This window comes from Podarcis raffonei, chromosome 4, assembly GCF_027172205.1.
Source record: "Podarcis raffonei isolate rPodRaf1 chromosome 4, rPodRaf1.pri, whole genome shotgun sequence".
In the NCBI taxonomy this organism is placed as follows: Eukaryota; Metazoa; Chordata; class Lepidosauria; order Squamata; family Lacertidae; genus Podarcis; species Podarcis raffonei.
In genome coordinates, this window is record NC_070605.1 from 78,019,464 (window position 1) to 78,141,418 (window position 121,955).

Genomic DNA, 121,955 nt, shown 5'->3' on the forward strand with positions numbered 1-121,955 from the left:
ACAATAAAAAAGGACTTTTGGTGCTTCATTGGGAATGTACCAATCCAGGCTGCAGTTGGAGGAATGTATTGGTTAAATGCTCTCCAGTGAAAAGTGTCCCCGCAGATAGAAAATTATAATGTATACTAGAGCTACTGTTAGACCCTGATATTGGGTTAGTTAATCATGGGGGGGAGGGATAAATTGGATTCAATTCGCAATTTTCATAGGAACCTGCCTAATTCACATTTCCAAAAACAATAATCAAACCAAAACACAGCTACTCTGGTATGTTCACACTTCCCTGCATTTTGTGGTGCAGAGCTCCAGCCCAACAATCTGTTTTTTAAAAGTATATGAAGGGAAAGCGTGCATTTAAAAAAATGCACATATTTGTGAAAATACCACACAAAACATATGATATTAGACAAAACGGCTTACTAAAATGCCGACGAATTTTCGTGAGAACATTTTTTAATTTAAAAAAAATTCGGAAATGGGTAGAGCGAAATTTAAGATCAGAAATGTGAGAAACTGCAAGAGACTTAAACCAGCAGAATTATCCGCCCCTGGCAACTTCCAAGGTCCCAGCAGAGGTGGTTTAAGGGTAGTGTGACTAGTCTGGCTGGACTGGGAGCTGCAGGGACCCCAAATTTTAGCATTGCACAAGTTGCTGCTGAAATTTGAGAGCCCCAACTCTGCCACTGTTCCCAGGGCCCTGGCAGGGTGCACTACTGATGTCTGTCCTGATGCCTGAATTCCGCCCTCTGCCTGGCACACCAAGCAGCTTGAGAGTGTCCACGGTTTCCTTGAGCCAGTGCCACTCAGGGGCATTATGGGAAAGCAAGAGGGTGCTGCCATGTTGCCAGGTAAGCCCACCAGAGCCCACCATCAGAAGCGAGGACCCACCACTTTGCCTATAACCCCCTCAAAATTTGAGCCAGCCCTGCTGTCATAGAATCATAGAATTGTAGAGTTGGAAGGGACCCTGAGGAACATCTAGTTCTAGTCCGACCCCCTGCAGTGCAGGAATATGCAGCTGTCCCATACAGGGATCAGACTCGCAGCCTTGGCAGTGTCAGCACCATGCTCTAACCAACTAAGCTATACAGTCTGGCAATAAGAAGGACTGTGTGCTGAGCTTTTTCCCTGGCGTGATCGATGGCTATGGGAGTTTTATGGGTCTGAGTACACACGATGCAGCACAAACCTTCCTTGTCCAGGGTGCGAGGGATGGGGGCAGGGGAGAGGAACATGCCAACTTCCAGCTCTCCCTTTTCTAAGCTGGAAAAATTGAGATCATGAGAAACATGGCAGCCGCAGAGAGCTGGCTGACACATTCTGCGTTGCCATAGAAAGTTGTCCACTATCACTACCCTGCTTGTAATGTACTCAACATTTGATGTGGCATCATCACATTCTGACTTTCAGAGGCACGCCCCTTTCTAAGAGTCACAACGTTGACAGGTTGGATGTGGGGAAGCTACATCATGATAAAAACCACATCAGGTCAGCACATGGTTATTTATTTATTTAGACAATTCATCTGCTGCTTAATTGTGATCCCCTCTGAGTGGTGTACAAGTTCCCCAACAATACACTAAAGACAAAATCTGTTATCAAACTATAAAATTGAAATTCAGTTAAAATGCCAGTTCTTTTTTTTTTAAGTAAGGGACGCAGGTGGCGCTGTGGGTTAAACCACAGAACCTAGGACTTGCCAATCAGAAGGTCGGTGGTTCGAATCCCCGCAATGGGGTGAGCTCCCATTGCTCGGTCCCTGCTCCTGCCAACCTAGCAGTTCGAAAGCACGTCAAAGTGCAAGTAGATAAATAGGTACCGCTCCAGCGGGAAGGTAAACGGCATTTCCGTGCACTGCTCTGGTTCGCCAGAAGCAGCTTAGTCATGCTGGCCACATGACCCAGAAGCAGCCAATAAAGCAAGATGAGCGCCGCAACCCCAGAGTCGGCCACGACTGGACCTAATGGTCAGGGGTCACTTTGCCTTTACCTTAAGTGAAGAGGTTGATGAGGTTGATGACTTAGAATCAGCTTATATTTAGATCCCCGTCCAAATGTAGGAAACTGCATCAATCTGAGTCTAACCTTACAATTCTCAACGAAAAGCACAAACTTCTCTCCCCCCCCCCCCGTATTCTTCAAACAATGCATCCCAAGATATCACAATGACCTCAAGGAGAAAACCCCAGATCTGTGAGGGTCATATCTGACTGTGATGAGTGAAGTTATTTTCTGTTTGTTTTTACTGAACCTTGAAAATTAGGTTTAAAACCAAACAAATACATATACCTATATGTTTGACTCTGTTTCCTCTTTACAGTAAATCCAAAATTGTCCCTGAGAGTGTTCAGAAAATTTCAAATTTTCACCCATATCAAACTTTAATCATTGTCTGCTATCAAGGAAAGGTACGGAAAGCAATATTTTCCCATCAGAGATGAGCAAAATGCAGTAAAGAGATGTCAGTTCTCACATGATACACCATCTGCTGAAGTCCACAGGAGTTTAGCCACAATAGAAGCTGGGAGAAAAAAGATCCCATTTTAGCATTGAAAAATGTTATTAATTTTACCTTTCTCAAAGCAATTTCACTGACATGTGGGAGGGGGAGAGAATTTCCCTTTTTGCAGCTCTCTCTTTTCTGAGCTCAAAACATTTTATACTTTCATGAGTCTGTCTTCTAAGAGTGTGAAAAATCAAAAAGAGATGGACAGCGAGATAGTCTGGTTAAAAAGATGCGCCGACTTTATAAGAAAGTGTTTGCCTGCCTAAAGTTGTCTTTTATCATCACAATGACAATAATGTCTGCTCATATGCCTGGATTTGTAGAAGTGGTTTGCTTTTAATTCATTCACAAGATGATATCTTAAGGAGAAGGAGCTACGTCTGCCTTCTTCCCCAAAACAAAATAATATTACTAAACAATACATATTGCATATCGCTTCAGAATTCCAAACATGGTCACATATAAATAGATGGTTTAGAGCTAAACTCTCCCTGAAAAAAAAAAGTAATTAATTGGTGCAATACACAAAAGACTTTTTTTTGGTAACCAGCACAGCTTTAATTACAAGTAATTGTTCTCAAAACCCCGCTGTTCACAAGTTCTACATTCTAGACAGTGATTATGCATCAAGACGCTAATCTATCACTTTCATTATTTTAGTCATCAGGGGTATGTTCATCAAAGTCCTGTGTGTAATCCAAACAACAAGCCAGACACATCCCAAGCTCCTTTTTAAAATCTATCTGTTTTCAACCAATTTTAATGCTTATATAAACCAGATATCTTTGTTTTAAATGAAGACATTATGTACAGTTCCCCTGTTCTTGATTTTTAGGGTCAATTTATTTCTTCATTTTTTAATATTGCCGTGTGTGTGTGTGTGTGTGTGTGTGTGTGTGTGTGTGTGTGTAAGGCAATGAAGTCCTTTGGATTTCCCATGCATTCCGCCTATACCCAAGTCATGTAAGTAGCACGAGATCTAATCCATCCATGTTGGTGGCCATAACATAACTACCTCTTGTGGGAGTAAGTGCCATAATTTAACTATGCACTCTGTGAAGAAGTACAGTGGTACCTCGGGTTACATACGCTTCAGGTTACAGACTCCGCTAACCCAGAAATAGTACCTCAGGTTAAGAACTTTGCTTCAGGATGAGAACAGAAATCGTGCTCCGGCGGTGCGGCAGCAGCAGGAGGCCCCATTAGCTAAAGTGGTGCTTCTGGTTAAGAACAGTTTCAGGTTAAGAACGGACCTCCAGAACAAATTAAGTACGTAACCAGAGGTACCACTGTACTTTATTTTGTCTGTCCCGCGTCGACCAATATTCCTATGGGGTAGGGCCCATAGAAGCCAACTCCTAGGAGCCAAGGTCCCTTTGGCCACCCTCAATAAAATTTGCCCCCAAATTGGACATTGCCGTTCAAATGGTGTGGGTGCACCCTGGCATGTGATCAATTGTGAGAGGTGGGGCTTACTTGAGCGCCCCCTATTTTATTCAAGTTGGCACCCCTGGCTCCAAGATCTAGTATTATGAAAGAAGGAGAGAGAAAAATCTTTATCCACTTTTTCCATAACCTTATATTCATCTATCATAACCCTATCTTACTCATATATTTTTTCTAAACCAAAAGCCCCAAACATTGTAAATACTGAAGGCTGGATCAGGGTGACATTTATGTCTTCCTTCAAAGATGTGAATTGTGGTGCCTCAGACAGAAAATCCATATGGGATACCAACCACTAAACTAACACGAGGCCTAACCCTCTACAAGCCACATTCGAAGTAAAAAAATAGCTCCTGTTCCTTTCCATGGGGTTTGTGGAGAAGAATTTCCTCATGGGTTGCGCCCCACAAATCAGATCTGCCTGTCTCATGTGCTGCTACCCTGAACGGCACCCCAAATCTGCCTTTTGAGGCAGAATGTAAAACTTCAAAGCTATGTTTGTAGGGGTGAACTGCTTTCAGGCCATGGAAGCCAACTTTAGCTGAACTAAATTATTTGTGCATGAGGTGTCTGTCAATTGATTCCATAGATAGCCTGATAACCCTTTCGATGTGAGTCAGAATTCATGGGCGTGATACATCATCGTCAATAGTTTATTTGCATGCAGCTTTTCCATTGTAAAAACTATGCTCAAAGTGGTTCACAACAAGATGCAGAAGAAAATATAACAACATTTCAACGTAATAAAGGGATTGGTTGGAAGGATTCTTAAAACTGGTCCAATTCAGCAGAAAAAAGGAGGCAAGGGAATGGTTCTGCCTGTCAGATCAGGTCCCAAGTGCTAGATAGTCAATTAGGAATTATTTCTGAGTCCTAGGGTAGTAGCAAGAGGATGGGGTGTTTCAATAGCAGCCCCTTGGTTGTGGAATGTTCTCCCCAAAGATGCCCACTCAGTGCTCATCTTAATGTTTTCAGAGCATCAGATCTGCTCTGATGACACACTGCTATGTGCTTGTTTCAGGAGGGTGTCGTGGACTCTAGACATCAGCCTAAGCTTCCTGAAGGTAGGGTGCAATACGTAATGGAATCCATCATATTTTTACCACTTTCTCTAGCTGTAGACTTGAGAGCACTTCTCAAATAGACCAAAAGCCAAATTACACACTCAGAAATATCAAAGAGTGCAGCCTTTCGTTGACTGTACCGTTTCAGCCTACATGCAGAAGATTGCATGCCTGAATTGCCAGTGCACTGGAAGAAGCAAAGATCACCAGTGTTGAAGGAATGATTCTTCAACATCAACTTTGTTGGACTGGCCATGTTGTGTGGATGCCTGATCATCATCTTCTAAAGCAACTACAGTGGTACCCCGCTAGATGAATGCCTCGCTAAATGAAAAACGCGCAAGACGAAAGGGCTTTCCGATTTTTTTGCCGCTTCGCAAGACGAATTTTTCTATGGGGTTGTCTCACAAGACGAAAATTTTTTCGGGTTCTTGCAATTTTTTTGCCTTTTCTGAAAGCCGCTAAGCCGCTTATCTGCAAATTGCCGCTTATCCGCTAATCTGCTAAGCCGCTAATAGCCGCTAAGCCGCTTATCTGTCAATTACCGCTTATCCGCTAAGCCTTTGATAGCGGTGCTCCGCAAGACGAAAAACCCTGCAAGACGAAGACACTCGCAGAACGAATTAATTTCGTCTTGCAGGGCACCACTGTACTCTATTCTAAACTTAAAAATGGAAAGTGTAATGCTGGTGGAAAACAAAAGAGGTTTAAAGACGCTCTCAAGGCAAATATTTTAAAAAATGCAGTATAAGCACACAAAAACGGGAAACACTGGCCTGCGAGTGCTCCAATTGGAGAACAGCCTTTACCAAAGGTGTCTTGGACTTTGAAGAAGCTCAAACTCAGGACGAAAGGGAGAAATGTGCTAAGAGGAAGGCACACTTGGCAAACCCTCACCGTGATCAACTTCCGCCCGGAAGCTATGTCCCCACTGTGGAAGGACGTGTGGATCCAGAATTGGCCTCCACAGTCACTTACAGGCTCACAGTTAAGACTGTGTTCATGTAAGACAATCTTTCTTGGCTACGAGTGAACACCAAGAAGCATGCCTGAATTCTTTCCAAAGAGAAACCTCCCTGCTTGCGGAAAAGTAGCCTATCAGGAAAAGTGCTATTTGAAGTGCTAGAGCTTCAATTTGCAAGGAGGTTTACAGACTGGCCACTAGGTGACTGCACAAATAACTATTTAACAAGTAGTGACCTCTCTCCTGCAGTTGGTGTTGAAACCCCATGGGGAGACAGTCCTCTGTAGCATCGGCAGGAGTGGCAAGGATTATATCATACGCAGTCAGCTTCGGTCTGAAATCTATAGGGAAGTGTGTGAGTGAATGCCATGAATGGCAAGCCTTTCTCATGATTGTGTCCAAGTTATGGGGTAGTAAATGGTCAACTTCCGAGCCTTTTGGAGGAAGCTGGCAAGAAGGAGATCCTCGTTTCTTATATTAAGCAATAAGTAAGGGCTCCTGTGCCTTCAGCACAGCTTCTTTCATCATCTTTTCATTTCGTCTTCTACATATATCTACGAAAAGCACAGACTTTTCGTTTTGTGTGGATTCCAGTAACTTTACAGCCAAATGCCTATTTCACCGGCTACGCAATGTTACAAACAATGATTTAACAATGTCACACAATGTTACAAATGATGTGCTGAAGAAAACAGTGTGGCAGACACTTGCCCCAAATGGAAAATTGGGATGCGGGGTGAATCTGTAGAGCAATTGTAGTCCATAACCAAACAGAGAGATAGCTATAAACTACAGGGGAGAAATACAGAAGGGCAAACAGATGGACAGGTAGAAGAATTTTAAAAATAAAGATACATTGTGGGCTTCGATAACATAGAAAGGTTACAAGAAGTATGGAGAGAAAGGAGCAGAAGGCCATAGACCACGGTTCAGCAAAGTTTTTGTGGCCTGGGCTGGTTCACAGTCCCACAGATGCCACAGTGAAACTTCCTGCAGCCAATGGCAAGCCTGCCAGCATCGCAGAAGGTGGTCCCCGCTCTGCTCTGCACCTGTTTAGCGCAGCGCACAGGAGCCAACTGAGCGGGTGGAGGGGGTCCATGGGCCAGTTAAACGACCCCTGCCATAGACAAAAAGAAAAAAACGGAAAAGACAGTGATGGCTTTTTCTAGCCCTCACAGCAGTCGTAAGGCCCAGAAACATTATTTTTCAATTAATTTACACCCAAGGCTTCAGCCATAGTTAAAAGGACAGCTATGTATAAATTGCATTCAGCATTTCCAGTCTGAGGTAGTGAAGAAATAAGCACAACCATTAAATTACAGTGAAACAATAGAAACATAAAAGGTAAAGGTAAAGGTACCCCTGCTCGTACGGGGCAATCGTGTCCGACTCTAGGGTTGTGCGCCCATCTCACTTAAGAGGCCGGGGGCCAGCGATGTCCGCAGACACTTCCGGATCACGTGGCCAGCGTGACAAGCTGCATCTGGGGAGCCAGCTCAGCACACGGAAACGCCGTTTACCTTCCCGCTAGTAAGCGGTCCCTATTTATCTACTTGCACCCGGGGGTGCTTTCGAACTGCTAGGTTGGCAGGCGCTGGGACCGAGCAACGGGAGCGCACCCCACCGCGGGGATTCAAACTGCCGACCTGACGATTGGCAAGTCCTAGGCACTGGGTTTTACCCACAGCGCCACCATTTAAAACATAGCCACCATTTAAAAAGTAGGATAAATAAAAAAAAGAGTTAGAGAGAGTTCTGTCTGTAATCGCCGGTGATTTATAGCCGTTTCACCAGGCAGGACAATTAGAGATAGCTGTAGCTGTGACATTATACATATGCAGTTGTATGAACTGGGTGTGATATTTGGTGAGGCTCCCCAAAAGACAGTGATGGTAATAAAAACCACCATAATCAGTGCTATTTTTCTGGAAAAAGGTGCCGGGACTCACCATGAACGCCTCCCTTGTTCTATTATAATGGCAATGGTGCCCACCTGAGAGGTGCTGGAACTCAGTTCCGGTGAGTTGTTAATAATAATAATAATAATAATAATAATAATAATATGCATTTATATAGTGCAGGGATAGTCAACATGGTGCCCTCCAGATGCGGCCGGACTAAACTCCCATCATTCCCAGCCATTGGGAGGCAGCTGATTCCGACAGAAACTGGCTTGCCTAGCGATGCCCCAGGAAATGCATAGACGATATGGCATAACTCCACTGGGCAAGCACCATTTCACTCTTCAAGCGCTCTCTCTATAGCTCCAGAATCCCTCTATCAAGTGATTGTATGCCCTCCTCTATGACCTCCACACTCTAAGCCGACTTGCAGTACATCACAAGTCTTGAATCGTATCTCAATAGGAATGTCACTCATGTTTACAGCTCGGCATGGCATCTTTTACCGCTCGCTAGCATTTTGTCAGACAAATATGAATAATCTGACATGTTTCTCACACTACAATAGAGCCCAAGCCGGTTCCTATTAAAATCAATAAAATGAGTACCGGGGAGGCGGGGGGACATGGGTCTCAGCCACTGTAAATGAGACACGAGTGCGGAGCAGGGAATTGTGTTGACTGCACAGTATGGATCCGACCTTCCGATGGTGTAAAAACATAAACATTATTGACCTCGTTGGGCTCTCTCAATTTGCAGTAGCTATCTGCACCTAGAGCTCTTTTCTTTTCCGTCGTTCAAAATGAGAACCATATGCAACAAAATAAAAGGAGATCTCTACACAACAAATTAAATTATTCACCCCACCCCACCCCCGCTCTGAAGTGCCAACCGTCTTTTATTATGGTTTACATAGCAGTTTGAAGCAGGGCAAGCTCAGTGTAATTTTCAATTTCTGACATCATTTTAACCATTTCATGAAGCTGTGCAGAATCATCTGTGCAGAATCAATGTGTATTTTCAGAAATGAGTGCTGTGCGAAGCTGAGGGCTCCTCCAGATGGGCTCTATAATGAGCACTCCTCACGATTTGTGCTCATGATGTTACCGGGCTGGTCAAACACAACCCCACTCTCAGAACCATTTGTGTCTGCAAAGGTTTTGGAGAGGCCATACGTCTTCATAGGTGGTAGCTGCACATCCCGTAGTTTCCTGCTAAAAAACCTGTAACTTTTCATATCACAAAAGTTCCAGGGTTTGTTTGGGGTTATTTTGTTCTGCTTTTGTTGCGCTGTGTCCCTCCACATGGCAAAAATGGGACAACATTTGGGAAGCATTACAGAGGAGACTCTTGAGAGTCCCATGGACTGCAAGAAGATCAAACCTATCCATCCTTAAAGAAATCAGCCCTGAGTGCTCACTGGAAGGACAGATCCTGAAGCTGAGGCTCCAATACTTTGGCCACCTCAGGAGAAGACTCCCTGGAAAAGACCCTGATGTTGGGAAAGATGGAGGGCACAAGGAGAAGGGGACAACAAAGGACAAGATGGTTGGACAGTGTTCTCGAAGCTACCAGCATGAGTTTGACCAAACTGCAGGAGGCAGTGGAAGACAGGAGTGCCTGGCGTGCTCTGGTCTATGGGGTCACGAAGAGTCGGACACGACTAAACGACTAAACAACAACAAAGCTCTAACAACTCTCAACACCTTTAACAAACTACAGTTCCCAGGATTCATTGAGTGAAGCCATGAAAGTGGTGTAAGAGTGTTTTAAATGTATGGTGTGGATGTGACCACAGACTCTCTTTGATAAAGCACCAAATAGTCAGAGGAGACATTGCTCCTGTCATTATTATTATTTTTTGTCATGATCCAATGTTCAAGATGCATGATATCCAGTGCAAGAAGAGAACCACCGCAGGTCAGAACAGCTTCTTGATTCCTTCCAATGAAAGGAACTGATTTGTATGTGCATTCCTTACACACAGATCTACTTGCTCCACCAATGGAGACCTACTGTGCAGAGATTCATGAGCATGAATGAGCACTAACAGAACTGCAAATAAGGATGTCTGTGGTATATCTCAATCCCATACACAAAGCAGGGGTGGAACTGACGTCAAGAATCTTATTTTTTTGGGTAAATGCAATTTTACAAGGTAGTTGATAGCACATTTTTAAACTTTCTTTTCTGAGCACACGGAGAAGGGTGTGTGAAAATTGGACTGAGTGAACCCTCTGAGTTCTGTTGATAGTACTACAGTAGCTTACGTCTCGTGGGGGAGGGAGGGAAGGTGAGCAGAGGACTCTGAAATTAACACAGTTTGGACACATCCAATTTCATTTTCACACTTTAAAAACAACAACAATCGTTTCAAATTGCACAAATCTCACGAAACATTAATTCATTATCAGAAGAGGGGGAGGATCCCCACCACAACCCAAAAGTGGCAAGTTGGATCTTATTAAAATGTTCAGCTAATTTAACAATTCACTTCAGGCATTTTGCAAGCTGTGAAAACAGAAGTGTTTTTAAGATAACAAATGCTGCATGTTTGTTAATGAAGTCCATATATACTTTTTTCGCCATTTGTGTGGTGTGTTCTAATGGATGCTCTCACGTGATCCTTGTCAATTGATTTACCAGTCCCAAAAAGAGAAGGGATAACATATTTTCTCCACTGCACGTATAATTGCCTTTTATGCAGGTCTGGCAGATTATTGCTAGCTGTTTACAAATCCCGCTTTAAAGACTTTGCAAGCAAAGGAGAGACACATACTTCCATTGTTTGCAAAATGACAGCTCTTAAAGGATCACATTAGCTTTCACACAAACGACGGAACCCTTCTCAGTAAATTATTATTATTTTTTTGTTCCCTTCTAGAATTTTGTTAGCTCTGGGATGTAGGTGCAAACTCCCGAGGAAACCTGAGCACACATTGAGGCTATTATAGATAATGTTTATTAAATAAGCCTCTGAGGATGTTTTTCTTGGGCCGCTCTCAAGCATTCTGAAGGAGTCATGTTCCATGTTTGAGGTCCCATGTTTCTTCCTCTCAAACTATGAGCAGCTGTAGCACATGACCTACTTCTGTAGATCTCTGTAATGATTTCCTTCCTTCAGTGGCTTCAGGAGTCCCTCTTTGCCCTGCGAAAAAAAGGGACAAATATTTTAATCCAAGCAAAATGCTAACGCAGGTTTTGTTGGTTTCAGGGAAGAAACTCAATACAGCTACATCACTGAATGTAGGCCTCAAATTGGAACCATCTGGACTGCAGAAGCTCCACAAGTTCTTTAGGGAAACGCATGGAGACTCCCCCCCCCTCTTGCCTTGGGCTATATTTCCTACACCTGCACACACACACACACATACACACACAAAAAGGGTGGGGGAGGCTATAATGGAAGACAAGCTGGACTAATGCAGGAATTCAACCTTTCTCACACAACTGAAAAAGCAACAGTGGCTAAAGTGCAGAGGCTGAACGGATATATTTCATAAATGCAGGCTCCGTGCAGCGTGGTTGTCACAGAAAGTTTTGGATGTGTTAAGGTCATCCAAAAGATGACTGTAAACTGAGCCCATATCTTCTGGACGTTCCTCACCAAAGCCACTGGGCCAACATGGAAGTCAAGGCAAAGGAAAGCTCATATGGGAACGTGCACAACACAGGCAAGGAAATATTCTAGAGAACCTTTTTTTAAAGCATAGGAAGCTGTCATTGCTCCATCCTGCTCAGTATCATCTACATGGACTGGTAGTGGTTCTCCAGGGTTCAGACCAGAGTCTGTCCTAGCCCTGCCTATAGAAGCTGGGGATTGAACCTGGAACCCCCTGGAACATGCAAAGGATGTGCTCTACCACTGAACCACAACTCCAACCTATGAGGAGTCTGTTTCTTTAAAGGCCTTTGAGAATAGCCGCCCAATGGCACAAAGATGGAAGGATGCATCCCTACCCACTATAGATGAATGGCTGATAAACATATTGGACTTGGCTGAGATGACAAAGTTAACATGCTTAATTAGAGAAAAATCATTATCGACATTTATTCAGGACTGGAAACTTCCGACGGACTTTTTGCGTGAAAGAGAAAATGAACTTGTAATATTGGGATTTGAAGGTTGAAAAAATACTGGTTTACAGAGGTTGGATTTTAAGGAGCGAATACTATATTTAGCTGTGGGGCAGAGAACCAGAAATCCTTTTCTCTTCCTTTATCTCTTTTCTCTTCTTCTCTTCTTTTGCTTTCTCTTTCTTTCGGTCTCTCTTTTCCTTTTCTTCTTTCTACCTTTGTTCGTTTTAAAATTAAGCAGCTGTTTTATTTCAGTGTATTATAAAAAGATACTTTGTAATGGGTATGAACTTTTGTATATTTTTGAATGAGTATCAATAAATAATTTTTATATGTATATAAAAAAGAGAGAATAGCGGCCCAATGGTATTGCTGTGCTTCTTTGCTCTGGCGACTCAACACCATACAAAGTTGCCCTTACCTTTCCCTCCCAAAGTTAAGTCACCATATAGAATCCTTTCCGCACCTGGGGGCCTGAGTGTTTCTGAGACCCCTGCACTTCAATGAACTAGAAATGGAATTATAACTGCGGTTCCACAGAACACTAAATACTTCCCTGTTCAAACTCTGCCCTTACAACAACAAAATCGGCATGGTTCTTTCTAATTATCATTCTTTAATTTATGCAACCGAACTTCAGAACAAAACAAAAGGCCAAACTATTCTAAGCTTCACTTGCAGGCCACAGGGATTGATTGGGTATATAAGGGATGAGAAAGTAATAAGAAAGATGGTGAGTTGCCTAATCCCAGATTGTCCCTCTAGCCCAGTATTGTATCTTTTATGGGCAACAGCCTCTCCAAGGTCTCAGGCGCCCGACTTACTACCTGATTCTTGTAAACAAGCTTCCACGCTTGAGTGTGGGATCGCGAGGAATGGACAGACCTGTCCAGTTCATTTCTCTGTAGCTTTCATCCCTCCCCCTTTTCCATCCATAAGTTCAGTTGTCCACATTTCCACAGCAATTTGCAATCTTAAAAAGAAATCTCATGAAATTTAGTGTCAATTTCTCCCAATAAATATATTTTTATGCAGTTTTGACTAATATACACCTTTTTTGCAAGCAGTTTCCCTACTTTAATGCATTTTGTCTGATATTTTCAATAATATGTGTTTTCATGCATGTTTCTCCCCAATATATGCATTTTCGTACATATTACTTGGCTGGAGAACTGCATCACAAAATTCAGGGAAGTGAGAATTTCGTAGGGTAGTTGTGTCTTGGTTTGCGTGTTGATTCAAGAAGTATGAATTAGGTAGTTTTTCATTAAATCGCAAAGAAAATTGAATTTCCCCTCCATCCCTTGTCTTGACCAATGCCTTGGCAATTCGAAACAAAAAGTGTATTGTGAATACTAGTACAGGAATAGCTTTTGCTTCGTTTTCATGAAACTCTAACAATTTCAGGCAAGGCTTTAGTGTCAAACAGGAAAGTGATGAATGGGCAATATTACTGTATGTAAACAAGTTTTTCTTGCACCACCATGGCCATTCTGACACTCTGCTCCCAGAGGCTGCCAAGGACCAACATCAAAACTAAATTTATACAAAGCTAGCTAACTAACTAACTAACTAACTAACTAACCAATCAACCAACTAACAACAACAACAATGACATGTTCTTATAACAACCCTGTAAGAATACATGGGGTATTATCATTCCTCTTATGACAGATGTAGGACTGTAGTTGAAGGAAAGTAGCCTATCTAGTGAGTTCATGGCTGAGGTGAGATTCCAACCAGCTTTTTGCAATTCACAGCGAAGGCCACAGTGCTAGACTCGCTTGCCTGGGAGTAAGTCCCACTGAATTCAATGGTTCCTACATCTGAACCGACACTTAAAGAATTACTCTTTAAGTCTCCTGTACTGCAATCCTATGTACGTTTACTCATAAGTAAATCTCTGAGGTGTCCAATGGGGCTTATTAACTAGCAAGGTGGTGGCGATGACAGAAGCAGCCTTTCCTACTATACCGCAGTAGTTAACATTTGTACTGTCCATAAAAAAAAAGCATTTATGCCTAAGCTATTCTTAACTCCCCTTCTTTCTCTATTCCACCAGTCCTCTTTTTCTCCCTCCTTGAAAAATAAGTCTGGGGTCCAGATGTTTCCCTTAATGTCTAGATATTTTCCTCTGACTTCCATCTCCATCCAGGTATAACTTTTGTTTGAGTAATTCTTTCAAAGGATATGTTTCATGAAGGCAAAGCTGACACACACACACACACGCACACACACACACACACACACACACAATTATTCAAAGATTTCCCACAGACTCCCTCTCCCCCCCCCTTTTTTTCTTTTGGTATAGTGTCATCCAAAGTAGTAAAGACAGCTTTCAGCTAAGAAGCAAGAGAGTGGTAATAACACATAGCTGCTGCAGCGGGATTATCCTCCCTGCATTACGGAAGATTTGGTGGGCCCACGAACACTTTCTACCTGTTTTAAGATTTGTAACTGGGGGAGTTGAATGGATTACCTTGTGCGCTTGATTTGCCCGCAGTTCCTCTGAGCTCTGTTGACATGATTTATGTAAATCATAAAGTGAAAGCGGCGACCTCAATTGAGTTCTCACTTGATTTTTGTGTAATGTGGAAGGAGGAGGGGGAGGAATGCTACATACGGTGAGGTGCGGCGTTATTGTGCGGGCAGGCAAGATTCGCTTCACAACGAATGTGCTTTTCCACACAACTGGCGCACCGGCGTTGGCCTCCGATGTATGTTTTGCCTTCCCTCCTCCTTTTTGCTTTTGCTTTTCCTCTTCCGCCTTGCCCTTACTGTCAAGTGGACTTCTCAGCAACTCTCCTCTTCTCAGCGGGGGAGGAAGGGAGAGAGGTAGGGAAGCAGGACAGCTACATTTGCTGCCATTTCCAGAACAATGCTTTGGCTAATGAACAAAGGAGCCTAACAAAGCAGAAGCCAGCTTTCTCCTCTGGCAGAAGCCGGATGTGTTATCCCTGCACTGTGCTTCTGATCTCCGTTCGAATAAGGGTGACGAGTCAGTTCCCTGGACATACGAATTCTGGCTGTTAGCACCGCTTACACCACCCCAATTAGTCTTTGCAGATAATTTAGTTTAGTTTTGTTGCTTATTTATCAGGGTTAAGGGATCTCAGACCTCTCGTTCCCCACCCCCTTTTGGTATTGATAAAAGCAATGGGTTGTTGTATTCTGCACCCCCCCCCCTTCTCTTGAAGCCTTTTGATTGTATCCTTTCTTTGCGGGGGTTCGTGGCCTCCAACTGGAACAAATTATTCAAAAGGAAAGTGGTTTGTGCTTTTCAAATGTGTTAGGCTTCTTTCCAGAAGCAACTTGCCTCTTCTCCTTCACATCTTGTTGCTATCCGCATCAAAAGGGAACAGGGGACAGGCAGTTATGTAGGAGAGATTTGTCGCCCTTCCTCAAGTTTACTGAACTCTGCAATGTTTCAATTTAGTTTAGCAATACTTTCAAGGGTTCCAACAATGCGGTTCATCATGGATACGTATGTCTTGTGTGTATGTATGCTACCTTTCTTCCAAGAAACACAAGAATTTGTAACGGAATTTTGCAGCAGGAATTTGGGCCATTTCCAGACCACCGTTATATTTGGGTGGGATTCAGTCATGTATTGGCAAATTTGTGTTGGGCAACAGAAGCTGATTTGGAGATTTACTGTATTTTTCGCTCTGTAGGACGCACTTTTCCCCCTCCAAAAATTAAGGGGAAATGTGTGTGCGTCCTATGGAGTGAATGCAGGCTCCTTGGCTTCAGCGATAGCAACGCGAAGCCTCCAAAGCGCAGAGGGAGCGCTCCCTCCGACCCCTCTCCCTCTCCAGGCTTCAGGGATAGCCGCCTGAAGCCTTTGGAGCGCAGCGTGAACTCACGCTGCGCTCCGAAGGCTTCGGGTTCCTTTTGCTGAAGCCGGGAGAGCAACAAATGGGCTTTCTGCAAGAAGGAAAGTAGTGAGGAAATGCTCTGGAATGTGTAGGCTTAATACTTTCTTTGACTGGATATCAGTTAACCTCTCCACACACAAAAATCAGAATGAAAGCTCATTAAATAGCCAACTTCATCTAATATCCCTGCAAACAAATCAGAATGATGAATGTTCAATAATCAGGTTGTCTGGAAATGCCCTTCGTCAAACAGCACTGTGGAGGCAGGAGAAACTTAGATCTCTCCAGAGGAGGAGTGAACACAGTAAGACTTTTAAAGATACCTTTGTACACTAACACATACTAAATAGGTCTTTTCCTCCTGGTACTCAAAGCTGATGTTGCTGCTGCTTCATCTTTATCTTCTTCACATTCCATAGAAATGGAGGCACTTTATTTTATGCATATGTGTTTATTTATTTAAAATAGCTCTTTACAGAACAGAATGCTAGATATTTGCTCTGATCCAACAGAAAGCCACAACATTAGCAGGAGTAGGTCTCTCACGCCCCATTTCCTTCTTTTATTAATTTATGGAAAATACTTTGAGGCTGCCTTTTAAGGGCAAAAGCCCTGTCAAGCAGCCTACCAGATAAAAAATAATAATACGGCACAGCCACACGCAAAAGCCATGCTTAATAAAAACCAGTTACGTTTAAAAGATTAAAAAGAAAAACACGCCAGCCCCAAACCAATAGCTTTGCACACTTCAGACGCATCACACTCTTCAGGAATGTGCAGGGTGAACAAACACATGCAGAGATTTCACACCCACCTCAGAAGAAAAGGATAGAAATTTTGGAAGTGGAAGTAGGCAGATTCAGGCAGCAATTACATGAGAGTGAGCTCCACTTCACTCAGAGAGGCTAACTTCTGTAAAGGGTTGTAAGGTTGCGCTTCTTGAAGTCCATAGATCCTTCCAGAGAAGGGGGGGAAACCATTTTCACCCTGGGGGCTGCATTCCCTCATGGAGAACCTTTGGTGGCATCCCAGTGGTGGGTGGAGCCAGACACCAAAGTGGGTGGAGCAATGGATATGAACTTTGCCGTGCAAAAGCCAGATGTTCCAGGCAAGCAAGCAGCCTGATCACAACTCAGTTATTTATTTCTTTATTCAATCTAAATTCCACCCTTCCTCCTGAAGGTGCCCAGGATAGCAAGACACATTCAGGCCAGGCGAAAGCATGATGTGGGCAGGAAGCTGGTTGAGTGATGAGTGTGGCCCGGGAAGGAGAAATGTGGCCTGGGAAGGGGTGTGGTGTTAGGGCCAAATAGAGAAAAAGGTCACATCTGGCCCCCTGGGTCAGAGGTTCCACACGCCTTAGTGAGCTGGGAGAGTCTCTAGCAGAGAGAAGCCCAGAATCAGAGGCAGAAGCTGAGGCAGGAGAGTGAAAGGAAGGAGGCTAAGAGGCAGAGGTGAGTCTGGCTAAGTGTCTCCCCCTTCCGCTGTGACAAATTCCCCTCCTCTATTGTCTACCAGATCCAGAAGAGTCATGAAAAGGGCAGAGGGAAGGTTAGCTGCATGCAGGCACAGTCTCCGATTGCTTGGGGAAAGCCATGGAGAGGAGGGGACTGCGTGGAGGCAGGGACTTCCGGTCTCAGCAACTGATTCATGGGGCTACATGCTCTGCTCATTAGGTCTGACACTCAACCAAGTCTGTGGAGATCATGTTTTTGCTAATAAAGAGTTAACTCCAACTGTGAATGGTGTGATTTACTGCCAGCACACTCCTGTGGTAATAGAGCAACAGAAAACAATTTTCCTCCACCTTCTACATGACAGCCCTTTCGGATATTCAAAGGCAGCTGTCATATCTCCTTTTGTTCTTCCCTTCTCCAAGCCAAGCACGCCCAACTCTTTCAACCATTCCTCATAGGGCTTGGTTTCCAGACACTTCCCCCCCATCCTGGTCACCTTCCTTTGTATACACAATCCAGTTTGTCAACATTCTTCTTAACATGGGGTGCCACAGCTGGACACAGGAATCCAGATGTTGTCTGACCAGACTAGAATAGAATGGAACTATTTGTTCCTTTGCTGCATCAATTCACCACATGGATTGTACAGGGACCTGAATTGCATGGGGTGCTTCCACACCATAGAGGAGACCCCTGCCCCTCACAGCAGACCTTAGCCTTCCAACTTGTGAATGGCTGTACACAGGAATAAAAGTGACAAGCCAGAGGGGGCGGGGTTTGGCAGCATGCTCCCATTTCCCATCACGTGACTGTTTACGTGCGACTGCAGTGAGTGCCCAAATGTCTCATGATGCTCCAAGAAGCTCCCATCATTTTATTCCCTCCCTTCCCTCAGAAGTTTATTAAGATTATTTCCCCTAAAGTAAGGATAATCCCTATTTCCGTAGGATGAACAACAAAGGAACATAGATTTTAAAAATGCACTAAAATTAACTTTCTCACCACAGAAAACACACTACAAATACATATTACATATGTAGTTGGCTTGCTATTTTGCAAAAATTATGAGATCTGCACTCTGGTACTGGAGAGGAGGAGTATGTGTCCTTCAAAGAAGCGAAGAAATAAAAATGAAAGCCAGCGCTTCACAGAAATTCAAGGCATTGCCACGATGGGAGGTGATCGCTTTAGAGGTTTCCCCCACTTCTGATCATATGTATCTTAAAAAGACCAAATGAATGCTTGTCAACTTCCCAGTGAATCCATCACTACTTCAGGCCAATTAAACATCCCTTCCTGACTGTTAAGATCATCTTGTCTTAAGATGCCAGCATAAGTGAGCTTTCTGAGGTGCTGAGAAAACGAATTCTTTTGTGAAACTTACTTAAACATGGAAAGGAATTAGAAGATGTGACATGGAGCAGAGCCCGTATGAACCTGTCTGTCCATGAAGATCATCTTGGGAAGCTGTTCTTCAGTTGTCTCAGCACCTCAAAGGTAGCGATGGGAAAATCTGTCAATTTCAGTTTCTTTCCCTTTCCAGTCTTCACTTCAGTACAGTGGTACCTCGGGTTAAGTACTTAATTCGTTCTGGAGATCCGTTCTTAACCTGAAACTGTTCTTAACCTGAAGCACCACTTTAGCTAATGGGGCCTTCTGCCGCCGCTGCGCCGCAGCTGCACGATTTCTGTTCTCATCCTGAAGCAAAGTTCTTAACCCGAGGTAATATTTCTGAGTTAGCGGAGTCTTTAACCTGAAGCGTATGTAACCTGAAGCGTATGTAACCCAAGGTACCACTGTACTCCACATTTTCAAAATAGTTTGTGAATCCCCTCCTTTTTTAAAGTCCTCATGAAAATTTGTCACTATTTTAGTGCAAATTTCTCCTACAATACACATTTTTCCCCATACAATTTCCCCTAATATAATGCATTTTTTTTACAAAATACTAATTTTCACTAATATATACATTTTAGGCATGTTACTTAGTTAAAGAACTGCATCGCAACATTCAGAGAAGCACGAATTTCAAAGGACGGTTAACGCTTCGGATCGCATATCGTTTCAGAGACTGCAAATTAGGTAAAGTCACCTTTAAATGAAGGCTGAATCTAATTCGTCCACACACACCCCTTGCCCATCCCTGCTCAAAGATTAGACAGCTGGAGATCACTTCTAATGAGAAATGAGATTTTAAAAAAATGAATGAATACTGCAGTTATTAATCGGCTACTGTTCTAGTTCTGTTTTATCTGATGGGGTAAATCTGAACTGATCAACAGCAGTCTGCCTTTCATGAGTGTTCGGTACCAGGAATATTTTGCACATGGATGTCATGGCACTGCAATAGTACCCCTGTCATATGACAGCGGGGGGGGGGGGGAGTCCTCAGACCTTGTACTGCACATGCTCAGAAGGAGGAAGAGTTGCTGAAAGAACACTGTTTCAGTGTTTATGTCTGCTGAGTGCCAGATCCATGAAATCCAATTCAGCTCTAGTTTTCTTGGTTGCACTGAATTTCAAAGCTTGAGAATCTGGGCAAAAATTGGGGTTTTTTTTCTCCCTCTCTGAATCTCTTTGCACACAGGCTTACCAAAAGTTTCTACCTTAAGAACACTGTTTTACATTACCAGGTAAATTCCCTCCCACCTCTGCAAGTATGGAGAAACAGTGACATTCAGTGGTCAGTAAGATTTATGGCATCTTGGGTTTTTTCTTGCAAATCCCCAGGGTGTCAAATGCCCTGCGATAATCTTCTGTTTTGTTTTCAGCTCCTTTCATCTTTTGAGGAAGTGGGTGAAAAGGAAAGAGAATGAGAAGGAAAGGCTTCGTGTTTCAGTAGTATAAAGTCACTCGAACATTAATTTCAGATTAGCTCAAATGTGTTTGTGTTGCATTTTTCAGGGGAATAAATGTAATGTAAGAAACGACACACAAGAACAAAGAATCTCATGATGTTGCAATAAACCGCTTAGGCTTTCTTCTTGCCTGCTTCCAATCCCTTGTACTTGGAAGTAAAAAATGTATATTCAAGTCAAGGAAAGAATAAAACGCAGGGAATACTGTTGGGCTTTAGGCATTTCTATTGGGCTAAAAAGAAAAAGAAAAAAAGAGAGGAGCAATTATGCCAAAATACAAGGAAGGGGAACCTCTGGCCCTCCAAATGTTGTTCAGCTCTGACTCCAATTAACCCCAGCCAACCTGGGCAATAAGAACAAAGGAAGTTGTCTCACACACTCAGACCATTAGTCCATCTAGTTCAGTATTCTTTATACCAGGCTTCCTCAACCTCAGCCCTCCAGATGTTTTTGGCCTACAACTCCCATGATCCCTAGCTAGCAGGACCAGTGGTCAGGGATGATGGGAATTGTAGTCTCAAAACATCTGGAGGGCCGAGGTTGAGGAAGCCTGCTTTACACTGACTGGTCATGGCTCTCCAGGATTTCAGAGACTGGGTCTTTCCTAGTCCTACTCTTACTGGGAGATATTGCGGAATGAACCTGGGTCCTTCTGCATAAGAAGTGGATGCTCTGCCATTGAACAACAACCTTTCCAAGGAGAGTCTAATAGCATCGAAAGGGCCACCTGTTCCGCATCCCTGCCATTTATTTCTTTGCGGCATTTATACCACCTTCTTTAAGGAGCTCGAGGTGGCATACATGGTTCTCCGCCTCCTTCTTTAATCCCCGCAACAACCCTGCGAGGTAGTTGAGGCAGAGAGGCAATAAGGCCCACGGACAGCTATTGAGCTTCATGGCCAAGTGGGGATTTGACACGCTAACCATTACACCACGCTGGCTCTCAGTTATGTATATATTAGCTGTAGGGGACGTTCCAGTCTCTGCCCTGTGCATAGCAATGCATGGGCTCAGATCAATGCACATTCACGCAACTTTAGGCCTGCACTTAACTCTGTGAGTGGAGGAGACATTAGTGGGGGAAAGAGACGCACTGCTGTGGAAGCAGTGTGTGTGTGTGTGTGTGTGTGTGTGTGTGTGTGTGTAGCACCACACATATGAGAGAATGTCCACTAAGTTTGCAGCTCTTTTCATTCTTAGTTGGATAGAAGGTGAACTGTGACCAAATGAACTTGCTTCTGTGGAACATGTTTAGGATAGATCTGTTTGGAGATACATATATATAATAAACGATGCTAAGAATGGCTTTTAGTCTATAATACATCATATGGTGAACATAATTAATGTGATCGAGAAAAATGGAAGAAAGCCATTTTGAAATTGGATATGCATTCCAATCAATGTAGTTTTTAATTCCACTTACAGATGCAGGAAATGTTAAAAACAAAACGGTTAAAGCATCATTTCTGAAGAGGCATGGGCCAAACTGAAGACAGAAAATGATAGTATCGGCAAAGTATCCCCAGACAGACCAGATGAGGGGAAACAGAGTGGCTTAAGGCCCAGTCCTATGAGTCATACCAGCCATGGCAGTTACCGGATGCAATGGTCACTCAAATGGCAAAACATAACAAATTGTTTCTCCATCAGTAAAAAAACTAGGGCCTGATAAAAGGTTCTCCATATTCTGGTTGTGTCTCAGTGACAGTGACAGCTCAAACTGCAAACCTGTTCCTTCAGAGAGAGTTCACGTCTGGCCAAGATGTGAGGGTGTTTCTGGAGCCATTACTGTCACTTGAGGCTCAGGTGGCCTCGGTGGCATGGATTACCTTCCATTAATTTCGACCGGTGCCCTTGCTGCAGCCCTCTCTTGACAGGGACAGCCTAACATTTGTTGTATGTGCTCTGGTAACCACAGGTTAGATTACTGTAATGTGTTATACATGGGGCTGCCTTTGAAGATGGCTTGGAAACAGCATCTGATGCAATATTCAGATTCCTGACTGTGGCAAGACATTCTGAGCATGTAAACCAAATCCGGCATGACTGCACTGCCTACAGATTAGTTTCCAAGCTCAGTTCAAAATGCTGTTTTTTAACCTATACAGGCGTAGGCAGCTCAGGGCCCTAATACCTCAAGGAACACCTCTCCCCACAGGAAGAAGAAGAGTTCGGATTTGATATCCCGCTTTATCACTACCTGAAGGAGTCTCAAAGCGGCTAACATTCTCCTTTCCCTTCCTCCCCCACAACAAACACTCTGTGAGGTGAGTGGGGCTGAGAGACTTCAGAGAAGTGTGACTGGCCCAAGGTCACCCAGCAGCTGCATGTGGAGGAGCAGAGACACGAACCCGGTTCCCCAGATTACGAGTCCACCGCTCTTAACTGCTACACCACACTGGCTCTGGGCTCTGCATTTGGCCTCTGTGTGGAGGATGGCAACATGTCTGAAATGGGGAGTGTCCTGGATTTTTTGGGATTCCCTATGTGATTTAGAGGGACGCGGGTGGCGCTGTGGGTAAAACCTCAGTGCCTAGGACTTGCCGATCGTATGGTCGGTGGTTTGAATCCCGGCGGCGGGGTGAGCTCCCGTCGTTCGGTCCCAGCTCCTGCCCACCTAGCAGTTCAAAAGCACTCTTAAGTGCAAGTAGATAAATAGGTACCGCTTTATAGCGGGAAGGTAAACGGCGTTTCCGTGCACTGCGCTGGTGCTGGCTCGCCAGCTGCAGCTTCGTCACACTGGCCACGTGACCCGGAAGTGTCTTCGGATGGCGCTGGCTCACGGCCTCTAGAGCGAGATGAGCACGCAACCCCAGAGTCGGACACGACTGGCCCGTACGGGCAGGGGTACCTTTAGCTTTACCTTTATGTGATTTGGAACCCAGGAAAACCAGGATTCTTAAATGCAAAGCCAGCCTCCAGGTGGAAGGAAAGCTCTCCTCTTCAGATTGTTGCACTCCTTGGGTTGGTGGACAATGAAAACAACAAGGGTAGGGGGCCAGAGCTAGCGTGTTAGTTTCCACTGCCCTCCTCATATGTTTTCTTAATGGTAGTGCCTGAAGAGGGCTATAATGACCTTTGAATCTGGTTACAGCTACTGGTTGGAATGAAACTGACATAACGTGGCAAGACAGAACTGCTCCGCTGCCTTTTAACAGAATGATGATGTAGCTATATTGATGCACTGTGGCAGCTATGCATATTTTTAGGATCTGGGTGCCAGAGCCATAACAGAGCTTTGACATATAGCTATAAAGGAACCTGCTTTGCTTAAACAGCAAAGAGCAAGTTCTGGAGTTTATGTTGCTCCTCTGTTTATTAAAAACGGATGGGAGCACTTGACAGAAAAATCAAACTTCTGGTCATGGCTCATTAATCTCGGTTGTATCTGTCAGATATGTGTGTTTAGAGTTTCAACAAGGCTCAGAAATTAAGATTACTGCTGTGCTTTTGTGTTTGCTCTAATTCTGAATGGAGAGAAGCACTACCGATAGTTTAAAATGAGAGACAAGAAAAGGGTCATCTTATTAAACGAGATATAGTGAATGACATTTACAAGTTTAACTACGTTTGTCCTCAGTTTCAGAATCAGCTGGCACTTATGGCATATATTGACTGCAAATGGTGTTTGGGCAGATTAGGCTCTCTAAATATATAGCTATATCTCAAAAATTCATAATTGAAATGCATTCCTTTTTAGTAAGAATGTGACTTTCAATGACATTTCAGAAAGAGGTACCTGCATTTTCACTTCCTGCTTTCACCTATGATGGGGTCAATTATAAGCAATATTATTGAAGACAACAGAGTTTTGTTTTGTTTTAAATGATATTTATTAGAGTTTCAAAAAGAGTTACAAAAGTAAAGAAGAAATAAAAATAGTAAAAAGAAACAAAAAATACTAAGTACAGAAAAAATAAAAACAATTAAAAGAAAATCCATCTTTCCATGTCTTGCCTTTCATTCATTTATTTCCCTGACCTCCTCACACCTCCCTTTTTTGTATTCCAGTTCAAATGGTTACTTCAGCAAATCCTTTCCCTCTTTGTTTTTATCTTAATTCTTTATCTTAATATATTATAGCTTTGCATTTTCACCTGTTAACAATCCATTTTTACATACTCCTTTTTAACATTGCTGCTAAAACCACTTAATTTCATTCCGACATCATTTTAACATTCATTAATTTTACAATGTTTCTGTAAATAATCTTTAAATTTCTTCCAATCTTCTTCCACCGACGAAGACAACAGAGTTTCCCAAATAGAAACAGCATCATTATTGTTATCAGAATTTTCAGGAGAGGTGGAAATAGCTTACTGGTGATGTTGCATTGCTAATAGTGGGAGCCTAATATTGAAAGTGGAGAATATGAAAAGGTATAGGGCAAAAGGAAAAACATTGTGGAATTCCCCAAAACCTGTTTTATTCACCTTCTTCCCCCACTTTCTGGAATAATACTCAAGAATCTCAGAAAAATGCATAATCACTTTAATTACATAGGAGGCCACATTCAGGTACTTTCTCTACTAAAGAATCCATGCATTGTTCCAAACAAATTATTTTCCCTAAGGAATAAGACAGAAAGGTATGACACTATTCAACTTCTGCCCCAAGCTGAGTTATATAGGAAACATTATTTCTCAGTGCTAACAATTTGTATGTTTGCCTGTTCTTGGGGAAATACTGAATGATTAGAGTTTATAGTGACTTTTTATCCTCCCATGGTAGAGAGCAGGATCCTGGCCAAATTGTTCCTCGGCAATGATGCTATTCCTCAGATTGCCTCAGCCTCTTCAATGGATTGTATTTACCACTGTGAAGGTGTTCATCTTACTTGCTGCTCAACTTAAAGCCTGCTGGCTATTTTCTTATTACAAGGTAAGTGGAATAATGGCCATATTTGTCAACTGGAGGAAAATGCAGACTATTGAAGAAGGGCAATATATGTTCCAGCCTTTGTATGTACATACCGGAAGAATGAGAAACCAAAATTCATATGAAGAGGGTCTCAGAGCATGCTTGGCTGAGATAAACCACATAAACTATTGGCCAGATCACAAATACCCTTTTTCCATTCCAGTGGAATCCTCTAAACGAGAAGGAATAGGATATGACTTCATTCTCTCTTTGAATGTACGTAATTCTAGGGTTCTTACATACTAACAGCAAACTCATTCGCTCAGTGTGGATCCTTGCTCAAAATGGCACCAACCTTCCACATGAAGGAGGTGTTTGCAGGTTAGGGAGTGCCCCATGGTTTGTAGAAGTCTGAACAGAATATTATTTGGGAGGGGAGAACCTAAGGGGGAGACACTAAAAAACAGCCTCGGAGCGCGCTTAGTGAGCACAAAATGTTGCCTGGTTATTGGAGGGAGGGGACTGAAAAATGGATGAGAAAGAAGAAGACAAAAGAGTGTTCTGGGAAAGGGATAGACTGGCTGGCTGAAACACAGAACATTTTTGTGGCAGGTCCCATATGTACTTTGGAATGAGCCAGTCAAAAGAAGTGTGAAATTAGCACTTTTTACGGATTCTTTGGTGATCACTCGTAGCCAAGTAAGATTGTCTTCCATGAACACAGTCTTAACTGTGAGTCTGTAAGTGACTGTGGAGGCCAATTCTGGATCCACATGTCCTTTCACTGTGGGGACATAGGTTTCTGGGCAGGAGTTGATCATGGTGAGGGTTTGCCAAGTGTGCCTTCCTCTTAGCACATTTTCCCCTTTCGTCCTGAGTTTGAGCATCTTCAAAGTCCATGACACCTTTGGTAAAGGCTGTTCTCCAGTTGGAGTACTTTGGAATGAATCAGTGTGAAATTGGCACTTTTATGGATGATACATACTGGCACTCACCAGCTCTCAAGATTAGTACACATTTTTGGATATAAGTGTTGAGGGGGGAAGAAGGTGAAGGAGAGGAAGTTTGGGAACAAATATTTTTGCCACATCTCACAGGTGCGTGTGCTCTAGCACTGAGCTATGGCCCTTCCCTACAGTCCAGTACTGATAGGGCTAAAAGGAATAAAAGAGAGTTGTACTTCCTTCCCCTTTTGGTATCCATTCCTGGCAGGAAATACTGTAAGAAGCATCCTTCATGCCCCTGTGGTAACAGGGTTCTATTGGACAACATCTCACTAGGAAACAGAAATAGCAACTGCAGTGGGCCTACCCTGGATTTCTTTGCTTTGACACTTCAAAATCCTCTTCAAAGTAACTCTAAATAAAATTGAAGTTGCGGAGGTCGGCTAATGTATACCAGAAATGAAAATGGAATGTTCTCTGAAATGTGTGAATACAGCTGATTTACATCTGGAAGCAAAGCAATTTTTTGCATCTCCCTTGTAATAGCCATGCATTTATATATATCAAAATGTGACAAACAGCAACAAAAAATTATAAACCTTGGCATGGTGAAAAAGAAAATCACAATAGGAATATTACCTAAAATGAAATAACATAAAACACCACACACTAAAACCCTGAATTTGTTTACCAGGGAGCAGACTTCTGATTGTTCTGACAATATGTATCTTATTCTCCATGTCACGTGACCTGGCTGAAGTAAGAACTTTGTTTTAAAAAAACAAAAACAAAATCTACCCCCAATTCATTTTTAACAAAATGAAAAAGCAAAGTATAAAATTTAAATGAATGCAAAAAGAAAGAAGAAAGAAAAATCAAGATATTTAATCCTTAAAATAGAGCCGGTCCAATACTATGAATATGTTTTGTTTTTATGCATTGATTTTATTATTTGCAAAGGTTCTCTTCATTTAACCCAAACACACACATATGCTCAAAGGTAGAAGTTAGAAAATGGATGAGGGGGGATATAGAGTGAAACATAATATAAGGAATTGTACGGTCCAGAGTGATGCATAGATATGGTTGAAGTAAGCTTGAAATCAAACCCCCTGACTGAAAACAAATGTCTTTCAGTGCAGCGTTACTCAGAAGTCAATGGGTTTACTCTAAGGTAAGTGGGTACAAGACTGAAGCTTCACAGCTCATGTCTGGTTTCAACAAAGATGCATTTCACGTTCTTGCCAGCTGCTTCCCCATTAAGTGTCCCAGACAGTTGAAATAATGTGGAAGCCTGCAAGCTACAGGGGCATAATGGACAGGGGAGCCCACCACAGTCCGATGTCTGGGATAATGGGAGAAAATGAACTTTCAAACACCACGACTGAATGACTAGCCTCTGCTGGTTCAGTAGATTTCACCTCTACATAAAGAGTTGCAACAGAACTTATTAGCACCGCACTTTGGACTAAAGAATGAGTTAGGCTGGCCTAAAAATCAGTTCGGGAACAGCAACAGGAAGAAAGAAGAACGCTTTCCATGACTAAAAATACACGTGTCTAGAAATCATTTGCCAAGTAGCTAGCAGTCACTAAAGACACAGGTCCAACAGCCATGTTCCCCCGCCCCCTGGGTACAATTCCTTTTGAGAGCAATGAGATGTCATTAAAAATTGCTCCCAGGGGAATTTGCTCTATCCCATGCAAAGTGGGCAAGAAAACCTGTGCTGTATCCACTCTAGGCTGTGTGTGGCTGGATGACTTATTCTGAAGCTTTCTGAAAGGAAAACTTGAAAAAGAAAAGACTCGGAAAATGCTGGCACCTTGGACCATCTCAAAAAGTTATGTGCAGGACTGTGACTTCTAAAGTGAAGTGAAGTGAACTCTGATGGGATACTGCCAGGGAGACGGAGGCATCAGGCAGGCCCCCAGTTGTCTCTGGACGATCACCGGTCTCCAATGGAACAGCATCAGTCAATTAGCGACACAAGCCTCAGAGACATTCCAAGACCCATGCAAACCCTTTCTGCAGAGTCTCCACAACGAAAGATGCAGACAGAGAGAGAGCATATTTACAGCTTTATTCAACGTAGTTCAGAACAAAGGAAAAACATGACTGCTTGCCTAAGTGTCCAGGAAAACAGCCAGAATACAAAAGCTATATACAAACGGAAGTTCCCAGCGAGAGCTGGAAGTAAACAGGCATGTGATACACCAGTCATGCCTGCTCCTTTTAAGGTGGAATAGACCTATATCCTAACAGACTCATGGTCCTATGTGGGTCATATTAATTTTTGTTAAATAAATAAGAAGTGGTCACCTGGATCAAATCAGGTGAGTTTTGTGGATTCTTCCACCATTTCTAGTAACAATATAAAGTGGAAATCTTCCACCAGCCTAGCAATAACCTGGTGAGTGCTGCGACTTCTACTTTTGTCAAAAAGTGAATGACTGGTTGAAAAGCCATGTCCATCATCATGACCTACGTATAATAATAGGGTCAATGAGAGACAGAAGCACATGTACTCAGAATAGTATATACTGTACTTTCATGAGAGTCACCCTCCATGATATTGCTCCACCTCCAGATACCAGAGAACACCTTGGCAGAAAATGACACCGCCCTATGGTTCAAAAGCTAGACTCTCCATAACACCACGCACAAATGAGCAAGATATCAAATTCTTCCTGGCTCCTGTTTCTCAATCCATTTTGTTGTACATCTGTAGGCCTCCAACAGCAGAAGAGTTTGCATAGTTCAAGAGGTTATTTCAGGAGACCCTCAATGCTGAAGCTGGGTCAAGAAGAGTCAACAACTAATTGGTTCCACTGTTCTAAAGGGGATGTTGCTTACCAGCCGAAAGAAATGACAAAAGTGACAATGTCAAATAAAAAAACCCCCTTCAAACTACCCATGATTCACCAGGAGAAAGGTCATGTAGGAAGATAAGAGAAACTGCATCCTATGATTCTTAGAACAGCTGTGGGCCCCCACTCTACCACAATGTTTATGACAATTGCAGGGGAAAGAGAGTGAAAATTTCCCCTGGTAGAACCAAATCATGTACCATCTGGCCACCACTGTCAGAGAAAACCCCATCAAGAAACTTCCAGTGTAGTGTGAATAATCCCTCAGTCAGCATTCCAGATGCTCTTGCACCAAATTAATGATAATGGCTTATTGTAAACAGTGTTTAAATTTATATAAGGGGGGTGCCATTGAATCCCCCCCCCAACTCAGGGCCTATAGAATCTGCTGGCTAGGTGTCAACTTCTAGAATAGGAAGATTCTATTATACATGTGCTCGCACATGTTGGAAACGATTATTGTTTAGCAGAAGATGATAATGCTAATGCGCCAGTGATGAGGATGCGCTTTATGTGACTTATTATTTGAAATCACTTCGGTCAGAGGTAGTCAATATGGGGCTCTTCAGATGTTGTAGACTACAACTCCCATCATCCACAATCATGGGCTGATGGAAGTTGGACTCTACACAACATTTGAAGGGCACCACATTGACTACCCTTGATTTAGATGATTGCTCAGTTTATGTTCCAGCACCGTTACATATTTCATGCTTAGAAAGGAACCCAAGACTTGGACTATATCTCTACTTCTATTATTTTATTCTGGTAGGATTGTGCTTTATGCACAATTTTTTTTCAGGGCAGCAATCTTATGCGGCACCCCAAAACACATGATTTGGACCACTGTGCCCAAAAAACGTACAGCCTGAAATTGTGTGAGATCACGACACCCATTTTTGCCACTGTCCTCTCACGAGAAAAAATGGGATGTCCCATTTTCTCCGGGGCAGTTGAGGGGTAGGTGACTCTTGGACCAGTTGCTGTCTCTCAGCTTAGCCTATCTCATGGTTTGTTGTGAGGGTGAAATGGGGGGGGGAGGGCAGAATCATGTATGCTCCTTTGACCTTTTTGGAGAAAAGGTGGGATATAAATCTAATAAATTAAGTGCATAATTGGTAACATCATGGAAGGAGTTACCATACATCTTCAAAACTCCCAACACATTGAGAAAAGGAACTATTTCCCTTGCAGACCAACTCTTCCCTGAAATATCCTCAGACATTTTTAAATTACAGTGGTACCTCGGGTTAAGTACTTAATTCGTTCCGGAGGTCCGTTCTTAACCTGAAACTGTTCTTAACGTGAAGCACCACTTTAGCTAATGGGGCCTCCTGCTGCTGCCACGCCGCCGGAGCCCAATTTCTGTTCTTATCCTGAAGCAAAGTTCTTAACCTGAAGCACTATTTCTGGGTTAGTGGGGTATGTAATCTGAAGCATATGTAACCTGAAGCGTATATAACTCGAGGTACCACTGTATTAAATTTTCAGAGGAGAATTGGAGGGCTAAACGTGCCTCCCATCACCTAAGAACCAATGCCATTATTTCAGCAAACACAGATTCCCAGGATGTCTGGTAGTCTGAGGGGGAAAATTGGGCATCAGTCAATATGCTGTTGTGTGGCCTTGGGTGGCTTGCAGTTATAAGGAGGGTGGAGAATCAGAAATCCATTATTTGGAGAGGTACTCACATGATACAATTTATCCCTAAAACTGATCCAAAATCTAGTTAAACATTATTTTTAAATGAAGGAGGAAGAGGAGGTAGCCCTTGTGCTTTGTGAATGTAGAGAATATTATCATGTGGACTAGTGTGCCTTGACTTTCCAACAACTAAACCATTGAGATCTATTTGTTTACTGTTATAGATATGAGCAGGATTACATATCAACATCGTGGGGGTGAAGCACACACCTTCAAGTCTCCCACTCCAAATCAAGAAAGAATGCAAATAAATCTATTTTAATTACAGGTGATTAATTAAAGCAAGACACCAGAAAAACATTAGTTTTAAAGCTCAAAAGATATATCAGTCTAGAGACGGTCATTTTTGCCCTTTCGGAGGCTGCAGCATCAGCTCTTGAAGGTGATTAAAAGCTGTATTCCAAGATTAAAGGAATTTGTTAAAGGTATTTTATTGGGAGGGCTCTTATTTAAAGAGGTACTTCAGGAAGTAATCAGCTGTTTTACGGTTCCATTGAGAAAGCTATTTCTCTGTCAGTATAACCTCAAATAATAAGCATATAATCAGTCTAAGAAATGAGATGTGTATAATATTTCAGAACAAACTGTGTGGAAAGCATCTTGTAGAGCTGCATAATATGCCTGATTTTACACACACACACACACACACACACACACACACACACACACACACTTGATTAACATCAGGAGTTAGAAAGCCATCACAAATTTTTCAGCTGCAAAAGACTGCAGGGAAGGAATGTACAGCAAATAATACTGAATACAGAAAATATTAATTTCATGTTTCCTTTATATACATAATGGATAAGAAACGGGTTCTGATGGAGTTATCCACATTTATTTTTATACACACATATATTTTATAATTACTATGGTTGGGCAGTATGTCCAAATATTTCATAGGAAAAATAGGCAGTTTTCATTCAAAATTATTCTGACTGGGTATCAGAGACATTACTGTTGCATTGCCTAAAGTGTAGAAAGCATAAGAGTGAAAGCCAAGGTCTTTAGGTTAGATAGATAGATAGGTTTGTATTACAAATCCTTAAACTGCTGCTGGAGAACTAAACAAACTGCAGTGACCTTCAAGATAAAGCTCATACTTCTTTTGAGTAATGCTGATTCTAAGAATGCCATGCTGTGTGATTCTGTACATATGCATTTTGGATTTTCCATTCCATTCCATTTTGACTTGAGATCATTTTGCTACACCGGTCCAGAAAAAACCATAGAGGGTCCTCTAACATTCTGGTGTAGCTTCCAGAGGCCAATATGAAGGCAGGCTCAGAAGCACCAGAGAATTGGCAAAGGGTTAGTACCAGTGTAAACACTTGAAGGATTAAGTCACAGCTATGAGATCTGGACCTATGCTTCACTCCATTTCCCCCAGCAGGTAACAACAGCTTGGGTGTACATTAGAATGGGAAAATGGCACAGGGTATGTGTGGAATACTTTGGCCACCTCATGAGAAGAGAAGACTCCCTGGAAAAGACGCTGATGTTAGGAAAGATTGAAGGCACAAGGAGAAGGGGACGACAGAGGACAAGATGGTTGGACAGTGTTCTCGAAGCTACTAACATGAGCTTGACCAAACTGCGGGAGGCAGTGGAAGACAGGAGTGTCTTGTGTGCTCTGGTCCATGGGGTCATGAAGAGTTGGACATGATTAACGACTAAACAACAACATGTGTGGAATGGTTAAACCTATCTTTCTCCCCATACCCCCAATAATTGCCTAAGCAAACAAGCTGCCTATCAGCAGTGGCTGAACAAAAGGAAAATATTGGGAGATCTTATCATAGTTCTCCCACATCATGAGTGGTTTGGCTCTTAGACACTTTTCTGGAATGCAGTTTTAAACCCTATCAGATCACAAGACAAGTCTGGGTGCATAGTGGTTGCAATCCACAAATAAGCATTGAGGTAAGAGATTATCTAGAATTGCATCCTAAAAGTTCTATGGGATCTTAAGAAGAGTGCTCCTCAGGGACTCATGGTTACATTTCCAGTTTTCCATCCCCTCTTTTATCTGAGAACTGCTGCTTGAAAATCCAAGTGATATAAAGGTGAGGTTACAGAGAACCGGGCAGAGGGCCTTCTCAGTAGTGGCACCTGCCCTGTGAAATGCCCTCTTGTCTGATAAATAATTATGCAACCCTCCATAGACATCTGAAGGCAGCCTTGTATAGGAGATGCTTTTAACGTGAGATGTTCTGTTGTGGTTCTGTATATTGTGTTGGAAGCCGCCCATAGTGGCTGGAGCAACCGGTCAAATGGGCTGGGTATAAATAACAAAATTATTATTATTAAAGGTAATCAGAAGCACAATCTACCTTTCCTAATGATTCAGAACAGGACTGGCAAAAAGAAGCACTTCTTCAAATAGCATATACAGTGGTAACTCGGGTTAAGTATTTAATTCATTCCGGAGGTCCGTTCTTAACCTGAAACTGTTCTTAACCTGAAGCACCACTTTAGCTAATGGGGCCTCCCACTGCCACTGCACCATCGGAGCACGATTTCTGTTCTCATCCTGAAGCAAAGTTCTTAACCTGAGGTACTATTTCTGGATTAGCGGAGTGTGTAACCTGAAGCATATGTAACCTGAAGTGTATGTAATCCGAGGTACCGCTGTATTATATTTTCAGAGAAGAATTGGAGGGCTAAGCGTGCCTCCCATCACCTAAGAACCAATGCCATTATTTCAGCAAACACAGATTCCCAGGATGTCTGGTAGTCTGAGGGGGAAATTAGGTATCAGTCTGTAACCTGAAGCATATGTAACCTGAAGTGTATGTAATCCGAGGTACCACTGTAATTAAGTTTTGGAATTTGCTGCCACGTGATATAGTGCTAGCCACCAACGCGGGTAGTTTAAAAAGGGAGTTAGTGCAAAATCCTGGAGGATAAAGCTCTACTAGTCACTATGGCTTGCACTACGCCAGTATGCCTCTGAACACCAATTGCTGGGGAACTAGGGTAGAGAGAGTGCTATTGCATTCTGAAATATACTCAGAGTCGAGAGTGGATTTCATGCTCTTTATTCAGCTCATAGTGGTGAGGAGGAATGGAAGTTCCTCCACAATATCGGCTTTATATACATTATTTACACAATGGGCTGCACGTGGTTGGCTAATTCAGGGATCCTCCTGTAGGCCAATCAGGTTGCGGATTCACTTCCACCTGGAGCTGGATTGGGTGGCTCCTGCTGACCAATCATACTGCTGCATTGTTCTAGGACCAATAGACTGCTGCATTCTGAATCCTGTTGTTCTAGGATCAATCAGACTGCTGCATTTTGGATCCTGTTCAACTCAGTACATAACACATTCAGATCCTGCTTTTGGGTTGGCCACTGTGAAAACAGGATGCTAGACTAGATGAGCCTTTGGCTTGATCCAGCAGGACTCTTGTGTTCTTAACGGCTCTGTCCTGTTGAAACGCCACATGCCTCCATGGCTCTATTACAGAAAAGACTAATTTGATCCAGGGAAGAAATGACACTATAAGAAAGTACTGCTATCATCCAATTTCTTATTTAGGAGTAAAGTACATGTCTCTGTTGGTTTTTTTATAAGGAAAATGCTGTAGCACTGTGAGCGAAAAAAGGAGATCATTATCAGGTGAAGATGAAGGAATGGCCTTGCCAAGATTGGAGGGGAAATTCCTGTATCAAGACAAGAGTAATAGGCCTATCAAGAAAAGTGGCGAAGAGACAATGGACGGAGATGTGGAAGGAATACCCCGCCAGAACCACCATTCCGTCCCTCCTTATTCAAATGTCAAGAGAAAGCAGCAAAGGAAATCATAGGATTTCAGAGACCCAAAGTTACAGATGGGGCATGCATATGACAGTAACGTCCTTATCAGAATCATACTGTTTTCAGAATGAGAGGCAAAAAGATTTGAGAATTGTGTGGTTTTATCATTTTGGCTTAGGATCTGTTTGGTAGAGAAGGGGCAAAGGCCAGTCTACTCTATTTTTACTTCTCCAAGCCTTTTTCTGTAACAACTTCTCCTACAACTCCCTTCATCCCTGACCATTGGCTTTGGCGGTTGCAGTTGATGAGCATTAAGAATCCCACCAACACAGAAGCTGGAGGGCCACAGGTCTCTCTCCTGCCGCTGTATGAGGTAGCTGACCTCTGAAATCAACAGTGACCTGCGGCTTCAGAATTCTAGAAGGGGCCAGGCGCGGATTAGATCCAGAGAAGAAACTTGATGACCTCCAACACAAATTGGAGGTCACCCATCTCCACTGTTTTGTAGCCTAAACATCATGCAGGTTTTCTTTTATTCAGTGTCACAAGCTTGTAATGTTAGGTAAAGGAAAAGGGATCCCTGACAATTAGGTCCAGTCGTGGCCGACTCTGGGGTTGCGGCGCTCATCTCGCTTTATTGGCCGAGGGAGCCAACGGACAGCTTCCGGGTCATGTGGCCAGCATGACTAAGCCGCTTCTGGTGAACCAGAGCAGCACACGGAAACACCGTTTACCTTCCTGCCGGAGTGGTACCTATTTATCTACTTGCACTTTGACATGCTTTCGAACTGCTAGGTTGGCAGGAGCAGGGACCGAGCAACAGGAGCTCACTTTGTTGCGGGGATTCGAACCGCTGACCTTCTGATTGGCAAGTCCTAGGCTCTGTGGTTTAACCCACTTGTAATGTTACATTTATGCAAAAATGATAAAACATTGCTCTTTTTCTGTGCCAAGCATATTTTTTAATCGTAATTGCTGTACACTTGAAACAGAAAGAAATCCTCTGATCCAGATATTGCATTCTTGATCATTAATTCTCTCTAGGCTTGCAATCCTAGTAGGGAAGAACCTAAAATTGAGGTCTGTAGAAAGGGCATTTGAGTAAACCAAAACCAGTGTACAGAGCTCACAGATAGGTGTGGTGTCATTTCTGAAAAGTCAAAAATATTCAAAGTAATCAAGGAAATTGCACATTGAATAAATGTTGATTTTTATCAGTGCATGCAATAGAAATGGGAGTTTTTAAACTAACTACCTGCGTTTGAAATGTTTCCCATTAACACAGGCACATTTGAATTTGCAGCTGGCTTCCCTGGCAAGAGGGGCAGCCTATACAGCAATTGGAATGACGGAAGCGTTGCTGGATGTAATATGCACTGGCCATTCTTTCTAACGGGAAAGAGGTTTGCACTCAACATCCCCAGACAGAGATTGTACACTACATTTAGCTGCAATTATGCAGTTAAGATGCCAACATCTTCTGGAAAAGGGAGAGTGAATATATTGGAAATAGTGACGTGGTGTTTGGCTGTAGATTGGATAGCAACTGATTGCGGGGGTTTTAGATTTCATGTTACTGCTTCCCCATCTGTCTGTAGGTTAGAAGCCATGTGCTCTCTGAGCCAGAGCCTTTGATTTATTATTTAACAGTGGTACCTCGGGTTACAGACGCTTCAGGTTACAGACCCTTCAGGTTTCAGACTCTGCTAACCCAGAAATAGTACCTCAGGTTAAGAACTTTGCTTCAGGATGAGAACAGAAATCGCGTGGTGGTGTCACGGCAGCAGCGGGAGGCCCCATTAGCTAAAGTGGTACCTCAGTTTAAGAACAGTTTCAGGTTAAGAACGGACCTCCAGAACGAATTAAGTTCTTAACCCGAGGTACCACTGTATTTATTCAGTATACGCTGCTTTTCAACCTACAGGTTCCCAAAGCAGCTAAAGCCCAATAAAATTATTATTTTAAAAATCAAACAACTTAAATACATATGACGTCCCTGCATATGGCACCATTTTCTGGAGGTCAAATCAGGCATTTGATCAACAGTCGCCACAACATTTTGGGCAGTATCTGACATGATTCATATACAGAGTACGGTAGATCTATTGAAATCAATGTTGGATGTCACTCATTGCAGAACTATGGATTCCAGAAGCATTTGTTCTTCACCTTGCTGCGGTTCCGTCTTACAAACATGGATAAATCCAGGTCTGCTTAGCATACCATCAGTGGTAAATTGTTTGAAGATTTTGTTTTTTAGAATTTTAATACAGTATAGACATCATCTGCACTATACATTTACACACTATACACTATACTATACACACTATACAAGCAGTACTATACAAACAGTATTATGCCACTTTATACAGTCATGGGTCCATCCGTCCCCCCAAATCCTGTAGTTTTTTAAGAGTGCAGAAAGTTGCTATGGTCTCCCTCGTCGCTTCACAGAGCCCCAATTCCCAGAGTTCCCTGGGCCGAAAGATTGACTGTTAGGAAACAGTGTTGGTAATTAATGTTGAGTGACTATTAGTGGCTGTTTTTCCTTTTCAATGTTGCATCACGCAAAAAAAGAAAAAAGAAAAGAATTTCAACTAAGTGGGAAAAGATGCTGACTTCATTACATTTGGGCATTTTCCCAGAATGCCAACTGCCCCCAAGAAGCACAAATTTTATGGTTCACGCAAATTTGCATTCCTTCTTGCACATTTCCAGGTTTAACTCAGTCCTATACTCCTAGGCAAGTGTGAATAAGAGGGCAGCCTTAATTTACCTTTTCCCAGCCTTGAAGCTAGAGTGTGTATCCTAATAAAATGAACAATAACAAGACACAAAGAAGCATTGTGTTACGGAAGGGGGGGCATGTCTTCTTCACCTTCTTCTTCGCTACAATATATCCATTTATTCCCAATTGTCAATGTCAAAAGGGACTAAAATCTATAAAATCCATAGAAAATCAACGTGCCAATTTGCTCAATTTCTCTAGGACTCTATGACACCTCCCCTGTCCTCCATAATCCCTCAAGTAAGGTGCTCTGCCAAGCCTTTCCTCCGGGCAATGCCAGGTGGCAGACTATGCATACATGGACCATTGTCTTCCCATCACCGGCACTCAGCTTATCTGCGCATATCTGCGCATATCTCCAGCTCTGCATATCCCCCCCTCCTCCTCCTGTCTCCGGCTGAGCTCATTTTCTTCCGCAGGGACCCACGGACTTAGTCCGATGAGCTGGGTGGCAGAGTAGCCCCGCACCCAGATTTTAGCCGTAACAATTGGAAGCACGTTCCCCACCCCCTCAAAGAATTCTGGGAGCTGAAGTTCAACCTGCACATAATTAAATTCCCAGCACCACTTAACAAACTACTGTACCTAGAAATCTTTGAGAAGGGGGGGCAGAAAATGTGCTTTGAATGCGTTTTAAAGACACAGCGTGTAGGTAGACACACCAGCCACCTGCAACCCTATCTACTTTTTTTTATTGCAGAACTACTGAAAATCCAGTCGGTTATCCACAGAACATCCAGTCGGTTATCCACTTAATAATGATGAATATCCTACAGAACTACGAACGGCTTTGCCGCTTCACAGCTCGAGAATCACATGACTCCTCCTGGGGGCGGAGCGTCCTCTCTCCTTTCCTCCAACGCTCCCCCCCGCCCGCTCGCCGCGTTTTGCGGCCAATCAGGCTCGACGTCTCGGCCGTCGTGCTGCTGCGTGTGCGACAGTTGGAGGGCCGCTGAACGGAATACGGCAGATAGGGGAGGGGTCTCTCTCTGTCTGCCCCGCCCTCCTCTCCCTTAGCAAATATGGTAGTGGCGGCGGTTGGTCGCGTGCTGCTCGGGAGCCGTGCGTGGAGCGGGGCGGTGAGGACGGGGAAGCGGTTGGCGGGGCCGAAGGTAAGAGAGAAGGGAGGGAGGAAGAGATAGCGCGCGGGGGGGGGGGAGGGGAGTAGCCGCTCACGTAAGGAGCTGCCGGTTTCTGAGCGCTCGGCGGCGCATGCGCTGTGTTTTCTCTCCCATCCCACCTCCCCCCCAAGTCCCATGTGAGGTAACTTCAGTCCCCGAAATCTTTCCTTCCTCAGTGTTCAGAAAACGTTGCTCCGTAGCCCGAAGTTGACTCGAGTCAAATCGCTTCTCTGCCTTCCCACCTCGCATGCCTTTCAATAGGTTTATGTGGCGTGGCTGTGAAATGCCTGCGGTCGTACTTTGGCATTAAAGTCACAGCTCTCTCTACACAGACACACATATAGATATGCACACTATATGTGTGTGTGTATAATATATATATATATATATATATATATATGTCTACACACACACTATGTGTGTGTGTGTGTATAATATACACACACACATTGTGTATGTGTACATACACATATATACCGTCATACCTCGTGTTTCATTAGGTTCACGTTGGGTCTTTTCAGCTTGCGAACGCGGCAAGTGTATATTTCTGGGTTGCGCCGCATGCGCAGAAGCATTCTGCGTACTTTGCACATGCACAGAAGCACTCTATCATGCTCCACGCTTGTGCAGAAGCGCCGCTCTAGTTGCGGATATTTTGGGGTGCAAACGGCACCCTGGAATGGATCGTGTCTGCAACTAGAGGTACACCCAGTCAGATGGACAGGGTACAAATAAATTATTCTTCACACACACACAAATTTACACACACAAACACACACATGGCTTCTGTGCTGTTAGGATAGGAGTTGGGCCTGAAGTCACATCTGGAAGACCACACGCCTCCCACGCCCATCATATTTTTATTTGCAAATGTTGTGTAAATAAGGGATCCCTGTATTATTATTTTTTGTGCTGTGGAGCAACTTCTTTATTTTATTTTATTTTATTTATACTTTTCAGATGTATACATTACACTGATTTGACAATCATTTTGACATTTTAAAACTTGATTTCCTTCCCCCATCTTTCTGCGGTTCCTTAAATTTATTTTTAATATCTTACGCATATCCAAATTAACTTATTTATTCACCTTCTTTAAATATATACTCTTATGTAGCTGCAGGTTATTACAATAAGGATTATCGCAAGTCATTCCTGTAATTGTGCATTGCAACAATGTAAAATAATGAAATGCAATTAAACCATAAAGGCTCACGCTAATGAGAGGAGCCCAACACTACCCAGAGGGTCACAGGCAGAAATGAGACGGGTGAAGTTCGTTCTCTTTTTGACGATGTATTTAATAAATAATAATAATCCAACGACACTTGGATTCAGGAAAACTATTCTCAGTCCTAAATCAGGAGCGTCAGTGTGGTATAATGGGTAGGGTGTTGGATTCTGACCAGAGAGACCCTGGTTCAAATCCTTGCCTAGTGATGAGCTCACTAGGTCACTGTCCTAATCTGCAAACCAAATGTTTGTATAAGGGCAAAAGTGTGTGCATGTTTAGCCCTGATTTAACTGGGAGAAGAATGAGGGGAAACCATCATGAATCATAATGAATAATAAATGTGGTGGTTCTACTTGTGAATATGTCTCAACTGTTTGAGTATACTTTGCTTCCAACTACAGATAAATTCTCAGCTGGGCTGTCCCATCAGCCAGTTTCAGTTTTGCATAGTTCAACTGCCACCACACCATTCCCTGGCAGGGTCAGGAGCCCCCTAGATCTCAAAAAAACTTAACTAATTAATGAATTGTACCACTCTCTACCCACAGGTCTCAGGGTGGTTCACAGAATAAAATCAAAATACAGTGGTACCTCGGGTTACATACGCTTCAGTTTACAGACTCCTCTAACCCAGAAATAGTGCTTCAGGTTAAGAACTTTGCTTCAGGATGAGAACAGAAATCATGCCCCAGCGGCGTGGCAGCAGCAGGAGGCCCCATTAGCTAAAGTGGTGCTTCAGGTTAAGAACAGTTTCAGGTTAAGTACGGACCTCCGGAACGAATTAAGTACTTAACCCGAGGTACCACCGTATAAAACCACCAAATACATAATCAAAATAGAAACAACAACAATGCAATAACCCCTCCCTCCCCAACCCCCACATTTTAAAAGGGCATAGGATCCTTAAATCAACAAGCTGATTTGAGAAGAAAGTAGGGAAGAGTTGTAGGAGAGGAATCCCCAATAAGGTTCACACAAGAGCTGTAACTAAACAACCAAATGGGTTTCCAGTAGTTATACGCAAAGGGTAAAGGTAAGGATAGAAAGTATAACCAAGAGTGGTCTCTTGAAAAAAGACTGAGTGCTGCCATTCCAGTATAATAGGGCTTGTGCTGGATCTGCTTTCAATATCCTTTGAAAGCCACCTCCACCACCTAGCCTTGCCAATTTCCAAAACAAGCTAACTGCAGTTGAGAGATCCTCCTGCTTCCAGTCTCTGTTGTAGAGGGAGCTTCCTTCTTGACTGGCAGCTCCTAAGGCCAAGCTCTCAAGCCTGCCAGAATACTTCATTGCAACAGAGGAAGCATTTAATTGGAGCTATTGGGGCATCTTTTTCTTTGGTTGGGGCTATCCTAAACACAGGCTTCTGTCTCTTGTAACTGAAAAATCGAGGGGGGGGGCTTTTCAGGTTGCAGAAGGTGCAAGTGGAGGTCATGCCATTGCTCACCTGCACACCTGCTCCACTAGGCAGAGGACAAGCCAGAATCATACCGCAAAGTACCAAGACCAAGTTTAGAAGCCAACTTTCCTTTGCTGCAATATATGGCATCTATACAGCACAGAAGAAACCTGGTTATCATTATGCAAAAAGGACTTGGGATAATCCAAGGTGTGAGCCAGGAGGGCCTGTACTTGTATAGGACACAATTGAACAACATGTATCATTATTTACTAAAATCACATTGCACAAAATACAGTAGGGAGATAGAACTCGTAGAACAACAGCCGTCAAAAACTGTATCTACTGTGTTAAAGAATGGGAATGTAATGAAGCACACTATTTCACCTGATTTTAAATCAGACTTTGACATTTGATGCTGGAAAAACAACCTAATTAGATAGAAAGATTAATAAAAACCAGAAATATGATCAATTACTCAACAATTAGAAACTATTTGCATCCTGAGAATTTATTATGGTTTAAATACTTCATATACACTGTGTTGTTACATGATGTTTAAGAGATTCTTAAGAAATTTAAAAGAATTTTATATTTAATAGGTTCTTAAGAGATTTAACAGTTTGAGGAGACTGTCCTAAAAAAGATAAAAATTGACTGTTTTGAATTTATTTTGTCGAACAGAGGTATGATTGTGAATGAGAACAGGTTAAGGATTACATGATTAAATGGGTGCGGGATACTGGAAATATGATCCCCATGGAAATCAGGAAATTGCTAGAGCTCATTCTTTTTGTTAAATCAAACTATAAGAGAAAACTGCTTCAAAGTAATGTCAAGGTGGTATTTAACTTCAGTTGTACTAAGTGTGATGAATAAGGATAAGGAAGTTACTTACAATAACAATAACAGTTAGATGTTAATTTTGTAAATTTCTGTGTTGTGAGTTCTTCTACTATTGTTACTAAATTACACTTTAATCCGAAGAGAATATTTAGACTACAACTAATCTAGAGATGATCATTGCAGCAAGGATGTTGTTTTCCCAGAAACTGAAAACTCAGGTATTGCCTCTTCAAATTAGTGACAAGATAAATAAGCTTTGGAAATTGGCTGTGATGTCAAAATTAAAATATTACTTAATATTGAAATAAACAGGATATGGACAAAATAATTTTCTTTAAGTTTGGTCCCCATTCTTTCTGTATTGTCAAAGAAATTATTGTCCCCCAACATTTCAGTATAGTTTTATATGTTTTAAGTTACGTATTAATGCTAATGTAATTGTTCTGCTTAAAAATGATTTAAGAAGCTGTATTATTTGAAATGCATGTTCAGAAGGACTGATAATATTATTAATAGCATTATTGTTATCAGTATACTTTTCTTGTTGCGTTCTTTGGCACAAAAATGAAATGTTACTGTTCAGCCATTGCACAGCAAATTCCCCCACCCTTTCAAGTGGGTGCTGAGGTGCTAGTGGAGAGCAGCCATGGGCAATATGTGTATAATTGATGAAATGTAACAGTTTGCAAGGATGGGCTCTCCCAATTTGCTACATGAAATGTTGCAGCCGTGTTCTGGTTTGAATTTAAACATTTAAGAACTCCTTAAGCTGGCAAATGGAATGTAACTCAGTACGTATTTCCCCCTTGCTTGCTTTATTTAATTAATTTCTGTCCCAGAGCAGGGTCATCTAATGAAATAGAAACTTGTTGCATGCTGCTATCGTATCACGTGACCAACACTAAAATTCTCAGCATTGTAGTACCTAACTCACAAGCCCTCCCTACCAAAAGAAATGAGCTTTTAACTGGTAGCTAAAACTCCCTAATCAACAAAGAAATGAGCTTTTAACTGGTAGCTAAAACCACATAAAATTGGTGTCTGTCACATTTAAGGTGGGTGAGAGGGAATTCCAAAACTCAAGTGCCACCACAGAAAGGCCCCCACTTGTTTTTTTGGTTGTTTTTTTTTGTAATATGTATAGGCTTATATTGGTAGGATCTGTCTTATATTGAATCAGTCCATTGGTCCATCTAACTCAGTATTTAATAAAAATAGAAATTATAAAATTTTATTTATATCCCACCCTCCCAGCCAAAGCCGGGCTCAGAGCGGCTAACAACAATAAAAGTAACACAGCATTCTAAAATCAATTCATTTTAAAATCAGTTCAAAATCAAATTAATGGCAACCATTGGGCTAGAGTTCTGTGAGGTTTACCGAAGGAGGGGGTCAGACTGTGCCTTGGCCAAAGGCCTGGTGGAACAGCTCTGTCTTGCAGGCCCTGCGGAAAGATGCTTGTCTGCGCTTTCTAGCAGTGGGTCTCCAGGTGTCTTCACCAGCCTTACCTGGAGATGCCAGGGACTGATGCATGCAAAGCAGATGCTCTCCCACTCAGCTCTGACTCTTCCCCCACTTAGATTTTGATTAATACAACTTATGCCTAACATTAATGAATGGGTGCTTACAAATCTAGGGGCCATAATAACATAATTGTTCAGGACAATGCAATATACAAAACTGTACTACCAGGATGAACAGACGGGACACTGGTCTTCAGTTGGTGGACTAGGACTTACTACTGGGTTGCGACTTGCCCTAAAGTAGGTTGTAACCCAGTAGTACTACCAATACCAATATAGCCATATTCTAGGATTACCATACGTCCGATTTTCCTGGACATTACTGGGATTTCAAAGTCGGGGGGGGGGAGGATTTCTGAAATGTAGCGCTTTGTCCTGGATCTTAGGAGTCAATTTAAAAATCATGTTTTTTGGCTCAAAAAACTCAACAGCGTAGGGGTTTGTCTAAAAAAAGTGCAGCTATGCTGCTGATTTTCAACATAATTGTAATAAATTAGGGATCAAAATAATGCTAGCAGTGTCTTGCAGCTTTAATACAGAATTACCTGCAAATAATTAAGTAAACATCTCTTACTGTAAAATCCTATGCTTGTCTACTCAGAAATAAGCCTCTTTGAGTTTGCTTCTGTTTGACTATAATAATAATAATAATTTATTATTTGTACCCCGCCCATCTGGCTGGGTTTCCCCAGCCACTCTGAGCGGCTTCCAACAAAGATGAAAGATACACTAAAATGTCACATATTAAAAACTTCCCTGAACAGGGCTGCCTTCAGATGTCTTCTGAATGTCAGGTAGATGTTTATCGCTTTGACATCTGATGGGAGGGCGTTCCACAGGGCGGGCACCACTACCGAGAAGGCCCTCTGCCTGGTTCCCTGTAACTTGGCCTCTCGCAGTGAAGGAACCGCCAGAAGGCCCTCGGAGCTGGACCTCAGTGTCCGGGCAGAACGATGGGGGAGGAGACGCTCCTTCAGATATACTGGACCGAGGCCGTTTAGGGCTTTAAAGGTCAGCACCAACACTTTGAATTGTGCTCAGAAACGTACTGGGAGCCAATGTAGGTCTTTCAAGGCCGGTGTTATATGGTCTCGGCGGCCACTCCCAGTCACCAGTCTAGCTGCCTAAAAAATAATGTGTGTAGGTGGTTCCCTGTGTGGACAATTCACCTACAGGGGTCGGGTCTAAAAGCATGTGTGTGTGTGACAGAGACAGAGAGAGCACTCTCTCTTGCCTATTCACCAGCTTCTAACAGTTTCAGTCTAGCTGGTGAAGCCTGTAGGGGGGAGCCACAGTTTATGCAAAATCTGCCTTCTGAAGGCAGATTGATCATCCTGCTAATGCTCTGCTTATATATTTCTAAGTAATGCAAATATTACAAATACACCATAAACCTCCAGTGCCCTTCTCATCCAAATCCCTGGTGTTCTGCCTCTTGAACACCTCATATCTTGGAACTAGGGAGCACGTGACAATACTTAACAGTAGCTGGGCAGGCTAATGTATTTATCTGTCATGGATGAAAAATACTATCCAGGTTAAAAGAGAAAAGCTAAGAAATCACTTTTCCCAGTACCATTTTCTATTCCTGGAAAGTTGGAAGAGCCACTGAGCTCTCTGCCTCCCTAGGACTCATCATTGTCCTTGTTTCTGCAGTGGTTTTCAGGCCTTGAAAGCTCATATTTAACTACATAAAAGATGGTTGGGATATCACCAAAGAAATGCCCTTGTGTTGCATCAGGACATGATGCCATTGGTTCTATAACTGGGGCTTGCTTTTTATGACAGAGTGCTATTGGTAAGGGGTAATAAAAGGAATTATAGGAAGGACCCTTTATTTCTTTTGGCATGAGACCTTCGTTTGTTGCTGTTGAAAGGCCTGGATAGTTCAGTTGGTTAGAGCGTGTTGCTGATAACACCAAGGTTGCAGGTTCAGTGCCCGTATGGGACAGCTGCATATTCCTGCATTGTGGGGCATTGGACTAGATGATCCTTAGGGTCACTCCCAACTCTTAAAATTTTATGATTCTATGAAAGGCTATGGAAAATATTTCATATCTGAATTCAGCACTTCAGATATTGGACAGCAAAAAAAGGCATCTCTTTCTTTGCCAGAAACTTTAGCTTGTGACTTGTTGGGAATAGGCTCTCTTTTGAAATCCTTGGGACTTTCTTTTGGGTAGATCTGTATAGCTAGACACGCAAGGCACAGAACTCAAACTGAAGTAAGAATATGTGTCACATTGTAGCCTAAAAGATTTGACCACTAGATGGCCAACTCCTTAAATTGCTCTCTAGCAAAACTGTTGAGTAGATCTACAAGATTTCACCTTCCAACTTCTTTTCCACCCTCCCATTTCTTTTTCTTGTTTCTTTCCAGGGAGACAACTCCAGTAATCTGTTTATGGAATAATTAGACTGCTGAGAAGCTTTGTTAATATGAACACAGGACAAATAAAGTAGTGCATAAGGATGGCTCTTTGCCAAGCTTGAGCCATTACTGCTTTGCCAGTGATTCTTCTGTTCCTTTGGCAGAGTGCTTGATTGAAATTACAGTTGTCTTACCCACTGATTATCTTGGTAAAAGAAAAACAAATCTGTCTAGCCATATCTTACAGGATTCCATAAAAGCCAGAAGATAACTGTCTTTTGGACCATTGTTTTGAGCAGAAATTGTATTCGCTAGTAGGCATTGATGGCAATCGCACTAGGGTTTTAAGAGGGAGGAAGTAAATTGCTCAGCCAAAACTGTCAGCCAGGCTTTTAAAATGGGCTGTCTTAGTCAATATGGTAGGCAAATATGCTAAAAAGCTTTGAGTCCTCATAATCTGAAGTTTTAAGAATTGGTCAACATTTACCAAGAACAGTGTAGAATTTCTTTAAAAATAAGTGTTTGCACGCATGCATTCAATACAGTATATGGTACTAAGACTGTATTCTTGTAAATTAGTTACACTGAGTTCAGTGAGACTTATTCCAAGTAAATGTGCTTATGAAATGCAGCCTTAATATATTCTCAGTGCACTCAAAAAATATATATTTCTATCATTATTTTTTTTACATCTGTTAGCTAACACATGAAAGAGGATGTGAGCCAGATTGGATTTGAGTGTGTGAAATTTGGCCTCTTGAATGTCCTGAGTTTCATTCACTTCTGAAAAATCAGGTGCATGAAAATATTGAAAACTAAGTAACCTGTTTTACTGAAGGTTTAGGCACATAGAATTCTAGAGGAGTGGACTCTCTTTACAGCTCCTTTTCAGCTTCCTTCTTCCCATCCCACCCCTGTTTTCTTTGCCAACACTTACCATAAGTGACCTAGACCTATCTTCCACTTTCCTTATCTGTGTTCTTGCCAGAAATATCATAAGAACACGTTACCTGATTATTAGTTATATTAGTTGGGGATATGTAAATAAAATACGTCTTGTATGTTTAAAGGCAGGCATTTTGAAAAACAAATGATTACTTGCTTCATTGTGACATCTGTCTCAGAAAACCAAGTTTCTCGGAAAACAATAGCCCCTAATGAGAATTTATTTACAGGGCAGGTGCCAGATATTTACAGAGCAATAATTAATCTTGCCACATCACTTCTTTTCTAGAATAGGGCTTTTCTTCTTCTTCTAGAATAGGGATGTGGCCCCTTCAGATGCTACTGGGCTATAAGTCCCATCATCTCTCCTGCTGGCTGATCCTGGTGGGAATTGGAATCCAACATCTGGAGGATCACAAGTTTCCTACCACTACTTTAGAGCTTTATGTTTGAAAGGAACAATGAAATTTCACTCAGTTCATATAAATCACAAGCTCCAGATCCCTGGAAGTGTTCCAGTAGTATTTAACTGGAAAATTAAGTGGATTGTCTTATGTTAACATGTATTAAATTTTAAAATGTATTGGAGTTTAAGATGCATTTTAGCTCCACAGCAATAGCCCTGTGAGATGGGTTATGCATTTGGGACAGTATAATTTATCCAAGAATTCAAGTGAGCTCACATCTGTATATGTGTTTTTCTACAGTTATATCCTGCCTATCTATCTTCTGTCAGTGAAATAAAGGCAGCATAAAAAGAGTTCCCTGGTAGTGTCTCTACCAGGCACTGAGGAGTCCAGACTGTCTTAGCTTCAGCACAGTTGCCGGATTCTATGCCTTGATCCATGCTGTCCTTTTTATTTTGAGGTTTGTGATCTGTGTTTCCCTTCCCTAGACATTAAGACTGATCTGCACTACCACAACAGTGCAGAGGAAAAATGTTGCCGCTTCAGGACCTGAAAAGTACACAGAAGCTTTTATCAAAAAACAGACTGAAGATTTCAACATAGGAAAGAGACATTTAGCCAACATGATGGGAGAAGATCCAGAAACTTTTACCCAAGAGGATATTGATGTAAGTATGGTTGCTCAGTTGGAGAAGTAATTTACTGCAGGGTTTCAGAATTGAAAGCTCTTTGCTTCAGCATGAGCCCCTCAGCTCTCCGTGAATTTTAATCGAACTGTCAGCGTACAAGCGAATGCTACTATACATAGAAAACATTGCAACTGTGGCTCTGAATAGAGATTCTACCCCTACTACTGTGCGAGGTCAGACATCACACTGCAGAACTCTATACTATACCTTGCTAAAGCACAGCAGGTTCTTTTTAAAACTACTAATGGATAATCCCCTTGATCTGAGGTCGTAAGAACCACTATCAAGGTTTATATAGCATTTGGAAGCATTTACCCGTAATTTGACCTGCTGGGTAGACTTATGCTGGGGTTTCATGTATGATACTATAACAGCTAGCATTGGCAAGTGACCTTTTTCAACACTTAGGGCCAACACTTGGGTTGCAACTCTGCATGCTTATTTTGGAGCAAGACCTACAGGAGGTTATTCAGAGTAAACATGCCTGTTCCGCTTTTGATTTGTGACTTCAAGTACTTATTTGACATTGAGCTTTAATTCTTTCTGGTTGCCCCTGTGTTAGGTGCTTTGCTGATCAAATAAAATAAAAAAAATCATTGGAACTAATATTTCCTTCTTCCCTCCAATCTAATCTCTCCCACCCCACCACATTCTACCCTGTGTTATTTTTTGATGGTATGGCACAAAATGTCAGTAGTTGTGAGCCACTGCAGTTTAATGTAACTTCCACATAAAGAAGCAGATTGTCTCTGAATACTGGGTGCTGCGATGAGCAAGATGGAAACACATTAACTTACCTACAAATGTTGAAAAGCAGGCTGTGTAGGTGGCCATGGTTGAAAATAAAATATTGCACAACTATTCTGATCTAGGAATGCAATTTTAATTCTCCTTGTTGTTTCAGTTTTTTAAAATAGTCTTATCTTCCCTCTTGGTCCTATCCTTTTTCCTGATTCTTTCCAGAATGACACATGCACCTTGCTGGTTGGTTCTACAGTGTACAGCCAAAAGCTCTTCTGCTACTGGGACAAAGGGAGAGATTTATAATATGCCACCCCCCAGTACAAATTTATTTATTAGACTGGTTCAAGTTTTGACCTCCACATTGCATGCCTCAGCATGAAGCCATGTTTATATGGAGTTGCATTGATCTCTGAGCAGCTTTGATGTAAAGGCACACACTAGAGAGTCTGTGTCAGCATTAAAAACCTTATGATAAGCAAGTCAGTTCTTTAAGCTTGAATTACTTGCATTTCCTCATGTTTATTAACTTCGTTAAGGCTAACAAACCAATTCAATGCTTTTTGACCTCCCCTGAGATTGAAGGGAGATGGTTAAGATTGGGGCACAAGCTCATGGCACAGATTTGGCTCTGGTCAGTTTAAAATGGTGGGTGATTCTGTAAGCCCAGTGCCAAAAAATCTGGGACTCAAGACTACTGTACTACTCCTAACAATGCCGCTGGTTCAAAACACATACCGGGGCGCTTTTCTCTCTGATCCTAGGTAGCATGTGCCACAGCAGCCAGGAAGTGGAACTCTTTTCTCTTTTCTCTGCAAAAAATGATCTCCCCGCCACACTGCTGCTTTTATATGTATTTACTAGCGCCTTGTGTTTTAAAACACAGCTTGCCTTCAAACAGTCTAGTTAGATAGACTCTTAAACTCACACATGCCAGTTCTTCCCCAGCAGTTCCTTCCAATAATATTAGATGCTTTGAGGGGGGGGAGTCACCTGAAACTATATTGAGCCCTAATATGACGTAATCTTAAGATCCTGTACCAAACCCCAACCTTGTGGCCAAGAAACACAAGAGGTTTTAAATACAACTTTGTGAATTAGGAGTTAGGCCCAAGTCTATTTTATTGCAAACTACCTCCTCAAGAAAACTTTTCCTCGAGAAAAATGAGGTATATCCTGAAAAATCTCATTTTCTCCTTCTTGCAGATGTCAAGTATAAGACCAGTTCAACACGTTATCTTTTTTTAAAAAAGAGAAGACAACAAAGAACAACATTTTACTTAGCAAAGCATAGTACTTGTAATGCTTGTTCAAATAACATCAGGTGTTGTAAATACTTAGGCTGCATAACAGTGTCTGCTATGCATAATTAAATTTCTGTTATAAAAATATAAAAGCCGCTTAGCACTGGCAGCAGAATTATCAGGCTTTACACTTGGAATGGTAATAATTCCTTCTGATGAGTACTTATGCATCTCCTGTCGTCTACTGTTAATCAGTGTGTGTCGTACATTTCCAAAGTAGACATCCTAGGGTTCTTTTTCTTACTGGCATTTTGGATGTGTGTGTTTTGAAACAAGTCATACAGAGAAATATGTTAACGGGGTTGTCATTGCGTTCACGAGATTTTTTTTGCGCAGAGTAGTGCTTTCCTGGTGGTTTTATTTTTTAGAAATAAAAAGTTAAGCTATAAATTACAACTGTGTGTCTTGGGGAGAGGCGGGGGGACTCCAGTAAATTGATATATAACTCTGCAGAAGTCTACCAATTGCTTTTTAATTGGTATTATAGACCGTGCTCTGAAATCCGGATGTTTTATTCTCCTATGTGTGAATATGCAGTATGAAGTTTCTCTAATTGATTCGCTTTGCCCATTCCATTTGATGTATCATTTTTCACAATATTTCATAATTTGTGCTCATTTCTAATGAACAGAGTCGTTAGGACAGGCATGTCTAAGTACAACTGACAGCTAACATTAGGTGCCAGATGCAGTTTATAAAGCTATGTAGAACTGTAGAGAACAGTTTAAATAAATTAGCACCTGTACATTAGTCTCACTTGCTGGTAATTTATAAGCGAATCAGTAGAGATGACATTTAGGTAAGTCATTGATCAAGTTAACAGCTGCATACCCGCTGCCCAGCTGGGATACCTAATTAATAGAGATTGCAGTCCTGACCTAGTGCTTTTCCCTGGGTTGAGAATGTAATCCTTTTATTTTGTGATTTCATTTTTAATGTATGGTGCAAACACACCTTAGCATTGAACAGTTGGATGATAGTAACATATAACCATTCAAAAAAAGGTAGCCCAACCAGTACCCAAGCCAACTTGGAATGATATTTTATAATCCATTAAATGCAGCCACATCATCCTGTTATTTATTTTGGACCTCTGTTGAAGACTGCTTCCTTGTTCAAAGCTTGATAAAGAAAGGTGAGAGTTGTTGGTATATGTGAGCACTAAATAAGTTTGTGGGTAGGGTAAGCCAAACGTCTGCATTGTACTGATTTGCAGACTGCCTGTAGCATTTCATGGAACTGTAGAGTTGGAAGGGGCCATAAGGTTCATCTAGTCCAATCCCCTTTTCGCCCATTGTGGGGCTAGAACCCACAACCTAATGCATAATGACCTAATGTCTAATGCATAAATGTAAAACAAATGTTTTAAGAAACTAACTTCATTGACAAATGCCTTTTTCCAAGAGGCAGAGCAGCATAGTTCTCTCTGACGAATAATTTTATTGCGTAAAGCATATTTATTAAAAGGAATAAAAGGTGTAGGGAAAGCTTCCTTTGCTCCAAAAGAACATGTCTCTCCCCTGCCCCCCTTTTTTGCTGCAAATCTACCAAGGGGGAGGTTTTGAAGGGAGTTGGAAGAAAGTTGGAGGAGATGTTGTAAAGCCTGTTGGCTAAAAGTCATATTTCAGAAGAGAATAAAACATCAGTTGAGAGACTCCTATAAGAAAGCATGAAAATACTTTAAATTTTTATATATTGGCTATACATTTGGCTGGTAACATAACATCATTTTTTATACCCAGTTCTAAATAAAAATACTGGGGTTCATGCAGTTATGTGATGATATCACCTGGAAACAGACATCATACCTAGTTTGTATTTGAAAACGAATTATGTGTCTTCCTCTTGATAACATTTGATAACATTTTATTGAAGCCAAAGTATCTATTTTCTTTTCATGTGAGGCTATAGTAATTCCTGCTTCCTTCAGGATCCATCAGAACATGTGATTGCAGCTCACTTAAAAAAGGGTACCAAAGTCTACATTAATTTTACCCTTAACGTTTATCCAGAGTAACGTTTTTGTGTAATTTGGGTCCTGAAAATATGGGAGTATATAACCCCCGCAGCAGTTTTAGCCTACCTATTCATCTTTCTTTTCTGCTCATATTTGATTTGGCATGTATAGGTCTATTTCTCGAGATCCGTTTCAGCTGAATGTTCAGCATAGCATAAGCTGCTGTCTCCCCACCCCAATATCAAATTGGAATATAAATATTAATTATAAAGGAACACATTTTTATGAAACAAATCAAACACAAATTAGACGAGTACATATTACTAACTTTACAATAAAATAATATTGGGTCATTTAGAATTCTGTAGCCCACCTTCTTCAGACTTAAGATAAGCTCTGCTGCTGCTTGCACATTTATCCAAAGAAGAGACAGACAAGTAAAAAACAATCAGATTAATCAAAACTGAAAAACTGTGTTGCCATAGTTGCATACGAATCAAACTATTTTTTTAAAAAAAATTGTGACTAGTATTGAATACATATGCGTCAAACATTTGGTAATTAATATTTTCAAGACACCTGTAATTTGGACTGGATGCTTTCTTTCAGCTTCTTTAGTTGTTTGAACAGAATTATTTGAGTGGTAGTCAACTAAGCCGTACTCAGTATAGGCTGTTTCAATTTGTATAAGCTGCCTTGAGTTCCAATGTGAGGAAAAGGGGGGGGGGTATAAATAAATAAAGTAATAAAATAAGAGAAATTACTGAACATGACTAAGTTAGGTCCATTAACAGTAATAATTTTATTACTTATACTCCACCCATCTGGCTGGGTTGCCCTGGCCACATTAACGGCAGTGGGATTACTTTGAGTAAAACTTAGTTGAATGCCACACCTTTTCTTTAAAGTCTCGATTAAAAAATAAATTAGAACTTTTTGGTAGAGAAGAAATGAGAGGTGAATCATCAGGAGTTTGTTTCTTTTTCATAGAAGGAATAGACTTAAAAGTGTTATTTGTAGAGTGATGGTATGCATTGGTCAGCTCACCAGCACTGCTCTAGTAGCTACCTTTTGGAAAACGTGAGACACCTGTCTGCTACTGAAGTCCCAACCTCTAATCTTGGCACAGCGTATTTTGTCGCTTTCATGACCCTAAGACACTTGGAGAAATACATGGGCCTCCAAAGATTTTCATCATATTAATACTGAACAACATTTGTAAAACAAAGCACCTTCTGAACTTGCACTTGTGTGCCACAGTTTCTCTCTTATTCATTCAGCATCAGGATCTTGCATTGCACCAAAGATCACATCTGAAGCTGCCCTGAGTTTAAGGAGTTAGGTTGTGGTGAGCTGCTTTTGTAAAGCATGGTCTTCATATATACAGATGTCCACAAGAAATCGGGCTTTCTGCTGTGATTTTAGCCATTTAAAAGTTTTCTTAAAAAAAACAAAAAAGTGCTGTGGTCTGAGGGCACCAATTGCAGTAGCTTTGCTGAAGCTAAGCATCACCAGAGACTGGACTGCTTAAGTACATACCACCTTGGGCTTCATGACGACACAACATGAATGAAAACATTAGAATTTTCATTGGAAGCCCCATAATAAGGTGAAAAGAGGCGTGGATCTGTGGAACAGTAACAGGGTTCTGACTTAAGATTTCAGCATCCTAATAGCACTGAGTCCTGATGTTGGCACATACTAGAGCAAGTTTTCTTATGCTAGCATTGCACAGTAAGTCACCTTTAGGTTGTTGTCCTTTAGAGTGCCATATGTTTGCATGAAAGATATGAGCAGCACTAGCAGCTGGATCTTCCTGTGCCTGCAGTCTAGATGAACATGTCCTCCTTGCTATCTCAGATCACCCCAAAAGTATGATTTTAAGGTTGCAGGTTAGCTCAGGTTGAGCATGATAATTTTATTCTCAGGGTTGTGAGTTTGAGCCCCATGTTGGGCAAAAGATTCCTGCCGTGCAGGGGGTTGGACTAGATGATCCTCCTGGTCCCTTCTAACTCTACCATTCTATGATAAACCAGCAGAAAGTTTTGCTGTTGTCAATCTTTTTGATAGAAAATTTATTGGAAATTCCTTACTTGGGATTGCATGCACATGTGAATCCATTTTAGCCTTTTGGTTTCAGTTCAGATTTTCAGTGAGGGTCCAAGTGGATCTCTTGCCATTCAGCGATGTGGGAATGCCACCAAGAAAGAAGCAGATCCTTGAAAAGTCTTGTGCAGAGCACTCATAGTTTGTGCTCATCATTGCCTTCGCCTCGCTTTCTACCTCTTTAGCATGTACACAGGCAATATTCTGTTCTACTTTAATTACAGATATGTAACAGTCAGTGTTTATGCTCTTGTAGCTGAAATTATTGTTTGAATCATCAAGCAGAAGCTGGCACTGAAGAGACTGCTTAATAAGTATACATAGTCGGTCCCAGTATTCCATAATATATTCTTTTGATATGTTATTTTATATGGTGTTTAATATCCGTTGGCTTGCAGTGGGCTTTTCTATTGTCATTATAATTAATCCCCATTTGTTCACAAATGAATGTTCACCTACTCTGTATATGTACAATATCCCCATTGACTAACAAATGGGAATTCATCAAGTCACTAAGAGAATCAAAATACCATTCCAGAAAATCAAGTTAATCCTTTCTGTTTGCTGCTGAATTCTCAGAATTTCTGTTTGGAATGCCAATAGGGTATTAATAAAGTAATAGGTGAGGTCTTTATACACTCCACGCATATTAAGTGGGTTGATAGCGTTGACAAACCAATCTGTGTCCACAGAAAATATTATCAGTGTGTAATAGCCTTGAGTTAATGTAACCAGCAATACAACACAATTCTTCAGAGAGAGAAATATTAACTGCAGACTTGAGACTTTTTCTTCTCATTGTAGACAAATTTTGCTTGCACTAGTATTTCTTTATGCAACAGTTCAAGGTTCAGTATCATAATGAATTTTACATAATTTTATGTAACCTCTGTGCTACATTGTAGCACAGGTATGCTATATTAGATAGCTTTAAAATTATTAAGATGTCATACTAGATATCTTCCTAGCACACCAATGTAAACACATTAGCCCAACTCAGAGTTTCATGCACTCTGCTGACATGGAGCTCAGAGCTATTACGGACTTCCTTGTTTGCTGAAAAGTTGGAAATAGCTAGCACTTGCAAGCGCTTTCACCTGCAGCCTGAACCAAGTGGGGAAAATGCATGCGTGTGCATCAGACCTTATGCAGACTTGAGGTGTCACAGAGTTGGAGCTATTTTCTTACAAATTGGTCTCAATGGGTTGGATCTAAACTGTTTGTGGATAGAAATCACTGGCAAAACCCACCTCCCACTCTTCATCTGGAGCCTCCACTGGTTCTGTGTGTCCTCCATGAAAACACAATGTCTTTCCTATTTAAGGATGGGTGTCTGGAGACAACACAGTGAAATCTGGTACTTCTTTCCAGAAGCATACACGCCAATCTCTGAGCGGTGCGGGGTTTCAGGCGCTTACCCAGGATTTGGTTTCCTTGGAATGAGGGATAGCTGATACTGTGGTGTCTTTAAGATATAAGGTTTATTTACACATATAAACAACCTAAGCTTATAATGGAGGGACTCAGAGCATTAACACCCCAAGAGGATCTTGCTTCTCTCATAGCTGCAGGCTTTGATTCAAACAGGAATCAGGCATGGTTCTGTCTCTCCCAGCTGCCTGGCCTGCAGAAGCTAGAAGCTTCTTGCTTCTAGCTTCTGCAGTACGTTTCCGAGCACAATTCAAAGTGTTGGTGCTGACCTTTAAAGCCCTAAACGGCCTCGGTCCAGTATACCTGAAGGAGCGTCTCCACCTCCATCGTTCTGCCAGGACACTGAGGTCCAGAAACCGAGGACCTTCTGGCGGTTCCCTCGCTACGAGAAGCCAAGTTACAGGGAACCAGGCAGAGGGCCTTCTCGGTAGTGGCGCCCGCCCTGTGGAACGCCCTCCCACCAGATGTCAAAGAGAAAAATAACTACCAAACTTTTAGAAGACATCTAAAGGCAGCCCTGTTTAGGGAAGCTTTTAATGTTTAATAGGTTATTGTATTTTAGTGTTTTGTTGGAAGCCGCCCAGAGTGGCTGGGGAAACCCAGCCAGATGGGCGGGGTATAAATAAATAAATAAATATAATAATAATAATAATAATAATAATAATAATAATAATAATAATAATTAATTATAGCTCACACACACAAATTCCAGCCCTGGCCTTTGCCTTTCTGACTCCCAGTGAGTTGAGAGAGGGGGCTGTCTGGCACAGAGCCACTTCCTTTGTTACCTTAATGGCCCATTCTTACTTAGATTTTAACCCTTGCTGGATCCAGGAATTAGGACTCAGGCATATAGCCTCCCTGCAACTCACAACAATGCAAATCATAAAATTGGTGATGATAAAAAAGGCAGCAGCCAGTAAGAGTGTATCAGGGCCACTTATTTTGACCTGCTAGAAGTCACATGATGATGATGTACTGATGCTTTAGAGGAAGTTGCCGCTGATGTCAAGGATCACGATAGGGCTTCTCCTCTCTCTGGAAGCATAGGCCAAAGCAAAATAAGACTGTCTGGCAAACTCCCGCTGGCTGTTGGTAAACGGCACTCTGTTCCCTTCTCCAGCATCCTAAAGCAAACAGAGGGTATTGGATTATAGATGTTCCCAAATTAGGAAGGTAGTGTATGAGTTTAACCTTGACAGTTAATATGATCTGAGTTGATGAATCATAGGCAAATTTATGTGGCTGGCTGAATGGAGACCATGATCTGTCAGTAGACCTCAGAGTGATTTGCAGCAGATTGACAAGGGTTTCTGTCTCCCAATCATTGAACAATAGCAAGAACACAAAGGGTACTTTCCATCCAAAATAAGACTGCTGAAACAAAGAAGGCTTAGGAGGAAATCAGGAGTGAATTTGTGTGTGAAAGGACTGTGAGTTTTGTTCTGGGGCTTAGCATGTGCTCAGAGGCCTTGCTTCTTAATAGATACTGTATGTCAATCCATCTGGCTCTCCACTGGTATTTTTTACCTACCTCAACTTGGTGATCCTTGGAGATCTAGTAAAAAGAAAGTCAAAGGGTAGAGATCCCACAGACATGAAGTCTACCCATCTCTGTGCTAGATTTCCTGAGACGGGAGCTCTAATTTATGAATTTTATGATCATCAATAAAGGTTGTTGTTTTTTTAAACAGAGTCTTATTTTTCTCTTTCAGAAAGCTATTGCCTATCTCTTTCCTTCTGGTCTGTTTGACAAAAGGGCCAGACCTGTAATGAAGGTAAGAACACAGTTCAGTGCTGTAGATATAAAGAGAGATTTTGTATCAGTTGTGCTAACATTTTTCTATTTTATTATATTTTTAAACAGCATCCTGAAGAAATGTTTCCAAAGCAAAGAGGTATGTGGAGGTAGACTGTGTATGTGAAACCACTTAAGTTGTTTTCTGTTATGTTCACATGTACACGAAAGCTGGGATACAAAAAGCTACCAAATGTGCATCTGGAATTCTGCCATGCCCACTGGGTTTTTATATGTTTGTTTCCTCACTAGGAAGCAAAGATACCCTTGACACATCACAGACTGCTTCGGAATACCTGTTTCAGAAGTGGCTTGCTGTGTGTCAGTGGGGGTTGAGGATATAGTAAAAATAATAAAACAAGTTCAATCCTCTTTGGGTATGCAGAATAATTTGCCAGGCCCTTTGGATCCCAGGCCATATTTGTGTGATTCCATTATTTGTTATTTTGCTCTTCTATGGTCATTTCTCAGTTGACCAAAGAGATCGTGAAATTTATTGGCGACCGCAACGAAAAAGTAATATTGGGACAGTGGAATCCCACAACTTTTTACCTTGCAGGTGGTCATTAAAGCTTTCTGCAGTCACTAATCATAGTGTTTATATCTTATCCTTAAGGTTCACAAATCTTGGTCCTTAAATATCTTGACTTTTTAGATTGAGGGGAATGGTATATGTTTTTAAAAGAGCTGTTGCCGTAGTTGCAGCTCTATAATGCTGGTATATCTTTATCTAATCTGGAGCTGCACTTTTCATACCAGTTCATTCTTGTTGGTTTCTCTTCTGTGTGTGCTTTGCTATAATTCTATAATTCCCTATGTAAATGTGCCTGATGCCAACTTGAAGTTGCACGTTCTATTTAGAACAGTGGGAGCTAGTATTGAGCTATGTTATAGAAATAAGCATATTTAGCTGCAGATAGATAAGGTTGAGGTAGTATGTGCCTTTTTAATATGCTAAATGTTTCTATAAATGCTTAGTTTCTGTGACCAGTAAGACCAGGCTGAGAGGTAATAAGCTTAGAGTGAAGAACTGTCACATATTAGACAGGATCATAACCTTAGCATGGTTAAGCAGTGGGATAAATTATTAGTTGAGATTGTGGTGCCAACGTTGTCTTTTTATAAAAAATTAACCGCAGAGAATATCCTGGCATTCTCTGAACAGTGTGGGAGGGGGTTCTGGCCACTGCATGGGGTTTTATTATTCCTGTTTAAACTATAGTTTGTTTTTTAGACTTCTGTAATTACCATTACATTTGCTTCCTTGTTCCTTTTCCTTCAGCAATCCAGTGGGACAAAGATGGCCGCCCATTTCACTTTCTCTTTTACACTGGCAAGCAGTCCTATTATTCTGTAATGCATGTAAGTAATCTAATGGTTTTTTCCTAGTGGACCAAAATAATGGTCACTTATTACATAATGTGTATGTATGTCGTAATTTTCTTAGGGCAAACTCATTACCAAAGGAAGGAATAACTATTAGCTTTGGTTTCCCCCATAGTTACTAAACAGGTCACACTACAAAAGAATTTGTGAATTTCAGGCTGTGAAGGAAAGGAAAGTTGCAGAAGGTGACTAGACGTTTCTTATCAACGGCCATATTAGATAATGTGTGAAGCTTTAACTTACATTTCCTTGTAATAGCTTGACATTTGAGCACACAGGAAATTTGCAAGAGGCCAGTGCTGTGTTTTGACTGGCAGCTATCCTACCCTTTCAAACATGAGAATTGGTGTGCGTTCCACTAGAGTTCACATTGCTTTGTTTAAAATCGGGGCCATGAGTAAAGCACTAGCCTCAACCACTCTTACATTTTTTTCCTCGGAGGCTACAAAGAACAGCCTCTCCATAGAGCATGGGTACTTCGTGGCTCTCGGTTATCTAAATCCACTTTGACACTGACTCGGCGCTGGTACAAATCTGGGTAGAGAATGTGGCAGCTACCCACATGCTGTTGCCCACTGCTGCATTGTGTTAGGACGTGAACATTGGTAGTGGTAGAAATCCTAAGCCACATGCCTGATCATTGTGGTTGTTGTGCTAGTCCTTAGCTTGTCCTTTCTTTCCTTTTTTCTGCTGCCTTTGCACATCTCACTTCACACATTAGGTGGTCACTAAACAAGTGAGCTGATTTCCCATCTGACTTGTTTTGTTTGCTAAGCTGTAAGAAATCTAGCTTAAATTTTATGCAATCTTCGCGGAGCTCTGGCCCAATGGTGGCCAGTGGCTTGAATTTAATTAATTTTATAATGAATGATTTTAGAGTGTTGTTTGTGTTGTACTTTTGTATTGTTTTATTGTTGTTAGCCGCCCTGAGCCCAGCTTCGGCTGGGGAGGGCGGGATATAAATAAAATTTATTATTATTATTATTATAATTGTCCTGCATCAGTATGGTGAAGAAAGTCTGCAGCTGCCGATTTTTTCTTTTTCTTTTAAGAACAGGCATTTATGAACTTACAGACAAGTTCCTTCCCCAGGTCCAAAAGAGAATGACACCTCTGAAGTGTGGGCATGGGATTAACAGAAAGGCTTTTTTGTGAAATTTACCAGCAGTTGTAAAAATTAGTAGGTAGATTAAAAGTCTGTTCAAGTATTGTCTAACACTACCCAGTAAGGTACAGGAGGAAACATCTCTTCATGCCTATTAACTGTAATCGCTAGGCATCAGACATCCGTGTTAAGAAACACTATGTCTGTCTAGCTTGCCACAGCTGAATTTCTGGATTAGATGGAATTTTGGTCAGTCCAGTATGGCAGTTCTTAGTTGAGCCCATACTGTGATTTCTAGTGACTCCTACATAACAATCCACTAAAGCGTGGGTGGCTAATATAGTGCACTTCAGATATAGCAGGACTACATTTCCTATCATTCCTGACCATTGACCATGCAAGTTGTAGCTGATGGAAGTTGGAGTCCAAGAATATCCGAATATCCGAATATCCGAACCTATTTCCTACAGAAGCAACATATTGATAGTATTTGATGCATGTTGTCTATTTGTAGAACTTGAGTCGCTGACTTTGTGGAAGAATCTAGTACAGTCATACATCAGGTTACAGACGCTTCAGGTTGTGCGTTGTCGGGTTGTGCACCGTGCTGAACGCGGAAGTACCAGAATGGGTTGCTTCTGGGTTTCGGCGCTCGCGCATGCACAGAGACACTAAATCGTGCTTTGCGCATGGGCAGAAGCGCCAAATCGCTACCCAAGCTTGCGCAGACATGGTGCTGTGGGTTGCGAACGTGCCTCCCGCAAGGATCACGTTCGCAACCCAAGTGTCCACTGTAGAATGAATTGTGTACAGAAGTACAGTTATAGAAATGTATTTTTATTTTATTTTTTGTAATCTGATTGATAACTTTTGAGCCTGGTGATGCCGTTGAACTCTTGTTTCCCTTGGTATCTACTTCTGGTTGCAGTACCATTTAGAGGACTTCCTCTGTAAAAACAAAAACAAAAAACACCATGGCTTTACTGTGCATTTTAGAATTATCTGGTGTGTGTTTGTACTCCACACACCCAAAGGACAAAATCCCCACTTGTCAGGTACATTTATTTCTGTAGAGGGAGAAGAGAGGAATTATTTTTTCTTTTGGTTGACCTTGGGCAAATGAGCTTCTTGCCCTGGCAGAAATGAAATGAATGATAAATGTAGAGTGTGTCTTTGCTGAGTAATGGAGCTGCAGCGTAGGCTTTCCAGAGAGGTTTTCTCCTGCACAGCCTGAGGCAGCCTGAGGACCCCTACTGTTCATTTAAATAGGTATGTCAAATCTGCCTCGAAACGCTGCTGGTTTGATCTGTGGTAATATTTGTGAAGGTTCCATATGGACTTGAGCCCCCTGCAGTGCTAAGAAATAATGTACAACGCTTCATGGTGCAGACGCAAATTTTCTCTGAAAAGGGATGCAGCGCTGCGTTTTAGCTGTCGGAGAGGATGATGGAGCTGACGCGCTAGGCCTGTCAACTTGTTACACGGATGGGTTGCACGCAGAGAGGCTGTGGAAAATCTGTGCCTTTTAGCTTTTCTACTTAATCACGGTTGTAGCATTGCCTTTAGACTGTATGCTACATTAATTCTCTTCCTGCCTTCTGCCTTTCATCCCAAGTTTCACGGAAAAAAGTAAAGCATGCAGGTCTTGTCGAGGAGCCTTATCAAGCAGCTGTCATCTGACAGGCCATTTGCATTTGTTTTGGCTGAAACAGAGCAAGCCAAGGGCAAGATGTTTTGTTGCATTCCATCATAATGAAGAAATTAAAAAAAATATTACAAGGCGCCCAACTTTTATTTTTTTTTACCCATTGCTTGCCTTTTGAAAGTGGCATGTGAGGTTTTCCTGAGACACACAGCCTTTTCAAAGAATAGCTGTGCTCACCACTTGATTAAAATCTTCCTGCACACGAAATCCTTTTGACAAACAGAAATGCAATCATTGTAGAATATTTGTAAATTTACTTAAGTCGTGTCAGGGCGTTTAGAGATGTCTTCATTAAAAAGAGTGATATAAATCATTTCATTAAACAGGACTCATCCCATCTTCTGCTCAGGAAATGTGAAATATGTGTAAGGGTGTTAAAGATGAGAATCATAGGCTAATGGAAATTAGAGAGATACTTGTTAAGTGCCAAACTGTCACTTTAAAAAGTAAATGTAAAATAATTTCACTTTTTTACTGCATCTTGTGCTCATAGCCTTTTATAATTTGCAATATTTAAAATTTTTATAAAATACATTTTGCCTACATGTGTCTATTACCATTTGCTTTACTGTCATATTCCAGTTATTTATTTCAGTTGAGCCAACCACCCTGCCATTTATATAGCTTACTTGATGCAATATGAATAGGCTTCCTTGTAGCATCTACATTGACCACCATCCATCTTGTATATTCCATTTCATATGCTGCTTACATGTTAAAGCTTATTACTACTTTAGCATTTCTATTCCCATTTTCATCTTTGTTTCTCTGTTTGTTGAAAAGCTTTTGGCTTGGGACGTAAAAGTTTTCTTTAGTTGCAAATTCAACTGCATCCTGAAATGTCTTAACCCCTTAAATTCTTAAATTTGTGCGAACCACCAATTGGGAACCGCTGTACTAGAAGTCTTCAGAATATCATTCATCTTTTACAAGGTTGCATCATTGGCTTGTTTAAAATGGCATTGGAAACCCAAACATGTTATGTTGTATATGTACAGCTATATGTAACAAATTAAGAAACAGAATACAAAAACAGACCAGAAGGATGTTTTCCAACTAACAGCAATTTATAGAATCTGTGTCTGGCATTTTAAGATATTGGTTGCATATGAACTCCACCTATTTCCTCTCTCCAGTGCTTCTGAGCCTGGGGGCAAGAGAACTAAGTCTAAATGTATTGATGATGTTGATAACCTGCTATGTTTGTTTAAGATATATTTCAAAGATCCAGTAGCCTGGTGCTTGCTCTTAACTTACTATTCAGCAACAGCTTTGTTTAAAACTGTCTGTCTTGTTAATTGACAAGATCGAGGATGCAGTCCTCCTGTTTTATGACAATATATATATGGCTCACAAGTATCTTATAAAATCTACTGCATAATGGCCACATTTGTAAGGGATATAGGCATGTATATTTATGACTTTGCTGTTGCCTCTGGAAACTGTTAGTTAAATCTTCACCTATCCGTTCTGAAGAAGCAAGAATTCCTTTCTGAAATGCTTCAGATGTGAACGTTTGCCAAGTGACATGCCTCTCAGATTCTTATACCATTGCAAGATAGCATGCATCATTATCTTGTCCATTGATTTGTTATCCTGCAAATAATTTTGCACATGCCTTCCTTTATAGCTATGCACATCAATAAAATTTAAGAACAGCCAGAGTGTTTTGAGGAATGAAGGAAATGGGATCTGAAATGAGCAAGTAAAACTTTCCACGTCACAATGTACCCTTGTCAGTAGATAAAAACTCTTTAGGTTATCTTTTTCCCCCCCATGCAGACTGTATTTGAGAAAAATAAGTGAGGGTGGTGAAATACATTTAGCCAAAGGTGAACTGAAAATGCCCATCCTTTGAGGAGCTATACAATATCTTGTGGGCAATTATGACCTAGCCACATTCACACAGCATTATAACAGGGCCCGGAGAAGGGATTTTTTTACCAGTGTTCAGGAAGACAGCATGGTTATCAAGGTTGTGTTTGCATTGCATGCACCATTGGCTGTGAGTCTGGTGCACAGCTTGACTCTTTTTAAAAGTTTGCAGTCCTTGAATTCACAGAGAAACTTGAAAATGTCCAGGCATAGTAAGCTGAAGACTCTGAAACTAGAGAGGTTATTTGGTAAGGGCTCCAAAAACATATTGGTGTGCAAATGTCTAAAGGTTTCAGTCTGCGAAACTACAAGACAGTTGTAGGTAACCATTTGTTCACTGCATAGCTACAAATGGGAAACGAGCAATTCACCATGTGGTTAGAATCATAATGGAGTAAAAGTGGCCATGTAGCTTTATGAACGAACTATAATTCCAGCTAACACAATAAGTGAAGCAACATCTTCCTCTTCTTCCATCCATGTAGAGCATCATAACCAATCTCAAGAATGAAGGACCTCGCAAGGATAATGGGACATAGCAACCTGTAATCTTCCCCCATAGGCTTGAAGGAAGTTTTCAGAGCCTGCTATCAGATTGTTATAGAGAAGAATAGAGATGAATGTGCCAGTGTGCACTGTATTTTTAATGGTTTGGCTAGCTTCATGTGACAAGCTTCCATTTTAAAAGGGTAGTCAGCAGTGTTGTATTTCTAACATGGGCAAGACCATCTCTTATCCCACCCTCTTCCAAAGGTCCTGAATTGCCTGAGTTGCTGGTACATAGAGAAGAATGTAATAGAAATTATATCAGTTCCTGGAACCTGATTCAAAGGTGGAATCTACACACATAAAAAAAATTCTGAAAATGCTTTTTTTTAAAGTGTTTTTAAAAATACAATGGATTTTTCATAAGGCTTTCCATCGCCATCTAGTATCACATTCTATATTGCACTTAAAACACACTTAAAACGTTTTATTGGCAGCTGTATAGCTGAGTCCAAATGCTGAATAATTTTCTTATGAGCCAAGAAATGTAGTGAGTGAGCCAGCCCTGCCCCTGTTGACATAATCTTTCTTGATTTGGTTTTCACAAACTCAGGCCTGTTTTACATATAACATTAAAATTTAAACCATAATTAAAAATAAATCAATAAACTATGGTTTTATATGATCGAGCAGCATACTGCTTTATAGTGTGCTACTCCCCGGCTCTTGCTATTGCTGTGCTGGGAGGAAGCAAACCAACAGCTGATTTACCATTATGTGCAACTTGGACATGTGGTTTGTTTCTCGCCAAACAAACCACAATTGGAAGGCAAGATTTGTTATCAGCTTATCACTTATGGTTTGTTTAGAGACAAATACACCATTGTCGAGTGCTCAATCAGAACCTCTTTTTAGGAAGTTGTAATCAGATAAATATCCTTGTAATCGGATAAATGTTTTTATTCTTTTGTGTTCTGGCTTAAATGGGGTGATTCTACAACTAAAGAGCCTGGATTGTTTGAAGAATTACATTGTTTTTCTTTTGGTTATTACTACAGACAAACCACTGGTCACAATGGTTTGTCATAACTGAAATTAGTTTAGGTATGTGCTATGCCCCTTTGTACCACAGTTCGGGGGGGGAGAATATGGGAGTTATGGTACTGTATTCTTGTGGTTGAACTTCTAACACACACAGACACAAAATTATTGTTTTTATTAAGGATTTTCTTGGGCTACAAAAGCACGTACATTGTTTCCATTTTCAGGTAATAGAGTCCTTTCTACAGATTAGTTACATTAATTGTGAGACATTAATGTTGAACTTCTAAGTGATATTTGATGCCAAAATTTTCAGCAGAAGGTTTTAAGTGGAACTCACCCATGTACCTATTCTAGGAATTGTATGGTAAACTACTTCATATTGAGGAACACCAAGAACGAATGCGTGCTCAAGGATTATTACCGCCTGAGAAGAAATCCCAGTTGTAAGTTGTCTCTTTGTGATCATAATGAAAGTATGTTGGGGATGAGGGATGCAGATGCAGTTCTCATACAAGATTTTCAAGATATGTCATGCTATGTGGTATTATTAGCCTAGGCCAGCCTTTCTCAAATTGGGTCCCCAGATGTTGTTGGATTACAACTCCCATCATTCCTAACTAGCAGGACCAGTGGTGGGAGGAGATGGTGTCAATGCAAAATGGTCTGAAATAGGTGAGAATTGGGAGGTAATCAGAGGAGACTATTGAGGAGTGGAGACTTGATAGATACTCTGGCTTTATTGTGTTTATCCTTTCTTAAATGTAAGCTTTTCTGTGGTCTATGGGGGAGACGGATGAAGTGAAAGATTTTAGGAATGAGTCAAAGTTAAAGCAGAGATCGCTCAGACAGTGAGTGATAAGAGTCTGTGGGAAAAGAGTATAATAATTGCCTATCTTGGAAGAAGAGCAGAACTTAGAGCAGGATTGAAGAGCAAACACAGTGTTGACAGTGAGACTTGCCTTTCACCTCCTTGAATAAGAGTTGAAACAGCACATGTCACTTTTGCTAGTATCGCTGTAGTGAATGTAACAGCCCCCAAAGAGATTCTCCACAGTCTTTGCTTTGCTTTCACATTTAGAAATGATTTCCTCATGGAGGACAGCCTCCTCTGTATGCCTTCCCTCTTTGCCTTGGATTGATCGTCATCCAAATGACTGTGTGCAGAGCCAAGATATGTCAGAATGAATTGGCACTGGGACACCTTCAGGAAACTAATCGTTTGCTGAGGAGAACCAGCTGGTACCAAAGGATGAGACATTACTTGGAGTGGTGGTGTAAGGAAGACTTATCCAAGGTGTGGATTAGGAAGGCCAAAAGAAAATGAAATTGGAGGAGGAAGTTGAAGCCGAGCACTGGAAAAACAGTGGCTGTTGAAATCCCTGACAAGAAGGTTAAAAGACTCCCAAAAAACAACAGCAACACCCCTTGTTAGGACTAGGCTTGGGCTGCATACACATACATTTAAAGCAAACCCCAAGAATTCTGAAAGCTGTAGCTTGTTACGGGTGCCAGAAACTATAGCTCTTTGCAGGGTAAACTGCAGCTCCCAACCATTTTTTGATCATTTTCCTTTGAGTGGGTGTTTTAAATGTATGGTGTGTACATAGCCTTGGTGAAAGGTAAGGTTTCAACTGGAGGGAAAGGTTAGCATGAAGAGACAGAATTCCTTTCTTGAAAAATGAAGCGAAGAGGTAGAATGAGGGATAAAAGATAAAACCGTTCAGGAAAAGTAAGCATGAGAAGAACAGAAGGAAAGTAAACAGCCTAAAGGGCAGAGGAACAAGCTGATAAATGAACGGCACCAAGCCCAGGGGGTGCTCATCTTTCCGCTGTCCACCGCGTGGTGATATACAAGATGTATGAAACAAACAACACCAGAGAATGCCTGGTTTCTCTTTTGCCTGCAGCACATGGCAAGACAGTAAGATAGTTATTTTTGTTTTCAAATTGTGGCTAATCCAATCCTATGCTGCCCCTACTGTGTTTTACCACAGCTCTTTTTGATGCACGTCATCCCTCCAGGAACTGAGTGTTCTGCAATTGGCCGGCAACTGGTCAGTCTGTCTTGCACCAGAGCTGATCTAGATAAGGTGTTGAAATCCCAGAAGACTTTGTATTCCCTTTCTACTTCAGTGCTTCACACCCTGAAATTACCTCTAGATAGAAGGGAAGAGTTATGGGGAAGACGAAATACTATTTCTTGCTATGTTTGCGATCTGTTGTGTTGTGTTTTTTGAAATCTTGTGTATTAAATTTCATTCTGGTACAGCTGATTTACATACGCATTAGAATGCTGCTGAAAGTTGCCTTTAAACTAAACTGATGCCCAGACTTTTAACTCTCAACCACTTTAGAAATATTACTTGTTAATAAAGTAAAATTATGACACTGGAGCTACTGCTCTTTGCTTTTGGGAATAGAAAGTTTGTAAATGTAACTTGCACTTTTTCAAAGTAAAAGACAAGTATATTTCCAAATGAAGTGTGACTGTATGTGTGGCCCTTTGCAATCTTAGTCTAATTGCATGATTAGTTAAAAAGAGAATATATGTGATATTTTAAACAGAAACCTGATTGGCAGCAGATGGCTGATTAAAGAGGAATTGGAAGAAATGATAGTGGAAAAACTGTCAGATCAAGATGTGAGTAATTAATCTCCTTTATTTAATGAACCTTGTATTTTAACAGAACAGCTACATGGGTTTTTCTTTAAGGATTCTGAAAAAATCTTTTCCTTGGAGACAGGAATTATTCATGTTCTTGGTCTCTTTCGTGCACATAAACACACATATTGAAGAATCTGTATTGATTCCTATACAAATTACGTAAGCCACATTTGGACAACTTGTTCACTAAAATTGTGAGAGACTGAATGGATTCTCTCAAAGCAGCACTTCTCTTTAGTTAAATCTGCCTGACAGGAACCCAAGAGGAGATCCTTCCAGTTTTAACTTCTTCCCCTGTTTGAACAAAATGATAATTGTCCCAAGCATCCATCTGCAAAAGTTTCCTGTATCTTTGACGTGCTTCCTGGTGTCCCGGTTCTCTTCCTCATAGGTTGGCCTTTCCCTATCCAACCTTCTGCCACCCAAGGTGTTTCTTTTAATTTTCTTTGGCTTCATTGAAGCATCTCAAAGAGTCATGCATATTCCAGGCATGCAAGCTGAACTTCCTAGCATGCTCAAAGTATAAGGCTAGCTAGATCCTAAGCTTGTTTTAATTTTAATATGCATTCTTCTTAATCACTATTTTTTCCCCTTAAATGAACTCTTATTTGGAAAAGGGGAGGATTGGCTTGTCGCTTTACTTCACTGCTTTATTTCCCATGAGCCTGGCCACTCTGGCAACAGTCTTCAAGGTTTGTGGAAGTAGGGAATATGAAGGGAGGAAGTGGGTGGTTTCCTAAATCCCAAGATAAGCGCTTAAAGGCTGTGAGCTTCCCTGCTGGCAGTACTACCTCAAGGTTGGAGACCTGGAAGGCACTTTACTTCTCACAGCGTTGGTGCAGCAGGGAACCCCATAACAAAGAGTTTATTTATTAAGAGAAACATAAAATCAACAAGAACACTGCAGAAACAAAATAATAATGGCTCGTAATGTGCTAGCCCTATATAATCCCTTGCATGTTGTTGTGGTGTTAAACAAATGTCCAACAGTGTGTGTGTGTGTGTGTGTGTGTGTGTGTGTGTGTGTAACATGCAGAATATTTTGGGGAACCTAGGATAATCTTTTCATTTGTTAGTCTTCATGTGATGGTAGTTGTGTGAAGAGAGCATGCAGGGCTGCACCCCTGACCCCACTGTTGGGTCCCCTGCTGGTCCTGCCTTCCCCACTGCTCACACTTTAGGGCAGCGGTTCTCAACCTGTGGGTCCCCAGATGTTGTTGGACTACAACTCCCATCATCCCTGAGCTCTGGCCTTGCTAAGCTAGGGATGATGGGAGTTGTAGTCCAACAACATAGGGGACCCACAGCTTGAGAACCGCTGCTTTAGGGGGAATGTTTGTAAAGGGAAAGCCTGTTGCGACTCAGGCTCTCCCCATTTGGTGGGAAGTGTTTATGGGCGGCTTCTCTTTAACAACATTCTCCAAAATATGTAGAGAGCAGGAAGGGGCAAGGATGGTGTGGCCCCAAAGGCAGTGGGTGCAGCCCCATGTGCTCTCTCCATGTGATTATAATTGTGTGGAGAGGGACAAGTGAAGAGGGCTTATGCCAAACAAATACTGCTACGTCTGCCAATTGGATTACTTGTAATAAAAAGGCAATGATGAGAGATCAGATACTCTGTACAAAGAATTACCTGCATCTTCATTATGTCACCTCTGTTGCTCTCTTCTCTCCCCCCCCCCAATTAATTCTGTTCTTTATTTCTGTCTTTTTTGTGTGCACTAAACAGGTATTTAAGATCTGTGGTCATCAATACAACATTCGTCATTGACACAAACATGTGTGCCAGTGTGTGAAAGACTTTATACTTACAGCCGCTTCTTAAATTTCTTGTTGCCACAAGGCCTTCAGATAAGCCTTAATAACAAGACCATGTACTAGCAGTGCAGCGTTTTACTTTCTAATCACATGTTCACGATGTAGGGAGCGAAGCACACAGTAGCAAAGGATAATTTATTTCAAGAGGTTGCCCTTTAAGTCAAGTATCTCTTGAATTTTTAAGAAGCTTGATTGTTTGGTTTAAAAAGACAATTATAAACATTTAAAGTAACTCCCGACTGAACAGCCAGTGGCATAGATACACATTTTCTGTATGTATTACGAAATATAATCACCTAAGAAGTGGCGTTTAGGAAAATAAAATTATTTCCATTTAAATGTACATATCAACTTGTTTGAAATGAGTTGGGAAGCTTACCTCTTGCCACTCTTCATCAAAGAATTGGATTCTGTTTTGAGGCCTGCAAAATATTTCTTTGAAAATTAAGATGAACTTCATTTTAATGTGGTAATCCCGTCTTACAAAGAGGTTGGTTGTATTTTTTTGAATTCTGGATTCATTTGTTGCTAGGGTTAAAAAAAAGGATTAGGTATCTTTATTCGCATAGAAAATGATACATCTGCATGTTGTTTTGAAAGCAGCATGCAAATGCAGAAGTGTCATCCTGTCAAAAGTTATCAATAAGAGCAGAACTGGAAAGATCAAGCATGTAAAAATAGAAGTTGTTGGCAAATGCAATTACACTTGCACCCCCACCCCTTAATGATATTTTTTTAATTGTCTACAGTATTCACGGTGTATTCAGCTGCTAGAAAAACTGGTCGCAATGCCGTGCCATGAGATTGAAGATGATTATGTGCAAAAATTCCGTAAGCAATTACCTGTGCAATCCAAAAAGCAGAACATAGAACCCCTACAGTATGATGAGCAGGGCCTGGCCTTCAGTGCCGCAGAAGGTAACTTTTTGTTCTTGTTTTTCCTTTGTAGAGAGAGGGGCAGTTCTTGGTAGACCTGAGAAATAAAATATGTTCTGGTATTTTCCTGGTTGTCCATTCACAAGCATGGAAAGGGCCATAGCTCAGGGCTAGAGTATTTGTGTTGTGTACAGAAGGACAGTGGGACGCGGGTGGCGCTGTGGGTTAAACCACAGAGCCTAGGACTTGCCGATCAGAAGGTCAGTGGTTCGAATCCCCGCGACAGGGTGAGCTCCCGTTGCTCGGTCCAAGCTCCTCCCAACCTAGCAGTTCGAAAGCACGGTGAAGTGTAAGTAGATAAATAGGTACTGCTCCAGCAGGAAGCTAAATGGCGTTTCCGTGCGCTGCTCTGGTTTGCCAGAAGCGGCTTAGTCATGCTGGCCACGTGACCCGGAAGCTGCGGACAAACGCCAGCTCCCTAGGCCTATAGATGAGCGTGCAACCCCAGAGTCGGTCACGACTGGACCTAATGGTCAGGGGTCCCTTTACCTTTATCTTTACAGAAGGACACAGGTTCAAATTCCCCAGCATTTCCAGATAGTGCAGTGAGCACCTCTTGTCTTAAACTCTGAAGGGCAGCTGCCAATCAATGTGTAGACAATACTGTGTAAGATGGATTAGAGGTCTGTGCAAGATGGATCATATGGCAGCTTCCTATTCTCCTATGACGTTGAACCAAGAAATGCTGCCCCAAGATTTGTGGTGAAATTTGAACTAGAGCCTATGTTGTCGTACTTGTTTCATGAAATTGTTTTGCTAGGGCATAAGGACCCATTAGCAGCTTTCCTTGGTGGGCAGATAACAATTTGGCAGACGTATGCGGAAAAATGGCACATAGTAGTCCCATTGAAGTCACTGGGTTTTACTTCTGAGTAAACACACAGGCTTACGATCAGGCTGTATTCACACCTGGTTTCATGATAAAAGAATAGAATGCATTATGACTGTATCTATTAAGCAGTGTTTCTCATTTATGTGGTTTTTTTTAACCTGACAGTTCATTTGGGCTAGTTCAGTACCTTATTTTCTTAACAAGCAAAGCTGTTCAAATTTCACCTGTTGTTAACCCAGTTTTCACGACACCACAGTGACTCGGATTGATAAGATTCTGGGCTTGTGTGTGTGTGTTAATTCTTTCATTTAATATTACTGTCTATGCTGAGAAAGATTATAGACTATGGCTGAATCTTCTAAACATGCTGGGGATATTTTCATACCAACGAGACTTAATCAAACAAATACGGGTATTTGTGGAAAAGCATAATCTTTTGTTTAAAGATTTTCAGTATCCTATGTGTAAAGATTATCTGAAACCTCTACATAATAGTAAGGAATTCGTTTCTGAAAGGATTCTTTGTATCAGTAGTAGATTGCATCATTTTATTTTCTTCCATCCCTAAATGCATAATGGGCATGATCAAAACAATTTGTAACTGAGTTCAGTGGGACTTACTCCCAGGAAAGTGAATATGGGATTGCAGTCTCAAAAACATAGACATAGTCCCATGTATGACCTGTTCACAGGCCATAGTAAGCTGCAGTTACTGTTTTACTGTGAACACAGAGATTACTCCCACATTGCTCATCACATACCAAGAGCAACATACCACCATCTCTAACTTAACAATACATCTGAACTGGGGATTGTAACAAGCTGTGTTTGTTTGACTCCAGACTATGATCTGAAGCCAAGAAAAAACTTGGCTTCAAATCAGGGTTGGTTTGAAGTTGAACAAACCATGATCCCTAGTTTGGAAGTAATGCTAAGTCGGGGGTTGCGGTTTGGTGCTCCTTTTCACCCTAGCGGAAGGGTGTTGTGTGTGCATTGCACATTCACAGTAAACCATTAGCTATAAATTACCACGATGTATGAACACAGCCATTGATTGCGCTAATGTGCTGTTTCTTTGTTGATAAACGTTCTTCCCAGTTCGCAACAAGCTGCCTTAAGGTTCAGGTCCATCAGTTCTTCATACTTATTATTTAAAATACTTGTAACCTACCATTCCATTGCATTTGCTGTTCTCAATGCTGCTTACGACAGTTTTAAAAACCTGTAAAATCAAACAGAAATTAATCATCAATAATCAACAGCTGGGGAAATCTCACTGCCCTAAAATCTTGCAGTGGCACATTGAGCTAACCTTAAAAATCACTTTATCTGAAGTCCTATGGCTTTAAGCATATCTTATTTCATTTGAAGTAAATGAGACGAGCTGCTAAGTATTTATGCTTAAACAGAGTTTTCGGCCATTATTAATGAATAATTCTCCACGTATGTTGCAAAGGTCTGAATCTAACTAACTATTTATCTTGTCAAAATCCAGTTTCTCTGTTGAAGATGCTGGCTGCCATTTTGAATTCTCAGAGTATGCTTCCCTCTGCTGGAGGAAAAAAAGAAATATTCATAGCAATGGCGGCAATATGAATATTTTATCCACCATATCCCATTTTTCTTTAATGGGATGAGACATTTTTGTTCTTGCTGTTTATCCCTTTTTTCAATTTATTCAAATCTTTTCAGTATTTTTATAACAACTACTTGCACGGATGGAGAGAGATTATGTGTAAAGCCTTTGTTGTCGAAAGATGCTAGTGTCTCTGCCATAAGACAATAATACTAATCTCAGGGCTTAGCCATACCACTTGGGTTTCCCAGCAGCTAAATAATAAATAATAATAATGCAAATTTCCTTGGTATCATTTTAGCAACCACAGATAAACAGGAAGCATAGGAACCCACGCAGTGGCCAATACCTAGAATAACAGTCACTGTTTATTGGCTATGAGATGGACTCTCTGTTGTTTCCGTTACCTGAACAACTGAGGCAGCTTCACCCATACGGAAGTGTCAAAAGGCAGGCAACTCAAGCCTTTCCCATTCCGGAACAAATTTAGGCACTAAATCAGTATTGGGCCTCAGGATGGATAAAGTAGCTTTTGTTACATTACAAATAGAAACTTTGCCTCATAGGAAACATGGGCAGTACTGCAATTGGCCAGGAAAGAATGCTGTGTGATGAACTTGGAATAAATAATATTTATTATGAGAGAATTTCACTTTTGCTAGGATTTTCCCATGATAAGCATGCTACGTATGATTTTTGAGATGCTAAGTATAAACGTGTGTTATTTTTTCAAGGCTGGAGAAAGACAGCAAAAGCAACCGTTAAGGTTTATGACAATGGAAGTGGGAAAATTACTATAAATGGAGATGATTATATACTTTACTTTCCAGTCTTGCAGGACAGGTGAGTGAACTAAGTCAGTGTTTACTGTAGATAGTTATTTTATTTAGAATTTTTCAAGGGGATATGTTGCTGAAACAAAGACTATAGCCAGTCTAGTCTTAGCAAAGACTGCTGCCCTGGGTGACTTCGAGAGGAAGGTAGGGATATGAATTGAATAGGTTTCTTAGTTTCTTCAGTTTTCATTTTTGTTTAAAGATTAAGGTTGTATTACATGTGCACACCACCTTACCATCGATACTTACAAAAAATTGGGAGCGTCTTATTTCTTGCCATTGTTTAACCAAAGTCACAAATGTCTGAGTTGAACACCTCCCATCAAGAGGACTTCCAGGAAGATGATGGACAAAAGAGATCCCACCTGGAGACTCTTCCATGCCACCGGATAAAACCTGGGGTCCCCGAGTGCAGGATTGCGCTGAAAAACACCAAAGTCAAAAGCATTTGTAAACAATTAGACTATGGCTGAACGAGTGGCATAAATACTGTATATTAAAAATAAAAAATGTTTCTCTCCTGGGCTAAACTATTTCCTTCTATCACTGTATTTTTGTTTTTTGCACTCAAACTGCATGCTCTTACTTTTGTCATAGCACCTAATACAAGTTGGAATCCTGGAACCACCTTGAAACTGATCTGAAGCTCTGTGTTTGTTCATCTTCTCACCAAGTGGATTGTTCCACTTGAGAAAATGTTCCATGTTCCGCGCGAGAGTGATGATGCAAATTTATTTATCAAGCCAGGATTTCAGAGATATAATTCACCTAGTCTAGTTAATCTTGGGCACAGATTGGAACAGAGGGGTATCCTAGGTGCCATTTATGCAAGAGCCCTACCAGATTGGACCAAAGGCATCCTGTTTGTAACTAAGACTAGATTAATGCATTTAAACTCACAGGAAGGCTGCAGTTTCCTTATTGGAAACTGATCTTTAGAGGCCTGCATAAGTTGTTCCACAACAAGCCAAACGCAGCCTTCCAGAATCTTAACAAAACTCATTTGTTTGTTGTCTGTGGCACTGCAAGAGAGAGGGAGGGTCATGTTGGTTATCTTTCTTTCTTTGCAAATGAGCCTGTTCTAGATATTTGCCTTGGGAGTTTTCATTTGACATAGTTTTATATTAACATCATTTTGCTGGCAACCATGCTATGTTTGCCATTAAAGGCAAGCTGAATTTTATGGAATATATATATGTAACATAAAAGAAGTGAAAGGAGGGATAAAAACGTAATTACAAACCGTACAGCATCTAGCACAGTGCATTACAGTTGATACAGCAGGCAAAAAATAATAATCAAGCGGTCCGCCCAGACCCTCCACAATTTTGTGGGGAAAGATCAGGAACCACTGATCTAGATCCTTTCCACCTGTCTCCCTGATTGCTGGTGTTACAACTGGACTACATGAGCCAATAATGCAGGATGCGTTTGTATGTTTTTCAGAGAACAGCTGATGTTCCCCTTCCAGTTTCTCGATCGCCTGGAGAAGCACGACATGGTCTGCTCTGTTTCTGGGGGAGGAAGAGCAGCGCAGGCTGGAGCGATCCGCTTAGCTTCCGCAAGAGCGTTGTGTAGCTTCGTCACCGAAAACGAGGTGGAGTCCATGAGGCAAGGTACAGTCATGAAGAAGAAAGTTGCCCTGGCTCATCTGTGTGTTTTACATTAGATACGTTTGGGCTGAATCCAGCATTGCTTAAGTGGACATCCATTCACACAGCAGGACTTCAGCCTTCTTTCCTCTTCCACCCCCAGCAAACCCTTTGTAACCCCCCTCCAATTGCTCCAGAAGGTCCCCTAACCGTCCAGAGCAGATGAGGGGGAGGGAGAAAAAGAGGAATTCTTGCTGCCTGAACAGAAATCTATTCCTTGAGGCATGGAATCCATTGGCTGCAACTCTTATGAAACCCACTCATTAAAAGTGGTCGTACTTCATATATATATATATATATATATATATATATATATATATATATATAATTAAATTTTATTTAACATAATTATTACAAAAGACAAGCAAAATACATACAAATACATACAAACATATATTTTTCAGATAAGCACACATACATAAAAAAGAACAAAAAAGAGAAAAGGATGAAAAGAAAAAAGAAAAATTGGAAAAAGGAGAAAAATTGGAACAATTTCCTCCAAATTCACTCCACAAATATCTCAACAATAAAACTTCATTGATTGACTTCCATCGCTTACACTGCATGTCCTATATACATTTTAAGCAAATTTGTATCTGTTACTCTGTATTTTTCCCATACAATCTCATACAAATATTCTAATCGATAAGTTTTCTAAATCTTTCATAAATCTATTCTAAACACAACCAATACCTTACGCTTAATCCTTGTCTACATAAATAATCATTTAAACATTTGTCTTTGATAAGACAAAAACCAAAAAATATAATCCAGAAACAATGGAAACGTACTTCATATTTTTAAGTGTACAATCTCATCATTAGCTGATCTCATCCCTCTGGGCTTCAGCTTGCGCCTTCCCGTTTTCTTCTCCCAAGTTCAGCTGCTGAGTGTAGTATAGAAGCACCGTGACTGAACTTCTTCTAACCTTTCTCTCGCCCTTGCAGCTGGTCTCCTAGCAGTTGATCCACGTGTGAGAGAGCGGAAGAAGCCCGGCCAAGCGGGATCCCGCAAAAAGTTCACCTGGCAGAAGCGCTAAATTCAGAAGTGAAACAAAGTGCATTGCAGCTGTTGCGATGGATAAATTTTAGACATGTGGATGTGTGTAAATATATATCTATATATTTGTAATTAAATTGTTTCTCTCCCACCCACCCCCAATTCCCGTTCATGTTTTTTCTTCTTTTACGAAAAGGACAAAACAAAAAGAGGTATCAGTTGGAGGTATTAAACTTGCTTGATGTCAGAGTTGCTTTCCTACTGAATAAGCAGCGGGAACTAACTTTAATAAACGTGGGGACAGGATAGAGCGGAACAGAATAGAGGCAGCTAAACATGGAAGGAAGTACAGAATGAGGCAGCAGTTGTAGGACGAATAGGGAGGCAATGTGAGTTGCTCTTCGAGAGCTCTGCCATTTGTTTTTAAAGCAGAAGGTACAAAGGTATTGAGCCTTCAGTATGAAAAAGCAGGACAATGAATTATTTCTTCCTTGGTGAAACTATTAGGAATCCTCTTTCTGAAAACAGCATGGTTGGTCTATGTTCTGTCATCATATGCAAGTCGTATTTAGAATCTGTGATGCCCCAAGTCACTGTTTGCATGAAAAATGTATACCTTCTTTGCAGCTTCTAATCCACACACAAACTATTTTAATCAATTTTTAAAATTGAATTTAATTCTGGCTGTCAATACAACCTTCTTACCACAAGATGGAGCTGTTTACAGTCTACCTTACAAAATTACATAGGTTTCCAAAGGGGGCAAAAATAAGGAAATGTGGAGATTGTGTAGAATTGCATTAGACTTTTTAACACACATATGCTTATGAAACTAAATCATGAGCTCAGTTATTGTTAGAGCCCAGACCATTTTACACAATACTTTTTTTGGGGGGGGCATTGCTGCCTAACTAGTGTAAGTAAGGTCACTAATTTGGAGGGTTTTTAATTGCTTGAACATTATGAGGGTTGCAATAATTAGTTGATTGGTTAGAGTAATCAATTTGCAAACCTTTTGATAAACTAAAAAGGTGTCCCTGTTAATCAGGCAGCCTGTGTGTAATACAAGTCATTACCAAAACCCCAGGAAGCAGATAGCATCTTAAGAGACATCTTCTCTAAAATAATTTGTGCTTCAACACCTGTATGCATTATCTAAAACTGAAGAATGCTTTTTTTGCTCTCTCCAGAATTATTTTATTCGTATGCAGATTTATGCAATTATCATACAGTTAATGTACTATGATTATCTTAATTACTAGCCCTAACAATTATTATTTGGGAGGGGAGGAATGCTGTGGGAGACTTACGTTAATGTCAAAGACCCACTGAGGATAGAGGAATAATTGTGTGAGCTATACAGGAACAGATACTGTGAATTCAGGCAGTAGGTAAATAACATGTCTCTGTATTGGTGCATTGCATGATCATTATCTCTTCCCATTGTAAACAACAGCCTGGATAGCTCAGTTGGTTAGAGTGTTGTGCTGATCACGCCAAGGTTGCAAGTTCGAGTCCTGCATTGCAGGGGGTTGGACTGGATGATCCTTAGGGTCCCTTCCAACTCTAGAATTCTAGGATCCTAAAACAGTGTTGATAAATTCAATTACCAGCTGTTACGGAAAAATCTAGGTGCGAGGCTGCTCAGTCACCCAGCTCGTCGGGCAGAGCCCACGGGTCCCTGCGGAATAAAGGATGGCGTTCAGCCACCAACCGGAGCAAATAGCTGTAGACCAAAGTTTACTGCGCAACAGGTTCAAAGAGGAATTTTGAACCCTGAGGATGGAGTGACAAGGACTTTTAAAAGTTTCTGATTTATCCCAGCATACAGTTCATTAAGCATCATCACTACATCATTGCTATATCAGAAAAGGGGAGGGTTATACATGATTAACATAGGAGGAATGTGTTGGGGCAACAGGCGGATACAGGATACGTATTGGGAAGTACATTCTAAGCACCTACTACAAAGGGACAATAGAACTTTGGTTTGCATACATGCCAACACCTGGGCAAGTCCGGAGGAGTGCCTTTGCCCAGCGATTGACACCTATGAGTGAGTATTCCTGTGAGTATGTGACCTCCAGCTTGAGGGATTATGGCGGGGACCGAGTGGTTTCCAAGTCCTTGGCCAATGAAGCAAATTGGCGGTGGAATGAAGGAAACTAGCAAAGGAGTTGATTTTATATGATTTTTAAAGCTAGGTAACTTCCCTGTCAAGTCGAAAGGATACATTTATGCATAATGTTTGTAACATTTAACAACTTTAAAGATGCCCCACCCCCACCCCCCCCCCCCGGTAATTTCCATAACAAGCTTTTCTATGGACAGTGGCTTTCTATACAGCCTAGCCTGTGAAAAGCTGGGCAGCAGCCCCAGCATCATGGAACCACGGCCTACACCAGTGACAATGCAGTAGTTGCAAGAAAAGAAACTGGATAGTGCATTGTGGGTAACCAGTTTTGTTGTTGTTGCATCTCCTGTAAGGATGCCCAGAGACAGCAGCTGCCTACCCTCCCAATGTAAATAATGTACTTAAAGGTATAAGAGGAAAGCAGGTTCTGAAAAGAGGAAATCATGGCATTCCTCTCTGAGAAGCCAGCAGCACCAATATTTTGACAAGCTATTTAGACCAGCATGTCTGAACCAAACCAAAGAACACCCAACCCTTGAAATTTAAATTTGCACCAGAAGATTTTGCAGAGAAGCCAGCTGGAACACAACTTTTTTCTAACCATTGTGGGGAAGATGCTTCCACGCCACGTGCTTAGAGTGGAATTGCCATTCTTCACTTACACTTTATGCGGTATCCGCACGACGCCATCATCCAGTCATTGTCATCCTGTTTTTCCTCAATGGCTCTTCTGCCAAAAAGTGAATTTTCAGAAGAATGAAAGAGTAACACAGGCTTGACACATGTACGATGCCTTTAGCTTTACTCTTCCATGTTTTTTAAAAAAGTATTATCTTTTTAGAATACTGTATTTATTGAATTAAATTTGAAAGTATTTCAAAACCGCTTAATGTTTTAAACGTTTCCAAGTGGTGTGCAACAGTATGAATCAACAAAAAAACACTTAAATCAATATCAAAACAGAAGCCCATTGATTCAGAGATCAGGGAAAGCTGGCACAAACAGATACATCTGAAGGTATCTGAAGCAAATAATTGTTGCTTCACGTATGGCAGAGTGAAAGGCATTCCAAAGTGGTGAAGCAGCAGCAGAAAATGCCCATTTTAGAGCCATCATCCTATGTTCTGTAGAGTGGTGCCATGAGTAACGTTTCCCTGGGTGATCTTAGAAGTCTGTATCGAGATGAGTACCCTGCCCCAAAGTTTTTGTGGGCTTTATTATGTTAATAAACGTTTACATGGCCCTGTGACTAGTCAGTAGCCAGTGCCTTTCCCTCAGCATAAAGGTAATAGCTGCATGTCCATGTATTCCACTCAAAAATCACTGCAGAGTTCTGGAGCGGCTGCAGCCTGTCTTAAAGTGGGATGGACACAAAAAAACTGCAGTATTCCTGATAGTGTGGACAAATCTGCTTGTAGATTATCGCTAGCGTAGCACTAGCAAGGACCCTGTAAGGTAAGTCAGTAGAATGGAAAGCAAAATACTGGTGGACTACAAAAGAGGTTTAAATACGCTCTCAAGGCAAATCTTTAAAAATGCAGTTATAAGCACAGAAAATTGGGAAACACTGGCCTGTGAGCGCTCCTAATTGGGGAGCGTTTGCCAAAGGCATCGTGGACTTTGAAAAAGCATGAACTCAGGACAAAAAGGAGAAACAAGCTTAGAGGAAGGCACGCTTGGCAAATCCTCAATGTGATCAACTCCTGCCCGGAAACCTGTGTCCCCTCTGTGGCCTGCACAGTTACTTTCGGACTCACTGTTAAGACTGTGTTCATGGAAGACAATCTTCCTCGGTTATGAGTGATCACGAAAGAAGGTGGTCAGTAGTCATGGTGACTCTAATTATTATTGCTTTAAAATGTTTAAGCAATAATAATTAGAGTCACCATGACTACTGACCTTTGGTGATCACTCATAACTGAGTATGATTGTCTTCCATGAATACGGTAATTTGCATCTAACTATTGGAGGACCCCAAAATATTTGCAGATACATTGTCCTTTCATGTATGCTGGTTGTCAAATCACCTCTGGGTTGCCCTTTAAAAAAGGAATGTTCACTCTTAGGATCTATGTTCCTGATCAATCTTGTTTTCTTCACTTTGAAGAAAGCTTCTTAAAGATCTCTGTTGTCAGGGTCCCTTTTATGCAAACATGAATAAATGCTCCAAAATGTTTTATAAACCGGCATCTCTTGAATCATGGCACTGCCTTCCTGACTTTGATTCTTGTGATGAGATGTTTTCCCTCTCTCCCTTGTGGACCATTCTTCCCCACCTAAGCTGCTCTTGAAGCTTGACTTTCATTCCAGTGGATAATTAGCAATCTATTATGTTTTATGAAGATGGTAATGTCAAGAAGAAAGTGGCACAATTACAGTTTACATACAGATGCAAGCTCCTTACTCTGTGTGCTTTGGGAGTGGCTCTAAATGTTCTGCAGATGTAGTTTTTGTTGTCTTTGCTCACTTCATTGCTTTGTATTTATTAGTTGGTGATAAGGAGAGGGAAATGGGGAAATGTTCCATGCGAGCCACATAGTTTTCTCTTGACTGATAACTCTGTTGGTAGATCAGGAGGCTCTTAATCTCAGGTTGTGGGTTCGAGCCTCACGTCGCACAAAAGATTTATGCATTGCAGGAAGTTAGACTATATAACCCTTGAGATCCCTTCTAGCCCTACCATTCTAGGATTCTATGAATGCAGGATGCCAGTCCTTCAATTATGTTGTGGGTGGGTGTGAAAAGGCACCCATCTGTGGAGTCAAACTGTTGAAGTGATCTCCCTGGGATGCAAACTTGGGCACACTATGGAAGTCCTGGGCTGCTGCTGCCCAGACAAGACCTCGCTGAAGTGGTCCAAAGGAAAGCAGAGCAGTATGTTTGGCACCAGCTTAGTTGCCGGAGTTGCCAGAAGGAAGGTGTACAAAGCACCATCCAACCGTCTTGGGGACTGCACTCTGGATTTGTGTAGGGTTCACTCCTTAGCCTTTTCATCTCCCAAAGATATCCCACAAGCCAGTGGAGGTTTAGGATCAGAGTTTTCCTTCTCCTAGATGGGCTACCTTCCCAGGTGAACAAGCCAAAAAGCACCTTCTTGACTGTTGGACCCACTATTTGTCTCCTCTATTCAATCCACTGGAGCCTACCTTCACATGCAGGTTCAGCCGGCCAGTCAAAGCCACTATGGCATGCACTATGGCCGGCCAGCATGGCCACTATGGCATGCTGACAACTTCTAGGAGCCACAAGAGAGAACTGGGTCCCAGGGTCATCTAGTCCAACCCCCTGCAATGCAGAACTCTCAACTAAAGCATCCACGACAGACAGCCATCCAGCCATAGTACTTCCAATGAAGCAGAGCCCACCACTTCTTGAGGGAACGCGTCCCACTGTGGAACAGTTCTGACTTACTGTAAGAAAGTTCTTCCTGAGATTTAGTCGGAATCTCCTTTCTGGTAACTTGAAGCCATTGGTTCGAGTCCGACCCTCCGGAGCTGGAGAAAAGAAGCTTGCTCCATCTTGTTCTTTTGTAAAATAATGATGATGATGATGATGTCCGTATAGTTAAAGCTATGGTTTTCCCAGTAGTGATGTATGGAAGTGAGAGCTGGACCATAAAGAAGGCTGATCGCCAAAGAATTGATGCTTTTGAATTATGGTGCTGGAGGAGACTCTTGAGAGTCCCATGGACTGCAAGAAGATCAAACCTATCCGTTCTGAAGGAAATCAGTCCTGAGTGCTCACTGGAAGGACAGATCCTGAAGCTGAGGCTCCAATACTTTGGCCACCTCATGAGAAGAGAAGACTCCCTGGAAAAGACCCTGATGTTGGGAAAGATGGAGGGCACAAGGAGAAGGGGATGACAGAGGACGAGATGGTTGGATCTCGAAGCTACGAACATGAGTTTGACCAAACTGCGGGAGGCAGTGGAAGACAGTGCGGGAGGCAGTGGAAGAGAAGACTCCCTGGAAAAGACCCTGATGTTGGGAAAGATGGAGGGCACAAGGAGAAGGGGACGACAGAGGACGAGATGGCTGGACAGTGTTCTCGAAGCTACCAGCATGAGTTTGACCAAACTGCGGGAGGCAGTGGAAGACAGGAGTGCCTGGCGTGCTCTGGTCCATGGGGTCACGAAGAGTCGGACACGACTAAACCACTAAACAACAACAACAACTAATAATAATAATAATAGCCGCTGGGGATGGGAATGGTTAGCGGAAAAAGACGTATCTATTTTTGTGGACCGCGGGGGAGCGCCTGTAGAGGGGGTGCTTTCCCCTTCACCGTCCTCGGCCGCCTCTGAGCCCTGGAGCCGCTTGGGCGCGGATGGGCGCTCGGCGGGAGCGCAGAGTGCGCGCTGGATGGAGCGCGCCGGGGTCGCAGTCTCGGGGGCGCAGCCTCTCTGCGGCTGCCTGCTTCCTCGCAGCGGAAACCAGGTACGTGGCTCGGATGCGCGCACGCGTTGTCTGGAGGGGGAGCTACCGGATTTTTATTTTTTTAAGGGTTTGCGAGGAGTGGAGAAACCTCCTGCTACCTTTTAACTATGCATATTCATCTGGCCTGAATTAAACTCTCGGCAATCGGGGATCATCATGCATAGCAGAAAAAAAAGGGGGGGGGGAGCCGTGCATTTCCCGGTACTGCAAGAAACTGGAGCCCGGGCTGGCTGTTTGCATGGCGCTGCCTGCAGTAGCTGTCTAGCGCCAAGGTGCAGCCGGTTTTCTTGGCAGCAGCCTGTCTCTCTTGATAGGCATTTTCCCAAATACTCCTCCTCCACCACCACTAAATCGGGGTGTTGCACCGATCTCTGCAAAATGCTACGGTAAGCGAGGTGCAGGGAAGGAAGCTAAATGTATTATGTAACTAGCCGGCACTTAGTTTTCTGCCTCATCATCTTTTCTTTTCTCTTTTTAAAATTGCACTTCAGCATGTGCAGCGTAGAAACGAACGGTCAAGGAAACACGGCTTGTATGTAGGGTCCTTATGAAGGGACATGGTCAACAATTTTAATGAGAGCGGGAACTTCGCTAAAATGATGGCTCAGTTGGAAAGTCAACAGTCCCTTGTGGGGGAACCCTGTTTTTTTATTGCAGTGGTTTTTCTCTCCTTCCTTGGAAGTTTTCAAGCAGTGGTTGGATGGCCATCTGTCATGGATGCTTTGGTTGGGATTCCTGCATTGCAGGGGGTTGGACCAGAATGACCCTCGGGGTCCCTTTGCAACTCTGCAATTCTATTATTCTGAGTTGGAGAGTCCCCTTCATTCAAGACCATTCCCAGGCCATTCTGCTGCAAGGCAGTTGTCCGCAGAACTGAAACTGACACGGGGACAAACAGAAGAAGACACCTTCACCCCGGTATGGCTCCCCTTTATCACATACACAGCCCAACAAGACAATGACAATAATCCACCAACAGCATACAAATCAATATGGCTAACCTGATCCAAAACACCCACCCACCCCACTCACACACGAAAACAAATATCACCACAGCCAATCACAAACAAACAATCACACCCTAGGCCAACCCCAAACTCTCTCACCACCAAAGGAACACAAGTGAACAACACAAACAACGCTGACACCAAACTCTAAATACATTAAGCATAATAGAAACACCACGACCTGACCCCACCCCCATCCATCTTCCCTCCCTCCACCCCCTTTCTTTTTCCTTTTTTCTTTTTTCTTTTTTTTTTTCTTCTCCCCCTAATGCCTCAACAAATGAAACGGATTTGTAAAAATGTTACATGGGGGAAAAAAAAATACGAGGCATTACACTTCTGTAAAACAAGAAAATCCTAAATAAAATATTTATTAAAAAAAAAAAAAAAAAGAAGGGTGACACACACATACCCCGCCGCCGCCTGAAGCGTGGCTCAAAAACAGACCCAGTTCGCCTCCCGAAGGAATTCCTCATTGAGGAGGTCAGTCAGGGTCACAGAAGGACCTTCCAGACATGCATCACTACTAAAGAGAAGGCTATCGCTCCAACAATTGCTCTCTGCCTTCAGTGTCAGTATTGCTTCTGAATACCACTTGCTGGAAACCACAGAATGGGAGCGTGACCTCGTGCTTGAGGGTTTCCCACAGGTATCTGGGTGGTTGCTGTGAGAACAGGATCTTGCACTAGATAAGGCTTCCTCAACCTCGGCCCTCCAGATGTTTTGAGACTACAGTTCCCAGCATCCCTGACCGCTGGTCCTGCTAGCTAGGGATCATGGGAATTGTAGGCCAAAAACATCTGGAGGGCCGAGGTTGAAGAAGCCTACACTAGATAATCGGCCTTCTGGTCTGGTGCCTGGTTTATACCTCACCTGATCCATGATTTCAAAAGATCCTATGCACCTTGGCGTGAACTTGAGATGTTGACTTTGAATTAAGTGCATAGAGGATTATTCAGTGCAGTGGTACCTCGGGTTAAGAACTTAATTTGTTCTGGAGGTCCATTCTTAACCTGAAACTGTTATTAACCTGAGGTACCACTATAGCTAATGGGGCCTCCCGCTGCTGCCATGCAATTTCTGTTCTCATCCTGAAGTAAAGTTCTTAACCCGAGGTACTATTTCTGGGTTAGCGGAGTCTGTAACCTGAAGCATCTGTAACCTGAAGCGTCTATAACCCGAGGTACCACTGTATGGTGCTAATGGTTGTGTATTGTTGTACCACATGTTGTCTTCTGGGTGGCTCTTACAGCTTCATTGAAGGGCAAATAATTCACCTCTGGTATCTCACAGCCAAACTGCCCTAGAATCATAGAATTGTAGGGACCCCCAAGGGTAATCTAGTCCAACCCCCTCGCAATGCAGGAATCGCAGCTTAAGCATCCATGATGGCAGCAGAGCCCGTTTCTCCTAAATGCAGGTCTCTCCCAATTACCTATGAAACGAGGCCAGCGATCCTTTTATTTTCTTATAAATAATATTTCGAAGGAGATCAAACAAAACCTTCTGGCGTCATAAACGTGACGTATAAGACGACAAAGAGCAAAAAGTATGGGGGGGGACACAACACATAGACATAGTAGCTCAGTCAGTGGAGCATGAGACAATGAATCTCAGGGTCATGCGTTTAAGCCCACATTGTCAAAATTTGATGACCCTTGTAGTCCCTTCCAGTTCTTCGATACTGTGAGTCTAATACATATGCAATTAGGAAAAGTTTTTTTTTTTAAAAAAAGCTGAAAATTTTTGTAACATAGAAAAATAAGTGACCACACAATACCTTGATATTTATTATTCTGGACACAAAGATCTTTCTGTGTTTTCTCAAATTAGCTTTTCTTAATAGTGCTGTTTGCTGTTAGTAATGCTTCTTGAGTCAAACTGAAGAAGAATGAATTTTGAGAGTGAAAGGAATGTGTAGGTCAGAAGTTCTGAGTCTTCCTAACTTACCCACAGCTTAGAGGCTCGCTCTCTGTTTGATGAGGCACTTTTCCCCCACTGGAGTTCACTTCAAAGGTTGGAGCCTAACCGAGAGGAAAATGATTACCGGGAAATAGACTGTGGAGAGAGGTAAGCCTCAAATGGATGAGGGATTTTTGAGGGGAAATTTACTGAGACCTTTCATGAATGCCACAGGAGTTCTGTGTGGGCGCCAAGTTGGGAACCCCTGGGTTAAGCAGTTACCTCTTTCCCCCCGCCCCCAATAACTGGTACACTCTTTACTGAACACACTTTCCCTCAAGTTTATATAACATATAGGTTCTTAAATCTCAGGAGAATTGCCTCATCTGCAAAATAATAATAATAATGCAGCAGTTTGATGTTTTTGTCTTTCTGTTTATTTCATATTTTAGTGTGTCCTGTCTATTTATTGACCAGATTTCGTGAGTTTTGAAACCTTTCCATTTTCGGTGCTCATAACTTTGCTTCTTTCTCCCTGTCTGCCGCCTCAAGTTCCTAATATTTTTACAAAACAGCTGAGCCTCTCTGGGGCAATAACAGATGGAACAGCTGTTTCCTATTCCTGTTTGAAGTGGATCTCTCTAAAACATCTTCCAGCTCGGCGTCATCTCTTAAAATGCCTTTAGTTAAAAACTAAATCCTTGACTTCCTTAGCCTAGTAACCTAGCTGAACCAAGCAGGCTGGCGTTTTAACTCACTGCGCCAATTATTCCACCAAGATCTTGCACAGTATTTGGGTAAATCTATTCTTCAGACTGGGACGTGGGTGGCGCTGTGGCTTAAACCACAGAGCCTAGGACTTGCCGATCAGAAGGTCAGCGGTTCGAATCCCCGCGACAGGGTGAGCTCCCATTGTTTGGTCCCTGCTCCTGCCAACCTAGCAGTTCGAAAGCACGTCAAAGTGCAAGTAGATAAATAGGTACTGCTCCAGCGGGAAGGTAAACGGCGTTTCTGTGCGCTGCTCTGGTTTGCCAGAAGCGGCTTAGTCATGCTGGCCACATGATCCGGAAGCTGTACGCCAGCTCCCTCAGCCAGTAGAGTGAGATGAGCGCCGCAACCCCAGAGTCGGCCATGACTGGACCTAATGGTCAGGGGTCCCTTTACCTTTACCTTTATTCTTCAGACTTAAGCCAGTTTAAGAGTTGTTCTTTCTCCTAAAGATTCCTGGGAACTGTCATTGCAGGGTGTGTTGTAGTTCTGGCATGCCCTCAGCCTTTCTCTCCAAAAACCTACAGTCCAGTCAGCTTCTGTTTCCTAAGGATGGGCAGACTTGTAGTCCAATGCACCAGCTTAGCATCTCTCAGGGAAGCCTTGCAAATCTGGCACTAGTTATCACCATGACAGCCCACCTCCTCTACAACTTTCCAAAAATGACCCTTTCATGAAGTACATCTCAGTCACTAGCATGTTCTACTTATCTCCCGCTTGGACTACTGCAATGCACTCTACGTGGGGCTACCTTTGAAAGTGACCCAGAAACTGCAACTCATCCAGAATGCGGCAGCTAGACTGGTGACTGGGAGCGGCTGCTGGGACCATATAACACCCGTCTTGAAAGACCTACATTGCCTCCCAGTACGTTTCCAAGCACAATTCAAAGTGTTGGTGCTGACCTTCAAAGCCCTAAACAGCCTTGGCCCAGTATACCTGAAGGAGCATCTCCACCCCCATCATTCAGCCTGGACACTGAGGTCCAGCTCTGAGGCCTTCTGGCAGTTTCCTCCCTGCGAGAAGTGAGGTTACCACTGTATTATTATTATGCAAGAACGTAGGGCAGATTCATTCCTACTGAGCTATAACTGATTGCACGTTGAATATTGCAGGTAAACTTCTCATTGTGGGAAGCCACCCAGTTAAATAAGCCAAGATTGTGAGACCCACCCTTGCCTGGCCTTGTTTCTGGAAGTGCTCTACTTTAGGGTCCCCCCCCCAGGCTTTGTTTTCTAATTCCCCCCCCCAAGTTGTCAGTTTGCTTCAAATATGCGTTATTCTCCCTTGGTTACGATGGATCGCTCGCTAATTTACCACCGAGGTCGTGTCTCCTTTTCAAGTGAGGGATTGCCATGGTGACACATAGACGGATATGAATGCTGTTTCCTTGCCTGACGAGATCCGAGTCAACTGGCTAATGGAGCCCTGCTGAAGCCTTGCGTGGGGGAGAATGGCATGCACAGCTCTGTGCCATTCACAAAGAGCTACCTTGCTGCGACAGTTCATTGATCAGAGATAGCCCTTATCGCAAGGTTCAAGTTGGAAGCCTTGCTTTTGTCCAATATTTAACAAAGCACATTTATTTAAAGACCAATGTTTCGTTTCAACGGGAAGCATTCGGAACTGTCAGGTTAAGTGGCTCATTTAAATATTGCCCATGTATCTCTGTCATGTCAATTTCTTTTAAAAAAATATAAAAATGGGGCAATTTTTCACTACCAGGCCTGACAGGCAGCGGGTTACAATGACAACAGATCAGGGGGTAGGTTGTTCCACGACATCCTTTTTGAAACTTCTTTCTCAAATATTATGATTGTTGCTGTTGTTTCAGAGCAAACTCGGGGAAATATTTAATGGGGGAGGGAACCAATGTATCTTTTGTTGGGAATAAATTAAAGCAAACTTCTGGAGGAAAAAATCAGATGGTGGGGTATAATGATGATGGTGATGATTATGTGAACAGGCTTTATTTTTTATTTCTTTCACAACTGATCGTGGGTCCAGATCCAAGAGTTAATGTTCTGATACCTCAGGAGGTTGGTGGTAGGGAGCTAAACCGAAAAAGGCAATGTACAGGAAATTTATCCCTCCTTGATATTGCAGATGGTGAACTGCTAGCCTGCAGGCCGGATAGCTCATTGCATCTTTGGGTCAGGCTTCGAACTCCACAGCTGCACCCAGCCACTGCGCATGGTTGCTGCATGAGGCAAGTTTTATGAGGCTGACAGCACATGGAGGGGAGAGTGAACACTGAACAAGAACTGCAGCAGTTGTTCTGAAGGGTTAGCTCAACATTCCTCAAATCTGCCTGTGGATGAAGGCAAGAATCAGTTGACCCCTGATTATTTTGCTGAATCAGGAGCTGGGCACCTCTGCCCTCCAGCGGTTGCTGAACTGCGGCAGCCATCAGCCCTCAAAAGCGTGGCTAGGGATGATGGAGAGTTGTGGTTCAGCAACCTCTGGAGGACCAAAGGTCCCTCACTCCTGGGTGGAATCAACCCACCTGAGCAAACCCAAACCTGCAGGTGAATGCACTGACCATCACCCCCTGCAGTGTTGGAAGCCAGGGGCTACATATGAGTTGCATTTGTGTGTGTGTGTTAACTTCTTAATCGTACCAGAGCAATATTGGGGGATGGGGGCAAGGGATTTGGAGCAAACATGTACTCTAAGGCAGCCTAGGACCCTACAAGAGAACTTGCTCATGCCTAGGAGGGAACAGGAGCTGCTTGTTTGCTGCTTGTGGAGAGAACATTGTGCAGAAAAAGAACATCTTGTTATTGCTGAGCTGATGGTTCTGCCGAAGGGAACACTGCTGTTCCAAGGCACTTTTTTCTGCTTTTGTTACTTCCGATTTCTGATGTTCTGAATTGCATTACTGAATAGACTGCATTACTTGAGTGGCCGCAATACAATTATGTGTATAGGTGTTTCAGTTGGTTTGTATTTCTTGACAGGTAGGTGGCTGTGTTGGTCTGCCATAGTCGAAACAAAATGAAAAAATTCCTTCCAGTAGCACCTTAGAGACCAACTAAGTTTGTTATTGGTATGAGCTTTCGTGTGCATGAACACTTCTTCAGATACCTGATGCATGCACACGAAAGCTCATACCAATAACAAATTTAGTTGGTCTCTAAGGTGCTACTATGGGACGTGGGTGGCACTGTGGGTTAAACCACAGAGCCTAGGACTTGCTGATCAGAAGGTCAGCGGTTCGAATCCCCGCGACGGGGTGAGCTCCCGTTGCTCGGGCCCTGCTCCTGCCAACCTAGCAGTTCGAAAGCACATCAAAGTGCAAGTAGATAAATAGGTACCGCTCTGGCGGGAAGGTAAACGGCGGGAAGGTAAACATATGTGCGTGTTTAATTCCCGTGCCTGCTGTGTTCACATACAGAGAAAGGGAGAAGGAAATCCATTCTCTACAACAGGAGTGAGGAACTTGTGGCTCCCCTAGGTTGTTGAACTCCCATTGGACCCAGCCAGAATGGCCAAGGGTCAGGAATAAAGGAAGTTGTACTCCAGCAAAGAACTGGATGGTCACAGGCCACCAGCCCCTGCTCTACATGAAAGAGAGCAAAACATGCTCCCTTCTTCATCTTAGGTTGCTCCATGCTGCTATTTTAAGCATATATTTTTTCGCAGGCTAATTCCTGTATCAGAGATAGTCCTGTCCCAGCAAGGGGATTGGCTTCTGAATACAGAGCAGGATCAGCAGTTAGAGCAGCATTCAGGCCTCGGGTACAGAATGTGTTCGCTGTAGCCGTCAGCAGCCATGAAACCTGATCCCGCAGTAATGAAACTAATATAATTGGCACACTGTGGAGGTAATCACAAGGTGCCAATATTTTTCAGATAATGCTGAACCATGTTACAACTCGGAAGCTTGCTTTTGCTTAATGTTTGTCCATGCAATTTTGATTTGAATATTTCAATAAGATCATTTAGAAATACTATAAACAAAAAGGTTTTAAGGTTCGTGCCGGAAGGAAGCTATTAAATGGCCAGGCAACCAGTTTCCAAGGTTTTCCCAGTCACTGAATAAGTGGGCTTACCAAGGTAATAGATCTAAATGTAAGTTTAATATAGAAGCTAGCTGTTGTAAACCAAGAAGTGGCACTTTGTTGTATGATACAGTGGTACCTCGGGTTACATACGCTTCAGGTTACAGACTCTGCTAACCCAGAAATAGTACCTCGGGTTAAGAACTTTGTTTCAGGATGAGAACAGAAATCGTGATCCGGCGGCATGGTAGCAACAGGAGGCCCCATTAGCTAAAGTGGTGCTTCAGGTTAAGAACAGTTTCAGGTTAAGAACGGACCTCCGGAACGAATTAAGTACTTAACCCGAGGTACCACTGTACTGAGTACCTTGCCCATACTTTTTCAATGGAAAGGAAACCATCAATGTAGACATATTACTAAAAAACCAATAGATGAGTTACCACCATATTTCTTTTCTCTGATTTTCCAAAGCCACGTCTCTCTGAAGATACGCACTTGATAATGGCCACGCTTCTATCTGGGAGCTGCAGAAGCCCGTGCTTCTCTAAAATTGCTGCAATCTGCTTTGTCAACGCTTGCTGAAGAAACATTTTTTCAGACAGACTTAGCCACAGACTAACACCTGCTTTGAGTTTGTATGGCCGATAAGATGGGAAAATGGCAGCCGCCACTGAGTTAGCAGGAAGAGGGTTTTGCATCTCGGATGCCGGCGTTTTGCACTGTGATGGCATGCAACCAGACTCCTGCAGACTTCGTTGTCGCTCTGAATGCAAGCACCTGGCTCACAGACCCAAGTTACACAGTGCTCCCAACCCCGCTCAGGATACTGTTGGCCATTATCATGCTATTCATGATTGCTGTTGGATTTTTGGGCAATGCCATTGTCTGCCTGATCGTCTACCAGAAACCAGCCATGCGTTCGGCGATCAACCTGCTTTTAGCTACCTTGGCTTTCTCGGATATCATGCTGTCATTGTTCTGCATGCCTTTCACCGCCGTCACTATTCTGACGGTGAGCTGGAACTTCGGGCCTCGCTTCTGCCGAATATCTGCCATGCTGTACTGGTTCTTCGTCTTGGAAGGGGTCTCGATACTCTTGATCATTAGCGTCGACCGATTCCTCATCATCGTCCAGCGCCAAGACAAACTCAACCCCCAGCGCGCCAAAGTCATGATTGCGGTTTCTTGGGCCTTTTCCTTCTGCATCTCTTTCCCTTCAGTGGTTGGGTGGATGTTCGTAGAAGTCCCGAGCCGCGCTCCCCAGTGTGTCCTGGGCTACACAGAATGCCCTGCAGACCGAGCCTACGCCGTGATGCTCCTTGTGACTGCTTTCTTCGTCCCGTTCAGCATCATGCTGTACTCTTACCTCTGCATCCTGAACACTGTCCGCCGCAACACCGTCAGAATCCACAACCACGCCGAGAGTGTCTGCTTGAGTCAGGTGAGCAAACTAGGCCTCACCGGGCTGCAGAAGCCTCACCAGATGAACGTCGACATGAGTTTCAAGACCAGGGCCTTCACGACTATCCTCATCCTTTTCGTCGGCTTCTCTCTGTGCTGGCTTCCGCACACGGTGTTTAGCCTGATGTCTGTGTTTAGCAGAAATTTCTACTACAGCCCTTCTTTCTACATCACCAGTACCTGTGTGTTGTGGCTGAGTTACCTCAAATCCGTATTTAACCCTGTCATCTATTGTTGGAGGATCAAGAAGTTCCGCGAGGCCTGTCTGGAGTTCATGCCAAAAACATTCAAGATCTTCCCCAAAGTGCCTGGACGAACGAAAAGGAGAATAAGGCCAAGCACAATATATGTCTGTAGCGAGCACCAATCCGCAGTTTAGGAACCGTAAAAAGAAAAAATACTGAGCAGCTTGTATCTTCCGTCACTGCCCTCACAGCACCATGCTGTTTTCTTTAATGTGTTGATTGTAACCCAGAAAACTTAGGGAGTTTTGTTCTTGTTATCCATTAAATTGAAGCACTTCCCACACTAGTCTCATTGTCAGGTTAAACAAGTGTTGTGGTCTTACCAAATACACTGCCAAATAAAATATACTGCCTGTACCATTCTATTTTCTTCTACTTAGGAAAAAGCATCACCAACAACCAAGCGCACACAGTGAAATAATCAGTATTGGATTTTAGCTCCATGACTCCCCATTATGTTATTTAGGTTTGTCCTGTGAAGAGCAACACGCGGCAACAAATCGGCAGTGTGAAGCCCGACAAAACACAATGAGGCAGAAATCTTCCCTTATGTTTTATCTATCATTTTGCACAATCTAGCAAAAGTGGGTTGTGATTTAAAACACTTAATTTCATGGAAGAGTCCAGGTTATGTATGTTCTGTTAAATGCAAGATCACATTTTGTTCTTTCTAGGTTTATTCTTTTAAAAATAACAGTATGAGAGGGGGGAGAGAGAGGGAGAGAGAGAGAGAGAGAGAGAGAGAGAGAGAGAGAGAGAGAGAGATCAGTTTTGGGACCACGGAGGCTGCGGGAGATGTGCCCAACCCCCTGGCTGCAATACTGATGAAGGACCACCACCCAACATCAGTTTCGTGAACAAAGTTTCCAATGGCCACTGGAGAGAGGACCTCTCAGGAATGGCACCCCAGTTGTGGAATACCCTTACCTGAGAGGCTCATCTGGCACTTTCGGGTGCCAAGAGGATGTTTAATTCTCTTACACCCTTTGTGATTTTAACATCTCAGCTATAATCCACTGTTTTATGTCATGTATCTTGTTTACGATGTGAAAACTAGTTCTCCAATATATAATTTTTGGCTGCTATTGTTTCTGTATTTATTTATTAATGTTTTAAATGGTCTTTTTATAGTTTCCTGCTTGTTTGCTGGTCATAGATTATTAAGCAGCCACACAAATGCCATGATAAATAATGCCACACCTAGTCTGACCCTTAAGTCTACAGCTTATCCCTAGCTGGCAGGACCAGTGGTCAGCGATGGTGGGAATTTAAGTCCAAAAGCAGCTGGAGACCCAGGTTTGGGAAACCCTGCTTTAAACAATCCGTTCTATTCAGTCACTAGCTAAGCACAAGAGTTGACCGGGCCTTCTGGGAGGAGAAACCTCTTGAAACATTCATGGTGCACCGATGCAACTCTGCAGCCACTCTGCCCATTTTCGTTCCAAGGACTTTTGCCTCAGGTGCAAAGTACAAAAGCCTGTGTCAGGTGTGGGGGACCTTTGACCCTCCTGATACTGCTGAACTGCTCCCCCTGCCCACCATCAGCCCCAGAGAGCAGGAGACGAAGGGAGTTGTTTATCTGCATCACACCTGCATTATAAGGTGCAGAATAGCAACCAAAGCTTGCTTTGGGTTTTCTGGAGGAATAGCACAGCCTCCCCAAAATAAATGTAAAGGTTTCACTCAAAGAGGCAGCACTGCTTTTCCAATCTTTTAAACTGAATAAAGTGGTACCTCGGGTTACATACGCTTCAGGTTACAGACTCCGCTAATCCAGAAATAGTACCTCAGGTTAAGAACTTTGCTTCAGGTTGAGAACAGAAATCGTGCTCCGGTGGCGCAGCAGTAGCAGGAGTCCCCATTAGCTAAAGTGGTGCTTCAGGTTAAGAACAGTTTCAGGTTAAGAACGGATCTCCAGAACGAATTAAGTATTTAACCCGAGGTACCACTGTGTTAGGAGTGACACAGAGCAACACAGATGGGTGTGTATGTTTGTATGTACAAATAATGTAGTAAAACAGCACATTACCTACACACAGTGGTGTCTTTTCAAAAAAAAAAAGTTTGGCACGCTATACTTCCGTATCCACAGAGCATTTATTAAGTGTTATCAAGCTTACTGCGCACCATCGCGATGCAACCACGGACGTTGCGGTGACTGCATCCCTTAATCCCTTTGAATGAACCCATTCTTGCAAAGGAGCTCAGAACCGCAGATTATTTCTTCACATAACCTCAGGTGTAGACTCTTCAAAAGCACCTGGAATTACCGGTTACATGTGTTTGCTCTAGGGGAATGCCGATATAAAAACCATTTCATTCAACTGTATTTACAGAACATCTGTATGATAATAAATAAGTCGTTACAGTTATTAAAGACTCTTCCTTCCCACCCACCTACCCACTCCCACCTCCGGTCGATGGTTTATGAATCCAGGTGGCAGACCCTGGTGATTTCGCTGCAATTAGTAGTGTCAGAAACAGTGGCTTTTTCACAGCATGGTGATCCTGTCATCATGCATCCTCTCATTCCCTCCCCATTTGAGCAGGAGCTTCCATGGGGTCCTAGCGCTTCGAAGAGGTTTTGTAACAAATGGACTTGCATGGCAGAGAATAAAGGACAAAGGCTCAAAAGTGCAACAAATCGTTTTTGTTTTCTTACAAAAAAACAGTATCAAGAGCACAGAACAAGTTCATGACGCTGTCCCGGCAGGCAAAATTTAGACCCGGCAGAGAACATAATGCAGGCTATGCTCTACTCTCAAGAGAAAAGTGCTCCTTCATGCCACTTATTCAAGAGACAGACTCGGTTTTCTGGGGAAGAGATATTTTTGCTCATCAGCCCCTCTCCTTCCTAGACCACTTGATCACCGAATTCAGTGCACGTTTTAATATAGGTATATGTATTTGTAAAAGCTTTTCCGTTCCCCACCCCCTCCCCAGCACCCTTACCGTGAGGAAAGTATTTGTTCATTATATAAACACCTGCAATTTCTTGTGCTGCCTACATTCATAAGAGATCAGCAGTTTAAGAGGCCGTGTTTGACCAAAAGTCCTCCTCCATCAACCCCAGGGCAAACTCCTCTCTCCTCGACTTATTTTTGTTCTTTCGCCCAGCAGAGTCTCCTTCGGTTACTCCAAGGAGTTAACCAACGCAGCGTCTGGCACTACCTTGGGCATATTTCATGTCCGTCCGCTGGGGCTGGAGAGATGGTGGTTTGTGCTGGAATTCACGTGTCGGTTCGCAGCGCAGTGCGTGTGGACCACGCCGCCGTTTGGGTACCTGACGAAGGCAGGCTCGCTGAAAGGGCTTTGACACATCTGGCAGACCTTTCTGTCCGAGAGAACCGTTGCGATCCCTTTTAGCTTCACCTGCAAAGCGGGAGAAACAAGCCAAAGAGCCGCTGAAAACGTGAACCGATGCGGGTGCTAAAAGGCTGCCGTTTTGTCACAGGGACTATTGCTACTCTGAATGGTATTCAGTGCTAGAGTGGACCCATTGAAGTGAATGGACAGGAGTCATTTAGGTTCATTAATTTCAAAGGGTGCTACTCGTGAGTTGGACTTAGCTAGCTGAGTGCGACCTTCTGCGTACTTCACTGGAGGCATATGCCATCTACTAGAATTGGTGCAATGATCATTCCCTGACATGCTTTTTGGTAAACTAATCAAGCTACAATTCCAAAGTTTCTTTCTGGAAGCCCTGAAATAGGGGTATTAAAAAGCTCTTTAGGGGTGCAGCTATGTAGTTCATCTGTACATAAATGCAAAATTCCATATGTAGCATGTAGACGTGTGCTTTAATCTGCTTTTGAGCGCCAATTTAAATTTTTTAAGAACATTTAAATAGTCATTTTAATGATAATTCTATTGCTTTGTTTTTAAAACTGCTTTGAGGTTTGCTTGCTTTTACAGTCAAGCAGTGTATCAACTTTATGAGACAAAAATGGTCTATGGAAGGTGGTGGTAGGGCTTACAGTTTACTATTTTATATATTAAATTCTGGTAAAGATGCAAATACTCCCCTTTTCCCAACTCTGCTTCCTTCTCCCAGGGAAGCTTTGGGAGAACATCCATCGCACTGGTTCTGTGTCTGTGTACAGCAGAGGTAGCCATCATAACTTCTTGATGCTGCTGTACTTGAAATTCCCATCAGCTCCAACCAGCCTGGCCAATAGGCAGGGATGATGAGAGCTGCAGTTAAACAACATCTGGAGGACCGCAGGTTCCCCACCCCAATGTCAAGGGCTCCTTGCAGCATGTCTATGAAGGCTTGCCTCTTTCCCGTGGGTTATTACCTACTGACACAGCTGAAAGCCTGCCTTAGGAAGGTGCCTCCCCGTGCCCTGGTTTCGCCACGTTGATAACAGCAAAAATGGCATACAGTGGACCCTCTAGTTACGTACCACTCTGGATACGTAACTTTCAGGTTACGAACGTGGCAAAACCATTTTAGTGCAAGGGCACAGGGAGGCAGCTCCCTAAGGGAGCCAATTTGATTCCCTCGCCCTCTTTCTTTTTCCTTTCTCCTCCTGTGATGAGGCTGCATTTTAATATTTTAATGTTGTATTTTAATCTAGTTTTTAAGTTGTATTCATTCAACTTGTTTTTATTATTGCTTGTTAGCTGCCCTGAGCCCGGCCTTGGCTGGGGAGGGTGGGGTATAAATTATTATTATTATTATTATTATTATTATTATTATTATTATTATTATTATTTAAACGCAGCAAATACTTCCGGGTTTTGCCACGTGCGCATGTGCTGAAGCGCTCTGCGCACCTCGTGCATGCACAGAAGTGGCGCCTCTGCCTACAGACTTTTCAGGTTGCGGAAAGACCCCCGGAACGAATTTAATTCGTATCTGGAGGGTCCACTGTACTCACCTTCTCATGCGTGTAAGTGAGGTTCTCCGCTTTTGCTAAGCCCAGTGCAATCTGCGTCATTCTTTGTGCATGGATGCTTTCCCGCATGGAGCCACAGAGAAACGAGGAGAGGAGCTGCACCGACCAGGTGTCTGGTATGAGCTGCAAAACGCAGGCCGCGTCAAATTCAGCCGCGTGGTTGTTTAGGAGGTCTACAGCCGCCATGGCCAGTTGGTGCTCCGATGTGCTGGAATTTAGATACTCCGAAAGGAGCATGTGGAAAAGCTTCTTCCTGTAAGGAAGGTCTTTGCTCTCCGAATTCCACACGCAGTACTCCTCCGCGGCAGCAAAGTCCTTCAGTTCGTGGACCAGGATATGCAAAGCTTTGTCATGCTGTTCCAGTTTCCCAAAGAGTATCGCACACTCCATGTGAAGATCTGTGCCGCTGATTTTATCTGCCAAATGTAACGTTTTAAGCAGAGGCCTTGTTAGAGTGCAAGAGAAAGCTATATTCCTCAGAAAAGCTAGCTGTCTTAAAAGAACAACGGGAAACGAGCAAGCAGAATGATAAAACCAAGAACAAAATTTCCCTCCCAACACAGGGCAGTTACGTGTAGAATTCTAGGCTCATCGTTATGTTTCTGAATACAATGAGCAGGATGGAAATAAGTCTCATTCACGAACAGAAGACATTCCCTTTCCGACACAGGGCTGGCTTCCCACCTAACACAGCTGTTTTACTCATCACTCTGCAGGATTCCCCCAGTTCTCAGAGACAGCTTTTCGGAAATGCAGCAGAAAGCAGAGCCCCGGGGAAGACCCTGGTGCAAGCCTGCTACTGGGATCCCTGCTGATATTTACCTTATTTTTGGCAGTACGGTTGCATTTAACGCAGTATTAAACACACAGTTTAAAAGACCTACGTTCTTGTGCTATTAAAGCCACTTCTTAGAATTCACATGTTGCTGGCAGGGTTCATTCGTTGCCATACTGCAGCTGGGCACAGACCCACACACATGCCAAAATAACCTAATATGGGCTATGTCCAGATGCCCAGGATCCCTCACTTCAGAAAGTTATAGGGGAAGGATTGTGGCAATCAGGCACGTTACGCTGAAGCCTGCACCAAATTCTGGAACACACTGAATTGCAGGGAGCTGCTCCTGCATCCCATAGCAAGTTGAACTAGGCCCGAGTTATCCTGACACTATAATGATGCAACAGGAACCAGCATCAACACAAAGCATTTAACGTTATCCCTAAGACAACTTGAGTTCAAATCACCCTTGTGCTTTTCCTTTTCTCTGCCTGTGTAGCTGGTTAAAAAACAACAACACACCCTTCATCAGAAGCATATAAAATACAATTTCAGTTCTCTTACCTAAAATAAAACGAATTCTATAAAGGTCAGATTTCTGCAGAAGACTGCGTAGCTTCGCCTGCGATTTGCTCAATTCCTCACTCTTCTCTGCAGCCAGTGATTTCAGACGCAGGACTTCCTCCAGGTAAAGGACTGCCAGATGGGTGTGGAATTTTTCCTTCTGCCAGTATAAAAGACAACGTTTTAATTCCCAGACTATCTCCATAAGCAGCTTTATTAATACTCCAACAATTTTTCAAAAACAACAAAATGGTTAAAAAGAAAACAAAACCATTTCAAAAGGACTGGGCACCTGTGCTCTGACAAATTCAGAAGTTTGAAATTCCACGTGCGTCGCAAGAGCAAAGGAGTTCCAGAGCAGCACTTAAATAGAAAGAATTCATTTGCCTTTCAAAATATGATCACCATTAGCAATAACTCAAGGAGCACGAATCCTATTATCTATTAATTCACATGCCACTTTTACCTTATCACAATTTTGTCACTCTTTCCTCCCATTTGCATCTCACCCATTCGAATTCAGCGGGCTTACCTAAGCCCAGAGTCCTTCTCGCTTTCGGTAAAACAATTATTATATAAAATCGTGCTTCTAAAGCATTTGAAGTTATGCAAAAATTTCTAATCTTGGAATTACTTCTTCCTAACCACCCACTGACTGGCTTTTAAAAAAGAGAAAAAGGGGGGGGGGAGCTCATCTTTTTAACAGCCTAATTCCACATTCTAGAGATCCTACACTCCTAGTGGAAGGAGATAAGGAAGCTTTTGCCCTATTGCTGCAGGAGAAGTTGGGAGACAGCAGTCATGCTGGAATACCCAACACCCCAGAGAAAACACTCCATCAGACAAGGGAGATTTGGGCAGGGGTGGGGGATCCTTTGCAGCCCAAAGGCCACATTTACTTGTGGGGAACCTTCCAGGGGCCGCATGGCAGTGATTGGTGGGGTCAGGCAAAATGAATGAAGCATTTCTATTATTTATTTTTTTACAGGAGGAGAAGAGTCGGGCACCCACCCACCCACCCTCCATCAGACAAGCAAGAGGCATCACCATAATTTAAGGAAAGAATCAAACCAATTAAAAGCACTTGCAAGGACCAATGAGGGATGTAGCCTGGGGGTGGGAAGAGTCTTGAAGGTCAGACAGAGGTCATGAGGGGCACATGTGGTCCCTGGGCCTGAGGTTCCCCATCCTTGATGTGAAGCGGTGTTTCCCAAACTTGGGTCTTGAACTACAACTCCCATCAGCCCTAGCTAGCAGGACCAGTGGTCAGGGATGATGGGAACTGTAATAACAACAACAACAACATTAAAAAACTTCCCTAAACAGGGCTGCCTTCAGATGTCTTTTAAAAGTAAGATAGTTGCTTATTGCCTTGACATCTGATGGGAGGGCGTTCCACAGGGCGGGTGCCACTACTGAGAAGGCCCTCTGCCTGGTTCCCTGTAACTTCAATTCTCACAGTGAGGGAACTGCCAGAAGGCCCTCGGAGCTGGACCTCTCAGTGTAGAACAGGCCTAGGCAAACTCGGTCCTCCAGCTGTTTTGGGACTACAATTCCCACCATCCCTGACCACTGGTCTTGTTAGCTAGGGATCATGGAAGTTGTAGTCCCAAAACATCTGGAGGGCCAACTTTGCCTATGCCTGGTGCAGAGGGACATTGTATCTTTGCCTTAGAAGCTGACTAAGAGCCCCTTTCTGGAATTGGGTGTGGGGGACAGGACACACAGGCATTTAGGGCTGCTCAAAAGCAGCCGGAGAAGGGAGCAGGATTCTATAGGAGGCATTTCCCCCTCTGCTTATGCTGCAACAGTAAATAGAACTGGGCTTCCAAGAGCAAATAATGTAAAGGCTAAGTCTTGTTTTTCCGTTGCTCCCATAGATAAGCAAAAGGGTCGCCTTATGGGTGCACTTTGTGCCATAATTACCTCCTGGTGTTAAATTATCCAGTTTGGTAATGGGACTACTTAGAGTCTCAATAAGCAAGCAGAATGGAATAGAGGTGTTTTAAAGCTGCAAGTTACCATGGTTGCCCTGCAGCAATCTAGAGAACTAAAGGAACAACCTGGACTTATTTCTGAGCTTCAGGCATAAACTGAACATCGCAACAGACGCACACCAGTTTTTATGCTACCGGATCCAACTATCGCCACTTACTTTCACTCTTCTTTCTAGAACCAAGAACTCTAGATATTTTACTAGTGATACGGGATATTTGTTAAGGCAGCTGATGACGTCGTCTGGATTAAAGCTGTTCTTCTGTTCTTCTTCCAAGGGTCTTCTAGTGAAGATGTACACACCAACCTAAAGCAAGATGCATTAAAAAAAAAAAAAAGGTTTGCAAAGTTTACATAAATGGCTGACATCACACACAAGTCTCTGGTGCCAGGTTATCAATTCCTGTTGCCTCATACTTGTTAAAAGGGACTGAAAATATCTGACCTTTTCTAGTGCTAATAAAATCAATGAAAACATGACACAAGTTGGCAGGGTGCAACAACGGATGTTTGAGGGAGGGAATGCACAATATTCAGTTTATACAGGATTAATGGTGGGGACACACAGCTGTGCTGCTGCCTCTCTCTTTAAAATATATTTTTAATTTGAAATTATATCATGAGGCGGCCCGTCTCACCTGGATCCGGGAGTGGATGACATTAAGAAATACAGATTTGTTAGACCTGGAAGGTTTCGACAACCAATATGGATGGCACACCTACCTAGGGGTTGGACTAGATGACTCTTGGGGTCCCTGCCAATGCTACGAGTCTATGATACTCAAATATCCCAAGCGACAGCAATTTCAATTTCAAAAACCTCCCCCCACAAATACCCAGCCACAAACCTCTTCGCTTCGCTGCAGGACCCATTCTGCATACTTCCACACCAATTCATGGTCTGTACAGGATGTAAGGAAGTCGACTATATACTCGTAAAGATCTGTGCGTGTTGAGTCCTGGATGTCACCGTTAACAATTTTCACCCATAACTGAAGCCGAAAAGAAGCATGAAACAATCAGGTTCAGGTTCAATCCCACGGCGATAAAGCCAGCTGCTATTTTTCTTTGGGCTGTTAGTTAATATAAATTTAGCCAAACCAACAGACTTAGCACACTGATGCCAAAGACTTGTGTAACAGCACCAACAGGAGCTGAGCACGGGTGCAAAGTGCAGGTCTTTCCCCTTGCCTCTGCGCTGGACTCCTAGAGCAAAAGTAAACATTCGACACAGGGCTGCCACCAAAAAGGGGAACCTGTGTCAAAATCCTTCCCTGCCCATCATCCTGGCAACAATTGGGCATGCTTACCCATGCTGTGCCATCTCCCCGATGTGATCTTCCCCGTCTACACTCCAAATCATTGCCTCCCTTCTTCCTTTTTGTATGTACAAATCTCTCTACTCCCTTTTATTCTCAGATCACAGGCAGCATCCTACCCAGTTCTTAATAAGTGAACCTGCTCCCAGCTTCTAATGTTTTGGCCTGTAAGTGCAAAGATATCAGGGTGACCACAAGCACTCCAAAGCGGATTAAAATTAGGTAGCTACTATTTCACACTGATTTATGAACCCTCCCCCACCTGCAGAGAGGCAAGAGGGACTTGTCCTGAGCTGATCTTACATGAGCTATTGTGGTTTTAACCTCATACAATAAGCACTTTGTTTTTACTGCTGCAAGACAGGCAAACCAATGTCTATAGAAATGTCCAGAACAGCTGGACAAGGAATAGAGACAGAAGCCAGGGGACTAGATGATACACCTGGCTGGGCTGGTGGGTGACCAGCCACCTGAATAGCGTGCCTGACCTTCAACTGATAGTGCCACCCTGTTGCCCAGATATGCTGAAAGAGCTGAAAGGTAACAAGAAAAAGGGAGCAACACAGACACACCAGGAATTCTGTTCCCCTTTCATCAGCTCAGCTCTCTACCTGGAGAGCAACAACAATATGCATGACAATTGCCTGGTGGCCAGAACGGGAACTGAAACATGAGTTGAAACGTTTTGGTTCGCCGTGAAAGGTTTACGTGTTGCTTTGATTTCCTTGGAGACGTGGCTGCGCTCTAACCTGTAGTGCCGCTGCGTCTTGACCGTTTGCGTGATACAGGAGTCCAAGCGCGAAGAACCTGTGTAAGAAGCAGTATTGTTAAAAAAAAAAAGGCAAATGAGTAGAATCATTATTTGGTATTTGTGCGATAAACGGGCTTAATGATTTAATTATTGAGGCTGATTTGCGATCGTAATAAAGACTGTTTGGATTGGATTTGTTCTTGCAAAGTTTCCGTGAGCTGGGTCTATTTATTCCCACTTTACATGTGAAGGAGGTCGCATTTCTCCCTCCTATTTGCTACTTTGGGGTGAGGTTGTAGCCCTGATTCCTGAACACAACACAGCCAGCATCTGAAGAGCATGCACACCAGGACCAGGTGGGCCACTGGCCTGATTCATCAGGTTGTTCTCACGTTCACTTGGAAGAGAGACCGATAGCCTTCTGCCCTCTTCTCAGCTGAAGCAGGAAGAAGTCAGTGGGAAGGATCGACATAGGTGGTCCTTCAAACCTTTGCTCAGCCATAAAGTTCAGGCTCCTACAGTTACGCAACAAACACAGCTGTATTCGGATGCCACAGTTACACAACAGCTAACAGTTCTTATGTGGGTGACTCAAGATCCTTCGGAAGAAAAGGAACATTTCTCGAAAGTTAAGACTCTCTTTTCAAGCTATGCTGACGCTAAAAGGCAAAAAGGGGAAGTCACTTGGGGGTTATGAGGAAGAAATATTTATTTTAGGAAAGCAGTGCTTTTCTTTGAGAAAAACGGTGCCAGGACTCACCACGAAGTTGCCACACTTTTAACCAGTGCTTTTCTTCGAGAAAAAACAGGTGCCAGTACTGCATACCCTTGAGCACCTCCAGAAAAAAAGCACTGGGAATGTGTACTGTGCCTGAGCTTGCTTTCCCCTCCTCCCTCCCATTCCGTTTTTCCTCACGTGCCATGACTTTTTGGACCAACACCCTGAGGTCAGGTACCATCTTTTGCAAGCTGCTCTAAAATCCCTTTTTTCAACAAACAATATTAAATAATCTTACACACACACACACACACACAGAGAGAGAGAGAGTTGGCACTAGGGGACTTAGAACGCTATTTTGCTGCTTACATTTTTAAAATTAAAAATGGTTATGGAGAAAAATTAGTTGCTCACTGGAGGCCTCATACCATTAAAAATGGAACATGGGCATCTAGTTAAAAGATGTTAAAAAACAACAACCCAGAAAATAATTAGGGTAGTGACTGGGGATTTCTAAGGAAGCCCAATTGCTCACTTTGAGCTCTACTGGGGGTTAGTAAATGTCACCCAGAGGCTTACTTTTTGTGCTTTTCCAACCACGCGGCGCTATCCGCAAGAAGGCAGAAATTCTCGGAGACCAGCAGATCTAGCAGGCTTTCGTGACCGGACTCCGCGTAGAGCTTGAGCAGGGCCGTGTCGACGTCCTCCTTGTAGCCGTTGGCCACGTCGGTGCTGCGCACTTCGTTCAGGTAGCTCATGAGGAACTGCTTGCACTTGGCCATCTTCTCCTGGTCCCCCTGCGTCAGCTGGTTCAAGTCCGCATATTCGTGGAGGGGAGGGTGAGTCCGCATGAAGGAAGAGGAAGAAGGCAGCAGGAAGGGGTAGAGAGAGATCAGCTCCCGGACGTCCAGCTGGCCGCCTCTGCAATTACAGGGTCAAACTAAATGAAGCAAAAAGAAAGGGGAAAGTATACAGAGGAGCATGCGTGCGCATGCACACAGAGGACACTTAGCTTGGTACATACTTCAATCAGTGCAGAATTCAGTGACCAGGTTGCTCACAGGAGCAGGACAGTTTGAGCATCTTACATCTATCCTGGTCCGACTGTACTGGCTACCAGTTAGTTTCCAGGCCCAATTCAAAGTGCTGGTTTTGACCTATAAGGCCTTAAATGGCTCAGGACCACACAATACCACCTCTTTTCATATGAACCTACCCATGAGACCACCTTTGGAAGCCCTTCTTTGTGTGGCAGCTCCTTGTGAGATCTGGAAAGTGGCAACACGAGAACGGGGCCTTTTCCGCACTGGCTCCCCGTCTGTGGAATGCTCTCCCCAGGGAGGTTTGCCTGGTGCCTTCATTTTGCCTTTAGACACCGGGCAAAAACATTCCCTCTCAACTGGGCCTTTGGCTGATTGACATCCGATGCCCTTTAAAAATGTGTTGGGGGGGCAGTTATTGTTTTTATTATTATTATTATGTATTTTGCGTTTTTATTTTGCGATTTTATGTTGTAACCACCCTGAGACCGGGTATAGGGTGGTATACAAATTGATAAATAATAATAGGGAAATGTGGACACTTGTTACAGCTGCCCATAACTTAGCATTAAGAAATCTAGATTAGAACCGCAGCGGGGGACGAAGGGTTAAAGCACTGCAAGCCCCTCCTAGTGTCCCACTAGGACCCACGATTGGGCACCCCATGCAGATGAACGTATATGGGGAAACCCTCCCTCCCTCCCTCCTGCGATGCTCCAGGTTGCTTCCCCTGCACAAGAAGCTCTAGACTTCTCCTGCCACCTCATCCTCACTCATAAGGCAGGATCCTGCTCTTTTCTTCCTTGTTTCCCTTTCCTGAGGAGCAACTAGGAGTGTTGGCATCCTGGAAAGCAAGGCTGCAGCTGCCCTGCCCTCTTCCCTTCGTTTGAATGCCTGCAGCTCATGTGGGGAATGGCAGAGGGCAGGCCCATGGGAAGCCAAGGAAATTAATGCACACCACAAAAGTTAATATTTACTTGTTTGTTTGTTTGTTTGTTAATTATACCCTGCCCATCTGGCTGGGCCTCCCCAGCCACTCTGGGAGGCTTCCAACAAAATATTAAAAAACTATAATGCATCGAACATTAAAAGCTCCCCTAAACAGGGCTGCCTTCAGATCTCTTCTAAAAGCCTTGTAGTTGTTTTTCTCTTTGACATCTGGTGGAAGGGCGTTCCACAGGGCGGGTGCCACTACCGAGAAGGCCCTCTGCCTGGTTCCCTGTAACCTCACTTCTTGCAGTGAGGGAACCACCAGAAGGCCCGTTTAGGGCTTTAAAGGTCAGCACCAACACTTTGAATTGTGCTCAGAAACTTTAGGGCAGGCAGGGGTTTTGGAGGGTGCCCAGAGGCAGTTGGTGTCATGGTGCCTGTGGGTGCTGTGTTGGTAATCCCAGGTCTAAGCTACGTTACAAACAGAACTCTATTTCCATATTTACCATCGCTTCCGTTGTATGTGCAACAGCAAACTGAAAAGCTCAGTTCCCAGACGCTATGCAGTTTGCCGGCACACATACACACATAGTACCCGTCAGAATGCCTATACAGTGGTACCTGGGGTTACAGACGCTTCAGGTTACAGACACTTCAGGTTACAGACTCTGCTAACCCAGAAATAGTACCTCGGGTTAAGAACTTTGCTTCAGGATGAGAACAGAAATTGCACAGCAGCGGCAGGCCACATTAGCTAAAGTGGTGCTTCAGGTTAAGAACAGCTTCAGGTTAAGAACGGACCTCCAGAACAAATTAAATTCTTAACCCGAGGTACCACTGTACCAATATTAAGGGGAAAGCCAAGGCAATTGTTGCAAACACCCAGCTGATTCAAAATCAAACCTGGTACATCAGCTGTTGCCTAGATGCAAGCAAGACAAGGGCCTGTAGGCAGAACAGATGAGCACTATTTCATGGCCCTGTAACAGTTTCCGTATACAGCAATCAGCAGGACTTGGGAACACGTCAGAGAGTTTCGTCACTCATCAGCCACTACCGAATCAAAAAAGAGCAACCCCAAATTTGCTTTGGTCCGCGATCCTACATCTTTTGCCTTCTAAGTGTTTCAGTCCTGCCTCATGACAATATTTCAGAACTCGGAAGCCTTTAAACCCAAGCACAAGGATTCAATCGGTTGCTGAGTAACACTCAAAAAGTCTTCTTCGCCCCACATGAGGGATTACCTGAAGAGTTCTTTTGCTTCTAGGAACTGAAGCTGTGCAAACTGTATAAATCCCGCTTGCTGCAAGATTCGTTTGTACATAACCTAAATGGGAAACAAAGAAGGGGAAATACCACCCGTTTAGGAAACCAATGAAAGAAAAAAATATATAGCGTGCTCATACACTAGTTGTGTCATGCTGAAATGAGGACTAAGCCAGAATCTGACTTGATTTAAAGCTCATAACTGCATGCAATTTGTACGACTTTCACAATATGGAGAATCAGAGAGTTGGGTAAGGCTGCAAGTCCAACCTGAGACTACGAAGCAGAGCTATCTAGCTATCAGCTTCCTGGCAAGTCCTCTGGGGACTGCGAAAGGGTGCCAGTTGCAACAGAGAAAGAAGCACACATGAGAAACTTCTCCAGATGACTCCAGCAATGTTTGAGCTGTGAACCTACAGGCACTTCCAAGTCAATGAGATTCCCAGAGTTGATCAATCCCATGAAAGAAACAGCATAAGAACATGTGGATTGTGTGCATTCAAAGTAGCAATGTAATGTGCACACCGCAAAATGCACGTACGTGCAAGTTGCAACTGGGTTGCATGCTCTCTCAGATGTGGAAACTGTTCCAAACAGTTTTCATACCCGAAGCGAGCGTTATAGAGCAGTAGAACAGTCTACAAGCCAACTACTTTGAATCGAGATGCAACGTTTTCAAAATCCACAAGTAGCGCACCTATTTTCACCTGTTCCTTCCTTTCACTGATATGAGCAGAAGCTAAACCTGGCAAGCTCATAGTGTATTCTAGACCTATTGCAGCCTTTCCCAAGCACTCTCCTGAGATGCACCTGGACCTTGAAGCAATCATTCTCAGACTAAACTACCTCGCAGGACCACTGCAAGCACAAAAGAGTGTGTATGTGCGAGAGACAGAGTGAGAGAGTGTCTGTGTGTCTGTTGAGAATCACGTAACGGTGCCTCAAGCTCCTTGGAAGAAGGATGAGATATAAATGCACCAGCAATAAATATACAAAAACATGTGAAGACGAGCGCTGGCACAAAGCGAAAGGAGATGAAACAAGAGGACTCAACTGTGGCTAATGAAATAATGCTCTACGGTGAAAAGAATCTCATGTTTTAATTTGTCTTCTAAACTTTCCTGTAATTTAATTAAATTTATCTAGCCTTAAGCAATACAAAATTTCACGGGGTGGGGGGAATCCATGGACATTAAATAAGCTCTGGTAGTAGAGTCAAGTTATCCATCTGAAGAGAGTTCAAGCTAATGTGATTTGAAGGCAAAACGAGAAGGTGAGTGGGTGGGGAGACTGCAAAGCCCCCCACCCTTAGGTAGACTTTATGAAGGGCTGCTGGGTCAAGGAAGTTTGAACCGTGATCCTATATCCAAGAAAGCCTAAATTGTTTCCGAGAGCATAATAGCTAAGAGAAGATCTAATCAATTAATTTTATTTATAGCCCACCTTGCCTTCCAAGGAGCTCGAGGTGGTATTGTGCGTCTTCTCCTTCCCCCGTTTTATCATCACAACACCCCTGCGAGGGAGGTTAGGTCGAAATATTTCAACTGCCCCAGAGTCGACCATGAACTTCATGGCTGAGTGGGAATTTGAACCCTGATCTCCCAGGTCCTAGCCCAATGCTTATGAGCACAGTGCCTATGCGAGTCACTCCCACCCTCAGAGATGCAACAAAGAGATAATGATGCCAACGAACACGGAGATTTACATTCCATAAATCCCTGTCACCACCTTTTACGCTTGCTAAACTACTACTTCTGCCTGGAAGCAAGATCTGTTGAAGAAGAAGAGGAGGAGTTTGGATTTGATATCCCGCTTTATCACTACCCGAAGGAGTCTCAAAGCGGCTAACATTCTCCTTTCCCTTCCTCCCCCACAACAAACACTCTGTGAGGTGAGTGGGGCTGAGAGACTTCAGAGAAGTGTGACTGGCCCAAGGTCACCCAGCAGCTGCATGTGGAGGAGCGGGGAAGTGAACCCGGTTCCCCAGATTACGAGTCCACTGCTCCTAACCACTACACCACGCTGGCTCTTTACTTCTGTTGAAGTAAATGAGACTTGCTTTTTCACAAGTAATAGTTTAAGATTAAAGTTAAGTCAGCTCAAAAGGTGGCACAAGGCCTTTTTATTCCAGTTGCAAATGCCTACAGGGTGTTCATCACTCAGAAAACGGAACAATCTTAATTCTCAACACACCCAACCCAACTAAGCGCGACAGCTTCCTAATATTTCATAGCTTAAAGACGGCAACCAGGAAGCAGCTCTAAGAATAGCTCTCTCTCTCTCTTGCGATACCAGCATGTAAATGGCTCCAGTTTCTAGATACTTCAAAATAAGACTTCCAGTTTTTCAAAGCTTGCTTGCAATTTTGCTGCTTCCACATGCCCAGATGCATTCAAAAAATACCGACAGACCTGAAATTTCTCTTTCGGAATATTTCTTCGGGCTCCCTTTGCTAAGACTAACGCCTCTTCGACTCTGTGGCTGGCCAAAAGATCCTGAATCTGTGTTTCCAGAGGTAGTGGGACCAAGATATAGACCCCTTTGGTGGTAGCCACAATTACTCTGCCTGGGGGGAAAAGAATGAAAACAAGATGTCCATTTTACATGATCGCAAATGACTTAAAAAAACAAAAACAAAATATATATAGAAAAGTCACTGAGATGCATAAACTAAATGCAACTTAAAGAGGAAATACATTTTGAGGAGGAAATTTGATTTTGAATTGATTTTAGAATGAATTTATTTTAGAATGCATTTCAATTAATTGATTTGTGATTTTATGTAAACTGTGTTACTTTTATTGTTGTTAGCCACTCTGAGCCCGGCTTCGGCTGGGGAGGGCGGGATATAAATAAATTTATTATTATTATTATTATTATTATTATTATTATTATTATTATTATTATTGTAAATCCAGCGCAATGCAAACACAGCAATATATCAGATAATGGCGAAGTTAGGAAGGCAGCACCTGGCCTTGCAAAAATGTAGTTACCATTGGGATCAAGTATCTTTGCTGACATTTTAGTGATGGAAGATAGAGTTAAGTTACAAGTACACAAATGGTCGCTGATGGTTCTACAAACACGTTTTCTTCCTCCATTTTAAAATGAAGAAATGAAACTCCACATCAGTTCAGTTTAGCTAGTACCCGGCAGTTTATTTTTAGAATATGCCAGTTGTATTTCCACATAAAAAGAAACTCGAAGCAACACTTGTACAAACAACATTAAGAGTGCTGCACTTGCACAATCTCAAATCATGCTCACGCTTTCCAAAAGCGCCAAACGAACGCTGTCAACCGCTTTATTTTTTGAGTCTCTACGATCTTCCATAGGAAGTACTTCCATGTCACCCCCACAGGAGAGATATTTTGTTTCTGATGGCAATAAATATCTTTCACGTTGGACAACAGAACCTTATTATAGGAAGTGCAATCTCTTGAATCAACCAGCTATTTACAGCCGGCGGCCATTTTGTGTGCGTCCAAGTGACACACGAATGTGCCAACATGTGCGCCAATTTTGGCCCCAGAAGGGGGAGGAACTAGGCGGGGACACGACAGGTTGACATGCACAATGACCTGGAAAGCGACCCCTTTTGGGGGTTTGCCCGTATATGCATTTTTCAATCACTGTATGCACATTCGAAGTGTGGGTTTCCTTAGCTCCAGAGCATGATTGTTCCTCAGAACATGGATGAGGAACTCCAACTTCCATCAACCCCAGAAAGCATGGCTAAATGTCGGTGTTGATGTGTAGCAACACCTAGAGAGTCACAGATTATACGCCCTTTCCTTAAGAGTGCGATCAGTCCTGAGAATACACAATAAAAACCATTCAGCTCATTAGCTCCTTAGGGCATATTTTGCGGCTATACGTAGAAGAAAAGTAGAAGAGTTTGGATTTGATATCCCGCTTTATCACTACCCGAAGGAGTCTCAAAGCAGCTAACAATCTCCTTTCCCTTCTTCCCCCACAACAAACACTCTGTGAGGTGAGTGGGGCTGAGAGACTTCAGAGAAGTAGGACTAGCCCAAGGTCACCCAGCAGCTGCATGTGGAGGAGCGGGGAAGCAAATCTGGTTCACCAGATTACGAGTCTACCGCTCTTAACCACTACACCACACGTAGGCTGAGCAGTACGGATAACCTGGGAATGTAATATAATACTTAATATTTTGAGTGAGAAATGCTGAGGACTAAGAGGGGGACCAAAGTGCTGATGGACCACAGCTCCCATCATCCTTGACAACTGGCCATGCTGGTTGGGGGCTGTTGGGAGTTCAAAAACATTGGAGAACCACAGGTTCTTCACCCTTGGCTTAAGAAAAGCAGTTGTGGTTTGTTCTTGAGCTAGTCCCTGCCTTTTATGTTTTTAAAGACTGCAAGAAAAACACTAAGATCTTCCCCAAAGTAATTCAACACACACACACACACACACACACACAATTAGGTACCTTCAAAGTCTTGCAGGATATGACCATCCTTAAAGGGTAGTGTCTGTTTTTGCTGCTGGTCCAGCATACTATGCACCGTAATGAACTCCTCGTCCAGCGCAACTACGTAAGGAAAGCAGAGGGCTGCACCAACCACGTTTTCTGACCAGTGAACAGGAGCACGCTGGGAAATGCCGTCAACAGTTGCAAACATGCCTGCCGGTTTAGAAAGGGAGCGATGAGTTAGAAGTCTGATAGGACAACCAGCTGATCACCCGGCTTCTACAGTGTTATCTGCATAAAGTTACCCACTAAGAATTCTCCATGAAAGAGCCCTCTCAGGAGCTCTGAAGAAGAGTTTCTCTCAAGCACGACAGTAACTTGCACACCGACAAGCAAAACCTACCATGCACCGTTGGAAGAAAAAGCTACACCTTTTTAAACTGTGTTAACCATTATGGAATATTCCGTCACACAAGTGAGTTTTGGAAACAAATAGATAAAAGGATAGGTTGTGCAAGAATCAGTTGTGCAGACTGTTGTGACGCTCCGAAGACCGACTGGAAAGATGGTTGGCTGGAGCCTGCCCTACCTGGCTCTCACTCCCCCCCCCCCAGCCGGCAAATGATTGGCTAGGTGGGGAGGGGGCGGAGATATGGCCAGCAAGCAAAGGGGGTGTTCCACAGGGCGGGGTGCCACTACTGAGAAGGCCCTCTGCCTGGTTCCCTGTAACTTGGCTTCTCACAGTGAGGGAACCGCCAGAAGGCCCACGGTGCTGGACCTCAGTGTCCGGGTAGAACGATGGGGGTGGAGACGCTCCTTCAGACATACTGGACCGAGGCCATTTAGGGCTTTAAAGGTCAGCACCAACACTTTGAATTGTGCTCGGAAACGTACTGGGAGCCAATGTAGGTCTTTCAAGACCAGTGTTATGTGGTCCCAGTCACCAGTCTAGCTGCCACATTCTGGATTAGTTGTAGTTTCCAGGTCACCTTCAAAGGTAGCCCCACATAGAGAGCATTGCAGTAGTCCAAGCGGGAGATAACCGGAGCATGCACCACTCTGGCGAGGTGGTAGATACATGCCCACTGAACTATCTACGGCTATAGTGCTGTTCTCTGCAGTAGACGTGCCCCTCTGAGGGCAAAGATCTTGCTCACTGGTGGAGAGGCCCCTCTGCTCTGTTCCTCGCCTCCTGCAGCCTGTGGATCTAGGACTTAAAGATTGCTCCACGTGCTATCAAGCCTAACAACAGTACACAGATGTTTCCTCCAGAAACGAATAGCCACCTGCCCTCTCCATAAGAACAGAAGGCTCCACTTATTAAGGAAAGCAAGAGCGGACCCTCATCTTTAACAAGCTATTTACGCCATGTAGGATTCACCTTATCTCAGGCAAAGCTGGGGGTCTTACACTGAGCTACGGCTGAGCCATAAATGCTTACTGATAGCAGCTTTACAAAAACAACCTTAATTCTACAACCTGCAAAAGGAATCCAAGCGCGTTAGAAAACAGGACAATAAATAAACAGGTATTAGCAAGGAGGTTGCGATTCCCCCCAGAGCATGCAGTTTGAATCTTGAGGCAGCACCATTGACTCCAGTGTTGGCTTAACAAAATTACCCTGTGCTACTTACTTAGTTTGTTTCTTACAGTAGGAAGGTCCTGGCACAATTCTGCTTACAATTCAAGCCCTGAATTGGATGAGTCAAGTAAGTTACACGGGAGGCACCCGAAATTCCAGAACATCAGAATTCAATCTTAGTGGAATGCCACTAACAGCCTGATCCTACAGTGAGCAAAGCAAACCCAATCCCATTGATTTCAATGGGCTCAAGCATGCCTAGCACTGATTAGGATCAGGCTGTAAGGAAGCACGAATTTCCAAGATCAGACTACTCATTCATGTTTTCCAATATGCTACTTTTTAAAAAACAAAACAAGATTTATCAGCAGTTGCTAGAGTCTTGGGGCCTTTCCACACAATTGGTTTTTAGTACAATAAGCAGCACATCTCCCTCCAGACTATGATTTTATAGCGTTTTCTCAAGTTAGAAAATAGAGCCCTGGTGGGACACAGCCTTTTACCCTGCCGATTCAATGCATTCATTCCTATTACAACTGTTGCCTGGGATGTGCCTGCACAATTGTCATAAGCATTTGCTGGGCATCTTTAACTGCAGCACTCCAGCCCGGTGTCCACAACAGTATGCCAACTTTTGCTTTTTATTTCCGTATTTCTTTTGTCATCTGCATGCTCTCCTGCTGTGAGATCACAGCTCATTGCACAGATATAAGGTATTGGTAAGACCAGATAGAAGGGACGCGGGTGGCACTGTGGGTTAAACCACAGAGCCTAGGTCGGTGGTTCGAATCCCCTTGATGGGGTGAGCTCCCATTGCTCGGTCCCTGCTCCTGCCCACCTAGCAGTTCGAAAGCATGTCAAAGTGCAAGTAGATAAATAGGTACCGCTCCAGTGGAAAGGTAAACAACGTTTCCGTGCGCTGCTCTGGTTCGCCAGAAGCGGCTTAGTGATGCTGGCCACATGACCCGGAAGCTGTACGCCAGCTCCCTTGGCCAATAAAGCGAGATGAGTGCCACAACCCCAGAGTTGGTTACGACTGGACCTAATGGTCAGGGGTCCCTTTACCTTTACCTTTAAGACTGGATAGCACAGCACAAAGGAACAAATGGATCAAGATTTGACATATCATGGGAGGACCAAACCCTTTCTAAGCGCAGACCCAAAAACCTTCCAACAGGAGGCAGAGAACATTGTGACCTTACCTAATCCTCCAGGTCCCGCCAACAGGAATTCTTGCCTGCCTACTCTTTTCACAATGGGCCGTCTTTCTTCGCTAGAGTAAGGAAAGAGGTCCTGGGAAACGCCAGTGTCGTAGTTCAGAATAATGTACTGGGTGGTGAGAGCGAGGCATAAATAGTGGCCGTCTATAGCCACGGCACAAGGCTGCTCCGGGGTGAGAAGCTCCTTCACAATCTGAACGCGGTCCTCATAGACCAAGAAGAGCTGGATGGTCCTGCGCTTGACCGAAACGATACAAACCTCAACGCAGAAAGGATCCCCGCTCATGGGGTTCTCGTTCAACGTGAACATCGTAGCTCCCTTGATCCTGGCCCCCGTGGGGATGGGCTCCAGGTTCATCATGTTCATCAGTGTTATGGTGTTGTCGCAAAGCACCAGGAGCCGATTGAGCGCCGAAGCGGCTTTCAGCTCCCCCACGGGCTTCCGAAAACTCAGGTATTTGTGCAGCTGTTTGGAGACGGAAAAGGACGTTTTCTCAGCTGGCGAGTTCTTTTCTTCCAGCAGGAAGTAGTAGATGGAACAGTCATTGGTTCCGATATACAGGTTCTTCCCGCAGCACTCGATGCATTCAATGTTGATCCGAGCTTTGTCGCCCATCAGCAAGTCCCGCTCCACCGCGGGGACAAGCCTGAAGGCCTTGACACTCATCGCGCTTTCCAGATGGCCTGCCGCGGAAAAGGAGAAGAGAGGCTTATTTTTATCCACACCCAAGCAGCAGGGAGAACAAACAGAACGTTTAAAGGGAATCAACCCAGACCTTCAGTTTGTTAACAGCGCCTGTAAGCAGGTGCCCTTTCCGACCCGACACCAGAAATGGTACATCTGTTAACTTGTCTCTGTACGTGGCTAGCCTGAAGCTAATATAAGGCAAGCAGACTGGTGCAGATCGGCTCAAAATCTGCAGTCTATAACTTTATCGGCTCCAGGCAGACAGCAGGAAGAGGAAAAGCACCTCACTTGGTTCACCGGGCATACAGGTTGCATGTATGTTTGTCCAAGAAACCTTTTCCACCATGGACCACTTTAAAAACTGTTGAGAGTCTTGTCAGAGCACCTAATGATTTTTCTGCCCATTGCAACAATTGTAATGTGCTGTACTAGACTCTATATGATGTTTTAATTGTTTCCACTGCTTTTTAATTCTTGGATCTGGAATTCCATAGAATTCAAATTGTAATACAGCAGACTCACAACTTACTTGGGGGTTATGTTCCAGGAACAGCGCATAAAGTCATCATTGCATATAGTCAAAACACACGAGGTACAATGGTGGGTGGGATTGCCAAAGTCCCCTCCACACACACTCATCCCCTTAAAAAATATTATTATTAGCACGTAAAGCTAAATGCACACAAGTTAAATGTGCATAAGTTGTGGATCTACTGTACAATAAAATACAATATATGAAATAACCACCTGAATGTAGCTCACAGATGCTGGTCGTCCACAGACCAGTTTGGGAACCCCTGCTTTAGGATGATGTATGTAATGCACTTCTCTCTGATTTAGTACACCTTTGTTGCTTTCTTTTTTCCAAAGCAGCACACATGGCATCCCCAGGCATTCCCCAATCCAGACACTACAATATGGCTGCCTGTGCCCTGAGACCGTGTTCCTGCACAGCCGTGGCTTCCCCCTCTCCTTTTACAGCTTCAGAAATACTGTATTCACATTACCTGTACACACAGCTGCGAGGGAGTCACTTTCACTTTAATCCTGACATAAAACTGAGTATACCCTCAAAACCTTTCAAGAAAGCAAGACGGCTTCTAGATCTTCCCAATTTTTTGTATCCTAAACAGTGCCGCTATCCAATTTTCTGACTTCCTAAAGCCATCATAAGGGTTGGGAATACTTTTTGGAATTAAGAGCTCACTCCCAGGGGCTCAGCAGAGAATGTGAGGCGTGTGATCTGACTTCAAAATACCTGCATCATATTCTCCTTCTGCCACACATATTGCAGTGGTTAGAGTGTTGGACTGGGGCTTAGGAGACCAGGGTTTGATTCTCCACTCAGACATGAAGCTCGCTGGGTGGCCTTAGGCCAGTCACTGCCTCTCAGCCTAGCCTACCTTGCAGGGTTGTGGCGGGGTTTTAATGAGGAGGGGGGAGAATGAAAGTCACTTTGAGCTCCATGGAGGAAAAGGTGGGGTAGAAATGCAACAAATAATACAAGGTGGTGTAAGAGAAGTGTGGGGAACCTCAGGCCCAGGGAACTCTCCTTTATACCCAAGTCATGCCCCTCCATTGACCCTCTTATTGAATGCTTTTGGAAAAAGCCCTCGAACTGCCTTTCACTTTCCTATATGGAGAGATGTGCAGGCACGTTGCTTCGATGAGAAATGGAGAGATGTATTGGTGTAGACACTCTGGCTTTTGTGTGTGGCTGGAATTTAACCTGTTGCTCCACCTGTTTTTGCCTGTGGAGCTGCCTACCACTGGCACGAGACACGCCCCCCCCAAGGCCGCCCAAGAAACAATGCTGCCCTCAGGCCGAAAAAAGGTTCCCCACCTCTGATATAAGCAGTGGCTTTAAGAGGCGCGTGCCTCAGTTTCATTTGCTGAGGACACCGGTTGCCATCTTGCCTCTGGGCTTGCGAGGAGCATCTTGTAGGCCACTGTGGGGAAAAGGGTGAAAGACTAGTCACTAGGCAGGACTTTTTTCTCCTCCAGCATAGCTCTTTTCACCCGATGTTTTGCTGAGCAATTGCCAGTTTTCATCCCATTGCACGTTGTAGCTATTTAACCGTGTATTAAGTGTGGCGATAACAACAGAGGTATACAAGGTACAGCGGTACCTCAGGTTACATACACTTCAAGTTACATATGCTTCAGGTTACAGACTCCGCTAACCCAGAAATAGTACCTCGGGTTAAGAACTTTGCTTCAGGATGAGAACAGAAATTGTGCCCCGGCAGCGCGGAGGCCCCACTAGCTCAAGTGGTGCTTCAGGTTAAGAACCGTTTCAGGTTAAGAACGGACCTCCGGAAAGAATTAAGTACTTAACCCGAGGTACCACTGTATAACAATAATAGTTTTCATGTGATATCATTTCTCACCTTTTTCTCAATTCTACTGATATAAGGAGACTTATTTACTTAAGATTTTTCTATAGTGCGAGGCCTCATTGTAGACTGTCATATTCTTACATGTAAATTATGCCTTAAAACTTTGGATTCGTGGTTTTGCATATTTTCAAGACACATAGAGGCTGTTGAGTAGGCGACACACAAATCTAATAAATGACAATGATGAGTATTCTGGGCTGACTAATGTGCTCTCGAGTGTAGAGGAGTTCATAGAATAAATACAACAACAGAAGGCTCAGCCACGCCAATCCATAACTGAATATTGCAACACACGAATGACACAGTAGTCCACCTGCAATTGTGAAATGCAACACACCTGTGCTTCCTCCCTGGATTTTGATAACCAGAATGACTCTACGGCACCTTCCTTTTATACAGATTACCTGTGTCCGCTCTATTAAGACATCAACAACATGACACACCACAGAACCCCAGCAGGTGATGGTGTAAGGCTTTCTAACACCGCTGCTTATGAAGAGTGTGGAACTGCTCAAACTTCTGGGGACAGTGTGACTTCCATGAAACTTGCCTACAACCAGTCTTTTTTCTACTGCCATTCTGTCCCTGCTCCAAGGGAGTCAGGAAGAAGCCGCCTGTGTGTGGAGGCCAGGTCAGTTCTTGACCTTTTCTTCCTTTAGGCACGGAATATGGCCGTCATTACTTTTTGAAACTGCACAGAGGCGATCAGCCCAGCCCAGCCCCTATACCTAGTGAGAAATGGTTAGCCGAAAGCCTCGCAGGTAAACAAACACACAGAGAGAGCCTTGAAGTAAGGTAAAGGTAAAGGACCCCTGGATGGTTAAGTCCAGTCAAAGGTGACTATGGGGTTGCAGCAGTCATCTCACTTTTCAGGCTGAGGGAGCCGGCATTTGTCCACAGACAGCTTTCCAGGTCATGTGGCCAGCAGGACTAAACCTTGAAGTATAAGCAATGGGAAGATAGTAAGAACGAAGTAAAGAAAGAAACGTGCAGCAGAATAAATACTGTGCATAAGGCAGCAGGTAATTGCAGGGACTGGTGATTTCCTCCACCAGCTGCAATTACCTGCTGCCTTATGCACAGTACTTATTCTGCTGCCAAGAATGCAAGAATGGGAAGCTGAATTGCTAATAAATTTGTGCAAATTACGTAAAGTTTATCAAGCCTATATAAATATATATATATTGGCCGGTTTCCAACCAATAAAAACACAACAGGGCATCCAACGTATTTAAAACATTTAACAAACTTCCCTATACAGGGATGCCTTCTAAACGCTGTATATAATATACATGAGCTTAATGGTGCTTAGATGGTGTCTCTGCACCATTCTTACCAAGATGCAGGGAGGAGCTCCGGCTGCTGCAACCCAGCCCAGCCCACCACCACCAGCCTCACCCCTCCTTCCTTTACCCCCCACCCCAATTTAAAAAACCCATCCACTTGCTACACACGAGTAGTACTTACTAACCCTCCCAGACAGGGAAAGGGAAACCGCGCTTTGTATCAAGCAACGCACCAGGCCAGGCGAGCAGTCTTGGGCTTGCAGCAGCGACACCCCCAGCACCCAAGGGCACCACGCCCACCCCGGGGCGGGCGCGGGGTTGACCCCCTGCCAGCAAAGGGTGCCGGACCGAGGCAGAGGCGGGGAGACCCGGGAAGGTGCCGGGAAGGAGGAGGGGGGCGAGGAAGGCGCGGGCGTGGCGTCTTTTTTTACCCAGCCCCTGTTGACCGCCCGAGCCGAGGCCTCCGCTGCGAGCCGAGCCCGCTCCTCCTTCCAGGCCCCGCGGTTCTCCCGCCGCCGCGGTGGCGAAGCCAGCGGCAGCTGAGTCTCTCCCTCCGGGGGCGGCGGCGGCGGCGGCGCCGCGGCCCTTCCGGTCACAAGGCGAGGCTGACAGGCGGAGGCTCCTCCCGCTGGAAGGGAGGGAGGGAGGGAGGCGGGAAGGACATCTAGTCCAACCCCCTGCCGCGGGGCAGGGAGACGCAGCTGCCCCCGACGGGGATCGAACCTGCGGGCTCGGCGGCCCCGCGCCGCGTTCCAACCGACGGAGCTGTTCCAGGCTGGACCGGAGGAGAGGGATGCTCCCAAAAGCATGTCCCTCGTGTCGCAGTCCTGCCCGAAAGGTGCCTCCGGCTGCAAGGGACAAGGGAGGAGGAGGAGGAAAGAAGGATGTTCAAGGAAATAAAACAACTCTCTGGTTTTTAGAAGACGTCTGAAGGCAGCCCTGTATGGGGAAGTTTTAAATGTTGGGTGCCCTATTGTGTTTTCATGGGTTGGGAGCCGATCGAAGAAGCTGGGGCAACCCAGCCAACCCAAAAAGAAAGTATTCTTCTTCTTCAGTCAACCCAATAAGTCTTCTTCAGTAGTCAACGCAATAATAAAGTCTTCTTCTTCTTCCTCCTCTTCTTTTCCTTCTTCTGTCAACCCAATAATAAAGTCTTCTTCTTCACCAGGAACTTTCTGGAGGTAAGAGCTGCTTGGCAGTGGGACGGGTGCCCTTGGAAGGTGGTAGACTGCACTTTCCTTGAGAGGTTTTTAAAGCAAAGGCCACCTGTGCTTGGTACTTAGCTGAGATTCCTCCATTCTTGTTTATTTACTCTCATTATTTATACCTCTTATTTTGTATACTGCCCTATACCTGCAAGTCTCAGGGCGGTTCACAACATAAAAACACAAAATGTGTATAATAGAAATAAAAACAAGAGCAACCCAATAATGTCCCCCAAAACATTTTAAAAGGGCATTGGGTGCATGGCAGGGGGTTGGGCTAGAGGACTCTACGATTCTGCAATCTACGTTGGGAACTGCTGCCCCTGTGGCAATCGCCTTACCTGGCCTCTTGGGTGGGCCCAGCCCTGGTTGCAGTCCTAAGGTGGGGATGGAGCCCAATGCCAAGGCATGTTAGAGGCAAAGTGATTTTCCAGGGTGTGGTCAATGGGGCTTGCTCTCTAGTAAGTGTGTCACACGAGGAAGTGATGTTGGTATCCGTAGCACCTTAGACAAGTTGAGCCTTTTCACCAGGTGTAATGGTGGTGAGTGCACATCAGTGGTGTCGTAGCCCAAAGTGGGTGGGACACCCCTTTTCAGTCTTTTGGTGCCACCATTCCCCTGTTGCTTGCCCACTATATGACATTTGGCTGGGGACTAGTTCCCCACCCCTCTCTTAAAGTTTTATTATGGTATCTATTAACACATGACATGTGTGGTATTTATTAACAGATTTATTATGGTATAAGCTTTTCTGCACTACAGATGCATAACGTCTTACACTATGTTGGCAGTTTTTATATATATTTATGGATATTTTAACTGTAAAGCAATGGGAAATGAGTCCAGTCCAGACTGACAATTATGTTGAAACTTAAATAGCAGTAGTTACAAACAAAGGTCAAGGAGCATTTCCATTACATTGAAACAGATTTAAACTTACAAAGGAGTATGTCAAGAAACACTAAAAACTGTACAATAGTTTTTCAGTTGTAATATTTTTTTTCCTGGTCTTAATTATGTATTTTCTTATAATTTCATAAAATAAAAAATACATTTATGAAGACAAGGACCCAAAAGCTACAAGGAAGGAGGGAAACCCCAAGAAAACAATGTGGACTTAAAACTGTCTGGCCACACAACAATCACTGAGATTCTGTAACAACTGCAATACCAAATGTGTTATGATGATTCCCCTTCAGCTTACTCCAGCTACTCCCATTTAACTGGGCTAGGCAAGATCAGAAAGCAGAGTCAAACATTAACAACCTGTACAGCAAGTTTCTACGTTAATTATTTTCTTTGTGGTGATGCATCAGGTAGTTGTATGAAGTCTCCCAAGTCCTCTGAAGGATAAAGTGAAGCAGACCATGTCATAGATATAACTGTCCCAAGACTTTCATACACAGCACAGGCTCTTTATGCAAATAGTATATTAGAATGGCACCGTCTAATACCTTAAAGGCTGCAATTCTAGACCCATTTATCTGGAAATAAGCTCCATTGAATGGGACGCGGGTGGCGCTGTGGGTAAAACCTCAGTGCCTAGGACTTGCCGATCGTATTGTCGGAGGTTCGAATCCCTGCGGCGGGGTGAGCTCCCGTCGTTTGGTCCCAGCTCCTGCCCACCTAGCAGTTTGAAAGCACTCTTAAGTGCAAGTAGATAAATAGGGACCGCTTACTAGCGGGAAGGTAAACGGCGTTTCCGTGCACTGCGCTGATGCTGGCTCGCCAGAGCAGCTTCGTCACGCTGACGACGTGACCCGGAAGTGTCTCCGGACAGCGCTGGCCCCCGGCCTCTTAAGTGAGATGGGCGCACAACCCTAGAGTCGGACACGACTGGCCCGTACGGGCAGGGGTACCTTTACCTTTAACTTTTTAAGCTCCATTGAAAGAACTGGGATCCATGTGGTTTTTAACAGCAGAACTAAGATAGGTACAAGTCTTTCAATACTGAGGTGATTTAAAAACAACTTACAATAAGCAGAAATATAGAGCCAGTCCACACTTTTGAAAGCTGCCTATTTTCCTTCTGTGCAGTGATGCAGATTGTGCCCAGAAGGTCAGAGCAAGCGTATGGGAAGCAGTAAAGTGGAAAGGTGGGACTACTCAGAGACAGGACTTCTTGAAAACATTGTTGCCCAAGGGCTGAGCAAAACCACCTGAGTTGACACTGCTTTTTTATTTCTTAATACACAAATTTGTTGATAAGCTGTCCATTTACGCCACTCCCATGCAGTTGCACATAGACACAACATGTGTTGTTTAAGCACAATTTTCTGTGTACACATTCTTTTTTCCTTTTAATCACCCAAAGACCAGTTGGGAGTTTGTAGCAAAACCCAGGAATGAACAGGAAACCTGCAAGCAGCATGAGCTAATCAAATAAAAATACTGATTATTTCAAGGACAGAATCTGTGCAATCAACCACTCCTATAGACTTGACCTTCTAACAATTTAAATATTAACAGTGCAATTGTATACATATATACATACTCAGAAATAAACCCCATTGCATTCAATGGAACTCCCAGATAATGCTGCATAGGACTACAGCCTAGCAGTGCACATATATATATATATATATATATATATATATATATATATATATATATAAAAAACACTACTCAAATACAAGTTCATTTAAGTACCAAGGTGCTTACTTGCAGGTGAAACATACTTCTGAGCAGATACACTTTGATTGCAATGTTAAATATATTTGTTAGGAAAATAAGGTTAATGAAATGTGAAGCCTTGAAGTGGTTTTCAAATTACTGTACTAACATGCATATAAAAACTAGTCGAAAATATTAAAACCGTAGCCATTTCTATCATTATTCAGCCCAAGAGGTCCTTCATGATGGTGTGTGTTCATAGTTCAATCCAGTGCTTTTTTTTCCTTAAAAAAAATGTTTAAGGGTACTCTCATTTTGACTCAAGGAAACAACCGTTTTATACTTCAAATCAGGAAAAATAATTACAGTAAATGTACAAAGATTCACAAAATGTTTAGGGGTATGTGTACCCCCAGAAAAAAGCACTGGTTCCATCCT

The 121,955-nt window shown here is 43.0% G+C and overlaps 3 protein-coding genes across 9 annotated transcripts; 2 read left to right on the top strand and 1 right to left on the bottom strand.

The window, feature by feature from the left end:
* Positions 1–38,024: 38,024 nt before the first annotated feature.
* MRPS9 (mitochondrial ribosomal protein S9) lies at positions 38,025–76,019 on the top strand. Of its 2 annotated transcripts, none has more exons than XM_053384242.1 (11): positions 38,025–38,189; positions 47,412–47,591; positions 56,867–56,929; positions 57,019–57,049; positions 58,232–58,311; positions 64,905–64,993; positions 67,116–67,191; positions 69,783–69,951; positions 73,112–73,220; positions 74,660–74,829; positions 75,813–76,019. In XM_053384242.1, exons 1-11 carry the CDS (start codon positions 38,100–38,102, stop codon positions 75,902–75,904), a joined length of 1,149 nt encoding a protein of 382 aa, XP_053240217.1. In that variant the 5' UTR covers positions 38,025–38,099; the 3' UTR covers positions 75,905–76,019. The 2 variants fall into 2 exon arrangements, with proteins under 2 accessions (XP_053240217.1, XP_053240218.1); XM_053384243.1 differs by lacking the exon at positions 38,025–38,189 and adding an exon at positions 38,262–38,340.
* Positions 76,020–90,354: 14,335 nt separating this feature from the next.
* On the top strand, positions 90,355–92,904 carry GPR45 (G protein-coupled receptor 45). The gene has a single exon (XM_053384244.1). The coding sequence runs from the start codon at positions 90,819–90,821 to the stop codon at positions 91,953–91,955; it is 1,137 nt and encodes a 378-aa protein (XP_053240219.1). The 5' UTR covers positions 90,355–90,818; the 3' UTR covers positions 91,956–92,904.
* Positions 92,905–93,899: 995 nt separating this feature from the next.
* On the bottom strand, positions 93,900–118,518 carry TGFBRAP1 (transforming growth factor beta receptor associated protein 1). Of its 6 annotated transcripts, none has more exons than XM_053384247.1 (13): positions 118,131–118,518; positions 115,858–115,963; positions 113,309–114,010; positions 110,543–110,737; positions 108,495–108,649; positions 106,062–106,144; positions 103,427–103,768; positions 102,128–102,185; positions 100,908–101,051; positions 100,220–100,366; positions 98,065–98,224; positions 96,705–97,138; positions 93,900–95,193 (listed from the first exon to the last, which is right to left on the bottom strand). In XM_053384247.1, exons 1-13 carry the CDS (start codon positions 118,506–118,508, stop codon positions 95,005–95,007), a joined length of 3,093 nt encoding a protein of 1,030 aa, XP_053240222.1. In that variant the 5' UTR covers positions 118,509–118,518; the 3' UTR covers positions 93,900–95,004. The 6 variants fall into 6 exon arrangements, with proteins under 6 accessions (XP_053240222.1, XP_053240220.1, XP_053240223.1 ...); XM_053384245.1 differs by having other exon boundaries at positions 117,885–118,518; XM_053384248.1 differs by lacking the exon at positions 118,131–118,518 and adding an exon at positions 117,881–117,980.
* Positions 118,519–121,955: the final 3,437 nt, after the last annotated feature.

Bases quoted from the DNA above. Each gene is read 5' to 3' on its own strand.
- MRPS9 (XM_053384242.1), top strand. From the start codon at position 38,100: ATGGTAGTGGCGGCGGTTGGTCGCGTGCTGCTCGGGAGCCGTGCGTGG. The intron at 58,312-64,904 runs GTAAGTAATCTA...TACCTATTCTAG, and splicing joins CCTATTATTCTGTAATGCAT to GAATTGTATGGTAAACTACT. The intron at 67,192-69,782 runs GTGAGTAATTAA...AATTGTCTACAG, and splicing joins AAAAACTGTCAGATCAAGAT to TATTCACGGTGTATTCAGCT.
- GPR45 (XM_053384244.1), top strand. From the start codon at position 90,819: ATGCCGGCGTTTTGCACTGTGATGGCATGCAACCAGACTCCTGCAGAC.
- TGFBRAP1 (XM_053384245.1), bottom strand. From the start codon at position 118,508: ATGCTTTTGGGAGCATCCCTCTCCTCCGGTCCAGCCTGGAACAGCTCC. The intron at 110,738-113,308 runs GTAAGGTCACAA...CTAAACCGGCAG, and splicing joins GGCGGGACCTGGAGGATTAG to GCATGTTTGCAACTGTTGAC. The intron at 100,367-100,907 runs GTTTGTGGCTGG...ATCTTGCTTTAG, and splicing joins TCCTGCAGCGAAGCGAAGAG to GTTGGTGTGTACATCTTCAC.